This window comes from Miniopterus schreibersii (genome assembly GCF_964146895.1).
Source record: "Miniopterus schreibersii genome assembly, chromosome: 5".
In the NCBI taxonomy this organism is placed as follows: Eukaryota; Metazoa; Chordata; class Mammalia; order Chiroptera; family Miniopteridae; genus Miniopterus; species Miniopterus schreibersii.
The window spans coordinates 6116649-6244013 of record NC_138106.1 but is presented as its reverse complement, the minus strand read 5'-3'; the positions used below and the strand labels follow the sequence as shown (position 1 = coordinate 6244013).

General features: G+C 46.3%; 4 protein-coding genes and 1 pseudogene across 11 annotated transcripts; 2 read left to right on the top strand and 3 right to left on the bottom strand.

The window, feature by feature from the left end:
* Positions 1–14483: 14483 nt before the first annotated feature.
* HMGN1 (high mobility group nucleosome binding domain 1) lies at positions 14484–21534 on the bottom strand. The gene is made up of 6 exons (XM_081138290.1): positions 21304–21534; positions 20930–20962; positions 20814–20843; positions 20680–20730; positions 17446–17574; positions 14484–15330 (listed from the first exon to the last, which is right to left on the bottom strand). The coding sequence occupies exons 1-6, from the start codon at positions 21316–21318 to the stop codon at positions 15283–15285; spliced, it is 306 nt and encodes a 101-aa protein (XP_080994416.1). The 5' UTR covers positions 21319–21534; the 3' UTR covers positions 14484–15282.
* A 5879-nt stretch (positions 21535–27413) lies between these two features.
* On the top strand, positions 27414–39489 carry GET1 (guided entry of tail-anchored proteins factor 1). Its single transcript, XM_081138075.1, has 5 exons — positions 27414–27608; positions 32207–32372; positions 33340–33407; positions 35532–35646; positions 37311–39489. Exons 1-5 carry the CDS (start codon positions 27507–27509, stop codon positions 37382–37384), a joined length of 525 nt encoding a protein of 174 aa, XP_080994201.1. The 5' UTR covers positions 27414–27506; the 3' UTR covers positions 37385–39489.
* A 437-nt stretch (positions 39490–39926) lies between these two features.
* On the bottom strand, positions 39927–68255 carry LCA5L (lebercilin LCA5 like). Of its 5 annotated transcripts, none has more exons than XM_081138069.1 (11): positions 68189–68255; positions 67413–67547; positions 59916–60171; positions 55342–55685; positions 48898–49412; positions 45572–45709; positions 44331–44415; positions 42520–42626; positions 42239–42356; positions 41638–41731; positions 39927–40658 (listed from the first exon to the last, which is right to left on the bottom strand). In XM_081138069.1, exons 4-11 carry the CDS (start codon positions 55676–55678, stop codon positions 40508–40510), a joined length of 1545 nt encoding a protein of 514 aa, XP_080994195.1. In that variant the 5' UTR covers positions 55679–55685; positions 59916–60171; positions 67413–67547; positions 68189–68255; the 3' UTR covers positions 39927–40507. The 5 variants fall into 5 exon arrangements, with proteins under 5 accessions (XP_080994195.1, XP_080994193.1, XP_080994196.1 ...); XM_081138067.1 differs by lacking the exon at positions 41638–41731 and adding an exon at positions 54332–54478 and having other exon boundaries at positions 60035–60171; positions 68189–68214; XM_081138070.1 differs by lacking the exon at positions 45572–45709 and having other exon boundaries at positions 60035–60171; positions 68189–68242.
* A 4906-nt stretch (positions 68256–73161) lies between these two features.
* Positions 73162–98290, top strand: SH3BGR (SH3 domain binding glutamate rich protein). Of its 3 annotated transcripts, XM_081138072.1 has the most exons (8): positions 73162–73353; positions 80195–80380; positions 81857–81937; positions 87170–87244; positions 88447–88536; positions 92587–92616; positions 93707–93871; positions 96690–98290. In XM_081138072.1, the coding sequence occupies exons 1-7, from the start codon at positions 73309–73311 to the stop codon at positions 93851–93853; spliced, it is 654 nt and encodes a 217-aa protein (XP_080994198.1). In that variant the 5' UTR covers positions 73162–73308; the 3' UTR covers positions 93854–93871; positions 96690–98290. The 3 variants fall into 3 exon arrangements, with proteins under 3 accessions (XP_080994198.1, XP_080994199.1, XP_080994200.1); XM_081138073.1 differs by lacking the exon at positions 81857–81937 and having other exon boundaries at positions 73177–73353; XM_081138074.1 differs by lacking the exon at positions 93707–93871 and having other exon boundaries at positions 73215–73353; positions 96690–97417.
* A 22961-nt stretch (positions 98291–121251) lies between these two features.
* Positions 121252–124578, bottom strand: LOC308557930 (tropomodulin-2 pseudogene; annotated as a pseudogene). Its single transcript has 3 exons — positions 124523–124578; positions 122351–122403; positions 121252–122285 (listed from the first exon to the last, which is right to left on the bottom strand). The product of its transcript is annotated as a tropomodulin-2 pseudogene (transcript).
* Between the last annotated feature and the right edge of the window lie 2787 nt (positions 124579–127365).

The window sequence follows — 127365 nt, the reverse complement described above, 5'->3', positions numbered from 1 at the left end:
AGCACTACCTTAGAGTAAACACTGCAAAATTCCCTCTCCCCTCACCACCTCTCACTAGGGAGGAAGGAAATCGGGGCCTGATTCTGGTTCAGTCTTTGTTTTTGGCTTTTATCGATAATCATTAAAATGGGGATAACAACTAATATTTTGCCTCTATATCCCAGACACTGTGCTAAACCATTCACATGTATTCCACAAGCTCACACAGCTAGTACCTGAGAGAGCTGAAATCTGAAAATTCATGTCATAATTACATGCATGTTCTCATCACAGGCAACTCAAGTTAGGTTCTGTTATTCTCATTTTAAAGATGGGGAAACTGAGGCTCAGGAAGTTTAAGACGCTGCCTAAGGATGAAAAATCTTAATTAAAAAGTAAAAAAGTAGAATTCACTGGACTGTTCCAAGTCAGCACTTAGAAGGCATAAATGCATTAAGTGTGAAAAGCACATCTTGAAAATAGCAAACAAGTCTGTTTCCAACAATTCACAGAGAAGAGTGGTCAAAAGTGAGGACTAAAGAGTGGATTAGGGTTGATTTTGAAAGTTTTAAAAATAAATATGGGCAGTGGAGAGCATGCAAAGAAAGTGATAAACATAATTCAAATTCTAACATCAGTATGTTTATGCAAATGTACATGAAATGAGTTAGGTTCATGCAGCAGGTGTCCTTCCGTGCACAGTGTCAGCCTAGTGCAGAAGAACATAAAAAATGTAGATGATGCTAGAACTAAAGAGTGATGCCACCAGCCAGGCCGGGCGTGGCTCAGCGGTTGAGCATCCACCTAGGATCCAGGAGATCGTGAGATCGCAGCTCAATTCCCGATCAGGGCACATGTCCAGGTTGGGGGCTCAATCCCCAGTAGGGGGTGTGCAGGAGGCAACCAATCAGTGACTCTCTCATCATGGATGTTTCTATCTCGCTCTCTGAAATCAATAAATATATATATATTTTAAAGTGATACCATCAAACTGAATCAATATATATGGAGCTGAAATCAAGGGCACACTGAACCTGTCTCATTTCATTCATTCAACAAAAATTGTATTGAAAGCAGCCTCTGAGGCAGGCACTATGGTGCAAACACTGACTTCCGTCAGATAAATCCCCTAGGAAAAGAAGCAACATCTTGATAGCTTTCCAGAGCACTTTGAAAAAAAGAAAAAAGAATCTGATTTTTTAAGCCCTCGGTGGCTTGTAGAAGACCTTGCATCTAGTTCCCGAGGCCCCCTCCTCCACCTCCTGGCAATGTCGTCTTTCCTCGGGACCTTTTCTTCCCTTTAGCCCAACCAGCTGTCCCCTTAATGCTACTTGTCCCTGCCTCCCTCAGCAAATTGTTTCCACATTTATCTCTTCCTCTGGAGCTTTGGCCTCTCCCTCGTCACTGTCTTCTGTCCCCATGTGCTCCCACATTGCAGGCGCTGGCCCGTGTCTGTCTCCAGGTCTCACCAGTTGTTCCTTTGCAATGTTTCTCGAGACACTGGAGAAAACTGTGCTGGGAGAGGCCTTGGGCTCACGGGAGCTGGGATCAGACCGTGTCTGCATTTGAACACCACTTACTAGTTGGGTGACCTCTCTGTGGCTCAGTGTTCTTTGTTTTTTATGGATAATTGGCTTTTTATGGATAAAATGGGGATAACGACTAATGCAGTGAGTGTTTCTATACCCTGGACACTGTGCTACACCACATGCATTATTTCACCCTCATGAGAGCTAGAATACGCGGGTGTTTGTGAGCATTTCCGGGGGAGCAATTCCTGGCTCTCAACACAATGCTGTTACATAAAAAGGATTCTTTTTCTCTCAGTTCCCGCAATCACCAAAGAGCCTCCTCAAAGGCCTCTCAGACTCCCTACCCTTTTAATCCTGTGACTATCACTTTTAAATGTCCTTAAGTACTGCTTAACATATTCTTTATTCAATCCTCTCTCTCTCTTTTTCTGTCACCTAATCCCAAACTCCTGGCTCTGTTTTTAAATTTGTGCCTCCCCGCTGCGTCCGGGTCCCAGGCCTCAGGCCTCAGGCACTAGGCTCTGGGCTCTGGGCCCTCCCGCTCCATCCAGTAGGGGGTCCCTGCAGGAGATGAATGGGCGAGAGGGCAGCGAGGGTGGGTTTCTATTTTCCCAGCTCCTTTGCTGCCAAGCCGCTGGTTGGTGGTGCTGCGCTTTCTCCACCGAAGGCCACAGCTCTTGAGGGACAGCCCTCTCTATACAGACCCTCTCTAGGTTTTCATACCCCTTCCCCCCTTGCCCTTCAGGACTTGGGCTTCTCTTCTGAGTCAGATGGCAGCCATCCCTTGCTGATTTAACTCTGCCCACACCCTTGTACATACTAGCATCATGAACTCTCCTCAGTTATCCCAGTGGGTTGTGCCTTCTGCTTTCTTCCAGAACTCTAAGAGGTACTAAAGCTCTCCATGAGGACCTACACTCGAACTCCGTCCTCTGTGGCTGTCCAGATCTCCCCCTCTCAAGTTCTCTCTCCCTCTGCTCTCATATCTCTTCCCTGTCTCTACACCTTGTCCTCTAGCTTGAAAGGACCCACCTAGATCCCTAAACGACTTCCTTCACAAAATCTTCCCTAAGTCATTTTGGCCCTTGTTGGTCTATTTTCAAAAATCTTAGCATCGCCTCCCTTTCAATCACACGTGCAATCCATCAGGAAGCCCCGATGAGCCCACCTTCAAAATATAGGGCGTCCCAAAACATGTATACACACGCTTCGAATCATTATAAAGGCAGTTTATTAAAATACATTTCATTTTCAAAATTGAGCTATCAGCTGTTAAAGTGTGTATACATTTTGGGGACACCCTGTATCTCTAGAATCTGAACACTTCTCGCCTGGACGAGCACCCAGCCGCCTAAGTGTCTTCCTGCTCTGCCTTCATCCTGCTACCACCTGAAATCACAGGGCAGCTGAAGGGGGCCTGTTAAAACCAAGTCAGACCTGTCCTCTCTCAGAACCCTCCCATGACTCCCATCTGATCCAGAGGAGAAGCCCAAGTCCTCCAAGCCCCCATGAACTGCCTTCTTCAGTACTTCTCTGCCCTCTGTCCCACTATTCTCCCCTCCTCTCATTTTGCTCCCGCCACACTGGCGCCTTCCTGGTCCCCAGACAAGCCAGGAGTGCCACTGCCTCAGGGCCTTTGTACTTGCTGTTCCTCTGCCAGGAACGCTCTTGCCCTAGAACACTGTACAGCTCAGTCCCTCACCTCCTTCAACTGCTGACTCAAATGTTCCATTGTAATTGAGACCCTCCTTGACTACCCAAAATACCCCAAGTAACGGTAAAGCTTACCGGCGCCCCCACTTCCCCTTCCCCTCCCTGCTTCCTTTTTCTCCATAGCGCATTTGACCTTCTAACCTGCTTTAAATGTGCCTGTCGTTTGGCTTCTTGCCTGGCTCCTCCCACTCTGAAGGCAGGCAGAGATTTCTATCTGTTTTGCTCTCTGACACGTCTCTAGCCTAGAGCTACAAGGAAGCCTGGCATGGTAGGTGCACAATAAATATTTGTCGATGTTTAATGAAAAGTTCCTCAACAAGACAGGCCCTCCAATATGAGATAGTTATTTGGTTGGTGTGGTGGTTTAATGTTCCCCAGTCTTTTGGTTGGTGTGGTGGTTTAATCCGAGGACAGCCCACAAAAACCTGATGGCCCCTAACAAACCTGGAGACCGGCCCCACGCGGATTCCAGGGCTGCCATGCAGACAAGGCCAGCAGGGACAGATCTTGCGCCAGAAATGCCTGTCCCTCCACAACTTTGCCCACGGTGGCCCCATGAAGAAGGGCCTCCTAGTTCCTAAAAGGAGGGAGGAAAGTAGAGTCTCGAGAGAGGTAGAGAGGAAAGTGTGTGTTCAGGAGCAGGACTGGAGGCTGCTTTGGGAGAGAACATCTGTCTTGCCTTTCCCACGTGGCCTCTACCCTCTCCCTGGCCACACAGCGCCCATGACCTCCAGCCAGCCTCCTTCCTGGCTCCCCCAGCCTCTCCCTCGAGTGGGCACAGCCTTCTGTGGTTTCCTCGGGGCCTCACTGATGGCAAAGATGAGACAAAGAACACCGGCCTCACCTCCTAAAATGAGACTTTGGGGCTTCTGGGAGGGTTGGGGAAAACCCTGCAGGCCCAAGAGGAAAGGGCTAAGGATGGAGAGAAATTCTAGGCGGGGGGCTGGGGAAGAAGTAACTGCTCTAAGGTCACTGGGTCACCTTGCTGGGGAACATTCCCTGTGTGACTGATGCAATGGCTGTGTAAACTAGGTGCCTAAAGCAAGGCCTTCCCCGTGCTCTGTTAAGACATCTTGACACCTTGTTTGCAACCTGGAGAAAGCTTCCTGGTCCCTCTTCTTTACTTATGGACAAGTCTGGGCTAGACCCACAGTCGAACAAAATGTAATCTTAATTTTAAAATAGTAGAGCCTCAGCCCTGGCCAGTGTGGCTCAGTTGGTTGAGTGTTGGTCCATGCACTGAGAGGTTGCTGATTTGATTCCCGGTCAGGATACATGCTCGGGTTGCAGGTTCGATTCCCAGTAGGGAGCCTGCAGGAGGCAGCTGATCAATGACTCATCATTGATGTTTCTCTCTGTCTCCCTCTCCCTTCCTCTCTCTGAAATCAACTAAAACATATTAAAAAATAATCTCATTTTTAGTACATAAAGCTGATGAATATTATATTGATCTGCCCCTAAGACCTCCCCTAAACGCCCAGACTTTAAAACCCCTGAAAATGAACATCCCAATGCCCTCTCCCTCCTGGGAGCACACCCATGCCATTCCCTTCACCTCTCCTTCCCCCACAGGCACGTATCCCCTAACCTCTAAGGGACCCCATGAGACTTGCAACCAGGGGAGCAGTGGGCAGCTCATCCCGGGCTGACCCCGCAAACCTGTCTCCACGGCCCCCTTTTCTCTGACTTCCCAGCGAGCCAGAGCAGCCCAGCCCAGGCTCTCCTGCTGCTTCTTCCATGCCCTTCCTTGTGTCACTGTCCTAAGTATATTTTGGCTGTGGCCGATAAATTCTTGCTTGCTTTGAAGCACTTTGTCTCTTGATTGGAATCTTTCCCTCAAGAAGACACGAGCCGAGGTCTCCTCCTCATCTCACCAGTAACAATGCGCCTGGTGTGCTTGTTTTTTTAATCTTCCTGATCCTCTCTCCCACCTGACACTTTTAGAGGCTTTATTGTCCTGCCACCAAGTACAAAACACCGCAGTATTTTTCTGAATGCATCCTGTACATTTCAGCACATCATTTTGACACACTCTTTAACACACTGTTTTGATGCAAGGGACCTATGTCATAGCCTAAAACAAAATAGGCCATTACAATTGGATTATTTAAAAAATCAACCAAGTCATCTGACCCCTCAGTCTCATTCCAATACTGGACTTTTCTCTATCCCCCAATCCTGGGGCATGGTTGGGGGTACCATCTCCGGTCAGGGCACGCATGTTTCTCTCTCTCTCTTTTTCCCTTCCTCTCTCTAAAAATTAATGATAATAATAATAATAAAAAAATACCCTCAGGTGAGGATTAAAAAAGAAAAGAGACAAAAGGAAAAATTCCACGGTGCCTGTGGTAGTCAGAATAATGGCTCCCCCAAAATGTCCACATCCTAATCCCCAGAATTTGTAAATATATTCTGTTATATGGCAAAAAGGACTTTGTATGTAATTTAGTTAAGGATCTCAAGATGGGGAGATTGTCCTGGGTTATCCAGGTGGGCCCAATGTCATCACAAGGGGCCTTATAGGAAGAAAGCAAGAGTCAGAATCCAAGAGCAGATAGGGGGAGGGAAGCAGAAGTTAGGGCTGCATTTCTAAGTTGGAGGAAGGAGCCTCCAGCCAGGGAAAGTGGGCAGCCTCCAGAACCTGGAAAGAGCGAAGTAAACAGATCCTCCCCTAGAGCCTCCAGGAGGCACCAGCCCTGCCAACACCTTGATTATGATCCATTGAAACCCATTTTTGACTTATGACCTCCACAACTGTAAAACAAATTTATGTTAAGCCACTAAATTTGTGGTAATTTGTTACAGCAGCAAGAGCTACCAGAAGCAACTTCCTTCTTTTCCTTCTTAGCTTAATTACATAATTCTCAAAAGTAAGTTCAGGTGTGACTCCTAGCTATTTAAACATGAATGATCAAAGTTATTTCCATCTGGCCACCTAATTTTTTTTTTTTAAGTTCTGGCCTCTATCAATAATTGGGGTTCAACCACAGAAAGCAGATCACGGGGTCTATGACAAGGATTTAACCTCCATTTGTGGAAGCTGGTTAAACAGTCTCTGGCCCGGCCAGCATGGCTCAGTGGTTGAGTGTCAACCTATGAACCAGGAGGTCATGGTTCGATTCCCAGTCAGGGTTTCGGCATGACACCCAGCAGGGGGCGTGCAGGAGGCAGCTGACCAATGACTCTCATCATTGATGTTTCTCTCTCTTTCCCTCTCCCTTCCTCTCTCTGAAACATAAAATATGTGTACATATTTTTAAAAAGTCTCTGTAAGGCTGTCGTCTTCCTTTCCGACACTGGAGCCTGAAGTCCACAGGGCAGGCAGGCAGGAAGAGAAGGGGAGGAGTTGGAGGACAGGCTGGAATCCACAACGGCAGATGGGAGCCCGTGCGAGTGTCTCCCTGCCAGCCTCCACCTTTGAGGATGTGGGTGTCCAGCGAGAGAAGGTGACACCCTTTGTCAAAGAGCTGAGTCACACCCGGAGGATCCCAGGGGGAAGGGGGAAGAGTTGTTCAGGAGAGGCTGGGTGGGCAGGTAAACCACATCCATGCATGTGAACACCAGCAGCTCCTGGATGCCCTGCTGAGAGCGACAGTCCACGTGGCTCTGGCTCCACTCCTGCCTCCCAATCAGCTGCTACGTGGCTTTCGTAACCCACGCCGGGAGAATGCTCCCATACAGGGAGCAGAATGCTGGGACATGCAGCTCAGCTTGCTCATCAAGTTGGGCCATTTCACAGCTGTATCCTGATTAGCTGGCATCCCTGGGGGCAAATCCCTTCACTTACCTGAAAAATGTAAACAGTAACAATTATGCATGGATTTTCATAAGAATTAAATGAAATAACGTGTTCTAGGCAACATGCTACACTAGAAAGACACATTTTTGCTGAATTAGTTCATTGATCGATTACTAACTTAAATGCTCAAAGAATGTGCTTTTGGTTTAAATGCATCACTCATAAAGATAATTAGCTCTTTGAAATGGTAAAATATATTACATGCAAATATATAAAGTATTTCATGCCAAAGGGCTCTGTGGTCAGAGGACATGGATTTAACTCCAGGCTCCACCTCGTACTAGCTGCGTGGGCAAGTTGGATGAATATGGTGACTGTGTTGTTAGTAAAAGAAGGATGATAGCTCTTACCTCACAGAGTCGCCTTATTAATGTAGAAAATGTGGGTACCTGCTTAAAATAGCACCTGGCACATAGCCAGGGCACAATAAACAGTTGCTTGTCATTGTTATTAATGTGCACAGACCTAAATGCTAACCTCTGTGGTGAGGGGTCTGTGGTTTTTGTTTTCTTCTTTGTGCTTTTCTGTGTCTTTAATATCATCTGCAATAACTTACACGTTATTTTTAAACACCCCCCACCCTTTGTCTTTATTCACAAATTATTTCTTTTTAATATGTTTTTAAATTGATTTTTAGAGAGAAAGGGAGAGGGAGAGAGATAGAAACATTAATGATGAGAGTGTCATTGATCGGCTGCCTCCTGTACGTCCCCTCCTGGGGATCGAGGCTGCAACCGGCACGTGCCCTGACCCAGAATGGAACCGAATTGACTGAGCCACACCAGCTGGGCCACAAGTCCTTCTGACTCCATTCACAGGGTCCCCATTCTACCTTCTGTTCCTCCAAATATAAGTAACTGCTTAGGATCGGATCCTTTCTGTGTTCCCAAGGCCAAGCATGCATCTCACCCTTTCTATATAGTTTTTTTTCTTTTTTTTTTTTAATATATTTTTGTTGATTTCAGAGGGAGGCGCAGAAACCTCAGTGATGAGGATCGTTAGCCAGCTGCCTCCTGCACGCCCCTTGCTGGCGGGGGGTGGAGCCTGCAACCCGGGCTTGTGCCGGGCCGCCTGGTTCACAGGTGGTGAGCCCGCCGCGCTGTATAGTTTTCTATCTCTGTCCTGTATTTTCCGCCCCTCTTGCTCCTCCATTCCAGAAGGGTGACAGCTTCTGTCCTAGCTGCTGTTAGGTAAACAGTAAGTGCATCGTCTGAATAGCTGCACTGTAAAATTCAAATATGATCAGCAGAGGGAGCGCGTTTCCTTGGAGCAGTAGGTGAGGTGAACCCTGCCAAAGTCAACTCTACCTTCTCCACCTCGGATTCAAGGAGCCAGTCTTTCTCCGTGGCTGCCCTATAATCTAAATTTAAATGCCTCAGCAAAGTACCCACATTTTTAAAACATTTATTTCAAGATTCCAGATAAACACAATGCCACATTTTTAAAACATTTATTTCAAGATACCAAATAAACGCAAGGCCAAGTTTAGCAATGTCTAAGCACAAACCTAATAGTGTTTTTTTTTGTGTTTTGTTAATCCTTACCGGAGGATATGTTTTCCATTGCTTTTCAGAGCGGGTGGGAGGAAGAGAAAGAAACATCAATGTGAGAGACACACATTGACTGGTTGCCTCCAGCACGGTGGGGATGGACCCTGTAACCGAGGTACTTGCCCTTGGCTGGAATCGAACCCAGGACCCATCAGTCCTCAGGCTGAAGCTCTAACCACGGAGCCAAACTGGCTAGGGCTATGCTATTTTTGTTATAGGAGCCCAAATGGACTAAGACAACTACCCTCCCAACCTGGCCCAATTTTTTCTTAATCAAAATCCCAGTGGGAGAACGGGAGAAAATATTTGAAAATCACATATCTAATAAGGAATTAATATGTAGTATAGAGAACTTTTAAAGCTCAACAATAAAAAACAAACAACCCAATTTTTAAAAAATGGCAAAAGACTTCAATAGACATTTCCCAAAGAAGACACAAAGTGCCAATAAGCACATGAAAAGGTGCTCAACATCGCTGATCATAGGGAAATGCAAATTAAAACCACAATCAGATATCATCTCATATCCTTCATGATGGCTACTATCAAATATCAGAAAATACCAAGTGTCAGTGAGGATGTGGGTAAATTGGAGCCTTTGTGCATTGTTGGTGGGAATGTAAATTGGTGCAGCCTCTACGGAAAACAGTATGGGTGCTCCTCAAAAAATTAAACATAGAACTAACATATGACTCAGCATTCCTACTTATGGGTATATTCCCCAGACAACTGAAAGCAGGGACATGAAAAAAGACATTTGTATACCTGTGTTCATAGCAACATTCTTCAAAATAGTCAAAAAATGACAGCAACCTACATGTGCATGAACAGATGAATGAAAAAACAAAATGTGGGACATATATGCAATGGAATATTACTCAGCCTTGAAAGGAAGGACATTCTGACATATGCGTCAACAGGGATGAACCTTGAGGGCACTGTGCTAAGTGAAATAAGCCAGTCATAAAAGGACAGGTTGTATGATTCCACTTAGATGAGGCACTGAGAGTGGTCAAAATCAAAGAGGAAGAAAGAATGAGTTCTTGGGAGTAGGGGGGATGGGGAGCTACTGTTTAATGGTTACAGAGTTTGTTTTCCAAGATGAAAAGAGTCATGGCAATGGATTGTGATGGTGGTTGCACCGCATTAAGAATGTATTTAAGACCACATTGCCCGGCTGGCATGGCTCAGTGGTTGAGCATGAACCAGGAGGTCGCGGTTCGATTCCCATTCAAGGCACATGGCTGGGTTGCGGGCTTGATCCCAACTGCGTGCAGGAGGCAGCCGATCAATGACTCTCTCATCATTAATGTTTCTCTTTCTCTCCATTCCTCTCTCTGAAATCAATGAAGATATGTTTTTTTAAAAAATTAAAAATAAATAAAAGACCACTGAACTGGGCACTTGACACTGACCAAGACACACTTTGAGCCCTGGAAGTTCAGGAGAGCAGTGAGCTCCCTTGCCAAGCACTCAGGATTTGTTTCCCCTGATATCTGAGACTACCTCACTCAGAGGAGCTCAGTTAAATTTGGTGAATATTTAGTTCACTTTGGCTTCAAAATAAATGGAATAAGAAGTGAAGCAAAAGTGAGAAATTCTGCTAGAGCAGTTAAGACTGCCTTGAAATATATTTCTTGTGAAAACTCAGATCAGCACTGGTAAAAATGATAATCTTGTGCACTGTAACATGCAACCACATTCTGATATAGACACATCCAAGCATGAAAGACTGGCAACTTTTCCTCTCTATGAATCATGCAGAACAGATGAGGGTATTTAAAATTTTTCATACATAACTTGAATTTATCATTAGCTTTCATAGGCTTTTCAACTAGTTTTCTGTGGGTAACATAAAGTGCTTTCAGAGATAAATTTAATGTTAACATTATTTACAGTTAGGACTCAAACCTAAAACTCAACAGTAATCTTTCCAGTTAAGGATGTAAGGAAACACTATACTTGACAAATGTCATGTTCTAGTAGGATACCACAGCCAGATCTTCTCAATTATAATTCTCACTTAAGTGAAATCAAATGTATTTTCTAAAGCTTTACTCAATAACATGTATGTGTTGTTGCACGGAGGGGAAAATCCACCAGGAACCCAGTTGTTGGAGGCTCTGAAAATCACTGGGGAGTTGCATCAGGCATTTATTGGGCAGTGTGTGCCAGGCACCGCATTAGCTTCTCAGGCCCTCTGAGAGAAGAAATGTCATTTCAGTGAAGCCCATTACCCATCTTTTGCCCCTTCCATTGCCGGGTCACATTTGTCTACAACCAAGGTCTGCTGTACCTGCCCCTAACTGGGTCTGCACTGGCACCACCCTGAGAGTACCTCTTGCATCTCTGAGCTGTGGCTTCCCTTCTCCCGATGCCTTTCTGTCATTTAATCACATCACTTTACATTTCCATGCCCTCAGAAAATTTCAAAACACCTGCTTACTTGGTTTTAATGAATGTCGAATCAGCATCTAAGAAAGTTGTATGTTGATTCTAAAGATGAAACTAGCCATACTGGATTTAAAATTAGCAGCTTCTTGTTAAATTGAATCTGCAACCAATCCTGACAAAATGTGTACAACTTCAAAGATAAAGAGTTTTTACTACTAATATAAATATTTGCTTTATGTGCATTTTGTTCACTTTTAACTTCATATATATGTATATATATAAAATTTAAAATATCCACCTTTATTTGCTTCAAAATAACACAGGCAATGGTTTGATGGCTGGTGGGAGTGGTTGGTACATGGGGGTCAGTATACTGTACTGCCTGACTCTGGGTAAAATTATTCCTAATTCCAAAAACAAATTCCTAACTGTAATAACCAAATTATGGCATAGTCACATGATTAACTATTAAGCAAGTATTAACACCTTTTACAAATAAAAACCCAAATATATATGAAGGAAATTCAACATGTTTAATTACTTTTAGCTTCTGGGGTTAAATGATTCTACCTTATTTTTCAGGCCTTGCTTTTTAAATGAAATCTTACATATTACTGCTATAATGTGAACCAACTTGTTACTGAGCTGCTTCCCATCGTCTAAGACTCTTCCTCATCTACTCAAAGCTTAGGCTTTGAAACTTTCAGCTGTCTTGCAATCAAGTGTATTTACTACAGACTCATGGAACAACTGTGGACTGTGATAGGCAGATATATCTTTAGAATCTATCTGCAAAGATTAATAGAAATTATCCGTATTTTCATTTCACCATGCTTGTTTTAATGGAGATGTCTAAATCTGACAAATTATGTTCTCAAAATACTATGTAGCATTTACAAAGACTAAAGAATATTCATTAACATAGAAGTATGAGAAAGATTACAAAATACAATGTATAACACCAAATTTGTAAATTCACCTAAGCATAGAAAAAGACCTGAGAAAAATGTTTTAGTTGTCCAGCAAGTGAATAAAGGGTGTTCTTGTCTGCATTACCTGATTCTTCCCAGGGAGTTGCTTCTGTACTTAAATTACGCTCACACACATCTCTCCTCCCTGCACCTGCCAACCCCCTAACCCCTGTCCCCACCTCCACAAACACTTTTACACACTTCTGAGCACTGACCGCTACAACTGAACCTTTTCCCTTGGGCCTCCACGAGGCCCAGGAATCTGTCCTGGGCACCAGGTCCCCTGCCTAAGACCTCTGATCAACCCTCAAGGAAAAGGACAAATTCAACTTCTAACAAGCGAAGAGAAGGCAGGGTGCTTGGTAACTGGTTTTTCTAGTTAACAAATTACAGACTGACTTCTTTGCATCGTTTTAAAAAGCTATCTTCTTTGTCCTTTAGGATACCTGAAATGATGTGAAGTCAACAACTGATGTCAGCCGACCTTTCTTATCACTCAGTGCTTTGTTCAGAACCAGTTGCTGAGCCCTGGCCAGGCAGCTCAGTTGGTTAGAGCGGCATCGCGATACACCAAGGCTGCAGGTTGCAGGTTTGATACCTGGTCAGGGCACATACGATCATCAATCAATCAATGCATAACCAAGTGGAAGAAGTCCACGTCTCTCTCAAAACCACCACACACACACACACACAGAAAAAAACAAAACTGGCCCAGCTGGCGTGGCTCAGTGGTTGAGCATCGACCTAGGATCCAGGAGATCGCGGTTCGATTCCTGGTCAGGGCACATGCCCGGGTTGTGGGCTCGATCCCCAGCAGGGGGTGCACAGAAGGCAGCCGATCAATGACCCCCTCATCATTGATTTTTTCTCTCTCTCCCTCCCTCTCTGAAATCAATAGATATATTTAAAAAAACAAAACTGAAAGGGCAAGAGATTTTTAAGTACTGAGATCAGACCTCAAAATGGATCATTAAAAAAAAAACAACCTGCCCAACTGGCATGGGCCAGCGGTTGAGCATCGACCTAGGATCCAGATCGAGGTTCGATTCCCGGTCAGGGCACATGCCCGGGTTGCGGGCTCGATCCCCGGTGTGGGGCGTGCAGGAGGCAGCCGATCAATGATTCATCGTTGATGTTTCTCTCTCTCCTCCTTTCCTCTCTGAAATAAAAACAAAACAAAACACACAAAACTCTTTTTCCTTTGACAGCCGAGAACATCCAGTTGAGGGTGCATTTTCTTACAATAGAAGAATGCTCAGGGCAAGAAGGATCTGGAATTACTTTCTTCCAAGTTTCTACAGAGAAGACAATTTCTTTTGGTATCAATCTATATGAAATGTAAAAACCCTATTATACTTTTAAGGAAAAAATATATTAGCAATGAGTTCCAAACAACTGAGAAAATTTTCCTGATGGTACAATTTATCATCGTTCCTAGGGGTGAGGAAGGTTGGGTGGTACAAATGAACACTGCTGGATGGGTTAAAATTAGTTCGTTTTTAGGTGTCCTTTTAACTGGTACAAATAGGAGCTAGAGAAATTCTGGTACCAAAAAAATTGCGTCAAGTGTGGGAGAAAATGTTTCAGTTTATTTAATTTACATATTGAGGAGCCTGGTCGAGTCCTCTCCCGTTCCCCAGGGGTTGCCAAAACCCTTCTTTGGGTGTTAGTTCTTCCTGTCAGTGTCCTTTTTGCATTTTTCTTCTGTGGTCTCACACTTTTTAAGATGCCACACCTCACCACTCCCCATGGGCTTCTCAAAATGGTCATTTGGGCATATAGTCCTTGCAGAGCTGACCACCCAGGAACCCCATTTTTGAGGCACGCTTGCCTCCTTCTCATCAGTCCACAGGCAGAGTAACATGTCAAGTGTACAGAACCTCTAAACTTTGTTCCAAGGTCTCCTTTAGTGGTAACCATGGCAAGGTGCTTTCCCTGGCCCAGCTGTTTTCGTATTTGCCAAATAGGTGCAGGTGTCCAACACCAACCACCTCTAAAGACTGTTTCCATGGCAGAACACCAAGTCCAATACACAAGAAAGCAAATCTCAAAAATATGCAAATACAAACCACACTAGGTCTAGTTCTGGCTTAGTCAGTACTTACAAGCTTACTTCCTGCGGAGTGACAACTTATTTTGCTTCAAAGGACACTGGACTATTTCTCCATTATTAAACCAATTTAGTCACACAAACATCTTCAAAGTAAAATGTAGATGTGTTCAAGTAATTTACAGAAAAATTAAATATTTCACACTTTAAATTTTAAGAAAACTTTTTTAAAAAAATATATCTTTACTGATTTCAGAGAGAGGAAGGGAGAGGGAGAGATAGAAACATCAATGATGAGAGAGTCATTGATCGGCTGCAGCCCGCAACCCGGGCATGTGCCCTGACCGGGAACCGAACCCCGATCTCCTGGATCCTAGGTCGACGCTCAACCGCTAAGCCATGCCCGGCCGGGCTAAATTTTAAGAAAACTTTGGAAGTGTATGTAAATTGTTAAATAAAATTTAAGCCAGAACTTCATTTGTGTGCTTCAAAGAATTCTTTCATAATTGAGATTTTATTGTTTGTTTTGAGAATAAGTACACAGACATTTCAATTTGTACACAATTCTTAACATAACGTACCAAAAATGCAAAGTCATGTAGTTGTAAGTCTTTTCTAAAGTTATTCCAGTGACTTTCCAGCTTAAAACTTGGAGGCTAATTTCCCTTAATAGAGTATCAAGTACCAGTATCTTCAAATGTTGATACGCTGTTACATCAAAGTCCCACTAATTCACAATTTAATATATATATACTACATAATCAAATTTTCAATCTTTCACAGCACATTAACAAAGTTACTAGGAAAACTGGACTACCACATCAAAGATGTTACAGAGTGCACGAAATTCTGACAGGGAGAGCCAAGACCAAGGAGTGGTTTTCTTTAGGAAACACTTCTACCAAAAACATGGGAATAGAAGTAATTTAAAATGTTCAAGACATATTAAATGCACGACTGACTCCAAGTTGTCATTTAGTATTTGTATTATAGGATATAAAAACGGCCCCCATCTATGGAATGTTAAGCTGACACCCAGGACAATCATAGCCTCCTGTATCAATATCCCACGATTTTTCTGGTTGTACCAAAAAATAAACAACCAGCAAATGATTTCACCTCTTAAAAAAAAGCATTTACACTTAAAAAAATGGGATGAGGTGGAATTCCCTCCTTCTTAAAAATGTTTCTAGAGCTACTAAAAAACTTGCATTTACAAAATAGTTGATAAAAATATTCCTCTGGATTGTACAAGAAGGGAGACAGGGACACTCATCAGACAGGGTATGTGGTATCAGTCAGACTTGGCTTCCTTCTCTCCCGCTTCATCCGAGGCTGGGCTCTGCAGATCAAAGGAAAAGTTACGATGAGACATTTGGTTTCTGTGTCATTGCTGAGCTTTGAGAGCTTTAGCATTTAACACAATATAAGTTTTACTTATATACATAGAACTAGTAGGTCTCAGAAACAGTCGGCCCTAGTCCTGGCCAGTGTCAGTTGGAGTCCTGACCTGTGCACCAAAGGCACTGGGTGGGATCCTTGGCCGGGGAGCATACAGGAGGAAACCAAATGATGTTTCTCTCCCCCCGCCCCCTCTAGAATCAATGAAAAACCTATCCTCAGCTGAGGATTAAGAAAAACACAGTCAATCCGCATCAGTAATTCACCCACTCACTAAAATTTATTTGTAATCCTAAAACCAATACTCATGGTGATTCCACAGTTGCGTGCAGACAAATAACACCAAATACCTGAGTCGTTCAACACACACACTCCCAGCTGAGGTGGTGCTGCCTTTTTGTCTCCTCTCTAATACTGTTAACAAGCATCTTTTTAATGCTCTAGTTAGTGCCAAATGTTGTTTTCTAGTATTGCCAAGTGCAAGGATGTTGTGATGTGTCCTCTGGAGAAAACACACACGTGGAGGATAGCTTCATTTAGGCATGAGTTACGTTTCTATTGGCCCCGAGTTCAATGCTAACATACTGACAACACATATTACACAGAAACACACATAAAATAAGGTTTGCACTGATCAGTTAATGGAAGTGTGATCAGTATCGCAATCTAACCCTGTATTTCCCCTATTTACAACTTTTCAGTATTCACAGCAACCTTATAAAAACATAACCACCATGACTAACAATCAATTATGCTTTGCTAACATATAGTAGGTCAAATTCTTCTCTCATAACTAGATTAGTAATGTCTTCTTATATTACATAATATTTCACATATGGTTAGAACTAAGAACTGAAAGTAAACTGTGATTACCTATTTTACAATTTAGAAATAAGCAGATTACATTAAAATTTGATCTATAAATAGAAAAGTTTGAAAGTAAATAACTAAATTATCTTTTCTAGTTTAGCCAATATAACATAAAAAAAGACGCTTGTGGTTGGCTTAAGAAGTTATTTATCAAAACCTTGCAGCCCACTTATTTTTTTAGAAACCTTCTCTTCATGCCCTGGCAGGGTGCCTCACTGACTGGAGCCCTGTCCTGTACACCAAGCAGGCTGTGGGTTCAATTTCTGGTCAGTGCACATACCTAGGTTATGGGCGTGATCCCTGGTTGGGGTGCCTAAGGGCAGCCACTAGCCAATGTTTCTCTGTCACATTATCGTTTCATCCCTTCTCTCCCCCACCCCTTCATCTCTTCTGAAATCAATAAAAACATATCCTTGGGTGAGGATTAAAAAAAAGGCCTCTTTTCCTCAGAGCTTAAAAGAATAAAGATTAAGGACATCGACTTAACATCACATACACTGTGCATTTGTTTATCTTAGTTACTTTTTATTTGCTTGATTAAGTTGTTACTCAGTCCTAGTCAGACAAATTTAAGAAAAATAAACAACCTTCATTAGAAATAAGTGGTAAAAATATGCCAAATGAAGGGAATGGATTAAAAAATTTATTTTTAATGTATCTTTATTGATTTCAGAGAGAGGAAGGGGGGGGGGAGAGAAAGAGAAACATCAATGATGAGGGAGTCGTCATTGATCGGCTGCCTCCTGCATGGATCCTAGATGGATGCTCAACTGCTGAGCCACGCCCGCCCAGGCAAAAAGAAAATTATAGACAGCAATTTGAAAAGGGATTATTTATTTAAATAAATTCCTGAGGTCATGTAAAAGAAAGAAAAATGAGTGCCATACCAGTTAGTAAATTAAATCTTTTTTATATTAACGAACCCCATATACAACATAGACAGTGCACATTACTGGTGAAATTCTGAGTGTATTAAAATTTCTCGTTTACTTTCTTGAAAAGAAACCATTTACATATATATTTACAAGTATGATCTAATTCATAAAAATAATCTGTCCATTCACATGGGGTTACCATACAAAACTTTCAATATTATAAAAAACAGACTGTCTTATGGGCTACATAAAAGTATACAATTTATTATCTACCGTCAGTGTCAAAACCCAACACACACGCACACTCCCACCTCTTCATTTTTAGTTTCCCCATTTTCCGCAGGTAGGTCTTCTTTGGGCTCCTGGTCAGCCACTTCAGCCTGCTTCCCCTTTGCTCCCCTTTTCCCTTTCGTCTGCACTTTTTTGTCTGCAGATTTATCCTATGATAGAAACAGTAGCCACAATAGTTGAAATGTTAATGCTTTGTCACACGTCAGCCTGAGTTACATGACATACTTTTTTTTAAATTTATTTTTTATTTTTATTTATTTTTATTTTTCCATGACACACTTTCTATACAAGCCACCTTAGGGTCCACCCCCAGTCATCAGGACAACCAAATCTGCTAAGGAGAACTGTTCAGGACTTGCCCAGCAAGCCTCTTGTGTTGATTAAACCTAAAGCCTGAACTACACAACTTTCTCCAGTGCCTTCTCCGTCACCCAGTGTTCTCTAAATTTCCACATGACAGAATAAATGAGGCGAAGAACAGTTGGAGGAACCTCTACCCTGGTAACTGTCAAACTTCTGGGAAACATGAACAATAGTCAAACAGTCACAAGTCCACTGTCCTGACAGACACTTACCCTCACAGTAAGCCCATTCACCTGAAAAAAGCACCATGCTGTATGGTCAGGTTGACTATCATATAATGAGTAGCTAAAAGGATCAATTTTGAGTTTATCGTTATCATTTAGGTGTTTGAAGAATCTGAAAGCACACATATTAATTAGTATGACGATAAAATAGGTTCAAAATTTAAGCCACCTTTAAAGCAATATAGAACAATATTTTTGGATACCATCCATCAATGGGGAAGAGTAACAAATACCTTAACATTTCCTGTAAATAAAGAATGTAGCAACATGGAAATTAAATTAAGCCAGGTCACCAGTAAGTTGTATAAAGACCCCTATCAATACTGACCAATACTTGAGTTAAATGGCAACAAAGACAGGCAGGTGGATCTCACAAACGTCAATGCTAAGAGGAGGAAAAAAATCAGTGCCATGTATCCTGTACCAGTTGTGGCATTCCATAAAGACAGCACGACAAGCGCTAATAATTTCGTACCTTACGGATAAATAATAAATTATGTAAACAAACATATTTGGGATAACACTGCTATATATGTTGTTACCATGAAAGGTCACAATCACTCCTGTACTTAAAAACTATTCATTTGCGCACAGCTGGTGTGGCTCAGTGGTTGAGCATTGGATGTGTGATCCAGGAGATTTCGGTTCAATTCCTGATCAGGGCATGTGCCCGGATTGAGGATTCAATCCCCAGTGGGGGGCATGCAGAAGGAGGCCAACTGATGACTCTCTCTCATCATTGATGTTGCTATATCTCCCTCTCTCTGATATCAATAAAGACATTTAAAAAATAATAATAAAACAAAACAACTATTCGTTTGCAATCTGATTTCTTTAGCTTTCCCATTCATTTCACAACCACTACAATAACATAAAAATGTAAAACCTTAAAAGTGAAAATACAATATGCAGTAATAGCCTGGATTGAATTAATACCACTTTTAACTATTAATAGCTAGAAAGCTAGAGGAAACAAAATCAATCAACATGCTTTTTAAATGTACACTTCCACTTTCAAAATGCTTCTAAAGAAATTCTCCGAGTCAGGAGCACACATTGGGATGCACATGCTTTGAAAACAGCATGTCTAACCGGCAGTATGGTGATCAACACATCAAAAGCTTTACAGGAAAAAAAGCCACTGCCCCCTTTCCTTTGGGCAAATTGAACTGACAGGTTTACTCCTTAAGGAACACTGACATGAAGACTTACCTGTTGACCTCTGAGAGGAAGAAAAATGTTTATTACATTTGATGTCCCAAACTGGAATTAAAATTTGAACTGTTTTCATTAAAATAACTTTAAGGCAGATAAAAATAGAGACAGAGGTAAATAAGGAAAGGAAGAATAACTTAAGAGGGAAATAGGCATAGTACTTCAGCCTATTAGTTTATTAGAAAAGCAAAGAATAAAAGATGGGTAATAACAGTATACTGTTCCTACTAACATTTTGGAGCAAAATCTGCTCCCCCATCCCCCCATCCTTCAAGAAAACTTCCTGGGGTACTCTAACTTTGTATACAGAGAATTTCTGCATTATCTTCTGGTGTGAGAAATTCTAAACTAACGTACTATGTTTATACCTCCCTTGAACCCCTTTTTAAAAACATCAATCATCATCAAACAGAACTTCCTACTGAAGAAAAGTTAAGATTTTTACACTCAACTCTGTACAATGTTTAAATATAGAAACGGGGTGGGGGGAGAGAATCTTTGTGCAGTGCTAAGATTCCACCTAAGATTTTAGGACAGGATTTTCTTGGGGGGCAGGGAGAGATTGCAAATACCAAACTCTCACTTAAGTTCTGAGTGAACAGAAATTAATCACACCATAAGTTTCCCTTGAAGAACACAGAGCGCTTAGCAGCAGGCGGTTTCACTGCTATCTACCAAAGCAAAGTTACAAATGATTTGCATATATTCTGCTTTTCCAACTTAAGTTTTCAAATGTACATATCCCCAGGAACTTCACTCCAAAGACCTGCAATGTGAATAATGCAGCCATAAATCTATTCAGAGCAACAAGTGTCACGGAGAACTTGAGCATGTCAGGAAAAAAAGATTTCCTGAACTCCTTTACACATCACTGCAAATAAAACACTTTTAGAATTGTTACGTTCTCAGAGAACACAACTCTCGATGTACCCACACAGGTAAGATATGATCCCCTACCTTGGCCTGTGAGCTTGACATGCAAAAACTTACACATTCCCTTCCTCCTGGCCTCAGTCCCAGCTTGGCTATAATTGTCAAAAGAAACACAAGCATGCAGCCATGGACAAGCACTGACTATACATACACACGTACACAACACAAAGAATGGGTTTCCTTTATAAGCTCAAGTTAATATTTAATACTTTCAGTCATCAAGTTTCCTAAATTCTGCAGCAGCATTAACGAGACACATTACATCCCTGTCAGCCAGGACAATTATGTCCATATTTTACCCAGACCAAAAAAAAAAAAATTTATTAAAATACAAAACTTAAGAAAATGAGATAAAATTTCGACATTTCAGGAGACTGACATCCAACAACTACTCTGCGATATTCACAGTCACGGGGTTGGTCGCCGGCAACAGCGTTTTCTTACGGGACAGTCCCGCGGGCAGTGGCACAGCGGCCCTTCGGAGACACGCGGGTCCACTAGGGCAAGTTTGACGCCTACCTTTCCCGCCGCCTTTTTGGGCTTCGTTTCCACTTTTGCGGGAGCAGGTTTCTGAAAGGCAAAGGTGGCACTGAGTACCTTCGCTGGGCACGATCCCACGAGAAAGAAACGGGTACGGGGCTCGCTGTACTTACGGCTGACAACCGCGCCGACCTCCTCTTGGGCTTCGGGAGAGGAAAGAGACACGAGTGAGGGCTGAAGGGTGCCGCGCGACCCGCCCCCTCCCCCAGGGCGAGGCCAGGGCGCTCACCTCCTCCTTCGCCGCCCCCTCGGCGGAGCTCACCTGGGGAAGGAAGCGCACGGGCGAGTGGGAGCAGCCCGCGCGCAGAAGTGCCCGAGCCCCGCGCGCCCCCGCGCGCCCGCCCGCCCGCCAGAACAATGCCCGGCTGACGTCAGGGGCTTCCCGCCGCCGCGTTCGAATCTCCCACCCGGCTCTCCGGGCCACCGCACGCTCCCGGGCGCCGCTCACGACGCCGCCGCGCGCCCGCCGCCCGCCCGCCGCGGGGCCCGGGGCGCCTCCAGGGGCCCAGCACCGCCGCGGACGCGCCAGGCCTGGGCCGCGCGGGGCGCCGCAGCAGGCCCGGGCGGCGGAGGGGGCGTGTGCGGGCTGCGGTCCCCGCTCACCTTCCTCTTGGGCATCGTGGCGGCGGGGCGGGCGCGAGCTGGGTGCCAGAGGGCCGCGGCGCGCCTCGGGGCTTCGCGAACCTGGGCTGCCTGGCCGCTGCCGCGTCTCCCGCCGCCCAAGCTGCTCGGACCCGCGATGGGGGCAGTGGGAGAACCGGATGAAACCGGATTGGGAGCCCGCCTCCTCCTCCCCCCGCATCCCCCGGCCACTCGCTCCCCCTCCTCGCCCGCCGGGCCGCCCCCCGCCCCTTCCCATTGGCTGCGGGGCCCACCCCCCTGCGGTCCGCGCCCTGAATAGGTGAGGCGGGCCGTCACTCGACCACTGCGCCCCGCCCCCGCTCTGGGCGCCCCCACTCCCGCCTGCCATCTCGCGGGGCCCCAGACCCAGGCGAGCGGGGCGGGGCCTCAGAGGCCGCTCTCGCCTCACGGTAGTTTGAAGCGGAGCCGCAAAGTGCGGTCTGCATGCCGATTGGCGGACGCCCACCACGTGATCGGCGGGTGAGCCCGCCCACTGCTCTCCTGGATACCTGGGCGCGCGCCAGATCTCTGCAGGCCACGAGTGTCCAGGCCCTTCCATCCAGGGGGACTTGCGACGGAAACTTAAAGTTCGTCTCGTAGGCTGGGGAAGGGAGAGACAATGGAGTCGAGTACGAGCCCATTTCTCCCACGTCAGTCGGCAAGGAAGGGTATCTAGGGTCGCAAGCTTCGCAGCCTGCGGGAAGCGGGTTGTAATGCGCAGGCGCTGGAAGGGAGGTCGTGGGAAGGGAAGCGGGAGCTGGCGACTCCGGAGGCGCCGCGGCGCGCAGGCGCGGGTCTTTGCGACCTCCCGGGACTCACCGCGATGTTCCCTTGCGTTGTTTGGAGTCGGCTGTTTCTGGGTAGCGTCCTCTTTTTTTTTTTTTTAAATATATTTTTATTGGTTTCAGAGAGAGGGAGAGGGAAAAACATCAATGATGAGAGTCATTGATCGGCTGCCTCCTGCACGCCCCCTGCTGGTGATGGAGGCAGAAACCAGGGTGTGTGCCCTGCCCGCAGCCGGATGGGAGGCCTGTCGGTACTGGAGGGTGCTCAGCCAGCTGAGCCACACCAGCTCGGGCAGTACTTAAATATTTGCTTAGTCAAGTCTACCGGAGAATAAGGATTGTGGATGTTTTGTTCACCATCGTTTTACACCCTGGAGTTAGTAAAGTGTCTGATACACAGAAGGCTTTAATACCTTAACAATTAAAAAAAATTAAAGTTGTAGTAGAAAACATTGCATAAAACTCGCTTTAAGCGTAAAATTCAGTGATTCCTAGTAAATCTACAGAATTGTGCAATCGTCACAACAATCTATTTACAGAACATATAAAACACCTATCAATCAATTCTGGTCACACCCTCAGGTCTCTAGGAAGTCACTGATATGGATAGGATTTTCAATCAATTCTGGTCACACCCTCAGGTCTCTAGGAAGTCACTGATATGCTTTCTGTCACTATAGTTTAAAATCTTCTTAAAGAACATTTTTTTTTTTTACAAGAATTACCCTCTCCCTTTTAAAAAATATGTCTTTATTGATTTCAGAGAGAGGAAGGGAGAGGGTGAGACAGAGAGAAACATCAATGATGAGTCATTGATGGGCTGCCTCCTGCATGCCCCTAACTGGGGATTGAGCCTGCAACCCAGGCATGTGCCCTGACTGGGAATCGAACTCCATCGTCTGAATCATAGGTTGATGCTCAACTGCTGAGCCATGAAGGCCGGGCTCAAAGAACATTTTTAGGAGAATGAAAAGACAAGCCACAGACTGGGAGCAAATATTTGCAAAGCCTATACAGATAAAGGACTTGTATCGAGAATGAATTCAAAACTATCCAGTTCTAAGAAAATAAACAACTGAGTAAAAAGGGGGCAAGAGGTTTGAACAGATAATTCATCCAGAAAGATATAAGAATGACAAGCACATGAAAACCTGCTCAATATCAGTAGTCATCAGGGAACTACAAATACAGCAAAAGAGTCTAATGAGCTACCGCTACACACCTATTAGAAAGACTAAAATGTAAAAGACTGACATTGGATAGGATGTGGAGGAACTGGATTCAAACCTTGTTGGTCACAATGTAAAATGGTAAACCACTTTGTAAAACAGGTCAGCACTTTCTCAAAAAGTTTTGTTTTTTTTATTGCCCTAGCTGGTTTTCTCAGTGGTTAGAGCGCTGGACTGTGAACTGAAGGGTCCTGGTTCAATTCCCGCCAAGGGCACAAACCTCCGTTGCAGGCTCGATCCCTGGCCCTGGTAGGGGTGTGTGCGGGAGGCTACCAATCGATGCCTCTCTCTCACATCAATGCTTTTCTCTCCTTTCCACTCTCTCTGAAAAGCAATGGAAAAAGTATCCTCGAGTGAGGATTAAAAAAAAAAAAGTTTTTATTTTTTTTTATTAGGGGAACTACATCTTAAAAAATGTCAATGTTATAAAAGACAAAAACTATGGAAATGTTCCAAATTAAAGGAGGCCAAAGAGACATGTCAATTAAATGCAGTACCTGACCCTGGACTGGATCTTGTAGTGGAGGGGAAAATGCTACAAAGGACAAAACTGAAACACAAATGGCAGCTAGATAAAAGCGTGATATCAATGTTAACTATACTGAAGTTAACACAGGTACTGCAATTATATAAGAGAAGGTTCTTAGTGATGTACTGAAAGATAGGGTGAGGAAACATGATAAAGCAAATGGGTAAAATGTTAAAGTAGGTGAATCTAAGGGTATTGGGTTCTTCACATTTTTATTTTTTGCAATTTCTCTGTATGTTTGAAATTATTTTTTTATTTTTTAAAACTAATGAGAGGTTTATTTAGAGATAAATTTCTGGACATAGTACACAGCTTTTGAAAATTTGAGGTTTAAATGAAGTCAACTGTACTCATATCAATAAGATTAATTTTTTAACCTGAATTTTGCATATTCAGAAGGCTTAGCATAACAGACTAAAATAAAAAACATTTTTAAAATCAATCCTCACCTGAGGACATACTTAGAGAAAGGAAGGGAGAGAGAGATCAATTGGTTGCCTTCCATAGGCTCCCCCACTGGGGATCAAATCTGCAACCCAGGTACATGCTCTGACCAGGAATCCAACCTGCAACCAAACTGGCAACCGAACCAGCAACCCTTCGGTGCACTGGAGGACACTCAACCAACTGAGCCACTCCAGCCAGGATAAAATAAAAGTTATTTAGTTCTAGCATTTTTATTTATTTTTAATTGATTTTAGAGAGAGGAAGAATCATTGGTTGATTCTTATATGTGCCCTGACAGGGAATTGAACCTACAACTTTGGCATATGGGGACGATGCTCTAACCAACTGAGCTACACGGCCAGGACTGTTCTAGCAATTTTTAAACGTTGAGGTGAGCCCTAGCCGGTTTGCTCAGTGGTTAGAAAGTCGGCCTCCGAACTGAAGAGTCCTGGGTTCGATTTTGGCCAGTTGCAGGCTCAATCCCTGGCCCCAGTTGGGGCACATTCAGGAGGCAACCAATCGATGGGACTGTCTCATATTGATGTTTCTGTCTCTGTTTCTCCCCCTTCTACTCTCTGAAAAGCAATGGGAAAAATATCCTCAGGTGAGGATTAAAAAAAAAATTGAGGTTAAATTTACGTAAGATGCGATTAACCATTTTAGGGGTACAGTCCTGGGGCATTTAGTATATTCACAATGTTGCTCAACAACTATCTAGCAATATATATATATTTTAAATATATCTTTATTGATTACAGAGAGAGGAAAGGAGAGGGAGAGAGAGAGGTAGAAACATCAATGATGAGAGAGTCACTGATCAAGCCCACAACCCTGGGCATGTGCCCTGACTGGGAATCGAACACCCGATCGCCTGGATCCGAGGTCAACGCTCAACCACTGAGCCACGCCTGGCCGGGCTATCTAGCAATATTAACAGTGCTGTCTTTACGTATACTTAAACATTAGCATTTAAAAATTTTGCATAAATTTAACAACTTAAAAAACACAGCAAAATAGCCCAAATTACAACACTTCATTTTTCTAATTAGCTCCTCACACACACATATACATGTACAATGCACATATTTGTGAGCACACAGGGAACGCTTGAATATTCAGCTATGCTAGAAGGCAATTTTCCAAGAGATCCTCATACTTCATTTATCGTTAGCTATCCTGGATCCTAAAACATGTTGCCAACATATGGGACATGTCCAGGATGCTGACAGCTAATGAGCAATATAATGGTTGTAAAATGTGCATTCAAGATAACTTCCTGAGCTTATTTTGTGCCATCACCGAAATAAACACTGCAGATTTTACTTAATTTATTGTGGAAAGGTGGTCAGTCTGCTCTTTGACTCAACACTATGTCATCATCATCATCATTTTCATTTAGTAAAACCAAGTGGGCAAAGCAAAGAATAGGTATATTCAGTTCCTACTAAATTGTTTCTTCTCTTTGTCCCGTTTTCACTCTTTTGGGAATAGTTGAAGCCATCTTGTTTCTTGTATTTCAGTGCCGCCTCTGGGCTTGGATCTCTCGAGAAGAATCCACTTTGTGTTGGCTGTCCTCAGTAACTGACTCGAGTCACTCAGCTCTGAGCACCTCTCTGGTTACGAGATCCAGACTGACTCCTATTGAGTTGTCTTGGCTTTCATGTTTTCTTTCCACATGTTAGTAGGAAAATTCAGCCTTCCGTTGTGAGTGCTCGTTTTGAGAGCTGTGCAAATGAAGCAATGCGAGAGAGCTGAGTTATTTAAATTGGGTTGCTCCTGAAAGCCAGATCCTCTCCCATCGCTGCTGCAGTCAAGGACATTTCTCTGGAGTTGTTTTTGGTCACATTGTCGCCTTACCAGGAATTGGTGGCCCTCTTCCTGGGGGTATGCACTAGTGGGGTGGGGTGTGTAGGGTGGGGAACAGCTGAAACGCTCATCTTCAGCTTGAAAGGCACAGGCGAAGGAGGGGCTGCCATCACTTTCCAGGGGTGGCTTCTCCCTGTGAATCCTTCTAAATCTCTAGTCTGTAGAGGAGCCAGGAGCCGGCGGCAGCTGGGGCTGGTCCAGCTGGAGGGGACGGCTGCGGAGGAGAGGCAGGCTCCAGGCCTTTTGTTCTTGTCAGCTCCACATCGCTTACCCCCCGAGCTGTGTTTCCAAGGAAAGAATTCACTCTACTGATATTAAGTAGCTTTGCTCCATGTGTTTTCTTGAAACAGAAATTTGTAGGACCACAGCTCTGTGATCCATTTTAATTAGGTTTTAGTTTTCAGACTCCAGCCGTGGCAGAAGAGGCAGCTAGACATCATTTACTGTACATAAAGGTGAACTGGGATTCTTTTGCTGTAATACCCCATTTTCACCTAAACGTAGGTTAACTAGTTTCTTACACGCTGACTGTAAAGTGTATTTTGTTTTGTTTTTTTAAAATCCTCACCCAAGGATACTTTTTCCATTGCATTTCAGGGAGAGTGGAGGGTGTAGAGAGAAACACCATGTGAGAGACGCATCAATTGGCTGCCCCCCCCCCCCCCCACGCCGGGCCAGGCCGGGGATCCACCCGCAGCCCAGGCACAGCCCTCCGACCCTCACGGGGACCTCACCGGGACCCTCACGGGGCCCTCACCGGGACCCCGGTGGGCGGGGCAGCGCCTCAACCCCGGAGCGCCGGCCAGGCCAAACCCTGCTTTCTAACTGGGGGTGCAGTTTGGGAAATCCTGTAGATTTATTACAGTGTTTAGTTTAGACATGTAAAAATACATTTGACATATAACTGCTTACAAACATTTTGTTCTACAGATACCTGCTGCTATAATCACGGCAGTTTTCTGTTTCTGGAAAGGTTTATTCTAAATAGAATAAAATAAAAGTGAGCCAACTTATAGAAAATATTAATTACACGATCACACAAATGGCTCGTAGACACACCTAAACTGGAGACCGTGGTCGCCCAACCACCCGAAGTTGGGAAACCCGTCTCCCGGGAGTCGCGGCGGCGGCGAGGAGGCCGCGGCGGCCCGAAGGCCAGGGGGCGCCGTCCGCCCGGACCCGGCGGAAAACGCGGCCCAGCCTCCCGGCTGCGCGGCGCAGTGCGCAGGCGCGCCGGACCTGGCCGCACTGCGCAGGCGCGGGCGCCGGCGCCGGCGCGGTCCCGGGGCCTCGGCTTTGGCGGCGCGCAAGCTGCTGGGAGCGTCCGGGATGAGCGCGCTGGAGGCCGACCACTGGGCGTGGCTGCTGGTGCTCTGCTTCGTGTTTGGGTGCAATGTCCTCAGGATCCTCCTCCCGTCCTTCTCCTCCTTCGTAAGTGGCGTCCCGGCCTTCCAGGGTGGGTCGCGACCTCCGTCCCCGCCGAGCCTGGCGTAGGCACAGGGGTCTCACGCTGGCCGCCTGAGGGCCGCGCTCGGCCTGCAGAAGCGTCTTGGTTGGGCCCTTCTGCGTTTTAAGAAAGAAATACTCAAATAAATAAATAAAAGAAATACCTGGCAACTTTTGGCCACGCTGTCACGTGGCGGCGAGGTTCAGGCTGGGAATTGTTCGTGCCCGCTGGCATCCGCCCGCCTCTCCGTTGTTTCCTCGAGTCTGGAGGCTGCCGGCAGCCCTGGGCCGAGGGGACAGTGCCTGGCGCGCACGGCGTCCGGGGTTTGCCGGAGGCCTCGGCCTTCCTCGCAGGTAGTGCCAGCTGTGCCAGGTCCCGGAGAGACGGAGCTCAGGGTGCAGGAGCACCCATTCTGGGGGGTGGGGTGGGGTGGTTGACAGCGTCGACTGAGAACCTCAGTACTGTGCGCTGCTTCCTTTGTTGGGGGAGCGCTGGGCGCCGGGAGCGCTGTCCCAGCCGGCGGCTTTGCCCAGGCGTGAGCGCATCAGCTCGCGTCCCGCTGTCAGGACGGCTGGGACAGGACTGTCACCCCACCTTCCTTTACCTCCCAGAGGAGTCTGACCCAGAAAGTCGCCCAGCTAGTGACTCTCGGGTTGGCAGTTTGATCCTTGGTTTGTGATTCTCTGCCTACTGGAGCACGAATGGGGGGTTCCGCCGCGCATTTGGTGGGGCGAAGTGTGGGGGAAACACAGGGAGCTGTTCCCCGGGGAAGGGCGCCCTCTATTTCCACACAACGGGAGTGAGGGGCTGTCTGATCTAGACGGAGACCTCAAAGATCGGATGCTCCGGTTGTGGCATTATTCTGGGACACTCAGCTCTCCCTGCTTTTCTCTCCTCATGTAAATTGCTGCTGGGGGGGGGGGTGGAGGTTAAGACTAGGCAGGATTTCTACTTTAGGTTTTGTTCTGCAAGTATTTATTGAGTGCCTGTTTTGTGTAAAGCACTATTCTAGAGCCTTACTACACCTATTGTTCTCACGCATAGAGACATCTCTCTTAGCCCCTGTCCACCCCCTTGAGAATCTTCCCTGATGCTGTTTAGTCTTTAAGATGATGTCCCAAGTTCTTAGAATTGCATGAAGGACTCTTGTAGAGCTGACCCCTGCCCATCTTTCTTCTTTGTAAAAAAATGTTGTATGATATATATGCATAAAATTTACCATTTTAACCCTTTTTAGGTGTACAGTTCAGTGGCATTAAGTACATTCACATTGTTGTGCAGCTAGCACCACCATCCATCTCCAGAAGTTTTTCATCTTCCTAAACTAAAACTGTACCCATTAAACACTAGCTCCCCATTTGCCCTCTCCCTGGCAGCTACTTTCTGTCTTTATGAATTTGACTACTCTAAGTACCTCATGGCTTATTTCACCTAGCATAATGTGTTTAGGATTCATCCTTGTAGTATGTGTTAGAATTGCATTCCTTTTTAAGGCTGAATATTAGTCCATTGTGTATATACGTACTACGTTTTGTTTATCTGTTCATCTTTTTTCTTTTAAAATATGTCTTTATTGATTTTAGAGAGAGGAAGGGAGAGGGAGAGAGAAAGAAACATCAATTGATCAGCTGCCTTCTGCATGCCCCCTACTGGGAATCGAGCCTGCAACCTGGGCATGTGCCCTGACTGGGGATGGAACTGCAATCCCCTGGATCCTAGGTCAATGCTAAACTGCTGAGCCGTGCAGGCTGGGCTGTTCATCTTTCAATGGACATATGGATTGTTTCCACCTTTTGGCTGTTGTGAGTAATGCTGGTGTTCAAATATCTGTGCAAGTCTCTGTTTTCAGTTATTTTGGGTAAATACCCAGAAGTGGAATTGCTGGATCATATGGTAATTCCACATTTAATTTTTTTGAGAAGCTACCATTCTGTTTTTCACAGCAGCTGCACCATTTACATTCTCATCAGCATTGCACAAGAGATGCAATTTCTCCAGATTCTCCAATGCTTGTCATATTAGGTTGTTGCTTTGATAATAGCCATTCTAATAGGTGCAAGGTGGTACTATCATTATGGTTTTGATTTAAATTTTTCCTAATGATTCGTGGTGTTAAACATCATTTCATGTGCTTATTGGTCATTTGTATCTCATCTTTAGAAAAATGTCTCTTCAGGTCCTTTGGCCATTTTTAAATTGGGCACCAGGAGCTGTCCCCAGGGAAAAGGTACCCTCTGTAGGCCCATAGCAGGAGTGAGGGGCTGTTTTGTTGTTGTTGAGTTAGGAGTACTTTATATATTCTGGATACTAACTCCTTACTCGATATATGGTTTTCAGATGTTGTCTTCCATTTTGTGGGATTCTTGTCTATTTTTCTTGCAGATTCACTTCCATTCTTCCTTTGTACCCCATCCCATTTCACCTCATGTTGGAGCAACATGCAACTAATCTCAGTTGCTCAGAGGCTGTGTTTTATGTTCCTCTATGAATTGTTTGTAATTTCTCCTTAGCTGAGGGGGAAGTTGAAATGTGTCTTTGGGGTATGCCAGCAGCTATAAATAAGACCTGTTATCTCAGGTTCCTTCACCAAGCCTACACCAAACACTGTCACAAGAAGTTATTGCTGCAGTCTAGACATGGGTGAACTTCTGCCCCATAAGGGTGGCTGTTCATTCAGGGGTGGGGAACCTTTTTTTGCCAAGCGCCATTTGGATATTTATAACATAATCTGTGGGCCATACAAAATTATCAACTTAAAAATTAGCCTGCTGTATTTGGTCAAACATTTAATGGGATGGCTGAAACTGCTTCTCTTTGGTGAGGCCTTGGCATGGCCAGACCAAATGATTTCACTGGCCATATGAGTCCTGTGGGCCTGACGTTCCCCGTCCCTGCTTATTGTAGATGAAAGAGGATTGGGTTTGACCTTGGACTTGTGACATATCCTGTGCTGCTGCTTACAGGCTGTATAATCTTTCTAAATGCAAGCCAGTTAGCTTTCTTAAACCTCTTTCCCCTTGGTTGTGGGGATTGTTAGCCAGGTTCAAATTATCTTAGCCGAGCACAGCCCCCGGCTCCGCCTGGTCCCTGGGCTTGTGCTGAAGGTAAGGAAGTGCTGGAAGGAAGTCCTGGTCTGTGTAGGCAAAGTGCTGCTCCACGACCGTTAGAGGCTGTGCCATCGGAAGCCCTGATTTGAGGACCTGAGTGGAAAGACTCCCGAGGAGAAAAGGAGTCTGATTAGGAGTGGGCCGCGCCCCTGTACTTCAGATGATAACCATCTTGCAATGTTTCGGACGTTTCCGTCCAGCCAGAAGCAAGGGAGGGGTACACCATCCCACTAGCTGAGCAGCTGGCTGGTCCCCTGGGCACCTTGGCCTGAGGCCCTTGAGAAACCCTAATGTCTGGAATCCTCTAGCCAGCAAAGCCTTGGAAGGTCCTGGGAGGGGATCTCAGTCTAATACTAGGGTGGGGTGTGTGCTTGGGTAAGGACACCCCAGTCCCTGGTGTTGACTTACAATTTTCCTGAGAGTTCTTGCTTTTTTTCCCTTTAAGCTGGTCACAGGACACATGGAGGAGAGAATCTTGTTCATTTAGCAGACAATCTAGGATTTTCTTTAGCCAAAGGTATCTGAGGAGGGGGGGCGCAAAGGCTCTCCGCCCCAGCACCTGCTCTGCGTGGGATGCAGGAGGCGCACTGCGCAGGCGCCCCAGGACTGGCGCCGCCGAGGGCGCAGCGGGGTCTCCGCGGGCGGTGTGCACTGCGCAGGCGCCCCAGGACTGTCCGGGCGGAGGGCTGGGTGAGCGCCCCAGCGGGCCACGCTCTCTGCGCAGGCGCCTGAGGCCTGCCGCTGCGAAAACGGGCTCCGTTATCCTCAATAGGTTTACTTTATTTGATGAATACTTTGTAACTACTCTCCCACCAGCACCCCCTCTCCAGGGTTGATGCCACGTGGGCGCTGATACCGTGTTTGGCTCTGTACCTTCCTTTTATAACATATGCACCCCCCTCCCTGCTCTGTCTCTGACTCCAAAGGCAGGCTGCCCTTTCTTGGGGACCCCCATATCACTAGGCTTGACTCTGACCCCCGTCCCCCGCCCCTTCCCTCCTTGCCAGGGTGTCCCTTTGCAGGAATGCCCTCCTCGCTGTGCTTGGGCTCGGAGTCCTCTGCGCTGGCACTCTGTCCCCCCATCCTGCTCTGCCTACCCAGTTTAGGACTGAATTCTCCAGGGAGGGAAGAGAACGGGTCCTTGTACCTGAATGACAGCTCTGGGGACAGGAATAGTTTTTATTTTATAATTACAATTTTACAGTTATAGTGCAAGATACATGTGTTTGTATCATAACAATTCATTGGCATGCCTTCAAAAGGAAAAATATAATGTGAATGGCGATTTAAACCGGAGAGAGGTTTTATTTTTGTGGTTGTGGGGAGCAGGACCAGGACAAGGCAGCAGAAGCTGGCTATCTAGGTAAAGGGCAGCCTGCCCAGGCGAGAGAGGCAGCAGGTAGGATGGTGGAGGAGGTGAGGGAGAATTGTACCCCAGGTGGAAAGGCACTGACCCCAACTGTCCACTCTACCAGATGTCCAGGGTGCTGCAGAAGGATGCAGAGCAGGAGTCTCAGATGAGAGCAGAGATCCAGGACATGAAGCAAGAGCTCTCCACTGTCAACATGATGGACGAGTTCGCCAGATACGCCAGGCTGGAAAGAAAGATCAACAAGATGACAGATAAGCTCAAAACTCATGGTGCAGTTTTGTTTTTTTAATTTTTATAAGAGTTTATTTGAGCCAAACTGATGACATTGCTGGGAAGCAAGACCTCATATGCTTCCTTCATGGTACTGTTTTCATTTGTAGCTTGGAAAGCTTCATAAGAGCTGCTCATAGAGAAATCTTTATACAAAGATTATGGAATATATGTACTGATTCTTGGATGTTCTAAATGTTGATATAAACTTAAGTTGTCTAGAAGAAACCCAATAATAATTATTACTTTCTCATTATTTGCTGGTGAACCTTTGCTTTCTAAACACAGAAACATCCAGGCTACTCTTAGAGTTTCTTCAAAGCTAACTTGTTAGTTAGGTTGTCATTTTCAAATTCAACACTTTTCTGAGAGAAAGCCTAGAAAAAAATCTCAAAGTGGATTCTCAGGGGCTTTTTTAATTCCGCTCTTCAGAAAGTGCCCGGCAGTGTCTTTATCCGAGTGCAGACTCAGGCTAGGGCTCAGGTCTTACTCATCTTTGTGTTTGCCACTGTGCTAACAGTGTGCTGTGCAGAAGATGATTTGCACAGGGCAGCCTGTGTGCTGAGAGCGTGCACAGTGAGAGAGCTGTCTCCATGGCTCATGAAACAGGCAGAGGGGCCTGCCTAGGCCAGGCACAGGGTAAACTAGACTTCCTTGTGGATCAGTGCATAGTGTAGACTGAGAAACAGGGAAGAACATTTAGTCCTATTGGTAAGTGTATGGTGAAAAGAATCTCTGATTTTGATGAATAGCTTTAGGGTTTTTCAAAATTAAAGCTTCACATCTCACAATCTGTGTGATCCTATTTGAAATAATAGCACAGTGGGTGACTTAAGACATTCTATTTTATATGTACATGCATCCTTAGAAAATATTTTGTGAGAGGAAATAGCATTTCTGTGTACTTGAATATTTTCTTCCCTTTCTAGGACTGATATAATCATTTCATCCTGGTTTTCCTTTCAGTGAAAGCACGGACGGCTCAGTTGGCCAAGATAAAATGGGTTATAAGTGTTGCTTTCTACATATTGCAAGTAAGTGTCCTATTGTGTCACTGGGGTCATTAAAGTTGGTAAGTGTCTAGAACCGTCTGGCCCCTGGAATCCAGGTGTGGAGATTCAGGTTTTTCCACCTTCAGCTGCTGTGCTGTGTGGTCCTGCCAGCATGTAACTCTGAACACTCTGAATTTATAAGTTAGACTTAAAGAAAGCCTTTCTCTTGATTAGAATTGTTAAATGTTGGGATTTTTAAGCAAATGAACACTGAAACAACTTCTCTGGAGTTCTTTATGTGGCCTTCACTCGAGTGCAGTTTTGGGAGGCGGGGGGAAGAAGTGAGAGCAGCTTACTTACTAGTTGTGTTTTCTGAGATGGTCAGTGATTTTGGCCGTTGCTTCTTACATGGTATGAGGACGTGTGACCATCTGCTCTCCAGGTAGGGAACCTGTTATTCTCATTAAAGTCCAATATCACTGACGCACAGCTTTCTTATGGGGGGATTTTTAACTTGTTTTATTGTGTTTTTTTAATGCTTAAAATGTGTGCATTTTATTGTATTGTTTTACCTGTTTACTGCTGCTTTACCCTGAGGTTGTGGGTCTGCCGTGGCTGCTTTAAGTCATCTCTGAGTTTCAGTGCTATTAGTGATTTTTACTGGGGTAAAGGACTCAAGCGCCCCAAAACCCAGGCAGTTTGAGTATAGTAAGTACATTGATCCTGAGGCACTGTCACTTTGATATGAGATAGGATTTTCCAGGGACTGAAATTAGGCCAGAGACCCTCTTTAAATTTTTTTTAAAAAAATTCATTGATTTTGGAGAGAGAGAGATTTGTTGTTCCACTTATTTATGCTCTCATTGGTAGCTTCTTGTATGTGCCATGACCAGAGATCAAACCCACAACCTTGGCGTATAGGGATGATGCTCTATCCAACAGAGCCCCTGGCCAGGGCCGGAGGCCCTCTTTTAGGTCTCCTTATTTGAGCAGCATATTCAGGGCCACAGAGGGGACAGAAGACAACTTGAGGGAGTGCTATTAAGGAAAGGAGGGAAGAGAAAGCATCATCCCTCTGCCCACCATTTAAACTTACAGTCCAGTGGACATGGCTCATTGGTTGAGCATTGACCTATGAACCAGGAGGTCGTGGTTCAATTCCCGGGTCAGAGCACATGCCCAGGTTGTGGGCTTGATCCCCAGTAGGGGGCGTGCAGGAGGTAGCCAATCAATGATTGTCTCATCATTGGTGTTTATCTCTCTCTCCCTCTCTCTGAAATCCATAAAAATGTATTTAAATAAAATAAAATAAAATAAAATAAAATAAAATAAAATAAAATGTCCGTAGGAGGCTTAAAAAAAAAGTAACCTTACAGAAGTCTCACTTCTGCACATGGCTGCCAGTACTTGAGTGTGGATGGGAGAATTAACTAGTTTTTTAAGGATCTTAGAGATGTATGATCGCTTCTGTCCCTAATAAGGTGTATTTAGTAGCATAGTCTGGCTGCTTATAGGAGATATTCAATGAGAAAAGAACACTTGTGTTACAGGAGATCTTGGTTAATTTATCAGCTAATTTAATAGTTTTATACAGTTGACTCTTGAACAACATGGGTTCGAATTGTGCAGGCCCACATATATGTGGATTTTTTTCAATAAATATGTTGGAAAATGTTTTGGAGATTTGTGACAATTTGACAAAACTCGAAGATGAACCATGTAGCCTAGAAATATCAAAAATATTAAGAAAAAGGTATGTCATGAATGCATAAAATATATGTATTTTCTCTTATGATTTTCTTAACATTTTTTTCTCTAGCTTCCTTTATTTAAGAATACAGTATATGATACATATAACATAAAATATGTGTTAATTGACTGTTGATGTTAGCTATAAGGCTTCCAGTCATTAGTAGTTATGTTTTGGGGGAGTCAAAAGCTACACTGGGATTTTTGACTGTGTATGGGGTTGGTGCCCCTAACCTGTGTTGTTCAAGGGTCAACTTTATATCTTATCAGTGGCTGTCAGCTGCAGGGACTGGATTGATAGGGCTTAAGGTCACCGATGTGGAGTGTTCTTAGTCTGTTTTCAGATTTCCCCCTGTTCCTGTGGTGATTGGCTGCATGACTGGTGGGTTGGGGCACTCACCAGCGGTGTCTCTGCAGGCTGCCCTGATGGTCTCCCTCATTTGGAAGTACTATTCTGTTCCTGTGGCTGTGGTGCCGAGTAAATGGATAACCCCGCTAGACCGCCTGGTAGCATTTCCCACTAGAGTGGCAGGTAGGAGTTTCTGGGAAACAGTGGGAGAAAATGACGACACTTAGGAGGAGGTGTGCGGTAGAAGGTTAAGTCAGCCTGACATCGTCTGCCTCGTCCATTTCACCGGGGAGCCAGGCTTTGTGTCTCAGCCTCGCGAGGCTGACAGTGAGGAGCCGGAGACCCAGGGAAGTTAGTTAACTTGTCTGCTGTCACCAAAATACTATGTAGCAGAGCTGGACTTCAACCAAGTCTGCTTCTGGACTCTAGGCCCGATACCTGCAGTCCGATAGCCTGCTTGTTCAAACACCACTTCTAGTTCCCCCAAACTCTGCGACCTCTGTTCAGTTCTATGCATAGCGAGAGCATTTATGGCTCTCTGCCATTCTTTTATTTTTGAAACATAATTTATTTTGGATGTTAAAAGTAGTACATCATTGTAGAACGACTACAAAAATAAGAACAAAAAAAAACCTCATTAGCTGCGGATAATCCCTCTTAAATTGTGGCATGTTTTTCCCAGTCATTTTTTTCTATTTCTTTTTATACAGGGGTGGGCAAAAGTAGGTTTACAGTTGTGAGCATGCAAAACACAGAGTTTATTCTTGTATTACATATTTTTCCATACAAACAACTGTAGATCTATTTTGCCCACCTTTGTATAGTTAAGGTTGCCCAATTTTTGTTCCTTTTTACTTTATATTGTAAGCCTTCTCCCATACCAATAAACTTTTTTTTAAAAAAATGTCTTTATTGACTTCAGAGAGAGTAAGGAAGAGGGAGAGAGAGAGATAGAAACATCAGTGATGGAGAGAGAGTCATTGATTGTCTGCCTCCTACATGTCCCCCACCGAGGGTTGAGCCCCAAACCCGGGCATGTGCCCTGACCGGGAATTGAACCACATTCTCCTGGATCATAGGTCGATGCTCAACTGCTGAGCCATGCTGGCCGGGCTAAACTTTTCTTTATTAAGGAATTTTGAATAGCTGTTCTTCATTTGGCTGTGTCATAATTTACTAATTTTTCTGTTAAAAGATATTTATTTAGGTCCAAATATTTTCCTCTCAAGAATAACGTTATAACACATGTCCTTGTCAGTCAGTCTTCGGTTGTGATTTGTAATAATGCTAGAGGTGAATTACTAAATTAAAAGTAATGACTGTTTCAACTTAGCCGTGCCCCCTCCCCTTCCCCCACCCTCTATGGGGGACTCAGCCATGAGGGCAGTGCTGGTGCAAGAGGCCATCCTCCTAGGCAGCCAGCAGGCCACTGGTCACTCTTGCTGCCTGTCTTCCTATTTCTCATTTACCAGTGGACAAGAAAGGTGTGGGTAAACATTCCTTCACTTACAAAGCTTTGTTGAGAAGGGAAAACCAAATAGTTTCACAGAATGGTCTTACAGTCTGTTAGGATCATAAATAATACAGCCTGTTTCTCTGGCAGGGAAGAGGGATTCAAACCAGAGCTCCCTGCCCTGTGTAATTCCTGCTTAGTAAAGAAGGCAGCCCTGCGAATGACTAGAAAGCCTGATGAATTCCAACCTAGGAAATGCAAACCTTATCTTAGCCCAGCGCTGCTCAGAAAGAGTGGAACTACTCTTGTTTCCTCTAGGATAAAGGTAGTGGAGGCAGGGAATGTGGGCAGGACTCTTGGCGTGCTCCCTGATGTTGAGTCTCTTTATTTTTAGGTGGCGTTGGAGTCACCTGTTGGATTTTAGTCTGTAACAAAGTTGTGGCCATTGTGCTTCACCCTTTCAGCTGAAGAAGATGAACACATCGCTGATATTTTTCAACATGAATTTTCACTCAGGTTCACAGTCTGACTTACACTGTTTTATTGTTTTTTGTTTGTTTGTTTGTTTGTTTGTTTGTTTTAAGAAACAAAAGAGCACAGGTTAGTTCTTTTGTTGAACCTGCTTGTTCTTGGACTTTATGTGAGATTCTTATAAGAATTACGATTTGTACACTTGTCATTGAGCCAGAGAGGCCTGTGCCTGTGTACTGGGCAGCATAGTAGCAGGTTTGTGGTGATAAATATGTGACATTATGGCATCTTCATGTTGTTACTCATGATTTGCACTCGGCATATTTTAAAGGTCATGTTGCCAATTGGAAAGTGAAAATTTTTTCAAATAACTTAAGTACTTAAAGACTTCATACTATTTTTAACCCAGATTAGAAAGCAGTTTAATATCACTACTAGAATTTGAACACTTGTTTTTAATCTCATGCAGTACTTGCTGAAAGAACAACACTAACTGACATTGCTTGTATTTTCTTCTGTTTAAAGTGTCACTTGTTGAGCAGGTCTTTGTGGAGTATTATCTACTTATTTGAAGCTGTTAATTTTTAATTTCCAGGTTTTGTAAATGTATTCATGATACCATAATGCATTGTTTTGTGCTTGAATTGTGTTTTGTACTTTAAGCATTTAAAATGAAGTGTATTTTATAAGGATTTAATATTTATGCTCCATAGAATGGAACACAGTTAAAAAACAAAGTAGGAAGCCTGATTAAATTAATTTAAATGGATACATGTTTGGCCCATAAAGTATAATTTTCCTAAATATTTTTTAAAACATCTTTTTCCTAATTAGAATCTTTGCAAGTGCCTGTATGACTTCCTTCATTATAGCCACTTATTTGCTATGACCAACCTGTAACTGACAAGTGGCAGAGGGCTGTAGTCATTAGCTAAGTGGGCCACAGCACCGTAGAGCTAGATTCCACCACTAGTTTTGAAAAGACCTTGTGTTCCTTAATGATCCAGTAAGGAGCTCATTATGATTTCTGCTAATTGTACCATGAAAGGGCGAAGTGCTGTGTTACTTTAGTTTATCGTGACCAGAGTGGGTTTCAGGTTCCCCTGATCGTTCACTTACCCAGCATCAAGTTGATGTGGCCTTAAGAAAGGACACAGAACAAGGAACACAGCTGTATTTCTAGCAGACAGCACCGTGAGGACTCCGACACCAGCTTCCACTGTGTCAGTCACCACACAGGGTACGTTCTGGCCACCAGGATGAGAAGCCAGCCTGAGGGGGAGATGGTAGCAGCACAGGAAGCTGCAGGGGCTAGGGTCCCTTAAGAGGCCCCAGCCTGATGGCCATTTGTAGGGAGCTGCAAGCGTCAAGGACAGTTTACACAGTCAGCAGCGAGGCGGCCAGGCGCACATGCCCAGGGCCGTCCTTGGAACACTAATCCGTATATAGTCCCCCTGACAGTATTTCAAATGAAATATTTATCTCCTAAGGATATATTCTTTCAGTTAATACTGCAATTTTGACAAATCTCACTGAGGCTAGAGGAAAAGATTTACAGTTCACAGCTGTTAATGCTTTCCACATAATAGTTAATGAAGATTAAATAGGGGAAATTTAAATGTTTGTCATTTCACATCATTGTGGTTTTTCAAAAACTATTTGTTTTTAAATAGATAAATATGGTACTGCCCTGGCTGGTGTTGCTCAGTGGTTAGAGCGTCGGCCCGTGGACCTAAGGTCATGGGTTCACTTCCCTTCCACTCTCTCTAATAATCAATGGAAAAATATCCTCGGGTGAGGGTTAACGATAAACAAATGTGGTACTGAATTTAAAAGACACAGAAACAGATACATTGAGAAGTGTATCGTGGGGACGGGAGGTGGAAGGGGTCAATGGGGAAAAGGGGACATTTGTAATACTTTCAACAATAAATAAAAAAACATATACAAAAAATAACCCTTTTTTTCACCTAATTGCGTCACCTAATTTTCTGGTTTTCCACTATTACCAGTTTCTTATGATTCTTCCAATGATTCCATACATTTATGAATATTGATGTGTGCTTTTAAAATAAAATTTTAAAATTATTAAAGTAGTACCTAAAAAAGAACTGTTCGCTGCTTTTAAAAAAAATCCCACTTGGAAAGTACAGAAAAGGAGAGAGGAAACAAAATCTCCTGATTCCACAGAACGGGTATTACTGGCATTAACATTTGTGTATTTATGGATAGCTATAGGTTTGTGTTTCTATTAAAAAATGCTGGGTATTGTTTCTAGCTTTAGATGAAAAGACACACCTGTTTGATTTAAAATATCTAAAGCTCTCTTCATGCCAATTGTATTTGCTGTATACTTACGGTAAATCAAGCAGGGAAATCTTTCTATATACAAACCCACAATCATTTTCGTTTGGAGTTAATATAACACTTCAGTTGCCGGCATAAGTGGGTGAAATGCTAGTCAAACTAGTGTTCTCTCCCTGACCTGACCAGGCTCCTGGCGTCTCATGATTTTTCTTACCAGAACATCAGACCGGAATGTATTAGAATATCGATTTTATTTAAATAATTATGTTTGGTTTTTCTTCTGTAGGTGAAGGTGACTGAACAGAATTCACCACAGTTGCTTTAGAATCTCCAAAAGCATTGCTGGCGGAGGCCTGGCCAGGGGGTGGCTGATGCATCTTACTTTTCCAAGTCTCCTCAGACCCTTCAGTAGCAGTACTTGCTTGGTCATTTTTAAAGACACAGCCCGATCCAAAGAGTTCCTCCATCAGACTGCTTTTCTTATCTCTGAAAGTTGCATCTTTTGCTCTCGTTTTGGAAGACTTACCAAAAGAGGGCTCATAGCCGCCCACAGGGTGCCGGGGCTTCAGGTCCGGCCGTTTGCCTGTGCTGTGGTTGCATCTCCAGGGCCCGGGGTTGGCTGGCCCGCCCGAAGCGGGAAGCCCATTATGCAGATTTTTAGTCGCTTCTGTGAACGAGTAATGCTTTCTTTGTCTGAGGGGTGTTTTGGTATTTGGAGCAGCAGTTTTATTCAGGACCTCGTTCGTGTCATTTATTTGTACACTTTTTTTAAGCTTTTCTTTTGCTGCGCCATCTTCCCGCTGACCTTCCTGTTCAGGGTGAGTGACTTGAATTCTTTTTGGCGGCAGTTCCTGCTCTTTTTCTACAGTGGGTTTCTTCTCTTGATCTGCCTTTTTGTCTCTCTGTCGTCCAGTGTTCTCCAGAGTTGCTCGTACTTTCAAATGTTCCTCTTCCTTTGATAAATCTGTATCAGAAAAAGAGTCAATTTGGCAACCTTCAAAATGAATGGTCTTTTATTTCAAGAAGGCATGCATGTTTGCCACACTTGCACCTCCTGACAAGCACATTAAAGAACTAAAAGCTGCCAATAAGTTACTACTAGTTCAAACACCAATAGCTGGAGGTGGTGCCAGTTAAAACAAGGATATTTTTACCCACCCAACTGGGAAGTAATTTCCAGACCCAGAGAGAATATGGGGAAATGGGAACTTTTGTTCCCAGTTGGGGTGTGTAAATTGGTATAGCTTTATTTGGGTAGAATTGACCAGTATCGATCCACAATTTTAAGTGAACATATTAGCCTCGACAACTTTACTTCTAGGACCAAACCCTACAAAAATACACAACGATACGTCATATAAGGATGTCACTGAGCATGGGTAAGTAACAGCGAAACGTCCTAAATGCCTGTTGAGGTCATGGTTAAATAAACAGTGGCACGTGCAGCCTGCGGAGCTCGGGCATTTGTGATGAGGTGGATGAACGTGCCCTGACGGAAGCTCTCTCAGCATGGCGTCAGTGCCACAGCCAGGCGAAGAGGGGCTGTCCATTCCTTGCCCTCGCCCAGGCAGCCAGAAGCCCTGAGCTCAGCCCTCCCCTCTTCAGAGGAAAGGCCTGTTGCAGGCATAGTCATGCAGGATCCCGCAGCAACGGCCGACGTACTGATCAGACGAGGTCATCGTTTAAAAGTCAGAATAGCCCGTCATTGTTGAGGGGGAGAGGGGACAGTGCTGGACATGAAAGAGCTGGAAAATTTTCTCACATATTTCACACCTTCTGAAATAAAATCATTTATACTCCAAAATAATAAGAGAGGAATTCTAGTAAGAGAAGAAATATGTTTTAAGAGTTAGTGGTGAGTCCTAGCCGGTTTGGCTCAGTGGTTAGAGCGTCGGCCCCAGGACTGAAGGGTCCCAGGTCCGATTCTGGCCAAGGGCACATACCTCGGTTGCAAGCTCCCTGGTAGGGGCGCTAGCTGGAGGTAGCCAATCGATGTGTCTCTCTCACATCGATGTTTCTCTCTTTCTCCCACTCTCTCTGAAAAGCAATAGAAAAAATATCCTTGGATGACGATTTAAAAAAAAGAATTAGTGGTGATCAAAGAAGCCAGCAAGATGTATAGTTAATTCTAAATAATATTACACCCAAGAATACTTAATGCAAATATTAAAATTTGTTAATAGGTGAAATTGCTTATTTCCCACCTCCACTCCCCCCAACCCCAGTCTGAGCCACCTTTGTCTCTTGCCTGGGGCATGGCACTGGGCTCCCGCCTGGCCTGCTTGCCCCTGCCCTTCCTGCACAGCAGTCAGTAGAGGCATTGATCGGCTGCCTCCTGCATGCCCCGCACTGGGGATCGAGCCCGAGACCCCCGGCACGTGCCCTGACCCGGAGTTGAACTGCCATCTCTTGGATCATAGGTCAATGCTCAACTGCTAAGCCATGCTGGCCAGGCATATATGTCTTTTATACACAGACATACAGTAATTCACAACTTAAAAAAATTAAATAAAAGTTGAAAAAGCTTAAAAGTTGTTAAATTACCTTCATATTTTCTCTTGGAATCCTCTTGGCTTGGGAGTTTACTGACATAGTGGGGAGTTACAGGGACTACTTTAGGTGATTTTTCTTTATGACCAGTGTTTCCTGTTGTGTTTTTATCCTATAATTCAGAAAAGCAGCAAAAACTTATCTTTTGGGTACAGATAATTTTAAATTGTATTTAATTCAATGAAAACAATACTTTTTGGATCAATCAAGTGACTATAGCCTATTTTTGTAAAGGTATGTTAATTAGATGTTGCAAGATTTCAAATTTGCTGTACCTTAGTCGTCAAAGATGGAATGTCTTCCGGTTTTTGTGTTCCCTGGTGTCTGATGCTTGTTAATGAAACACTTTTCCTGTCTGTTTGTACTGCTTTTGTTGAAGAAACTACAGAACAAGTACATTATATATAAGAAACGTATCTCACATTTGGAAGCAATATTGATTTTAAGTATAAAAATGACATTTTGCAACTTAAGTACACTAGATATTTTCTAAAACTTTTCAATATGTATATAACATATTCCGCTATCACCTTTCCCCTGCCATTTCACTTGTTTAGTATTATTTTGGGCCACGAAGGTTCTGGGTGTCCCAGTGGTCGAGTCCAAAGCCAGCGGGCATTCGCGTGGGTCTGCGCTGCTGTTGGGGGACACGGCTGTCCCTGCTTGCAGACGAGCCTCAGAACTTAGACATGCAGCTGTGAGCGCGAGCCCTGCCACCCCGTGGCGGGCCCTGCTGACCGGCGGTTAGAAGGCCCAGGCTAGGGGGCGAACCACGAAACCTAGACGCCCTTTCCCTGGAGAGGCATCCGTTTCAGTGACGCCACGGCTGATTTCGTCATTACTCTGCTGCCTGTTGCCCTGGATTATAATCCAGGGGCAGCCCAAGGAAGGCGAGGACATTTGCGGTGGTTGCCTTTAAAAGTAAACACACCGTTACTGCCACTAAACAGGCGAGCGTTCCTGTTGTGCCTCTTCTGAGCAGAGTGCCACGCCGGGGGCTCTTGGGGGGCGGGAAGCGAGTACATCTTGCCCTGGAGGAGGAAACAGGTCAGGAGCGGGAAGCACAGACTAACGAACGCGGCAGCGTGGTGGCCCGCAAAACCATGCTGGGCGAAAGCACGGGCACCAGGCGCAGCCACTCAGGATCCACCTGCGTGAGCTCCTAGGACACGCAAACGACGCTGCTCTGACAGGGACGGGGGACTGCTGGGCGCCCAGTGGGCACGGGCTTCCCCGGGAGAGGGCAGGCTCCACGTCCTGACCCGGCGGTGGCTACATGTGAATAGATATGCATTTGTCAAAACCCGCTGCGCTGCGCTGCGCTCTTAGGACGGATGCACTTTAGTGAGGTAAACTGTACCTAAATAAAGTTGATTTTTACTTATTTATTTAATTTTATGTATTTATTTAAACAATTTCTTATTGATTTTTAGAGAGAAAGGAAGGGAGAGAGAGAGAAACATCGATGTGTCAGCGGAACGTGGATTGGCTGCCTCCTGCACACCTCCTACCAGGAATGGAGCCCACCACCAGGGCACGTGTCCTGATCGGGAGTGAAGCCAGCACCCTTTGGGGGCCTGGGAAGATGCCCAACCAACAGAGCCACACCAGCCAGGGTTAAAGTTGATTTAAAAAAAAAAAAATTTTTTTAATGAGAGAGAGAGAGAAACATGGATTTGTTGTTCCACTTATCTATGCATCATTGGTTGATTCTTGTATGTGCCCTGACCAGGGATCGAACCCATAACCTTGGCATATTCGGAAGATGCTCTGATCAACTGAGCTGCCTGGTCAGGGCTACAGTTGATTTTTAAATCCACACTAGATATTCTTAGAAAGTTTAGCATTTGGCGGCCGCTTTGCCTCGAGCTGAGAAGTCCCCCTTTCCTTCGACCCAAAGCAACGCGCAGGACTGAGTGACGTGGGAAGACGGGAACATGTTTCTACTCGTTTCTAGCATTTCAGCCATAGTGAGGTCCGTTATTCTTCCAGAGTCACAAGTGTGTTTCATTTGGTGACGTAAGTTAGGAAAACCTCACTAGATACTTAAGAACAGATTTTGAGAAAAAAAATAGTTAAAACGTACCTTGTGGATCCTCTTCTTTGTCATGTAGAGTTTTTAGTAGCCGGTTACTATAGATGTTTTTAATGTCGAGCTCCCGGTCCTTCTCCTAGAGAGAGCCAAAAACCAGCTTTTCTGTAAGTATTTGCTGTTAGCAACCTCGATTTCTTCTAAAAAACAAATTGAGTTCAATATTCTTTGGGTTTTTTTGTTTTGTTTTTTTAGGGCAGTGTCTCTCTTTTATTTTTAATTTTTAAATTTTTATTGATTTTAGAGAGGGAGAAAAGGGGAGAGAAACATTGATGTGAGACAGATACATCAATTGGCTGCCTCTGTGTGCGCCCTGACCAGGGATCGAACCCGCAACCTAGATATGTGCCCTGACCAGGAACTGAACCGGCGACTTTTAGGTGCACTAGACAATGCTCCAACCAACCGAGCCACACCTGTGAGGGCAAGTTCAGTATTCTTTGAATAAAATCTGTAATTCTAGCAGAAATAGAAATAGGCCATATCATTAATACCATTCCTGACATAAAAAAGTATTTTTAACAGAGTGACAAACTATTGTAATGGGGACAATGTTTTTGAAAACTTCCAGGCCAGCTTCTTTCCCTTTTTCCTGTCCCCTGACATTTCTTATTCTTTTGCATAGTACAATATAGCGGCCACTAAAATTACTCTAAATATTTTAATGTTATAAGTTTTAAATTTAAAAACTTGCCCAGCCAGGCGTGGCTCAGCGGTTGAGCATCGACCTAGGATCCAGGAGATCGAGGTTCAATTCCCGGTCAGGGCACATGCCCAGGTTGTGGGCTTGATCCCCAGTCGGGGGCGTGCAGGAGGCAGCCGATCAATGACGACTCTCTCATCACTGATGTTTCTATCTCTCTCTCTCCCTTCCTCTCTCTGAAATCAATAAAGATATATATAAAAAAAAATTTAAAAACTTACTTTGGGTTCCATTAAAATGTTAACAGAATACAATAATACTATCTTATGTGATGAAATAAAAATAGTAAGAAGTCCTACCAATGAACAGAATAGAGTTTTACTTTTTCTAATTAAGTACACATTCACCAGGCTGCTAACACATCGTAATTTCAGGTCCTCCATCTGTTCATATGGTTGCAGGGGAAAAAGTTAATTTGAGAAACCTATTCCTGAAGTTAAATAATTTAAAGATATAATAGGCATAAATAGCTCAGACAATTTGGGAAGCAGAATTTCACACATTTTGTTACATTCTGCTTTAAAAGAAGTACCTTAAGTTTTTGTTGAAGGTGTCTGACTTCTGTTTGCAGAGTCTTCCTAGCTGTTTGGGCAGCTAAAGTCTTCTGGTTCTCGACGGCCAACTGCCGGTTGAAGGCTTTATTGTTCAACCTGAGTTGCTTCTCCAGGTTCTAAAAACAGTATATGTTCCAACTATTCTGTAACCAGTGTAGTTTTATTAAAACTTCTACTTTAACGGAACTAATTACATTTATGAGAAGTGCAAATTTAAAAAATATTTTTTATTTTTAAAAATTATTTTTAAAATTGACTTTTTAGAGAGAGAAGAAGGGAGAGGGAGAAGGAAAGAGAGAAACATCAATGTGTGTGAAGATCAATCGGCTGCCTCTTGCATGCCTCCTACCAGGGATTGAGCCCAAAACCTCAGCATGTGCCCTGCCCAGGAACTGAACCAGCAACCCTTCAACCTGTTGGTGCATGGGACAATGCCCAGCCAAATGAGCTACACCAGTGAGGGCAAGAGGTGCAAATTTTATTTTTTTTAATCCTTACCCGAGGATATTTTTTCCCATTGCTTTTCAGAGAGAGTGGAAGGGAGAGAGAGAGATACATCGATGTGAAAGAGACACATCGGTTGGTCGCCTCCTGCACACGTGCCCTGACTGAGGCCAGGGATCGAGCCTGCAACCGAGGTATGTGCTCTTGGCCCGAATTGGACCCAGGACCCTTCATTCTACAGGCCAATGCTCTAGCCACTGAGCCAAACTGGCCAGGGCAAGAAGTACCATTTTTTTTTAAATATATCTTTATTGATTTTAGGGAGAGAGAGAGAGACATGAATGATGAGAGAGTCATTGATCGGCTGCCCCCTGCCCACCCCCTATGGGGGATGGAGCCTGCAACCTGGGCATGTGCCCTGACTGGGAATTGAACCCATCTCCTGGTTCATAGGTCGATGCTCAACCACTGAACCATGCCAGCTGGGAAGAAGTATACATTTTTAATATAATTTTAGTGATGGCTTTTATAGGGGACATACAGTAGAATTAAAATAAGACCACAAATATCAAAATCCCAGGTCACGACTCTAGAGAATAAATATCATGTTTTGAACCTAATGTTTTTTATATTCTAGAATTTGATAAAAAATTTTTTTGAACAGGTCCTGAAAATCAATAATTGTAATGACTGTCACACTTTAAACCTAAGCAGTTCTGCTGATCCGAAGTATTCTTCTAACTTGGCATCGTGTACAGTAAGTGCTCACCTACCGGGTCAATAAGTTCTTGGAAACTGACTTTCAGTGAACAATGTAGAACAAAACCAATGGATATAAGTTAGAGTTAAGGTCCTATGGCCTATTTCTGTCATAAAAACCTCACCAAACCTCTAAACAAAGACCTAAAACATTCTAATATTAAACACTGAAATAAAGGTGACTCTACAGACATTTAAGAAAGGTGACTAAAAACAAGCTAATTCTTTTCCAGCTGCTGATTCCAGTTCAGGGTCATGGGTGGTGGAGCCTCTCCCGGCAGCTCGGGGTGCCAGGCAGGACCCACACTGGACAGGCCACCCCTTCCGCACAGGGCACACTCCCACTCCCACTCCCACTGATTCCCCTCGTGTGCACATCTTTGGGATGCGGGATGAAACCAGAGTCCCCAGAGAAAACCCACGCAGCCATGGGGAGAAAATGACCTCCTCAGAGAGTGGCCCCGGCCAGGAATCGGTGTTTTCTTCCTAATGTTATAATGAAACGACACTGAACGAAATAACGTTATTGGAGGACTTGCTGTATTCCTTAAAAATCTTCCCAGCCTCTTTCTAAAGGGTTGTCCAGCATCAGTGCAGACCATCGTGGACTGTGGTCCTGGTAACGGGGACTCAGGGCCCCTCGCACACACTGGTCAGCACAATCGCCATCTACACGCAGGGCTCGCTGCGGCACGGTCGCCTTCTCTCTGGAATGAACTGTTTCACTGGAGGACTGTTTGGTCTGGACTTTGACGGAGGCTTTCTTCCGCCCCCCCTGTAAAGTATGGTTTCTCCCATTAAAATATTAATACCTTCTCATTAAAGGAAAGTGGGAAATACGGTAAGTTATAAGGATGAAACAATCACTAAAACCCCACTCCCTAAAATAGTAACATTAAAAAATACATACATGTTTTGGCCCACAAACATTTTCCCCCAACAAAATGCCCTACAACTAGATGGAATTTCCCTCATAACCAGTGCTTCTGATGAGAAAATACTCAATTCTTGAATTCTTGTTTTGTTCATCGATATAAAAATATGTATATGTAAAGATATGTAGATGAGATAGAGATACATTTACTTTTGCATGACAGACACATGCTAAGATGGGCCCAGTGCTACCTAAAAGGCCACATCAGAGAACTCTGGTGTCCTGCTTGCAGGAGTGGAGCCAGGGTGCCCATTATTTTCTGGAGCTCACATATCCATTTTTGGTGAGAAAATTCTCTTTGAAAATAGTGGAGGATTTTACCAAAGAAGAAATATCTGAGATTTAAAAAGTGGGTTGAAATGAATTGATATTTTCTAATTATTTCAAGATCATAGGAGATAATTGTCTCTCACCCACACACATTAAGGAATTAAACAGTAAATTAATTCCAATTATACGTTTATGTCTAAAGAGACCAAAAACTATCTGACATAAAATAGAATTCTCAATATAATCAAGGTGTTCTCCCAAATCATCCCTTAACTGGACTCCCCAGGCCTTGGACAACCATGCATCGTTAAGGAAAAGCAATCCATTCATTGCTTCAAGTAGTTTCACTCCTTTTCCCTCTCTGTTCCCAGGAGTACTATCTGGGAAATTTTTCTATTTCTAAAATACCAAAAATGTATGTTGCAGTGACTGGGCAAACTGATGAGGGAGAGTGCAGGGCAAGGGACCGAAGAGACACGCTGTGAGGTTTTTAGGGAAGTAGCCTTTTAATAAAGGGTTTGAAGCAGAGGGTTGGTTTCTAAGACAGGTTGCACACAACACAGCACAGCACAGCACAGCACAGCACAACCCAACCCAACCCAACCCAACCCAACCCAACCCAACCTTTTCAGCACGTAAAAAATCCCCCCTAACAAGGGAATGGCCATTTTCATATAAAGAGCCTAGTGCTCACTCACTGTAACAGAAGGGACATTTCAGTCTTTCCTTCGAGCCTCCCCTCCCCTCCCCTGCCCTGCCCCCTGCCCAGCAGTGTGCCGCCCGCTCCGCCCGCAGAGCCAGGCACTTGGCTGTGCTTCCTCACGCAGGGGCAGAGGCGCCTGTGTGCCCTCGTATTAACCTGGAACCTTAACTCTTCTAGGCCTCTGACATACAGACCTGTATTTGTTTGTCATTTGCCTCCATTTTTGTCGTCAGAGTAGCCAGTTTCTGGGTAAGTTCCTCCCTCTCTGCGAGACTTCTGTCTTCAGAAAGTGTCTGCAGAGCCTGCAAGGCATCTTTGGTCTTCAGCAATTCACTGTCGGTTTCTCTAAGTTTCCTAGATACAGTTCTTTCCTTTTCTTTGGATTTCCTAAGCAGCTGCCTTAAATTTTTAACTTCATTCTGATGCTTAGCCACAATCTGAGGAACATTATTTTGAGAAATCTCATATCTTCCTATAGCTTTCAAGTGCCTAATCTGAAGTTGTTTCAAAAACTGGTTTTCCATGACCGTGGCCTCCAATTTACGATGTATATCAGTTAGCTCATTTTTTAGTTCTTTAATCTTATGAAACCTTGCTGAGAGTACGCGCTGAGTCAGGGCATCTCTCCTCTGGGTAATCATATTGATTTTAGGATTTAAAAATGATGTGTTCCACTTGTGCTTTTTTTCAGCTGAGATTTCCTTCTGGCCTGTTAAGCAGATAATCCAATTTGTTACTAGTTATATATAGCTATAGATATGCAGATACACAGATATGAATGCATGTAGTATCCCCCCTCTCCTGCACAGATGTACATACTCGTGAAAGCTGGAAGTGGAAAGAACCAACACTGAATGAATAGCCATGCTTGGCCAGGCACTTCATACAGAGATCTCTCATTTAATTCAATTCTTTAGGGTCAGTAGTAGTCTGTTTTATAGCTAGATGTTTTAAGTCATTTCTCCAAGGTTACATAACCATGAAGTGACATAGTGGCTTGAAAGCCAGGTTTTCTTTGACTCTGAAACCTGTACTTATTTCTTTTATAAAGCGAAACTAAAATTCATGATACAGGGTAACATTTATTAAGTGCATATCATATGTTAGATATTGAACTGAATGCTTTATATAGATGATCTAAGGCAGACCTTCTAATAATATATTATGAGGTAATTAGAGTGTAACATTAGAGCCCAATGTTAAATATGAAGATCTCATATATTCAAAAAGATCCTTTAAAAACCATTTTACTGCTTAGAGTATATGTAGAGATATACCATTTCTCAATAAATCCAACAAAGAGCATTTTCCCTCCATTTCTTTGGCTGGGCATTAAATGAGGTAGTTAAGGGCTTGTGTTCATTCAGGGGTTTGTTTTAAACAAAGTGTTTCTAATATTGTTATCCCATTTTAAAGATGAGCAGACGGGTGCTTAGCAGCGTCAGTTACCAGTGAGCACACAGCTAGTAAATGGGGAGACGGAGCCCAGGTCTGTGTGCCTGCACCACTGTCCCCATCCGTATATATGCCTTTGTATGATACATATGTGTGCATCTGTGTGCACCTCTGTATGTAAATGTGTGTGCGTGAGTACATATCAGTGCATCTATATTCAGACAGAGAGATTGAACCTGGACCCTAGAACCTACAATCTCCGGTTCTCATCCTTGAGAGAGAAGGGAACGCCACGGCCCAGGTCACTGGAGTTGTGCCCTTAGGCTCCTGACCAAGTGTGGACACATCCTCCGAGATGTGGCTTAGTATGCTTGGCATGGGAAAGGCGATTCTGCCTGGGACGGAAACAATGAGCCAAAAGAAACAGAGGGCGATGCTTTCTGGGGCTGCAGCATTTGAGCCTTGGCTGGGAAAGACCACGTGGATGTGACCACCATCACAGTATCTGTAGCACATCAATAATTGATGAACTGTCTTTACAACTGTGCCTCCCATGGGGTTTATTTTCCTGCTGGTAGCAACTGAGTAGAGGCTATGGTTGAGTATTGAGTGTTTTGGAATCAGCTTTGGAGTACATTGGAAATTGGGGAGCAGAGCAGGCCAGACTCTGTGACACCTATGAGGCCAGTGAATAGGTGCCTGCGGTTGTGTCGAGGCCACTTGAACAGCCTGGGAACTGGCTAGGGGAGCCCTAGACCCAGGTTGCGTGGATCAGGCTGGGTTAAAACATGGGTAGGCAGCAGCTGTCACATTCTACGCCATGCCCAGCATGACTGAACTTGACCTCCAACTTGTAATGTCTTCCAGCTCTTGGGTGACATTACCCTGGACAAGACAGGGAGTTCCCTGAGACTAGAAGAGTGAAGGGCGGTGGGTCGTGTAGGCAGTGAGGCTTGTGTCCCTGTCTGAAGTGACTGGAGCGTGGGCTGTCAGAATGAGTGGGTGCCTGGAGACTAACCCCACAGCCCTGGGAGCACTGGCCAGGCCGCAGGTGGGATGCGCTCAGATGGCACGGGTGCTTTGCAAAGAGGAGGTGTCAGCCTTTTAAAGATCACATGGGCTTGGACAAGGAACACATAAGTGATGAAAATGAAGGAGCAGAGGCCCTTCCCCAAGTGTTCTTGTCTGTGTAAGGTCCTCCATTTGCCCTCCATTCCCCAAACACACCTGAGATTAAATTTCTAGTTTACCCTACTGGGTGGGTCCAAGAAGACAAGCCAGTTTGCTTCAGAAAGGTAAATGTACCACCTGGCATTTGAGTGGTCGGGAACAAACTCATATTACATACATCAGGCACACTTATGTAACTATAAGGCTTACAGAAAATTAAAGTGGGTTTAGTCCTTAATGGTTTTATGTCTCATTACCCTAACCTACACACAATAAGGGCAAAACTTACCATTTCTATCCCATTTCTACACAATTAAGACAGATTTAGCTCAATGATTAAACTACTCTTATGATACTTAATTTTAAACCACTGAGCTAAAAACACTCAAATTAAGTTCACTCACCAAAAACACGTTCCGTTAAATTCACAGTTAACCGAAAGGCACTCCTCACGTAAGGCAGCGTGCTCTCCGGAGCAGCTCCAAGGATGTGCACCGCGCTCACACTTGGCCGCACCAGCCTCCTCCTTCCCAGGGTCACCCTCGCCCCCAGCCCCCCGTTTACAGAGCTGTTGTCCCCCTAGCCATGCTGTTTCCTTCCGCTGTCCTCCTGGCCTCACCTAGTCCCCTCTCCTGGTCTTTTCCTCTGGGGCTTCAGAGTCTTCTCAAGGCCTCCCGCGCCCTCGGCCTGGTTCTGCTGCTTATCCAGAGCCAACGCCCACTCCTGCGGGCCGGCCCTGCAGCAGGCTCGCTCCCTCTTCCAGGCGACACTGGTTTCACCTCCACAGGCATGCCCTCTCCCGTCAAGGACCAGGGTAGGAAGAGGGTCCGGGGGCGGGCCTTTCCCTTTCTGTTCTCCACAGTTCCTGGTGTCCGTCTGTCGGAGAGGGGTCTTCAGCGTGACCCTAGGTCTTCCATCTACACCCGACTACAGACAACGCCCGACTGCAGACACCAGGGCAAAGGCGTCCCGGCGATGGGATGCAGTAAAATAACTTCCTTTTCGGTACACCAACTTTTTGAATGACTATCACACATTTTGGCGTTGTATTAATGAAACACATCGAAGAAGGGTATACAGGGTGGGCAAAAGTGGCTACATTTGTGAATGTGTGAAACAGTTTATTCCTGTATTATTATTTATTAATTACTGTGTTATTTTCCATATGAACAACCTAAACCTACTTTTGCCCCGCCCTGTATAATTGAAAGAGCACTGAAAGTATTTTCTACAAAAGGAGATATAACCATAAATTAATTTGTAGAGAGGTATTGCTTGCTATTATTTACACTGACTTAGGTAAATCTCCCAAACTTGACCGAAGCAAGCATCCTGTCAGACTGGAGTCCTCCTTTCATCCACATGATCTTTCTCTGTGAAGGATTTTCCTGCCGTAGCATTTGCTTTTCTAAGCTGGGACCTGAACATGATCTCAGCTGTCGCTGCGCTTTAGAGAATTCCAGGTCCCCTCTGGCAGTCCCTAACCCAGGGTCCCGGCCCCCGGGTCAGTCAGCTACCGCCAGCATGGGGGCAGTGAGCGGGCACTGACTCCCCCTGGGAAGGGGCCGCGCCGGCTTTGGATTCAAATTATATTCATTACTCGCTGCTTAAACTTCTTTGGCAAACTCTCGCAAAACATGAGCTGGAGGGAACAAGAGACTAAGAGGAGAAACTGAGGAACCCCGTCCACACTCCGTGACGAGGCCCGCTGCTCCGGCTCGGGTTCAAGCTCGCGGTGCAGCGTGCAAGGTCCGTGGGGCGGGTAACTTGTTCCAGATGCGGCGACGTTCAACTCATTCCGGAGCGTTCGCAGGGCCATAGCGCCCGCAGAGCTCGGGGGCAGTCGGGTGACCGCGCGGACTTGGCTTGCTCTCAATTTATGAACAGGTGTCTTGCATAAGACACACAATAAACATCTGTGGAACAAATAAATGAGGGTTCAGTTTTAAAAAGTTAATTTACAATATGGTGCTCAGGCCTCAAAATGCAGCTTGTCTCTTGCAGAAAGTTCTACAAGTGCCGCAGCCTCCTCACGGTCCCACGAGAGCACGGGCTCCGTGTAAAACGCAGCGATCCCTTGTCATAAGGCCTTAGGGCCACGCCGTTTCTGAATTTGGGGGTTTTAGTTTTTACGGTGCATGTGTGATATTTTCCACGGTGCTTCCATCCCAGTAGGGTTGGGGACAGCACAGTTTAATCAAAAAATATTCTTATAGTGAAATAGATATGATTATTCACACTAAGTGAAATAAAGATGAGTTCAAATCAGGTTTTTGTTGCCAAGTCAGTTTTGGTGCCAAAGGTATGAAAAATGTTTGGTGTTCGGAGCTTCGCAGGTTTGATGCAGCCGAGGGGGTGGGTAACTGTAGAAGCCAAGCGCGATGCATGTTCTGCTGTGACAACCTTGTCCCAATGCCAGAGCCCCACTGTGAGAGAGGGCGCCGGGCTTTTGTCTTCTGCCCTGGGCCTTGCCAGGGGTGTGGGACTCCCACCTTCTAGAAAAGGGGCTTCGAACCTTCTGAGGATCTGCAGAAAGCTATGGTCCCTTTTCGCTAGAAGAGCTCACAAACACAAACAGAAACAATGCATAGAGTTTCATGGGGTTCACAGCATGGGTGTCAGATTAAGAATCCCTGCTGTCTAGCCAGGAAGAGGGGAACCGAAGAGTCTGGGTGACCCAGAAGTGGCACAGAGGGTCCTATTCAGGCTGGGGGTGACTGACACTGGGTAGATGAGACAGTTAGATGTGCCCCACACATACAGGCTGTTACTTTCTAGCTGTTGACTGATGGCAGTTCTCACAGTCACAGTAGAAAAGACTCCTGGCTATTTCTCACACAAGGAATATTTACAAGCCCAGAACTGCCTAAAGTGGGAGGACCCAATCACAGTCTGGGCAGGGAGGCAGGGAATGGGGAGACCAAGATTATCGCAGGGCCAACTCCAGTCTGGGCAGTGAGGAGGTGAAGGTGTTGGTACTTCCAAAATCCACAAGGAAATGACATTATCAATGACCTTTCACCATCTCTGTTTCAAAAGATTATCTTTGCCAACATGCCTCACCGGACTTGGAGACCATCTTCTTGGGCTGTTGAGACAGGAATTTATATGTCATTGGTGATTCAAACCATAGTTCTTCAGCTGAGATGTAAGGCAAGAAGCCACTGAAATCCAGGTACTGTGGTGCTCTGTAACAAGGCCACCTGTTAACTAGAAACGGAACCAGCCTCACCAGGGGGCTCACAGGGCAAGCTGTGCAAGAGGGCTGGGTGTTGCATGTTACACCTAACTTTCATTTTTAGCAAGCACCTTTTCCTGAATACAAAAGTAAATTTAAATTAAGTCATCGGGCCCTAGGCGGTTTTGCTCACTGATTAGAGCATCAGTCTGGGGACTGAAAGGTCCCGGGTTCGATTCTGACCAAGGGCATGTACCTCGGTTGCAGGCTTGGCCCAGGTTGGGGCGCATACAGGAGGCAACCAATCGGTTTGTCTCTCTCACATCGATGTCTCTCTCTCTCTCTCCCTTCCACTCTCTCTGAAAAGCAATGGAAAAATATCCTCGGGTGGAGAGTAAGAAAAATACTAATAAAAATAAGTCATCAGTGAAAGCAGACTAAATTCCAGGTCTTCAAGCTCTGCCCACAGCACAGCCCTGGGCTGCTGTACAAAGTCCATCCTGCTCCAGAGAATGGTAACCAGGTGCAGCCCTTCGCATTTATTCTTTTTTCCATAGCTTTTCAGAGAGTGTGGAAGGGGGAGAGAGAGAGAGAGAAACATTGATGTCAGAGAAACACATCGATTGGTTGCCTCCCGGATCGAGCCCTGGCCGGGATTGAACCCGGGACCCTTCAGTCCACTGGCCAATGCTCTAACCACTGAGTAAACCGGCCAGGGCTGCATTTATTCTTAATTTCTCTACTTCCTAACTCCTTCCATAAAACTTCACTTATAACACGTTTACAGCATGGAAAAGTGATAAAACTGAGAGTGGGCCACTTCCAGGTGGGTGCATTAGTTAGTGGCGTTGCTGTGACCGGCGCGTGGTCTTGGCTGGGACAGTCTGCTCCTTACCTTTGGGCTGGGAGCGCTTAGAAGCGTAGTTCCTCTTCTCCTTCCTGTCCTTCACCACAGGCTTCTCCAAACCATTTCCCTCGCGGGCTGCTGCTGAACACTCAGAGAGAAAGCCTTCCGAGTAATCGTAGTAAGAAATCAAGCTCGTGCAGGAGCACTGGGACCTGCAGTAGGCGACGCTCCCCGCGGAGGGGCTGCTCCTGCGGAGCTGGGCCACGTCGGGGCCCGGGCCTGGGCCCCCGCAGCTCCCGGGCTCTGCCGACGGCCCGCTGCTTCCCAAGGCCGCGCTGGGGAAACGCTCATCGCCACGGCCTCCTGCGGTACCGGCCAGAGACATGGCGCACCTGCCCCAAGGAAGGGGTTTTAGATGACAGCGACTGACATTAAAATGGACCTGCGCTTTATAGCACTGAACTATAATGGGTAACTGAGAATTCTGAAGTGTCTTCTGGACACATTTCAGTTCGATTTTTATATTTTTCTACATAAACTATAAGACCCCTGAGAGCAGACTTTGGTGAAATTATGTTCACAGGTAATATAAGATAAAGTTCGTATCAGATAAAAGCAATGGCAAGAGCTGATGAATGAGGGAGTTATACCTCCCTCTCAGCCTGGCTGTCCAGTGGGATTTTTTTTGGCCTTGATAAGAACTGAAGAGAGTGACAGGACTTGCTCAGTCTGGGTGGCTGACGTGAAATACAGATACAGCGCCTGCAAAACCCAGATCTGCTTGTCCAGATGTCACACTTTTCTTTACTAATGACGAATCACATACTTTTGATATTAAAAATATAGATTAGAATGAATCTACTTGACCTGTGATTATGAGGTTTTTTATATTTTAGTTCAGGAGATTTGCCTTTCTTTTCATGTTTTACTTAGACTATCATGACATGAATATAATTTCCCTGATTATATTCTACATGGTGACAGAAGCAGCGATTCAGAGAAACATGCTGATTTACGTAAGAAAATCATCCAGGGTTCAGGGACCCTTTGGAAGAAAATATACCAAGTGGAAAATTTACATTTGTTTAGCAAATAACTAACCATATTTTCAGCTATACAAACCCCAAACTTTTATAAATAATGGATCTGGAAAAAAATTTAAGTTTGTCTAGTTATTATATATTTAACTCTTGAATTTGAAAATAAAAATCTTACTTGGAAACTAAATGATAGTACAGTAGACTTCAAAGAAATATACTTAAAAGATAAAAACAAAAATGAAATTTGATGGTGTGATCCTAATATCTAATCAGGGGCATATGGTGCCACACGGTCAAAAGTCTTGGTAACCTAAGGTCATGACTGAGAAACTAATTTAAAACCTACAAAGAGCCACACTTCTTTTATGTAGGGCGGATTCGATTCATATTAAGTACACTTTAAAGGAACTTAAACACAATAGTTCTCCATTTACAGACCAGGAATGCTTTAGAGAGAACAGAAATCAGACACAAGAAGGGCCCAAAGGCATGCTCTGAACAGAGCTAACCGCTTGGAAGCCCGGGGCCCCGCGTCTCTCCATAAGGCGGCTGCATTAAGGCACAATACCCACAGCCAGGGTCGCTTTTACATCTGCCTACGGACAGCACTCTGAAATAAAGGAATCCACCTCATGGAGCCTCTAAAAGGAATATTTTTTTCATTTAATACTCTCAATTCTCCTGTTTTATTAAGAAAGCAAGAGAGAAGTTAGCTACCATCAGGTCCTTCCCGACAGGAATCTAACCGCCACTCTCTCTACTCAGGTTTTTTTGCCTCTAAATCTGTTTCTCTCTGCATCTGCCTGACTCTCCAGCTGTGCCCTCTTCTGATGAAATCCATCAGGCAGTTCGTAATCTCCCCACTACAGGAATCGTAGCCCAAGTCATTGTCTCAGTGATATTAGCATTATACTTAATATTTAGCTAGAGCTTTTACTTCCTACAGACCGCGTTCACATCACGTAATCCCAGCCACATGAAGGGAACAGGCTCAGGCAGGTTATGATGGTCCATAAACATGACTCTCCATGTTTTTCCAGCCTCAAGGTCAGGTCTTTTTTCATTACGTATCATAATGATAAACTACACACTGGTGGCGACATTACACAATCCTAAATAAAGAACTAATCTTTCCAGAGACTGCTGCCATGTGACCGTGGCAGAAGCACAGGCAAAGCCCCAGATGCTTTATAAGAGGCCCTGACGGCCGCAATGTTCTGCAGCAGCCCTCGGAGCCTCGACTGTCCATGTCCCTGGGCGGCACCGCCCCACCTCCTCTGGCCCATGACCTTAGCCTCCAATTTCCTCCCCACGCATCTTGACAAATCCTGATTGCCTGAACAATGGTTGCTAACCCACAAGAATAATTTGTTTTCGACCAGTTGTTCCTGCCACAAGCTAAACTTTGGCTGACCTCTCCTCCTCCCCCGTCTGAACGCTCCTTGCAGAAATCGCCTCTTATGGCATTGTGTGATAAAGCCCTCACTCAAGAGTGATTTTCATATTGCAGTCACAAACTGTCCCACTGCCACAATACCGGGAGACTCACAGAGTAGGTGACAGACAACTTGAAGGCTGACCACTTAGGTTTGAATGTGGGTCAGTCACTTAGTTAAGTGGTCTTGGCCATTTGTAAATGTGAATGAGAACAGCGATTTCAGAGGGTTATTACAGGGGGAAATGAGACTGTAAAACACCTAGCCCAGTACTTGTCACACAGTAAGCAATCAACACACAGTAGTCCCCCTTCTTGGAAGAGGAATTCTGGGATAACACCAGGACTGTCAAGGACGCCGCTGGTGTCTGCCTGTGAGGGATGCCACCAAGAGTCAGTCAGTTTCCCCATCAGCTATTTTACCTGGAACAGCTCCCTGAGTAATCTCATTAGACTGAAGCTCCCTGCAAATAGAGACTGTCTTGTTCCAGTTGTAGCTTCAGGCCTAGCGTGGTGCTGCCACCTAACCACTACTTATAAATGCTTGAATGATGACCACACCACCACCATCTGCTGTGTGCCAAGCACAGAGGTAGGAGCTGACATATATTAGCTTGCTTAATCACTATGACAGTGCCGAGAAATAGGCATCATTAAGCCTATTTTACAGATGGGCAAACTAAGGCTCAGAACAGTAAGTTACTTATCCAAAGTCACAGGGCTGGTGAGTGGGAACACTGAGTTTTGAATCCAGGTCTGTCTGCCTTTCAAGTTCTTTTCACTGTACCATATGCTTGACCCAAAATGGACATAATTTGACCCAACTCATTTATTACTGCAACCTTACAATGTCAAACTCTGTGAAAACCTGCAATAAGCCTATGGGAACTACATGCCATTCAGCTTTCATTCTTTTACATCTATTCTAGAGTTCAAAAGCTTAGACTATATGGAACATAACCTCTTATCCCTTGATCTTTTAGATTAATCAGTATAACTCACTCTGAATTTGATGAGATAGGAACAGTGAGACTATCAACATCAGCAGGTTAGGGTGGAGTGGTGGTCTCTCCATTCCTAAATCAGAATACTGAAGTTCCAGGATGTGCCTAAATACACCTCCTTTTTTTTTTTTTTTTTAAAGATTCCCTCTGAATCACAGGCCTACAAAGGGCTAAGATGAGCTTTGAGTGCCCTATACGTGATACAGTACAGAATGGCATCCTGGTCTCTCAGTTTAATAAACACTGATATAACATGGGGAAAAAGCAGCTCTCCGGAATACAATGCCTGTTAAATACCAGTTTTCTCACTGATCTGATAAAAACTGATTGATGAGTAGTACTAGACCTACAACTACACTTTTAAGTTGATTCCATTGTTTTAGATGGTCTTTATATTAATATAAACAGACTATACCTCACCATTGTTATCAGTAAAAACATATACGAATTTCTGATTATGTGGTGAGTTACTGAAAAATCCAGGTTTTAGGCCAACTACCTTATTTTCTTCTTGATTAGCTGACTAATTAATTAAAAGTTCAGTCAAAGAACATTTATTTAGTGCTTGCTGGGCACAAACTTCTGCCTTCAAGGATTTGAAAATAAGCGAAGTTAGTAACCATGTAATTAACGCTTACTATAGTTAGCACACTCTTTTTGATATATGAAATTTAGGGTAGGATATAGTTCAGGTTTTGACAGCATTTATATTTTGAACCATCAGTGTTTATAGTATAACACTGTTTAACTGCCCTTGAAGCATAATTTCACCATGTCTCTATCATTATAGGGTTTATAGCAGTTTCTTCACCTCGGAAATACAACCCAAAGGGAAAAGGGGTCCAAATACGTGGTGACGGAAGACGATTTGACTGAGGGTGGTGGGCACGCAATGCAATATACAGATCGTGTGTCACAGAAATGTACGCTTGAAACCTATATAATCTTATTAACCAATGTCACCCCAATAAATTTAATAAAACCCCACAACAAAAATACTGTTCTAAAAAACAAGCGGCCCAGTTGATCATGCTTTTCTGGAACACACCAAGGAATAACTACCTGCGACAATAATAAATTTGTACAGCCTGTTCACTTAACTACAGAATTGGAAATGAGAATGTTCACGGTTGAGAAACACACCTGGGTCAATCTGAATACTACATTCAGTTGTCTTCAGTTCCGCTTTTGCAACAAGGCAGACGAAAACTGCACACATGCTAAGAGTCTGCAGTGAAGGGCGGCATCCCCGCGCTCCTTACCCGCCTCGCCCGTGGCGTGGGCTCCGGCTGTGTGTCCGAGCCGAGGTCTTCACACTGCTGTGATTATGACGTTCCCAAGGTAGTATTTTTGGACATGTTTTGCCTTCTTTTTAAGCAAAGAACATATTTCAGAAAACCTAGAATGACATTACAGAAAGCAAATGTTAAGACCTCACCAGTAAATCTGGAAACCTGGTGTAAGACAGAGGGGGAGAAAGCGGGCGTTTAGTAAGCGACGGGGAGCCGCGGGCCAGGCGTCTGCCTGGGACGCGGAACAAACATGAATCCTTGTTTCATTCCTCACAGTAAAATAAATAGAAGGGAATTAAAAAGGTAAATGTTAAAAACAAGTCTTAAAAGAAGACATGGAGTGTAGTAAGAAATAAAGCCCAGAAACCACAAAGGAAACAATTAGTAAAAATGGCTGCATAAAAATGCAAAATTTCTGTATGACAAAAAGAAATCAAGTAAAAAGACACATCAGAAATGGGTAAACTATTTTCAATACATATGAAAAGAGCTTATTTCCTTGGTTTACAAAGGACTCTTATAATAACCCAATAGCACAGCGGCACAGGATATGAACACATTACCGAACATGCACGTCACAGAAACAGACAACCAAGGCACATGTAAGATGTTCAGACTTGCTCTACGTCAGTTAAATGCAAATTGAGACAATTAGATTCCAGTTTCATCTATCAGAATGGAAAAGTTAAGGAGCTGGGTGAAACCCTGTCGCTGCGACGGACGCACAGTGGCGCTGCTGCTGCAGCTGTTAAGAATCAGTGAGGTGCGACTCCAGGCGCGGCCGCGAGAGGGCTCCCAGGCGCTCGCCTTCCAATCAGCGTCTGCACGCAGCTCATTGTTCGCCCTAATAAAAGGACTTAAAATCCCATTTTTAAGACTTGAGACTTGCTTGGCCCTAAGAAAGAATGAAGTTTTACCATTTGTGACAGCATGGATGGACATGCTGAGTGAAATAAGTCATACAGAGAAAGACAAATGCCGTATGATTTCACTTATATGTGGAACCTAAAGAACAAAGTAAACAAACAAAACCGAAGCAGACTGACAGAGACAGGGAGCAGACTGCTGGCTGCCAGAGGGCAGGGGGACTGCGATGGGGAAGGGAGTGCGAGCACAGGTTGGCAGTTACAGAACAGTCATGGGATGCACAGTACAGTGCGGGGAACAGTCAGCAATACTGTAATAACTGTGTACGGTGCCAGGTGGGTGCTGCAAATATTGGGGAGACACTTTGTAAAGTATGTGATTGTCTAACCAGTATGCCCTACACCTGAAACTAATACAAAATAGTATTAAATGTAAACTGTAATTGAAACATAAAATTTAAGGCCCATCTGGCGTGGCTCAGAGGCTGAGTGTTGACCTAGGATCCAGGAGATCGCGGTTCGACTCCTGGTCAGGGCACATGCCCGGGCTGCGGGCTCCATCCCCAGTAGGGGGCATGCAGGAGGCAGCCGATCAATGACTCTCTCTCATCATTGATGTTTCTATCTCTCTCTCTCCCCCTCTCTCTTCCTCTCTCTGAAATCAATAAAGATATATTTGAAAAAAAAAGAAACATAAAGTTAAAAAAAAGAAAAAAAAGATTTAGGACTTGCATTTGGTAGTGTAATAGGCTGATTAATTACTACCCTACAGGATGTAACAACTTAATTTCCAGAATCTGTGAATCCCCAGACCCTGGGAACAGAACCTGTCACTTTATGTAGCAAAAGGGTCTTCGCAGAATGACTGATGGATGGATCGCAAGGTGAGATTATCCTGGATTATCCACCTGGCCCTGATGTAATCACAAACACCTTTATAAGGGGGACACAGGAGGAGTCAGAAGATGGCACTGTGATTAGGGACCCAGGTCAGAACAAGACGCTTCCCTGCTGGCTGTGCAGATGGAGGAAGGGGTCACAGGCCAGGTGCAGGCTTTTCTGTAAATTAGAGAAGGCACGGAAATGTGTTTTCCCCTGGGGCTTTCAGAAGGAACCAGACCTGCTGATATCTTAATCTTAAACTCCCAGACACTCATTCAGATGTCTGACCTCCAGAACAGTAAGAGAATACATTTGGGCTGTTTTAAGACAGAGTTTGTGGTAATTTTTTTATAGCAGCAATAGGAGACTAATGCAGGTTACCTCGAAAAACATCAAGAATCAAAATGAGACCAAAAGCAGGCTATTAAAATGTAAATGAAATGCACTATTATAAAGAGTCAAAGAAGAGGGCGAGTCCAAAGGCTTTGGGGAAGTAACTTCAAGCTTCTAGAAACTGTCACCCGGACCACATCCAGGAAGAAGACCATCAACCCCGGGAGCTGCTGGGATGTCTGGCTCAGGGAAAAATTAGCAGGACCAAAGAGCAGACTCTCCGGATGGCATCCTGGATGGAGACTTAGAACAAAGCAAGAAGGCCGGCCCCTGTGCAGAGGCGTGGTGGCGGCAACGCCAGGAAGTGGAGGAAGCAGGGTAAGGAGGGGCAGGCTTGGGGAGGGCAAGGGGGTGACAAAAGGTGACAGGGAGCTGACAAGGTCAGGATATTAATTACACAGAGCAAGTAAGTTAATTAAGGAGATAATATACTTAGACTCATGGAGGCCAAGCTTCTTGGTGCCTGAAAGAGTTTTATTTACATAGAAACAGGGGAGGGTAGAAAGAGCCCTGAGGTGTCGGAGTGGAACAGGAAATATTGGGTTGGTATAGATATCTATATATCTATATAGGTATATAGATACAGAAGTCATTCTAGATTTATGTGTGTGTGCATGTATATGGAGGTATCTCTGTGTGTGTTTTTCCTGCTTCTGCTCTCTGAGAAGGCCTAGAAGAAATGACACCCCAGCAACAATGAGCACACTGAGCACCACTCCCCGCTAAAAGGAACCAGGGTTCCTCGCAGAAATGGATGATTCAGGCCTGGGGCAGGTGGAGTACAAGGTAAGGCTGGTGTGTGTGAAAGGACACAGATGCCAACTTGAAGAAGTTTGCACTGGTCCAATCTAGGACATTTGACAGAATAAATAAGGGGGCTGTGAGAGGACTACCTCTTAAATCAAATAGGAATTCAGGAGTCCATGCTGCTACGAATGAGTGACAAAGCAAGAGGAAGCTGGTCCTTACAGAAGAGTAACAACTAATAAATGTACAAGGAACAGTAGAAATAGACACTGGCTACTCGGCAACTATCAGGAGGTAGCTGAAACAGGCAGTTGTCGTCAATGGGTGCTGAAGACCAGTGAACATAAGTTGGATAAGGGACAGGATTTGGCACAATACTAACCAAATACAAAGAGGAAGAAGGTGACCTTGTGGAGAAACCTGGCAGACACCACCACCTCAACCAGGTCATCAAGGCTCATCACCAGTGATGGGACCGGTGGACCTCATGTGCCTCTCTGTGATCAAGAAGGGCCCAGGGTCACTTCTGCGGCTTTCCTGACAGGAGCTCAGTGGAGTTGGGTCAGGAAACGGCAGCCGGACCCAGGTTGAGGGTCTTCCCACAGAAAGAAAGGCCTCAACTCAAAGTTGAGCAGGATGGTAAACAGATAGAAAAGCCCTTCCCTCAGCTTATAAAAATAGTATTACACAGGTAAGATGATCACAGGTCTTAGGGCGTTCAGGAGCCCCATTTCAGTCATGCATCCGCTTTTGAGATTATATGTCCCAATTTTTTGCTTCATAAACTTGGTCACTCTAATATTGAAGTTTAAGAATTAATACTGATGGAGAAGAGAGGAAGTATGGTATACAAGGAAAAATGCTGGTGAGGCAAGACATCTGAGTTCTGCACAGTTCCAGCTCTGCCAGGACAGCTAGCTGTTTGTCCTTAGCTGTTTAATGCATGATATTAGCTGAACGGACTTCTAAAGTCCCATCCAGCATGAAAATCCATAAATTAAACATACCTATATCTATCAGAAATCTCAAACTTTATCTGATAACATGGAAATGTGCTATATTCAGTTTGGATGATTACAGACAACTTATGTAGGTTTTAGTTATTTAACAATTTTATGTATTTTATTTATTTTTGACAAAAAGCTGGACTTTGTTACTAGAGTGAGTGAGCATCCCAAACAAGCACCCTCAGGATTAGAAACTGTTCCTCTACTGCCACCAAGTGGTGGCAAATGCAACAGACTGTGGGCACTGAAGGAAAATGAAATGCGTTACATTTATACACGTGCACAATTTAGCTCCTACTCCCGGCCACCGCCACATTTCTTGTTCATTTTCAGTATTGGCCTAATTATTTTTACTAGAATTTCCATCCTATTTTAATAAAACTCTGCTAAAGCATTGCACATTTTATACAGGCTACACATTAGATATTCATTTCATTCACTTTCAACACATCTTTGGGTGCTTACCACGTGCCAGGATCTGTGTGAGGTGTGGGGGTGTAACGCGCACAGATAGAAATGTTTTAGTTTTTGTGGCATTCATATGTTGGTGATACAGCAGTGACTGTTCTAAGTGTTTTCAAGGAAAGAGATACAACTCTGTGAGGACATATGACAGACATCTGACCTAGACAGTGACTTGGGAAGTCCTCTGACAGAAGCTTATCTGAGCTGAGATGTAAGGGTCTGTGGGAACTGAGCGAGCAGAGAAACGGAGGGGAGGGGGAAGAGCCCTGCAGACACGGAGAGAAGACAGGGCCAAGGCCTGCTGGGTGGAGGAGGCCCGCGTGGCTGGGCCCAGTGAGCAGGGCCAGCGGCTCCAGGTGGGTGTCCGGAGGTAGGTGGGGTGAGCAACTGCAGCATCCAGGAGGGCACGTTTATGATTCAAATCATTAACCCAAGAGCAATGGGAAGCTGCAGTGAGCGAAAGAGGGAGGCAGGGATAGGGATGAGGGAATCAGCGCTGCGCGTAGAGAGCAGCCTGGAGAAAAGCCAGCGTAGGGGACCGCAGGAGGCTGGGTGAAGGGAGGCGGCAGCTCAGACTAAAGAGCCGGTGACGATGCACAGATATGGAAGATGAACGGGAGGCGACACCACCAGGGCTGGGTGACACACTGGATGCTGGGGTGACGGGAAGGTCAAGGAGGAATCCCAGTTACCCATGGTAGAGGTCCCAGTGGGTGGGCTGGTGGGAGATTGTTCCGACTTGGATTGTTCTGGTGCTGGGTTGGAGGTGCCTGAGAGGCCTTAAGAGGCAATGCCATTCAGCCAGCTGGACGCGGGGGCCAGCTCAGGGAGGAAGGCCAAGCTGGAAGGACAACGTTGGGGGTTGGGAGCATATAGATGGTGGGCATGGGTTTGTGCCCACCATCAGAATGTAGGGGACATGGGGGAAACACAGGAAGAGACACTGAGCTTTGAGGAACTGCACTGTTAATGACCCCAGGAGAGGGGAGGGAGCCGGGGTGGTGGCAGGAGGAGCAGGAGGGTCAGAGAGGGCCAAGGGAAGACAGTTTCAAATCTCAAGGCTGCTGACAATGAGCAAGATGAGGCCTGGGAGTGTCTGATGAATGGCTTTTGTTTTAGTATAGAGACAAGGGCGGAAGGCGAGAGGCAGGAACGGATGCCCTGAACAGGGCAAGTCTTTTTTTTTTTTTTTTAATCCTCACATGAGGATATTTTTTCCATTGCTTTTCAGAGAGAGTGGAAGGGAGGGGGAGAGAGCAACATCGATGTGAGAGAGACACATCATTTGGTTGCCTCTCAGATCAAGCCTGCAACTGAGGTATGTGCCCTTGGCTGGAATCGAACCCAGGACCCTTCCGTCCGGGGGCCGGTGCTCTAACCACTGAGCAAACTGCTAGGGCTGCACAGGGCAATTCTTTAAGAAAGTTTGCCTTTCAAAGGGCATGAGAGATTAGGTAACAACTGGAATGTGAAGGGGAATGTGGGGTTGGGGAGATTTCTTCCCCCCTTTGTGATGGGAACCTTGAGCACGTTTAAAAGCCACAGGAAAGAGCCAGCTGAGATGAACAGGTGATTGAAAAGCTGACAGTGACAGGATAGGCTTTTTGACAAGTGGGAGGAGATGACAGCTGAATTGCAGGGAGGGGTGCTTAGGACAGGAAGAAGGAAGGTGGGTACAAGCTGGTAAGGCTTGCAGACCTGGTGGCTGGAGCGCAAGGAGATTCCTGCCAGGGCTCCTCTGTGAAGTGGCAGCCTGAGGGCAGGTGGGAGATCCAGTTGGAGTGAAGTAGAGGTTGACAACCTGCTACATCCCTTAGGCCCTCTGCAAGTTGCAGCAAACTACTATGTTACATTGGTCCTTTGGGGTTACACTCGATGGAAAAAGAGAAAGAATGGGGGTTTGATATTGGCAAGGGTACAGGTGTGGGGGGGTCATTAGCTCCGTAAGGCAGGGACCTGTCATATCCATCACCGCATCGCTCTGTGCCTGACAGACCAGAGTACGAGCGCCCGGGTACTTACTCTCAAAATGATCAGCACAGGGATGAACATTTGTCTCCATTTCAACTTGCCTCTTTTGGTACTTCTCTAAAAAACCCCCAAAAACCTAAAAAGAAAGAGTAGCGAACAAACAGCCTAATTTCCTACGTGACTTCTTTTTCTCACTGGGAAGTCCATGGGTTATCTTATCCTTCCGTACAGCCAATTTTAAAGCCCTTGCCATAGTTCTATATCCAGGGACACTGTCATATACCTAAGAAAGCTAAGGGACATCTTTCAATTTTTAGCTTGTTAATAGTCAGGTGCTCATGTAGCTTTGTCCACCTGGCTTAAAAGTTGGAATTCTCAAAATATGTACTAAAAAATTGTATTTTTTAACTATAAAATTCATATCCATTTTTTCCTAAACTGACTTACTTGAAGTAACAAAGGGGAAATAGCGTAAGACTGTTAATACTTGAGTTGGGGGTGGGGCACAAGCAAGGAGACCAATTAGAAAGCTGCTGAGATAATCAGGCACCGATGGTGGTGGCCTGGACCAGGGTGGTGATAGTGGGGGTTGGTGGAAATGGTAGGATTGTGCATCTGTTCTGGTACATTCTGAAGGATGTGTTGACAGACTGGATGTGGGGAGGAAGAAAAACAGTAGTCATGGGGGACCAAGGCCGGGACAGCTGGGAGGATGGTTTCCAGGATCTGGGGTGGGTGGAGCTGTGGCAGGAGCAGGCTTGGGGGAATGTCAGGAGCTGCTCTGGGCGGCTGTGTTGGAGATGCCTTGGGTGTCTAAGTAGAAGTGTGGGCAGACATCTAAGCAAAGGGTCTGAAGTTCAGGGAAGGGTCAGGGCTGGAGATATACTCTTGGGGCTCCCTGGCATTTAGATGGGGTTTGGGCCTGTGAGACTGGATGAATTCACCTAGTGAGTGGAGACAGAAAAAAATGTTCAAGGCCACGGTCAGCAGTAAAAAAACTGGTCTGAAACAAGTTACCTGTTGGCACGAGTGTGGCAACGAAGCGTTAAAGCACCTAAGGGGACACTGTGGACACAGCGCTCCGGGCGGACACAGAGCAGGCACTTCAGAGGCTCCAGAGTCCCCCGGGCTGGGGTCAGGGAGATGCCAGCGCTAAGGTCAGAAGGAAACAAAACCCAAAAAGTACAACCAAGTAGGCAGGTGCAAAATGGGAGATAGGAGAATATACGCGAGACTCGGCGAGTCGGGGGCAGGGCAGGGGTGGCGGTGGTGAGGTCGCCCCCGTGTGACCCAGGTGACCCGAGGCGGCCCGAGGGCCTGGCCCCTCCCCAGGCCGCACCTGGGCCCGCTCCGGGCAGCCCGTCTGCAGCCCCGGCGGCCGGTCCGCGTGCAGCGCGGTCCCGAGTGGGTGCGTGGGGGCGGGCCTCCGTGGGCGGGGCGGGGCGCGGTGAGGGCGGGGCAGGGCACGGTGAGGGCGCGGCGGGGGCACGGTGAGGGCAGGGCAAGGTGAGGGCGCGGTGAGGGAGGGGCGAGGCGCGGTGAGGGTGCCCTCCACCGGCCGAGCCTGGCAGGACCACCTGGCTACGCTACCAACTCAGCGCCGAGGCCGGAGCCGGGCAGGGGCGGGGGCAGGGCAGGGGCAGGAGCAGGGGCGGGGCAGGGGCAGGGCCGAGTGGCCGGGCGACCCCCGAAGGCCCGGAGACTTTGGCGGGAGTTACGCTTGGGCAGGGTCGGCGCCTGGGGCCTGGGGCTTCAGGTGGCGGCGGCGGCGGCGGCGACAGCGCGGCCGTTACCTGCTCCGCGTGACTCCGGCGGCCTCGGGGCGCAGACTCGTCGCCCTGGAAACCAGCCCGCGGGGCCTTCTGGGAAGGGAGGGCGCGGAAGAGCCGGGGGCGGGGCCGCGGGGCGTCTGCGCGGCCGGCGCGGGGGGTCCTGGGCCGCGTCGAAGTCAGGCCGGTGCTCGGCGCGCAGGTGTGGGCGCCGGTGCCCCTGGGAAGGGGGGCCCGCGGGCGGGTGTGGGCGCCGGTGCCCCTGGAAAGGGGGCCCGCGGGCGGTTGTGGGCGCCGGTGCCCCTGGGAAGGGGGGCCCGCGGGCGGGTGTGGGCGCCGGTGCCCCTGGAAAGGGGGCCCGCGGGCGGTTGTGGGCGCCGGTGCCCCTGGGAAGGGGGGCCCGCGGGCGGGTGTGGGCGCCGGTGTCCCTGGAAAGGGGGGCCCGCGGGCGGTTGTGGGCGCCGGTGCCCCTGGAAAGGGGGGCCCGCGGGCGGTTGTGGGCGCCGGTGCCCCTGGGAAGGGGGGCCCGCGGGCGGGTGTGGGCGCCGGTGCCCCTGGAAAGGGGGGCCCGCGGGCGGGTGTGGGCGCCGGTGCCCCTGGGAAGGGGGGCCCGCGGGCGGGTGTGGGCGCCGGTGCCCCTGGAAAGGGGGCCCGCGGGCGGGTGTGGGCGCCCCTCTGCCTGTTAACCGCGCTTTCTCAAGTTGGATTTCTGATGACAAAGTAATTCATGTCTGGTGTAGAGAACTTACAGTGAACAGGAAAGTGCCAGGAAAAGGTAAAAATCACCTGCACGGTGGAATGCGTAATTAACAAGCATTTATATTATTATTTCCTTCTTTCCTACCCCCCCCCCCCTCACTGTATCACTGCCTTGTATCTTTGTGGGTCTCCCGTTTCCTTAGGATCAATTGCTCCCCGAGAAGTGGAAGGATCCAAGGATGCGCCCACTTGGAGGTTTTCTGAAGGTAGATGCAAGTTTGCCTTCCAGGCAAATGTCTCCAGGCCTTAAACCACCTTGGGGATAATCGTACTTCTTTTTAAAATGCCCGTTTTATTGTTGAAAATGGGCATCTTTGGTTTTATTCACTTCTCTGATCACCGGAAGGGTGGGCGTTTTTCCCATATTGCTAGTGACCATTTGGACTTACTTTGCGATTTGCCTTTTCTGGCCTTTTGCCCATTTTTTCACTTGGTGTTTGTTCATCTTTGTAAAAAATGGTGTCTTAGAATTTTCGATGTTTTCCATGAAACTCGGGTCTGTGATATATGCTGCAAATATTTCCTCCAGCCAATTACCTTTTAATTTTGTTTACAATGTATTCTGATATTTGTGTAGAGTCAAATTTATCAGATTTTCCCTTTATGGTTTTTGCATTGGCTTTTCTGTAATAGGGACAGTGCGTGTTTCCAAGCAGACGGTTTAGTTCCTGCGTTGTAGGGGTGGGTGGGGCAAGGCTGTCCCTTCAGGTCACCACCCCTTCCTCCACATGCCCTTAGAGTGCCCACCAGAGTTTCGTGGGGGCCGTGGTCCTACCACCTTAGTTATGAGTTACCCTTATCGGATGGCAGGTGGTACATATTTGTTGTTGGGAGCGTCTCCAGGCAGACATACAGTAGACAGGTGTCACCCTAGACTTGACATTTATGGAAAGACGGCTGGTTCATGGCTAATAGTCTGCCCAGGAAGTAACAAAATCAGCAGTTTATTGTGAAGGGATCATCCCCACACTGGTTCTCAGGACTGGAGGAACCTGAGAGATGGCGGTTTCTCCTTTCCCATCGGAATGGTTTCTCCCTCTCTTTTTTACTAGCTTTTCCCAGTCGATAGCCTTTGGTTCTGCCTTTGAAAGGGGCGCTTTCTTCTTATTTGGAAGGGAGAGAGGCCTGTGAGGTACAAAGTTGAAGAACTGCCTTTTAGTTATGGTACATACCAAACGTATGCACCTATTTCTCTGTATTAGTTTCCTAAGGTGGTTGTAACAAATTGCCACAGATCTGGGTGGCTTAAAACAACAGAAATTTATTCTCCAACAGTCCTGGAGGCTAGAATTCTGAAATCAAGGGCCATGCTCCCTTGGGGAGAATCCTTCCTGCCTGGTCCAGCTTCTGTTGGCTCCTGGGGTTCCTTGGCTGTGGCAGTGTCACTCCAGTCTCTGTCTCTGTGTTCACATGGCGTTTTTCTCTGTGTCTTCTCTTCATACAAGGACGTTAGTTCCTGGATTTAGGGCTTAACCTGAAATCCAGGATGATTTCACCTCAAGATCCTCAACTAGTTTCATCTGCAAAGACCCTGTTTACAAATAAGGCCACATTCTGAGGTTTGGGTAAACATGAGTTCTGGGGGGACACTGTTCAACTCACTGCAGTTACTGTGGTGGCCACCACTGTTATTCTACATAATAAAAATATACCTTTATTTCTTGTTTTATGTTATTTTTAAATATGTTTTTATTGACTTTTAGAGAGGGAGGGGGAGGGAGAGAGAGATGGAAAGAAATATCGATGAGAGAGAAACATCAATCAGCTGCCTCCTGCACAGTCCCTACTGGCGATCGAGCCCACAACCTAGACATGTGCCCTGACCAGGAATCAAACCTGCAACCTCTTGGTGCATGGCTAGATGCTCAACCACTGAGACACACTGGCCAGGCTATTTCTCATTTCATATTTTCTCAAAACATAGCATCTGGTTTCGTTGTTCATGAGATCATCTGAGGATCTCTGTGAACCTTGGAGCCAATACCGCATACTTTTATTGTTCAAATGAGGTCAAGTCCTCTTTTCACAGCGTATACCTGTATCAGATCCTCCTGGTGTGCACTTTAAATATCTTAGAGTTTTGTCAGTTATACCTCAATAAAGCTGGAAAAAGAAAATTCTGTCAAAAAATTGGGTCAAATCTGAAAGGATTCTTTGACTTGATATGATTAGCCTCCTGCATCCCCACTGGATTAGGCTGTTTATTTCTGAAGTGCATTTTCTATGTCAGAGAATCATTGAGCTTTATTTTAGGACTTATTTAGAATGTTTGGCATTCCTATTAATTATCTTGAAGCTCACTCGTGTCCCTAGAATACATTAAAAGATCTTTGAGCTAGAGTTTTCAGATTTCTAATTTGTACACTTTCATGGCATTATTAAAAGGATAAACTTCTGAAAGAAATTCATAGTGCAAAAAGGGAGCCCTAGGAATCCGAGGTTAGCACGTCAGGAATTTTTTAGGTGTGGCGTAGAGATAAATGGGTTTAGCTCAGGTCTTGGACGCACCGCTCACTTCCCATCATCTCCAGTTCTAAGACCTCACCTGGAGTAGGGATAATCGCAGAGCCCAGTTTTAAGGCGTTTGTAAAGAAGAAGGGAGTGGTTTATGCAAAGCACTTAGAGAAAGTCTGGCTCCGGGCAAACACCTACAAATTGTTAGCTAGTGTTTCAAATAGGAAATTTATTTCTCTCCAGGGCGTGAAGACGGAAGGGGTGTCATTTAAAAAAAAAATTGTGGTGAAGATTTTAAAAATTTATCTTTATTGTTGAAAGTATTACAGATGTCCCCCTTTTTCCCCCGGGGTGTCATTATGAAGGCAGTTTTGTCTTATATGATCAGGGGATGTATACTCCCTAGGGCACCTGTGAATCCAGCTATAGTTCATGTTACTAACTTACAAAGTCAAGAATGAACAGCTTATTACTTCCTTAAGTAATATCTGGAGAAAATAACATGCTCACCTGACATTTTAAGACCGAGGTGTTAAAATATATATATATTTTTTATATGACAAAAATCATATATACTCAGTGCAGAAGTTTTGAAAATACAGAAAAGAAGAAAAGCAACAATGACCTATGATCTATGTTGGGCTTTAAAATAAAAATTACAATGCTAGTGGCTTAAACTTCGGGCACCATTAATCGTCTTTGCCAAGGGCCTACCATTAGGAGCGGTTAAGCTGGCCTGTTGAGGCTCCAGGTTACATTGTGGTGGAGTCATCTCAAGCACTTGGCCTGATGTAAGTGGATTTGAGCTGCATTCCAGGGACCAGTGATCCTTTCTCATCAAAGGCACCGGCCTGGGCGGGCAGGGCGCAGGCCTCCAGGCCTCCAGACTTTGGTGAAGGGGGCTCGCATAAGCCTAACACCCGTCCCTGTTCCAGGACGCCAGTGCCACCTCCTCCACAAGGAGCAGGGGACTTCAAAAATAAGAGACTCAGCTATCTAAGCAGACTGGATATCCCCCAGGGGCCTTTGCCTCTAATGCCCTTGATCTTGATGTTTAAACCCATCAGGAGAGTTGGCGGCCAGCATTTGGGTTTTACTAGATTTTGAACTCCTCCAACTTTGAACATAATTCAAGTTCTCTCTGTGAATAAGACAGAGCCCGTTACAAACAGATCATTTAGCCCCTCGCCCCCCTCCCCCTTCGCCCCAGCATAGCGAGGACAATTTGCTTGTCCAGTTCTTGGACAGCTGTCTCCCAGCCTTGTTGGGGACTTCCGTGAAACCTTACCCGTCCAGACCTGTCATCCTGTTCTTTAAGAGGAACAGGTGGTAAGGGGAGAAAGTGGGAACAGGCCGCTCCTAAGGTATCTGCTGTAGGCCAGTTCGCCGATTTTCCTTTTAACCTGCCAGAAACCTTTAAAGGAAGGCAGCCCTTCGCTCTTTACTCAAAGGCCTTAGCGGCTATTCTGAGGCTTCCCGCTTGTTGGCCAGAAGGCCTGTAAACGGGGCCCCTTCGGAGCCCAGAGCTGCAGTGTCTGGGCCTTTCCAGCCCCCGAGAGCGCGCCTCCCCCTGTCCCTGTCCCCGCGGCCCGCGCGCCACCCGCCTCCATCCCCGGCAGCTGTGCGCAGGGCTCTGATTGGTGCGCAGCGCAGCCTCGCCTTTTAGGGACTGTTGTCGGGCGTTCAAAGTGATGAGGGAAAGGGTCCAGGGACTGCTTTTATCAACCAATCAAACATTCTCCTGACAGGTCCCCAAATATTCCCGGGCCAATGGAAGGGACGGCCCGGGATGCCTGCGCGCTCCCGGGAGAGCGGGAGCTTAAGGGGCCGCAGGCGGGGCGGGAGCGCAGAGGAGCGCAGGGCCCCGCCCGCCGCGCGCCGTGTCCCGTCACAGGGGTGTGTTGGGGGGAGTCCTCTTTCCGACTGTCAAAATGGTTATCAAAGTGTTTGTTGCCACATCTTCTGGGTCCATAGCGGTAGGTGTCCGATGGAACTCGCGGGCTTCCCTCCTGTCCGCGCTCCGAGCAGCGCAGGCTTGGGGAGGAGGGGGTGGCCCAGGCCGCCTCCCCGCGCCGGCCTGAGGATGTGTAAGTGAACCGAGGCTCTGCGGGGCGCCCCTGCCCCGGCCGCCTCCTGCGTTGGTTTTCACCAGTGTTGAAGACGCGTGTAAGTGTGTCAAGCTGGGCGTGAAGGGCCTGAGGAAGGGGGCGTGTTGGATTCTAGAATTTTTAACAAGCGATTTGCGCCCTGTCGTGTCGCATATAGTGTTACAATCAAAGGCTTTTGCTCTGTGTGTGTGTGTGTGTGGGGGGGAGTGTTTTTTTTGCCATTCATTCTGCAAAGATTTCGATCAAAGTTGCAAATAGACGACAGGTTGTGTAACAGGATTTGGAGCTGGAAGGACCAGATTACTAAGTGACTCCTGGGTGTAATCACTTGTGTGCGCAGTGGAGCCAAACTGAAAGTGTGCAGTTAGCAATGTGTAACACTATTATTTGAGGAACATGATGTCACAGTGACAAGAACAAACACCGCCAAGGCCACAGTTTTAAATGCTCTAGAAATCCAAACAGAACAAAAATAGGTACCAAAAGCTCACCCCATAACGTTGCTTTGTCTGATTTCCTTCGGACCAGGCCTGGAATCGCCCACCTGCCTGTCCAACTCCAGCCTTCATGCTGGGCAGGAGAGACCTGCCTCCAGACACGGGGGCCGTGGAGGGGCGATTCAGGCTTTGACACTGGCATTTCCGCCAGCATTTTAGCAGAAGTCTTGAGAGGCTGTGGAGAGAAAACCATTGTATTAATCCTGAGAGTTGGAGACCAGCGACGGGGGTGTTTCCTTTTATATCCATGACCTGGACTGTCTTTGATGGCAGCTAGGATTTCAGCGGTCACTCAACCAGGGATGATACGCTAGGTGAGCCGCTGGCGGGGAACAGTCCAGCAGCAGCTGTTGACTGCCACCACTCCTAGACCATACTTTCCAGAGGGGGCGAGTGGAAAGCAAGAGAAAGGAGCCTGGGCATCCACTCTGAGCCCCACTGATCAGCGAGTGTCCAGTGATTTCTAGAACGTCTTTCAACAGAAAAAGATGAGGGAAAATTCCAAATGTAAAAAGTGCAAAATCTTTCATGGCTATTGATGACCTCAGAAACTCTTAGTTGACCTGCAATGAGCACACGTTTTTGGGTTATTTAGATAAAAATAATTTTTGAGGAAAAAGGTTTTAGTGGGCTTTGTTTTTTTAAATTTATTTTTATTTTTAAAAAATATGTCTTTATTGATTTCAGAGAGAGGAAGGGAGAGGGAGAGAGAGAGAAATAGAAACATCAATGATGAGAGAGTCATTGATCGGCTGCCTCCTGCACGCCCCCGATTGGGGATCGAGCCCACAACCCGGGCATATGCCCCGACCGGGAATTGAACCGTGATCTCCTGGATCCTAGGCTGATGCTCAACCGCTGAGCCACACTGGCCGGGCTAGTGGCCTTTAAATATGCCATTGATGCTCATTGCTGGAAACTTGACCACTGACCTGCTGATTTTCTGCTTGTTCTGTAGACCAGCTCAGCATGGCCCATGCATCCTTCTGGAGACTATGAATACATCTATGGATTTTTTAGGGTTACTTGATGTTCTGCATTCCTGAAGCGTGGGCTTGATTTGGTTAGCCTCAGAGAGTCTGGAGGGGTACCGTTCATTCCAGGATCTTGGAAGAGCCAAGTTAATTCTTGTTCCCTGAGCAAATGTTTTAGTGCTGCTTGGAACTGTGTCACCTTGGGAATGTTATTTCACCTTGCTAAGCCTCAGTGTCCTCATCTGTAAAATGAGAACATGAATAGTGCTCATCTGATAGGTTGTCAGGAGGACTTAGGAGATAACATGCCTGGGGGTCTGGCATGGTGTCAGGTACTAATCAGTGCTTAATAAATGTTATAGTTGTTAGTTAATGTCATAATTAGCTCTGGTTAGTTAATACTATAACTGTTATAACTTTTAGCTATTAAAATTGTTAGTTAATATCAATCAATATTATTGTTATAATTATTAGTTAATATTAGTAGATCTGAGTCTATGATGATTATTTTTCAGAAGAATTGTCACAAGCCACATAAATGGAAGAATTTCTGTCTTATCCTAAGGAATGAGAACTGATCATTTCCGTGGTCTCAGTGCTAATGGTTTTGCCTGGTTTCACTCGAGGTGTCTTTGTAGCAGAACCTCAGGGCAGGTGCCAGGACTTAGGCTGTGTGTGGCGTTGGTCTGTAAAACCTTTGCTCCTTACTGCTTTAGTCTGTACACTTCGAATAGGAATTCCTGCCTGTGACCTCGGCAACAAGGGCAGCAAGGCTTCTGATGGGTGACTGAAATAAATGAAAAAAGAAAAAACCAAACCGTCATCTCCTTGTGAGGGTCACACATGTACTCTGGGCATTACAGCTCTGTTTTAACAGTTGATGTTAAAGTGAAGTTACAGGTTTTTATGGTGGGGTTTGGGGGAAGAGACCCTGGGAGCAGGAGAAGCCCTGTGCCTCTCGTGTGACCCTCCTCTCTCCCTGAAGGCCACTGCCACCGCGGGCGGGGGGACAAAGGGAGAGAGGGTAGTCCTCACCGTTTCAATATGCACAGCCCTGGAACCACAATCTTTGGGACAGATCCTCATGGTGGCTCCTGGGTCCTCAGTCCTCCCTCCAGCCTCGAGGAGTGTAAAAACAGTGGGAAACATGGCTCTCGAATTAGATGGATCTGGGTGTAGGCCTTGGGCACTTCTTTAACTCACTGGCACCTCCGCTTTGTCATTTTAAAATGGTGATGGGAGTACTTACCTGGCACACTGATCAAGGCAGGTAAACTGGGAAAGTGTGCTGCCGGGTGTTTGCAGAGCAGGCTCTCGGCTTGTGCACAGATGCTTTCCCACGCATCTTCCTGGGTTCTCACCAGAACCGCGGGAGGCCGCGCGCATCCAGTTTGCGAGCGAGCTGGTTGACCAGCAGAGTCCCCTCAGCACCCTTCAGGGCCAGGACGGCAGCTCAGGTCACGCTCACTCAAGGGCAGCGTGCTTTTTACTGCAGTAGACTGACCTTGGTTGGAAAGGCTCCTAACTATACCAGATAATAAATAGGCGAGTGACCCCAAGATTACTCCGACCCATTAGTGTGACCGACAGGGACTTCGTAGCTTCAGGACAGAGAGCAACACTTTTGCCTGAGTAAATGTAACAGGCTAGGAGAACAGAGCTCTCTGGGCCAACGCTGAGGTCCCAAAGGCTCCAAATGACACGGGCTCCAAGGACCCCCAGATCCCCTAGAGGGTCTGCACCTTTATGGGCCCACCATTGGCCATGGCACCCTGGAGAGGAAAAGGGCACGAAAGGTGGAAGGGGAGTGTGTCTGGTGAGAACTTCTGGGTGCTGTGCATGCCCCTCCCCCTGAAGCCGTGAAGGGAAGGTGTTTTCTGGGACTGATGCTTTGTCCCTGGAGATCAGCTCAGGAGGACACAAGGAGAAGAGCTTCACTTTCACCAAGGGCCCAGGGAATGGAGACCCATCAAGGGGGAGGGCCTCAGGATGGGCATCAGGGTGTGGGCAAAGGCAACCATGCCAGCCAGGTGAGCTCACATGCTCCCTACTCCCCTCTCCCCTCCTTTGGCCTATTTCTAAAACCCTTCTCCAGCCCTGGCAGCACTCAAGGTCAAGGGCTCTGATGGTCAGATGCTATGCCTTTGGCCCAGTTTAAGTTACTGGTGTTTGGGAAATACACAGGGGCACCTTTAATTTCTCTTCTCTTTCTTTGGTGGGGGCTGGGGAGTGGCTGAGAAATAGCATTTATTTATTTATTTAAATCCTCACCTGAGGATATTTTTTTCCATTGCTTTTCAGAGAGAGTGGAAGGGAGAGAGAAAGAGAGAAAGATCTATGTGAGAGAGACAAAGATTGGTTGCCTTCCTCACGCACCCTGACTGGGGCCAGGCATGGAACTTGCAACCGAGGTACTTGTCCTTGGCTGGAATTGAACCCAGGACCCTTCAGTCCATGGGACAATGCTCTAACCACTGAGAAAAACCAGCTAGGGTGAGAACTAGCATTTAACACAGTGTCAGGCACCCAACAATCAGTTAACTTCCTGAAGATGCAATTGCTTGTCTTTCGAGAAATGACAGCAAACAGGTCTTCCCATCCATTTCCTCCACCTCTCTGACTTTCTCGCAGAAGAAACATGTCAGGGTGTTGGGAAATGTCTCTCATCTGTTCGAAATCATGGAATAAAGTGAGATCCCTTTTCATCCCACTTCAGTCGTGAGGGATGATTTAGTAGAGATGCCAATAATGTTGGAGAGGTGGCCATGGACCTCGGCCGGGCTGATTCCACTCCCAGCGGGTATTTGAGAAGGAAGGAAGATGGGTTTGGACAGAATAACGGATGCCGTCTTCTGAATATTTAGTGAAAGGTAAACCTTCCTAAAATGAAGACACCTCTACTCTTCAAAACCTCAGAGTCATCTCTGAAAATATCTAAAGGAATAAGTAATTTATAAAGTGGCACAAATAATTATGGACAGGCTGGAAGTTTGTAGAGAAAACACGATTAATTAAGGGAATAATTTAGTCCAACAAGCTGTCATCAGGTCTGATGGGACTTTGTAGTATTCACTGCCTCAGGCATGCAGCTGTGGGATATGGAGTTTCCTGGAGCAGGAGCAGCATAGCCAGGGGAGGGCACATGGTGGAGAAAACACAGGTCCTCTGGTTCTGACAGGGGTGACACTCAGGAACGTGCCAGAGTGCTTACTCCAGAAACTCAAGGAAAAGTCCATCACTCCACACCTTTCTGTATGACTTTTATTTTTATCTTTCGTCCACAATTGCCCCAAACTGAAATAGATATCTGGGCACAAATCTTATTAAGTGTTGTATTTTGGCTAACAGCCACCTTTAATTTATTGATCGAGTGCTTTTATTAGCAATGTCTTTGTTATATTGATGGTACAAATGTTGATTAAAAAGTAAATGTGTGATTACCATTTACATATATGTGTATATGTAATCTATATATAATTCACTTTATGTTAAAAATTAAAAAATTATTGCCTTGGCTGGGTGGCTCAGTTGGTTGGAGCATTGTCCTGTGCACCAAAAGGTTGCAGGTTTGATCCCTAGTAAGGGAGGCGACCATTGATGTTTCTCCCCCTCTCTCTCCCCTCCTTCCTTTCTCTCAGATCAATAAAAAACATATCCTCCGGCAAGGATTTAAAAAATTAAAAAATTATTTAATATTAATGTATCTTATGTTTATAATTAATATAACATATACAATCAAGTCACCACCCAAACCAAATTATACAGAATTTGTTCTTGGTGGCGATTTGATTCCAGGCTTAAGCATCCATACGCGCCTTACTTTCCTTTAATTAAGAAACACTCTACTCAAGTCTTTGATAGAATCATTCACTTTGGCAAAAACGAATAAAATAATTTTTTGGCGTACTCATCTTTGTGAAAGCAGTTGGGCTTGGCCAAACGAGGGTTTGAATCTAGACTCGCGGTTTGGGAGGACATGTCCCTTTCGCAGCACTTCCTTGGAATCCTCAAAGCCTAGTCCCTCTGCTGATAAACAAGTTGCGTGAAACAGCGAGGCCTCTCGTGCCCCATAGACCGCTCTTCACGACTTGATTTCGTCATTAGGCAGTATTCAGAGGACTGAAAAAATTAAGATATTGGGTATTTTCAGGTCAAAATTACTTATTTAAAATTTTAATCTTAGTTTTAAAAAATGACCAGATTTTGCCCCTTTATTATCTTTAGCTTGTTCTATATCTAGTTTGTGCACATGGGGTCTTTCCCTTTTTCTCACCCAAATAAACAGCTTGTGAATCTGTTCAGATGAAGAGCTTGGCACAGTCTTGTGCAGAGCGGAGAGTCAGTAAGTGAGTGTTGACCAGTCCTCCAGCTGATCACTCTGGAGGTTTCCCCCAGAGCTTGTTAGAGTCCAGAGTCTGCTGTGACTTGTTTCCCAGTGTTTCTGCAAGAGGTGTCGGGCATTTCTGGGAGTGAGCCTTCAGCCGAGGAGCGACAGTTGCTGTAGTTGCTTCTGGAAGGGAGCTCTGGGCTCTGAAGGTGGCCGGTGGCGCTGGAGTTGGCTCCCTCAGGTGCGGCTCCAGAGCTGGGTGGGGCAGGAAGGGACAGTCCTGGGGCAGCGGGTCCTGTCACTTTGTCACCTGGAGTACGTGCCGGGAGAAACGTCCACCAGCTTCTCCCCTGTCCTTCCCCACCCAACGATCTCCACGCGGGCTCTTTGGTTTCCTGTATGAGTAAAGCTACTTTTGTTCAGTGTGACTCATGTTCTTATTTCCATAACCGTGACCAAGTGCATTTATTTCAGTGGGTATGCTTGGTATTTGAGTTTCATAGTAAATTGACTTTTTCCTTCTTTCTCTTACCCCAATCATCATTTTTCTTCATAACCAATTCTGATTTACTTTTTGGCATGAAAGCTTAGCAAAGGAAAGAACTTTGAAGATCTCACACAGAAGCTGTGATGAGAACATGCCTCTCCTTATTGGGTTGGTCACACCATGGTTTAAACATTGAGATTAACGTTTCAGACTTTACGTGATCACTCTGTTCATCCTTTATAATGAAGACGTGTGATTTTATCGTTTTCTTTGTTTAAATACTTTGCGAAATTATTTGTGTTGTATAGTATAGTTGCAGAAAGGATTTAATTTATGCAAATATTAGCAAAATATTTTATTATTATTTTTAGCAAAACATTTTAAAAAGAGAGCCTAATGGTTATCTTTCTCTCCTTTTGACCAGATTAGGAAAAAACAGCAAGAAGTAGTGGGCTTTTTGGAAGCTAATAAAATCGACTTTAAGGAATTGGACATAGCTGGAGATGAAGACAACAGGAAATGGATGAGAGACAATGTTCCCGGAGAGAAAAAACCTCAAAATGGGATTCCTTTGCCTCCCCAGATCTTCAACGAAGAGCAGTACTGTGGAGTGAGTTTTTGTTTCTTGGAAAATTCTTCTGCGTGTGTGTTTCTCAGAAATTATTTAAAGCAGATTAATTTCGAGGCAGCATTTGAGGTTGCTCACAGTTTTCAGGTCATGACCTATTTCTACCATCCAATATCTGGATGGTAGGCCCATTGTGAACTAGCAGCATTTAAGATTTACAAAGTGATGGAAACAATAAAACGATGATTCAGAAGTTCTTGGGATTAGGTTCTGTATTTTATTTTGAAGTAATGAGGTCAGTTGTTCAAACAAAGTATGCCTTTAGTTGGAAAGGAATTCTGATCCACCCTGCAGTGGGCACAGAGGCGCACCCACAAAGACAGGGTAAGTTCCCACTTTCATAAACGGTGATTTGCCGAAGTCAGGTCTTATGAAGGGTGCAAGATACGTTTGTGTAAATGTTATCTAAGTAGTTTAAAAACATTCTGGACATTCTGATTACAACAGCAGATTTATTTTATACATTTCATGGTTCGTTTTGCCATAAAAATCACTTTTTCTTCAGAGTTTACAGATTCTATTTAGTAAATCAAATTGTTGAAAAGAAACATTTAAAAACTCAAAGGACTTCAGAACCTGAGAATTGGAAGTTATCTTAGAGGTCGCCTGAGCCTTCTAGGTCACTTTTCTTTTTCTTTTTAAATTTTTTAAATTTTAATTTTTAATTTATCTTTATTATTGAAGGTATTACAGATGTCCCCCTTTCCCCCCCCATTAACCCCCTCCACCCCAAACCCGCCCCCCCCCTTGTATTTTTAATCCTAACCCCAGGACATGCTTTATTGATTTGAGAGAGAGAGAAACATCAATCAGTGTATGGTCCCCAGTCAAACCCGCAACCTAGGCATGTGCCCTGATTGGGAATCAACCTTTCGGTGTCTGGGAAGATGCTCCAACCAGCTGAGCCACTCCCGCCAGGGCCTTCCAGGGCCCGTTTCAGATGCGGCGATTGGGGCTCTGGAAATGAGAGGAGCTGATCAAGGCCAGAACCGGATATAGGCATCTTAGGCCACCCTTTCTCTTCTTCCTACACAAAACTGCTGGTGGCAGCAGGCAGAGGAAGCCCCGGTGAAGAAGTTACCCTGCGGGCAGGGCAGCAGCTGTCAGCTAGAGCGAGGACACACGTGCTGGGGAGGCGGGCGCGGAGGAGGCCAGAGGGAGTAGAGGCAGGGCTGTCGCGGCCCAGCTGGAGCCTGGGCATCTGAGCCCAGGTCAGAGCCGAGGTGCCTGTCTGGGCCTGAGCACCACCGAAGGGTCCCTGGACCATTCAGCAGAGAGGCAGGTATGCGCAGGTTCCTCACCTTTGGGGATTAGCCGTCTTTGGCAGAGCAAACTGGCGTAACCTTTTGTGTTAGCTCCTAAATTAATGACAAATTAAAAGAAAAAGAGATCAGCTGCAGTAAGCGTCCTGGCTCACAGTGTGCGGTGGGTTTAAACATTCTTTTTCTTTGCTTCAAGGACTTTGATTCTTTCTTTTCTGCAAAAGAAGAGAATATTATTTATTCATTCCTTGGTTTGGCTCCCCCTCCGGGCTCCAAGGTAAGCTTGAACACCCCATGGGGGCCCAATACAAGTCATAGTAAGTGAAGCTAGAAGTCAGCATCCAAGACTGTTTAATAAATGAGAGTATTTAAATTAACACGATGTCAGTACACCCCTTATTCTGGTGAAATCTTATGCATAGAGACAATGCAAGGTTTTACTAACACATGTTCCAAAGCTATGCTTTTCATATTTTGTTTCATTATACTTTGTTATATAAGAAAAAGAAATAATAAAATAAAATAAAGTTTTATAATACTTTAAAAAAATATCATTGCATTCAATAGTCTTAACTGTGCTAAATTAAATATGTAAAAATATGAATTCTCAAGTTGTGTTCATAAAATTTTGTTATGAAATGACTTCTCATAGCTTATATTAGTTAATTTTATTATACATCCCCTATTTTAATTCTTTCTATTTAAAATAAATTAAACTCTGCTTTTTAAGTCTGACAAAGAGGGAAAGAGTAAGATCTAGATTCAAGAGCAAGATAAATTTCATTAGTTTTCCCCCCTCTGCTGCTGTTTCATCTTTGATTATGTATAATTATGTCTATTAAATAAAGAATTATGCTACGATCTCACTTATATGTGGAATCTACATAACTTAATAAACTGATGAACAGAATAGATTCAGTGACATGGAAGCATGGATCAGACTGACGAATCTCAGAGGGAAGGAGGGGGTGGTGGAGTGGAGGGGGAGAGATTAACCAAAGAATTTATATGTTTATATGCACAACTCAAGGACACAGACAATGGTGTGGCGAGGGGCTGGGGAGGAGGGTGGGGTGGGGTGGAAGGGGTCAATGGGGAGAGAAAGGGACATCTGTAATATTTTGAACAATAAAAAAAAGAATTATGCTACTAAAGCTAATATCATGAATTCCTCTAATGACATCACCTGGCTTCACTATATGCAATGGCCACTGCATTCCTTACCTCTTCCAAGAATCTCATACAGGACTCTATAGATACAAGACATTTATTTCTTAATTCATTTATTTGTTTGTACCCAGCTTCATTTCTAAAGATATTTGTGATGACTGAGCACAAATTAATTCTCACTATAGGAGAAACCACTCAAAATTCTACCTTGTAGACATGGGCTTGCCTCAGAGGCATGTGCCTTTCATATGTCACCAGTTTTCAGGTAGTGACATTGAGGTGACTTTTTGTCAAGAGTCCTGGACTGTGGGATTTTTCTGTTGGTTTAGGTGAGCTTCTCCAGAGAGGAATCCTCCGCCTCTAGGGTGGTGGTGGTGATGGCGGTGGTGGTGGTGAAGGTAGTGATGTGGTGGTGGCGAAGATAGTGGTGATGGCGGCGGTGATGGTGGTGGTGGTGAAGGTATTGATGGTGGTGGTATTGAAGATGGTGGTGATGGTGATGGTGATGATGGCGATGGCGGTGGTGGTGGTGATGGTGATGGTGATGGTTATAAGGGTGGTGGTAAATGGAGAGTAAATCTGGCTGCCAGTGTTCTGGAGCAGGTGGGGAAGGGGAAAGGAGAGTCTTTCCTTCTAACATGTGAACTTCTCATATATTCCCCTTGTCCTGGGTATGTTCCCCCACTTCAGCTGCCTCATGACCGGGAAGTCAGATCCCCTCTGGTTTAATTTCTGTAGAGAATAAACCCACTGATTTAGGAGGGGCGGTCATTACAGAGAAACTATAAGGTCACATTTTTCTCTCCCCAACCCTGTTTCCCTCCCTCTTTGGGAGCCACCAACATCATGGATTAAAAAAACCCAACTATTTATAAAACTATATAATTTTCTCCACCAGCACTACATATGTTGTTTGTATTTTTGATGCCAAATTGGTATCATACTTTTTGGAATGTTCTATAACTTGCTTTTTAAAAAAACAACATTGTTTTGAGATGTATCCATACTAATATATGTAAATCTATTTCAGCTTCTGCTGTTTCATCTTTTCCCATTTAAAAATATTGAACCTCAGGTTTTAGATCCCGCCCTGACTTGTAACTAGGTGCTGTCATCTTGCACGAAGTTCTCCTTAACTCAGGGGGAGAAAGGGATGGCCATGGAAGGATAGGTAAACCCGGCCTCCGGAGACCCAGGAGGCCGCCCAGTCCCGGCTCTTCTCTTCCCAGAGGAGGGGCTGGAAGCCCGAGGAGCTGAGCTGGTTTGCACAAAGTTACTCCGACAATTAGCAGCACAGTCTGTGCTAGAGCCTTTGGTGTTTGTTGTCAGTGTTGTTTGGGTTTATAGGTGTTTATGTGAGCACATGGGAAAGTCCTTCAAGTTTCCTTTGGGAAGACAGACACGATGATTTATGGAGATGATAAAGTATCATCTCCATAAATCATCAATCGTCATGGTGTCTTTTTGTAGTAAACAACATTGTGGAGAAGTCAGCAAGGAAATCAATCTTGTGCTAAGGCTAAAAATAGACACTCCCGACAATTATATAGAAATGCATGCTTATACAAGGATAGTAAGCTCCATAAGCAGCGTTCTTGCTTTTAGGAAGCTTCTCTTGTCTTGGGCAGGCTGTGACAGAACAAGTGCCAGGCCAGTTTCCCCAGGAGGGCTTCGTAAGTGCGCTTTGTCTCCGTGAAGCCCGCCTTCGTTCTTTACAAGAATCTGGTCACATCTCATTACCTGAGCATCGTTCTTAATCCTACGCTCCAGCCAAAGCCGTGGTTGCGTAACCAGTTTCCAATTATGCCCTGGTAATAAGGAACACGGATTCTCACTGAGTCAGGCAAATAACCATACTTCCATAAAAAGTAAAAGGATTGAGTAAGAATTTTTAAATTCTGGAGGGGTCAGGCAGAGGGAATATTATTTACAAACATTTCATTTCAACTCACAAAAGCAGAATCTACTACATTGTTATGGTTTATTAAGAAGATATTTGATACGATTCATCAGATATTCCTAGTTAAAATAAAATAGGTTAAAATATAAATAGAAGGAAACAGATTACATTTTATAAACCAATTATCAAAAGAAGCGTCATAATGAACCATGAAATATTGACGCATTTCTATTAAAATTAGAAGCAAGATAGGTATGTCTGTTATTGTCACAATATTAAACATTGTTTTAGAAGCTGTAGTTATTGCAATAATGTAAGAAAATAAATATGATATTTTCAACAATAAAGATAAATTTAAAAAATAAAAATAAAATAAATATGTTTCATGTATATATAATATATATAAAATTTTAAAATTATCTTTATTTGTATATGATGTAATTGTATGCATAGAAATCTCAAGAAACTCCAATAAAATCTGTTAGAATTAATAAGATAGCTTATTAAGTTTCTGGATAAAAGAAAAATATACAAAAATTATTAGCTTTTATTTATATCATCAACAACAAGTAGGAAGTTCAAATGTAAAAACAAACATCTCATTTACAATAGTGATAAAAGTCTCTAAAATGTTTAGGAATAAATTTTTCAAGAAGCATATAAGGCCTGTATGATGCATATAATTTAACTTTATTCTAAAGGACACCAGCAAATATTAAAGCAACAGAGAAACCTATGATTTTCCTAGGTAGGATGACAACACTAAGAAATGAAAATTTCTAAACTAATATACTTAGTGCTGTTTCAATCAAAAGTCTATTTAAAACATTTTCACACTAGAAAAAAATGATCTTAACATTTATTGGAATAATAAATGTCTGAGAAGAGCCAAGAAAATGTTGAAAAAGACTTGTAGCAAATTGCCTTTCTGAGTAATAAAATTCATGTTAAAAGCTACAGTGGTAAAAGTAGTATATTGGCATAGGAACTAATAAATATGCCCATTTTTATATATAGAATAGCATATTAAGAGAAAAAAATGATGGCTTATAAATAGTTCAGGCATAATTTGCCACCTATCTGGAAGAAAACATTACAATATATGCTAAATTAAATTCCAGATGGATTAAAGCTATAGATGTTAATAACTAATATAAAATAATAGAACTACATTTTAGAGAAAGAAAGTTAGATAAATTTGTGTATGTAAAATGCTAAAAACTTAAAAAATATATATGCAACAGCATTTGTAAAAAATTGTAGACTGGAAAAAAATTCATAACCTTACAAAGGGCTAGAGCTTCTATTATATAAAGAACCTCTAAAACTGATTATAAAAGACAACTCAGTAAAAATGGGCAAAGCATATGAAGGCAGTTATCTGAACAGGAAATATAAGTGGCTTAACTTCATGAAGAATACGCCCTTTCTTTCCAGTAATTAGGAAAATAGAAATGAAAATGAAATGGAAATGCCACCTTCTCCCGAGTGGGTTGGCAGAGATGAAGGAGAACAGTTCTCTTTTCTGGTCTGAGGAGGAAGGGAAAGGACACACACAGGTTACTGTGGGGATATGAATGCCGGTGATTTCCTTTTTTGGAAAGAAATCTAATTAAAAACGCCTCCATTTTATTCAGTTTAGTATAGTTTTGTTTATAGAGACACAAACATGTAAACTTTCTGAAAACCAGCAATTGGGAAACATTTGAATAAATTATTATATATTTAGTATTAAGCAGGCTATAAAAAGAATGTATTAGAACCACATTAATTCATCTGAACAAATGCCCATGATAGAGTAAGTAAAAATAAATAAATCAAGTTATGCATAATATGTTCCCATTTCTGCTTTAAAAAGCACAAACATAAAACAAAAATAACTGACAAAAAAATTAGCTCTATGTATGTATTAGGATTGAGTTAGGTACATGTCAAATTTTCAATATTGATTATCACAGGAGGGTGAGGCTGGAGGGTGTGTATATGGCTGAGCTTGAAGTGCCTTTATAATAAAAATAACCTAATATTTGTTCCGATTTTACTGAGATCTGATCGACATGTAACACTGGATTAGTCTAAAGTGTGCAACGTGATGATTTAATGTGTGTGTGTGTTGTGAACTGAGTGCCACAGCAAGTTCACCTCATGTAGTTACATATAACGTCGTATTTTAGACTGGGAGCTGCTGGTTAGTCAAAAGAGCGCCCAGTGGGAGGCACAGGCCTGGCCTTGCCGCTCACTTGCAGTGTGATACCTTCTACCTTATTGTCTTGTCCCTAAGGCGTCAGTGGTGTGACTGCCCTGCCTACTGAGGCCACGGTGCTGTCGTGAAGACAGGATGGGGAACGAAGACAAAATGGCTTCAGTAGCTACATGGTGGTGCAATGCAAATGGTTGTCCTCAAAAAGATTCTCTAACATTTCCATTTATACGATGCAGGTGACAAAGTCGCCCGAAGAAGAACCTTCCCTTCCCAATGGCGAGGCTGTGGGAGAGGCGCCGAGCACCTCAGAGGTGAGAGTTGGTATCTCGAACCACCTTTCCACAGACCGGTTTCCTCAGCGTGTCACTTGACACTATCATCTGTCATTCTGTCCTTCCTTCCTTCCTTCCTTCCTTCCTTCCTTCCTTCCTTCCTTCCTTCCTTCCTTCCTTCCTTCCTTCCTTCCTTCCATCCATTCTATCTATCTATCTATCTATCTATCTATCTATCTATCTATCTATCATCTATCTAATCATCTATCTATCTAATCTATCATCTATCTATCTAATCATCTATCTATCATCTATCTATCATCATCTATCTAATCTATCATCTATCTAATCTATCACTTATCATCTATCTATCTGTCATCTATCTATCTATCTATCTATCTATCTATCTATCTAATCATCTATCTATCTATCATCTATCTATCTATCTATCTATCTATCTATCTATCTATCATTTATCTAATCTATCATCTAACTAATCTATCTATCACCTATCATCTATCTACCTGTCATCGTCTATCTATCATCTATCTATCTATCTATCTATCTATCTATCTATCTATCTATCTATCATCTATCTATCTATCTATCTATCTATCTATCTATCTATCTATCATCTATCATCTATCATCTATCATCTATCATCTTCTAATCTTTTTAAATCTCTAAAATTATAAAGCCTCCCTTCCACACGAACAACAGAAAACAAACCCCGCCTAAATATTGGCTGCTTTGTCGCTCTCCTCATAAGCCTTAAACGGGTGCATCAAAACCCTCGTTTGGGGGTGTTGCTCTCCCAGGCCGCTGAAGCAGATCTGTTGAATTTCACCAAGAGCTCCAGTGAGCAGTTTCGGCGGGTGGCGACCTGTGCTCTGCTCCAGCGATGTCCAACCATGTGCTGCAAGAGTTTTAAAACCTGCCATGCCTGACTGTTTAGGCCGGGGCACTGACCCCTTTTCCCTTAGATTGTCAAATAAGAAAATGACAACAGCTGTCTGTCATGAATGAATCAAAATTATTCCTATTTTTTATCAGATCGGCAAAAAAATACAACCTATTTTTGGGGTGCTGCAGAAGTGTAGTACTTAGCTTGTGTGCCGTGAGATGAGAAAGGCTGCACGTCGCTGCGCTAGGAGCTAAGTGGCCTAACAAGCAGGAGGCCTGCGGCCTGGTGTTTCCTCGGAAGCTTCCCTCAGGCTAGTGGTGCGTTTCTTTATGACCAGGGAACAGAGAAGGCTGAAGACAGTGGGGAAAATGAGGCCCAGAGAGAGGACGCGGGCGATGCGGGCAGCCTCGCCGAGTCCCAGGAGAAGGTGAGTGTCTGTTTGCTTCCCCCCGGAGATTCATTGGACTCCGTTCTGCTCCCCAGACACCTCCGGAGCTCCTACCAGGTGCTGGGGACCTTCCTGGGCACCAGAGTGAGGGTGACCGTGGGGGGGGGCAGCCAGGCGGGTAGCAGGCTGTTTGCAGCTAACGTGTTGACTGCTGTGGTTGAGGAGGGTACAGGGCCAAGAGGGATCAGAGGCAGGACCTGAACCCAGGTCTGCGGGCAGTCCAGACAGGGCGTGAATAATCTGTAGCCTTGCTGTTAGGATTAGGTTGGGTTCTTGTTCTTTCTAAAACAAGGGACCTTATTCCTTGGTCATGGTGCCGAGCTGTGTGCCAGCTGCTTGCTGACAGCCTGGGGCAGTGTCTGGCAGGCGGCCGGGGGCGCTGAGGGACTGCGGGGAGAGGGGGCTTGTGAATGGCGCCCGAGGAGTGAAGGAGGACAGCGGAGGCCCCAGCTTCTGGGCGCTCCCGCAGGAAGGAGCTGCAGACAGGGCATCCCGGGAACTTCGCGAGACCCTGGGAGCGCTGAGCCTGGTCCATGTTCGTGTCTGGTTCTCGTCGAGGTAACAGGATTTTAAGTGTGCTCTCTGCCGAATCAAGTCCTCTCCAGACTCTCTTAGCCTTTGGCCTGATTATGGTCTGTAAATCACGCCACTTGGCTTCCCCCAAAACCAGTCAGGAGGAAAGGTGCCTCAGGAGGCAGGCATGGTCCAGGCCCGGGAGGAGCCCTGCGCCTGGGTCCCTGCGGTGCCTGAGGACCCAGGGAACACAGGTCTGCCCTGCTCCCAGCCGCTGCGAGGCCAGCTGCCCTCCTCAGGTCACTCCTGGCAGCCCTCGGCTTCCCTCCACACCAGCCACCTGTCCTAACTGGGCCAGCCTGACACCACAGCTGACACCTGTCCTCACTCCTGGCCACGTGCCACCTCAGCAGCCTGCCTCCCTGGCCATGTTCCCGCCACAGATACACTTCCCACTCCTGAGGCTCCCCCGACGAGCTTGCTTAGAACAACACGGTGAAGTGATGGAAAGTTGTAGCACCGCCAAGGGAATGGTTTTTACCCCGCCTAAGATTTTGCAAGAGCTTGACCATGTGATTATAATTATCTTTAAAAACCCTTTTTGTCAATATAATGATCTGCCAACCATAAAAGTCAACTCAAACATTGAATGTAGGTAAGGATCTGCCCAATTCTGATATTTTACAATGCCGTGAGCTAAGGATGGACATTTACCTTTTTATTTAGTCGATATATCCCACCTCCTCCCAAGAGGGATGTGAGACAAGAGAGGCTACATAAATGCATTCATTCAACATTGTATGGACAGGTTGAGAGTTGGCACATCTGGGCAGAATTCCAGCGACTGGAGACGGAGCATGAAAATGACACCGTCCCTGCTCCCACAGAGCCCGTGTCTGATGGAGCTGGTGATGGTCATAGCTAAGGTTCTTCAAGGTGTACTTGACCTTTGAGCCTAGGTATTTTTATAAATTCTCTGAGCAATTACTTTCTCTGTTTAATGTCTCATTCAAGAAATTAAGGTCAATTCAGGCATCGACGAAGACTGCCAGTCCCGTGGTGATAGCTGCTAGCTAGGCTGTAAGAGTTGAGACTAACACTTATTCCTCCAAGGCCCCTGCTGCCCTCCAGGCTCGCTCTAAGGAGAACCCATTTTTAATAGCGTGTCTCTTCTTAATTCATTTGTTCCAGCTGAGTACAGTTAACACAAATAATTGGACTTAGAAAAATATAAAACTCACGTAGTTGGTAATTCTTTGTTGTACATTGTGAATTTTCATTTGCTCTTATGTGGATAAAAAGAAAATCATGTTCTTTGAGATTCAAAGTGTTAATGGCCGACTTTCTATGTTTATTTACCCAGTCACCCAACACATTTATTGAGCTTATACCTTGGTTCCAGACAGGGGCTGGGTCCTGGCGATCCAAAGATGAGCGAGACACAAGTCACGGCCCAAGGAGTGCTCAGACTAGTCAGGGAGGCAGATAAGTCAATGTTGATTATGGGAGCAGATACGGGGGGTCCCCTAATCAGCCTTCTGGGTCAGGAAAGTGTCCCTTGAAAATGTCATTTTAAGCAATGTCCTGAAAGCTATGGCTGACGTGATAAAATTGCATGTGGACCGTAGGGCTGAGAAAAAGAGGTGGAAGGCCCAGCTGGTGTGGCTCAGCGGTTGAGCGTCAACCCATGAACCAGGAGATCATAGTTCGATTCCCGGTCAGGGCACATGCCCGGGTTGTGGGCTCGATCCCCAGTGGGGGGCGGCAGGAGGCAGCTGATCAGTGACTCTTTCTCATCATTGACGTTTCTCTCTTTCTCCCGCTCTCTGAAATCAATAAAAACATATAAAAATGCCTTTCTCTATTAATAAAGAGGAATAGAAGGTGGAATTTAAGAAAAAAAAAATAGGGGTGAGGGCCAAGGCTAGAGGGGCGAGTGGGGCGGGGGGAGTGAGTACGGGGCTGATGGTGGTAGCCTTCCAGCCATTCTGAGGATGACGGGTTTATCCTGAGAAGACAGAAGTGTTGTTGTCCTTTGTTGTCAGGGTGAGGTTTGTTGTCTCGGAGAACAGGTTGGAGATGAGGAGGACTGGAGACAGCATAACCCCAGGGGGAGAAGAGGGGGTCGCGGCAGGGGAGGGATGGGCCTGGGCAGAATTAGATGATCTTAAGGAGCTTTAGTCAGCACATCGCTGAGAAACCAATATCTGAATTTCACAAGTGCAGGAGTCTCTTTTCCTGGATGTCATTTTAGCAGTAAAATGTGGTACGTCATCATGGTGGTTGACGTAAGGCCATTCCCAGTGCTGGGAAAGCCTCTTGGGCTGCCTGGGCCTTGGCCAGCTGGGCCAGGCTTTCCTGGTCTGCATTTTCCATGCCAGTCTCGGACATTGGAGAGCGTTGTCCGGGAACTGGCCAGGAACATAGGCTGGGGTGGGGAGCGCGACAGTGAGGCCGGTCCTCTGTGACTTGCCTTTTCCCGTCTGATCTCCAGAGGCAGCGTTGTGGAGTAGGAAGGGCTCCGAATTAGCAGCCAGGAACCTGAAAGTGAGTCCTGATTGTGTTGCTTACTGGCTCTGTGACCTTTGGCAGATTATCAAAATCTATGGCCTCGTGTCCCTATCTGTCCAAAGAAGGAAGGGGTGAGAGGATACATGTGACTGCAAGATTGCTTTCCCTTCCTAGTCCAAGATTCCGTGAGCCGTGCCCCAGCTGCAAGGCGCTGGCGATCTTTAGCGACCGCTCTTTGGAACCACACCCGCTCACTTACTGAAAGTGACTGTACTGCTCTGGCCCCAGAGAGGGCTGTCAGAGGGCGTTGTGGGAAGGGACCAGAAGGTTCTTATTTCCTTGCATTTTTAGCAGATATATCTTGGTTCTATTACTTTGAGCTGAGAAAAAAATAGAAATTGCAGTGGGTTGGCAGAGTGGAGCCCTGTTTGAGCTGTGATGGCCTCGCCCTCTCTTACCTTGCAGGTTTCTCTCCTTAACAGGAAGTCAGTGTTTGAACATTGCATGGCTCAGAAATGTTATTGTGCCGTTGTGTTCTGATGGAGGAACAGTTTTTACTTTTATTAATTGGTTCAAAGCTGCAGTGAAGTCATACTTATAAGGACATAAGTGCAGAAAAGACATAGACTTGTTCAAATTTTCTAACTGCTTACATATATGGTCTGAGTTTTACTAGATAGCTCTATAGATCTGCAGTATGTGCTGGACGTACAGATAGAATTAAACATATAATTAAGCAGTATTACTAATTATATTTTTTGAGGCATATGAATGACAGAAGAATGTCTTAATCTCATAATATTTCAAGGGCTTGAAATATAATGCATGAAATAAGTAGGTATCGCTCAGTTATCATATCTTTGCTATTTATATAGTTTATCAATAAATGAATGCCTTGTATTTTGATGAACATGTATTTTATTACAGTTTGCCTAATTTTTAGATTTAATTTCAAGCTTATGCTAATTTATATTTTTTCTTTTAATTTCTGTTTATGGACCTAAGGAGGAAGAGGGAGAGACAGCAGCGGAAGAGGTACAGCAGCATATTTAATAATTGTGCCTATGAAAGGCACTGGCTCTCACAGTGAAAGCATTGTAGTTTGACCATGTTCTCTTTTATAAGTCTTCACCCGAGGACATGCTTAGAGAGAGGAAGGGAGAGAGAGAAACATCAATGTGAGAGAAGCATCCCTCGGTTGCCTTCCATATGTGTCCCGACCGGGGACTGAACCTGCAGCCCAGGTATGTGCCCTGACCGGGAGTCGCACCTGCCACCTTGTTGTGTCCGGGACGATGCTCCGACCAGGAGCCCCCCAGCCAGGGCCCACCGAGCTTCCAGTGCCCTGATGTGCTGCCAGGTGGAGGTCAATTCCAAGAACTCCTGCTGTTTCCATGCTCCCAGTAAAAAGCCCGTCTCATTTAGAAGACAGTAACATTTATTTTGTATTAAAAACTAGCCTTGGTAACTCCCCCCTTCCTGTTTTTGGTGATGGCCGTGAGTGATGGGTGATGGGAAGCGCTGTCCTTTCAGGTCCCCATGGAAGCGCTGTCCTTTCAGGCCCCCTCCTCCATTCTTTCCCCCACGGGGTGCTGGGTGCTTAAGAGAGGTCAGGAAACTAATGAGAATCCACGCGCGCCCGCGCCACTCCCAGCGGGGGGTCTGCCTCTAGAAAGGCGGCGTTCGTGCGCTTTTTGTATGTGTGTGTGGCGTGTCTGTTGCATGTATTGTATGTGTTCTATGTTTGTGCTGTGCGTGTCATGAGTATTGCATATGTGTGAATCCTGTGTTGTGTGCTGCATAAGTGTGTGTGGTGTGTGTTTATGTGTGTGCTGTGTACTGTGTGTTGTGTGTATTGTGTGTTGTGTGTGTGTGGTGTGGTGGGTCTGTGTGTATGTGTGGTGTGTGGTGTGTATGTGCATGTGCAGTGTGCGTGTGGTGCGTGGCGTGTGTAGCGTGTGTTGTGTGCGTGTGGTGCGTGTGGTGCGTGGCGTGTGCGGTGTGTGCGGTGTATTGCATGGCATGTGCATGTGGTGCATGGCATGTGCAGTGTGTGCGGGGGGTGGGCCCCGCTCCGTCCTGCGCGCTCACCGGGGCTCCCAGTTTCACTGCGGTTTCCCCGCAGGCGGCCGAAGTAAGCCCGGCGGAGGCGGAGGCGGAGGCGGAGGCGGAGGCGGAGGCGGAGGCGGAGGCGGAGGCGGAGGCGGAGGCGGAGGCGGAGGCGGAGGCGGAGGCGGAGGCGGAGGCGGAGGCGGAGGCTGCAGACGCCTAGGCCCGCCGGCTGTCCCAGGTAGCAGCTGGTGGGGCTGGGAACTGGTGCCTCGCGTGGCTCCTGCCCTGCACCGGGACAGGGCGCGGGCCCTGGTCCCGACCGTCCCGCACTCGGCGGGGGGGGGGGGCCCTTCTGGCCCGGGGCGCAGGCCCGCGGGAGGGCGCTCGGAGGGAAGCGCGCTTTGGAGGGGCAGCTGTGCCGCACTTACTGTCCCCTCCTGACCTTGGTGCACGTGGAGGTACCGGGGTGCCGGGCGCCCGCCTCCATGACTCAGGCCCCGCTGCCCCGCACTCGTGGGTGGGGAGCGAGAGGCCGCGCCCATAGCGATGGCCGTGCGCTGATCGGGACCGCGGAGCCCGTGCTGCGGGGGAGCCCGTGCTGCGGGGGAGCCCGCCCTGCGGGGGAGCCCGCCCTGCGCGGAAGGCGCCGGAGCCGCGGTGGCGGAGCTGGGTCGGGGCCGCTAGTTAAATAGTAACCGGGCGCTCTCGTTAGGGACGCGGGAGGCGGCGCCCCCGGGACCCTGGGCACCGCGCCGGCTGCCTGCGGGTTTCAAACTCCCGCTGTCCGCGGGCGGCTCAGCGCTGAGCCGGGACCCGGGACCCGGGCGCTCGGGGTTCGAGTCCCGGTCGGGGCGCAGGCCCGGTCCGGGCTCCATCCCCAGCAGGGGGCGCGCAGGAGGCGGCGGACCAGTGACTGTCACCGTTGATGTTTCTCTCCCTCTCCCTCCCTCTCTCTGGAATCAATGAAGACATATTAAAAAACCCACAAAACTTCTACTGACCATAAAAAAGAATTACATAACCCTTAGCAGTGTGGTAAGGGCCACATAAATATATTAATGGGATTATGACAGTACCTGATGGTAGTGCTGTAGGAACACGGGGGAAATGGTCCAATATCATGGGCCACCCAGGTGAGAGAACAGAATATTTGCAAATACCTAAGGATCATTAGTGCTATAAAAATACCAGGTTTTGCAAGTCATATCTATGTAAATGTATTATTATTATTATTTCACCCAGAATATTTGCAAATACCTAAGGATCATTAGTACTATAAAAATACCAGGTTTTGCAAGTCATATCTATGTAAATGTATTATTATTATTATTTCAAATTTGAGGCAGGAGTTTGCTCTGGTGCTATAAGGGTTCTTTTTAAAAGTTACATTAAAATTAAGAATTTTTAAAGGTCTCCTTACTGTCCGTATTATGCCTCCACTGACAGACGTAAGACATTTTTGGGCTGTTGGAGTCGGGGCACCGGGGAAGAGAGAGTGAGGGAGCCAGGCCCCAACCACACGGCAGGTCCCCTAAGGCTGGGATCAGGCTCAGAGCCTGCCTGGTGAGGGTGGATGGAGGGTCCAGTGGCAGGAGGGAAGAACACTCGTGCTTTGTAAATGTCCACTGACAACACCGCTCTGGGCACCAGAGGCCAATTTGAAGAGCACAGACCTCCCCTCACACCATACTTACGCTTAGACGTGGAAAGCTAGTGTAAAACCTGGGAGCTTCATACGTTTCGAGGAAAGATCTCTAAGATCAGGGCTGGTGAGAGCAGCCATCACACTACTGGACCATGAGTGTTTCATCACTCGTTTATATAAATTGCGCAGCAAATCTAGCCCATCATTGGATGTTTCCCCAGGTGGTTTCTTTCATCTTCTGGGTGCATAGATTTCTACTTTAAGGCCTAATGTTACCATTTTGGGCATGAGCCCTTTTATTTCGTTTGTTTATTTTTCCATCTGTTGTTACTATTGAAAAGTCATATTGTCGGTCTTCTTAGTGTCCCTAATCCCATTTCTAAGGAATGGGCTGGGACCCATTTTTGTTAAAAAGAACATCAGCAAGGTTATTCTTCAGAAGTTCATCTGAAGACTGTTTGGAAAGGAAAATATGCTGATATTTGTCCTTATACCAAAAAACCCAGAAAAACACAACCACCAAAAAATAACAAAAAACACAGCCCCCAGTGAAAGACTCATCTGTGCTGTTTAAATCCATTTCTATTCGCTCTGATTGTAAAGTTCTTTAGGAATCATGCAATTTTAATGTGGTAATTATGAAAGAAATATTGAATGTGAAATGGCACAGCTGAGAGAGAATCCTTCATGGAACCAGATGGCTTTATAGGCTGATTTAAAAAAAAGGCAACTGCAGCTGTGGCCAGCACATTTTGCCAGTTTCTCTGATGGCTTCTAGTCTGGAAACCAGTCCACAATAGTTTGTTGTGAGGTCAGAATGCCTGACAGTGAAGGAGAGAATCAGACAGCTCCCTAGCTCCCACCCCTAACCCCTGGAGGGATTCAATATCCTTCTTTAAAATGCAACCTGGCAACCCAGTCAGCTTCCAAAGACGAGCCCATGTCATAGCTCATGGATATTTCAGGCATTTTATTTGAAAAGGCAGTTTTTAGGGAGAACATGGCAGTGCGTGGAACTATGAACGAAGTCTCATTTCCTGTGTTTGAAACAGATGCTCATTTGATGCCCCAGGAGAAATGACATGTAGCATGAGACTGAATTGTCCCTCCCGAAAGGCTGCTACCTGCTACTGGCTCCAGCCTCTCCAGGACGAGGCTGTCAACTGAGCCTTCCATGCATCAGCCATGAGAATGCGGTGGGGGCTTCTCATGGAGAATGATATAAGCCTGGCCTGGCTTCCCATGAGAAACATTTAATTTCCTTTCTTGCCCTGGGAACAAAGGATGATTAGCGGTTTATGGAGTAAGAGGCAGTACTTCCCTTCCTTGCATGATAATTAATGAAAATTGTGCCAAACATTTTCTGTCTCCCTTTAACAGCCGTCTCCCTAATATTTTCCCTTTCTTTTAGAAAACCCAAGTCATGAAGCAACATTTCAATGGTCTCCCCAACGCTTTGGCCTGAAGCTGGCCCACCTCTCAGCACGTCGGGGCCTCTCGGAGGAATTGTTCTCTCTGACGCCGTTAGGTGTCCGTGGAACTCTCTCCTTGTCACATCAACACGGAATTCAGTGTCAGGACAACACATGTGTACCTTCACCGGCCTGACATTTTTGGCCTTTGCTTAATTTTCTCTGTTCTTTGTGCTCTGCGTGAATAGACCTTTTTACTAATGCCTTAAAAAAAACGATTTCAAAAGATAGAATTTCTCTTTGTGCTATGACAAAAGTAATTCTTTGTAAGTGCCTTATGCTACTTGTCTCAGAATTAGCTTTCGAAATAAAGAGCTTTCCAGAGAGCAAGCATCGAATAAAGATTCATAGCAAAGACCTTGTCTGAAGAAGCATCAGATTTTTCAGCTTTGGTCTCTGCTCGTATGTGCCTGCCCTCATTTACCTCCTGCCGCATCCGAATCCTCAGCGGGACTTTGCTGTCTGCACTGGGTGTTTTTTCTTTCACTGATTATTTGGTCAGTGTTTTCAAATGACGCTGATGGTCTAGTTTCATCGTGTTTTGTTACCCCCCCCCCCCCCCGTGTGCATCATCTTTGAAACCACATCCAAATGTAACGCTGTCACACACGCGTGGGGATAACAGCAAGGACAAATAAATGTGCACCCCAGTGCCCTTTCTACGCCGAAGGGTGTGCCTGCTGCTTTTGCTCCTGCCTGTGATTGATTTGCAGCCACAGCTGCTGTGCGCCGAGCGCGGTCCTGTCATTTTGCTTCCTGATGCCAGAGTGTCTGCTCCCCGAGAGCTGGGCCAGCCCCGACGACTTGTCCACCAGGTAGGACTGACGGTGTTTCTCTGCGCACCTGCCCCACCTCAGTTCATCTCAGATATTTTTCTTTCCTGGAAGATTTTATTGCCATCCCTCCCCTCTTGGCGAATGTGCTAGTCCTTGTATTTTTCTTGCCTCAAACATTACGTCTGTGTTGTTGCAATAGCTTGTCTCCTCGATTTAAGGACAATTTAAGAACATTTATGGCAATTCTGCCTTGAGTCGCCGTAAACGCCTCCTCCTCCTGAGTCTGGGGATCGATTTTGCAGCTGAGCTTGTCTGTTCGTTTGGGAATGTTTTCTATGGTGGCAGAGCCGTGTGGAGCCCAGGAACTCTGGGAAACAGCTCTTTTCTGGTTGCCTTAGTAACAGAAAGAGGCATTTCTAAGTGAATTAAGGTTATTTTGTTCCAAATACTTGATGTAGGCGACTTTAAAAACATTTCTCCCTTTGCTAAATAATAAGGTGAGAGACTACAGTGAAATGGAAATTCATATAATTAAAAATTAATATCTATTTGTACTTGACTGCACTAAATTATGTGCCACTAAAGCATGTGTAATTTTATAACAACTGCACTCACAAATAGCCTTACACTCCTGCTGTCTTTAGGCTGACTTTCCATCCTTTGTGGTAGGGTGGGATGAAGATAGATTTATTTACCTACGTGCCAATTTTCCCCCTATTTCTCACATTTGTAAGTGAAAATAAATATTTGTGCTAATAACAAGCAAAGATTAAACCAGACCACTTATTTAAATCGGGTTATTTTTTTTCTTATATTGTCTTTCTGTTGTCGTAAAAGGAACATTCTAGGAGAGTATTTTTATTTATTCACATTTCATTTTCTTTAAAGGGTTATTGAAATGCAGACTCCACTTAGCTAACAATACCCTATACATAGAATAAGTTCTCTTGCAGATTTGGTTTAACCTTCAACAGCTTAGTGGACCCAGTGGCCCAGTGAGGAAAGTCCCCAAATATGGACTGGGCGGAATTGAAATATAATTTAAAAAATCCACATGCTTTATCAATATAGGATGCTTCTGGAAACTGAACAGCGTTATGAATATGTAAAAAAGAACAAAAAAGACAATATAAGAAAAAATAAAGGGACCCAAGTGAAGCCAAATCATTCTGCAAAAAAGAGACAAGGCCAGAAAGTGGAATAATTATATGATTTACATGTAATTATGTGACGACCTGAAGCTAACAGAAGTTCAGAGTTTAGTTTATTAGCCCTACACATTCAAAGTAACTGTTTCTTTTGTATTTTTCAATTAGAAAAGGAAGTAGACAAAAATTTGAAGGCTTTGTTTTCTAACCACTGAACAATAAGTGCTCCCTTCTCCACTCTGCCTTTTCTCCCTCGTTTCCTTGCATTTCTTTGGGTTGAAATCATTTGGTACAAAGACCCAGGACACGCCACGGGGATGCTCTGTGGTTGACCTTGGGTTCCTGGTTTTCCGGATTAAATGCGAGGGGTATAGAGAGAATGCACTATGTGCCTGCGAAGGTCCCTGAGGACTACAGGGGTCCCTCGGGTTTTGAATGTGACCCATGCCAGAGTCCGTTCCAGCTCTGAAACGTTCGCAAACCGAGGGATCCACAGCCCACAGCCGGGCCTCGGGATCTGGCCCCCGAAGCCCGCGGCCTGTTCGCCCTCCGAGGCGTGTTCGGAAACCGAAGCGTTGACTCCCGGGTTTGCGGCGTTCGGAGCCTGAATGTTCGTCAGTGGAGATTGTGGAAAACCCCGGCGGCGCCGCTGTATTTAAAACAGTTTTCCTTCCAAAGCAGCCTAACCGTTAGCACCTGTGAGAGCAGGTCACCGGCGACCGAGTGAATTGTAATGATAGGGACCGACCATCAGGTGGAGGCAAAACACAAGCTTCTTGACAGTGTCCCTGCCCCTGGCCTGGGCCCAGTACAGTTAGTGAACTGCTGAAACCAGAGGCAGGCTTAAGGTCCTGGTCACCCGGACAGAGGGGAACCTAGCACCCAAAAACCTCCACGCCAGCCGGTCAGTTAACGCGTCTATTGTTTATAAGGCTTTTAGCCAACATAATTTATTTTGCGCAGAATGTTATGTCTTCAAAGCCATTAAAACCAGTGCTTGGTTGTTTGAATCTCTCAGCTTTGCGTTACACACAGGAGTGTAAATGCAGCGGGCAACTGGCCACCTCCTGGCAGTGTAGATAGCGGTGCAGGGTCTTCCTTTGGCCTATAGGTGGGTCTGTGGCTCCTCCGAGAAGTATAAACAGAGCCCTGGTTAGCCAAGCGGCTGATTGTCCTTCTGTTTCAAGCCTTTTAGTCCTAATAGAACATATTTCCAAGTATTTGGAAATAGACTTGTGATCCTCATAAAAGCACTAATTTTATGGTTATCTAAGATACTCAGCTTTACTATTATTATTACTGCTAGTCCTTTGGGAAGGACTTTCTTGTAAGTGGAAAAATGAGTGGCGCGATCTTGAAAACATCTTAGTCAGTCTGGCCGTTTTCCAGAACTAGAAATCCGGAGCATGTTCAGGGACGTAGCGATGCTCCTGGAGCGTGTTCAGGGACGTAGCGATGCTCCCGGAGTGTGTTCAGGAACGTAGCGATGCTCCCGGGTGGGAGGTTCAGATTGTAAAGGGCCCCGTCAGGCGGCGCGAGTGGCGTGGAGGGGCTGTGGGCGTCGGGATAACTTCCCAGGAGCCCACTCAAGTCTGGCAGATGGCCCCTGTGAGCGCAGGAGTGTGACGCCTTTTCTCACTAGCTCCTGTGAATCAAACTCAGTTTAGACTGCCGGTTATTGTGTTTCGCAGTATTTTTTAAAAAATTTATCTTTATTGTTGAAAATATTACAGGTTTCCCCCCTTTTCCCCTCTCCACCCTGGACCTGCCCCCACCCCCAGGCCCACTGCACTGTTACCTGTGTCATGGGTCATGCATATTTGCATATATGTTCTTTGGTTAGTCCCCCCCCCCCACACACTTTCCTCTGAGTTTCATCAGTCTGTTCCATGCTTCCATGGTATTTCACCGTATTTTTATTTGCTAACATTGATCAGGAACCTGCAGTGCGTCAGGCTCCATATTGAGGGCTTCACAAAATCCTTATGGTAACCCGAAGAGGTGGACACTACCCTCATTTATAGATAGGGAAACTGAGGCAGGGGTGTGTTCAGTACGCATGTAAGGTCACAGCCTGGAAATGGCCAAGCCCGGACTCAGATCTACCTGTGTTCCATTCTGAAGCCTTGACCCGCCTTCCCATACAAACCTTTCCTCCCTGTACTGATCATGGCCTTGCCCCTGGACAGTGCTCACTTGGGCAGTGGGCAGTGTGCACCCTACCCTCAGAATGCCTCCTTCTCGGGCCTCCTCTGGTCCACCTATTCTGTCTTTGGCCTGATGCAAATGTCAAGACAGTCAGGCCCTGGAGTAAGGTGACTTGTGCTTATTGGCTGGGCTGGTTTCTTAGTTGCACAGCAGGAGGCAGTCCTGTTTCCTTCTTTCTCAAGTTCTCGGGCATTTCCTGAGACCACCACCAGTTATAGAGGGAATTGACTAACAATTCTACTGACAATTCACTAAAATGACTCACAGGACTCAGGGATGCATAATACTTAGGATTCTAATCTATTTTGTAAGATAGGAGTGAACAGCTAGATGGAACAGGTACTTAGAGCAAGGCCCAGAAGGGTCCTGAGTGCGGGGGCCTTTGTCCCTGTGGAGTTGGGGTGTACCACCCTCACAGAGCATTGCGTGTTCAGCAACCAGAAAACTCCCCCAAACTCATCTTCCTGGGGTTTTCGTCAAGGTTCCAAGATGCAGGCAGGATTGATTAAATCGTTGGCCATTGGTGCTTGAGCTCAATCTCCAGGTCCTCCGCCTTCCCAGGAGGTGGGGGCTGGATGAGTCTGGAAGTTCTAACCTAATCACGTGCTTGGCTTTTCTGGCAACCAGCTCCCATCTGGAGCTATCTAGATCCCCCCACTCCTCACCAGTCATCTCATGATCCAAAGGGGCTGTTGTAAATAACAAAAAATGGCTCCATCACTCCGGACGTTCCCAGGTCTTTAAGAGCTTTGTGCGGGAACTGGAGACCAAGACCAGATATGTTTCTTACTATATCATGGCACCCATTTCAAGGGTACAGTTTAATGAGTTCTGGCAAGTGTGTACATCCATGTGAACAACACCCCACAAGCCAGAACATTCTGTCACCCCCAAAGTTCCCTCGTGCACCTCTGCCGCTAATCTCTCCCCTCTCCCCACCCCCAGGCAACCTCTACTCGGCTTTCTGACACTGTAGAGTTCCCTTTCTAGAACTCCTATTCAGTCCTTCCTATCTGACTTCTCTCCCTTCTCAAAATGTTCCAAAGGTTCCTCCACGCTGGTACCAGCGGTTTGCCCCTTTCCATTGCTGAGTAGGGGATGGTCAGATGTTCATTCATTCATCTGTTGATGGACATTGGAGTCTTTCCCAGTTTGGTGCTATTTGGAATAAAGGTCATGAACACTTGTGGACAAATCTTTTTGTAGACAAATGTGTTTATTTCTGTTGAGTAAACACCAAGCAGCAGAATTTAGAGTGTAGGTTTTGAGGACAGAGTGCGCGTGTCATTCAGCTTTGTGACCCAGAGCACAGCGCCTTGAGCCCAAGTGTTAAATGAATTTCTTGGTCAGAAAAGGGAACTAAACTTACTGTTTACTATGTGCCAGATACTGTGTAAAAGACTTTTCATTTATTGCCTTACTTCATCCTTCCAACGACCGTGAGACCTTAGTGTTATTTTTACAGAATTGTATTTCTAGCTGGGGAAACAGAGGCTGAGGGAACTTAGGGAGCCTGCCTAGGAGCACGGGGCTGGTGAGTTGTGGGTCGAAGATGCAAACCCTGCGTTTGGCCCCAGAGGCCGGGTTTATTTGTTACTGCTGTTTTTGGCTCTCGCCCCAAACAGCTAAGGCAATTTCATTTGCGGGAGTGTCCTCAAATTCTCCAGAGCCTCTGCGGGGCCGGAGGAGCCTTTCTGCCACAGGACTAGGTCACGTCCTGCTCCAGTGACGTCTGAGTCAGCCCAGAATACCGGGGCTCTGACCATTGTGTGACATCATTTAATGTTAAAAATAAGAGACTCGCCTTGGCCCATGTGGCTCAGTTAGTTGGGTGTTGTCCCATGGGCCAAAAGGTCATCTGTTCAATTCCCGGTCAGGGCACATGCCCGGGTTGCGGGTTCGGTCTCAGTAGGGGGCATGCAGGAGGCAGCCGATCAATGACTCTGTCTGGCACGGGATGTTTCCCTCTCTCTAAAATCAATAAAGACATATTTTAAAAAAATAATAAGAGACTCATTAGCTGGACTTTAAAAATTTACCTGCATTTTCCATGTTACCTACTTTTTGCTATGAGGCTAATTACTAATTGTGGCCTTGTGGGAATTTAGACGAATTATCTGGCCTTGTGCTGATGCTCAGTAAACCACACTTCCACAGGGTAGGGAGGCTGTTTTGAGCCCTTTTGTTGAGCCACAGGAAGCTTCTGGAGAAAAAGAGAACTTTGTGGGGAGTCAGTGTTCTTTTAAGTTCTATGTCCATTCATCTGCTCCAAGCGGGTGTGAAAAGCAGGGAGCACTTGCTCCCACAGTTCAGTGTGGCCCACACACCGCAGTGAGGCCAGAGCTGGCTGGACTAGGCGGCCTGTGCTGGGAGCATGGGCTCGGCCATGAGGATCTACAAAGCGTTGCGATAATACTCCTGTGGCACTAGGCAAAGGGCCGGCTGCCCTGGCTGCTCTCGGGCCACTCTCCTCTCCACTGCTCCTCAATCCAGCCTCTAAAGGGTTAGCCCCCATCTCTACATGGGGCTGCCGGAGCCCTGTTCCAATGCCTTGCCCACGTCTATTCCCACTGATGGTACCCACGACACAAAATTGTTAAATCTTTTGAATGTAACTCCCGGCAAAAATTATTTTCAAAGAAGAATTTGCAGGTATGAGGTCAATCATATTCTTACTCCACTTTTCCGTGTTAAAATCCCAGCAAACCATTGCTTTCTCCCTTTGCAATTCATACACGTACTTTAAGTACAACAATCCAGTTAAAGTTTGTTTCTGCCTTACGCTGGCTGTGCCCAAGCAGAGGCAGACATCGTAGTCCAACGGTTGTGGGAAGGAAGTTTGGGGTCAGACAGCTTCACTTTTAATTTGAGTTCTGCTACTTCCTGGCACTGGTGATCCTTGGTGAATTCTGGCAAGCCACACAACTTCTCTAGGCCTCAGTTTTCTCATCTGTGAAATGGGTAAGGCAACGTCCACTTCACAGCGTTGCTGGGAATGGATGAGTGAATGGGTGCAGAGGCTCGCCCCCGGCTCCCGGCCTGCCGGCCAGTGTTTCCATCAGGCTCCTGGGGGCCCTTCGGCGCTGATGCTGCGCTGAGACTCCTCAGGCTGCGGCTGTTCATTCCAAACCGGCTGCTTCTGTTGCTCCCGACTGACTTTGTAGACGTGGATTTCAGCTCCAAGCCTCTCTGTTTCCATTTTTCAGCCAGATTCTTTCCCTACGGTTATTTGATTCTAAAGAGTAGGAAGTAAAGGAAAAACCGAGGTTTAAAAATGAAAAACGAACAGGGCTAGGGTTTTGCATTGATGGTCTTTCCTCCTTTTGCCTGTACGGCTGGAGCAGAGTTGACCACCCTGTGTGCCCTGCAGGTGAAGTCAGCTGGATGCAGGGACCGATGGTTTTTCTGCACATTTCTTGGGGTTCGAATCTCTGGTTTAAATCATTAATGACAAATGAAGAGATTCCTGTTCGCCCAGCCGTTCTTTTTCTTGATAACATAGAATCTTTGAATCAAAATAACACACACAGCTTAAGGCAAAAGCAATAGCAGCCTTTATTCTAAAAATGCCAGGAAGTGAAGATGGAAAGATGTGTGTGTGTGTGTGTGTGTGTGTGTGTGAAGAAAATAATACCAGAGAGGTGGAAACACTGAGCAGGAAACGGGGAGCAGGGAGCTTCGGGCTCAGGTGCCAGTCCTCGCGATGGCAGTGCCTGAGCTACCTGGTCTCCTGTCAGTCAGTCACTCAGAGACCAGGGCAGGTGGTTGGAGATGGTGGCTGTGGTTCCAAATGATCATGGTCATTTCCATGTAGGAGTGCCTCCTCTGTGGACATCTATTCTTGTTTTAAAGGTCATTTGACTTATCTTGGGGAAATCAAAGGAAAAAAATTATACCTAAGAAGTAGAAATATATATATATTTGTAAGCGATGATGATGGAAGATTTTATTCAAAGATGCAATTGCAAATACACTTTTATTTTTTTATGAAAAATAATAAAGTAATAGAGATCTTGGAGCCCCCTTTCCTTTTACCAATATAATCTCAATGTCAGCTGAGCTTAGCTGCCCTTTAAGATTTATTTAAATTTGGCTCAAACGGCTATTTCATTCATAACAGGAAACCTGTTCCCCACTGGAAATTTTCCAAGGGAAAAATATTATCCTGGTGAAATGTCTCAGCAAAAGATAAAATCAGGGCAGCATTGTTTCCTAAGCCTGATTCTTATTTTTATAAGAATTTTTATTCTGCGCCTCTCAGGTCCAGTTCTGAAGCCAACACACATTGCCAAAGGCAGCAGATGACTTCATAAGTTTCTTGAGCCTTGAAGTCCAGCCAATATCCACTTTTACTGGCCCTCATTGCTTGGTGGCACTTGGAGGAGCCAGCTTTATGGGGACGGTGGTTAAGCGGTCCCAGGAGGCTCGGAGGCCTCCTTGTTGGCCACACTCCAGAGAGGAGATTGGAACAGAACAACTGTTCTGCGGAGACAAGAGGAGAAAGTAGGCAGGGCCCCTGAGCTCCCAAAGCCACCTCAGGAGGAGCCTCGCTTTGTCTCCTACCTAGCGTTCCTGTTTAAGTGGATGGTGGTTCGGGTGGGCTCTTTCCTTCAGTCGAACTACAAGCAAAATGTGACCCTAACAGGCATGAGGTCATGTCTCATTATGGCTTTAATCGGCATCTCTCTGAAGATTAGTGATGTCGAGCATCTTTTCACATGTCTATTGGCCATCTGGAAGTTCTCTTTGGAGAAGTGTCTTTTCAGGCTCTCTGCCCAGTTTTTAATTGGGTCGTTTGTTTTTTTGGTGTTGAATTGTCTGAGTTCTTTATAAATTTTGGCAACCCGTAATAAAAAACTAAAATAAAAAAAGTGGCTAAATATAATATAAATTCTATAATCGGTATAAGCATCTTAAAGAAAAAATGAACCTATGCGGTTGGAAGCGAAGGCCAAATGGTAGATTCTGGAGCTACTAGAGCTCCTTCAGGGGCCATGAACATGTACACGCCGGGGTCAGGATCTGAACCCAGCTCGCTGCATATCTGGGGCCACGACTCACCTTCTCTATCCCTGTTTGCAGGGACGTGACCTTGTAACTATCGCAAACACTCCCCCTCCCCCTCCCTTCTGCCCCTTCCCCCCTTCTGTATCCCCTCCCCTCGTCTCCCCCCTCCCTCCCCTTCCTCCTGTCATCCTTCCTTTCCTTTCTTCACTTCCCCCCTGCTCCACCTTCGTTCTTCTGGTTGTTAAACACTTGCCACTTATGGGTGTTTCCTGTGCCCAGCTGGCGTGTCGAGCACTGAGCCTGCAGCATCCCATGGAGTCACACCACTGGGACTAGCCTCCCCACTTTGCCACGAGGAGGTGGACACCCGGAAACCTCCTGAGGCTCCCCAAGTTCTCACGACAGCAAGGGGCTGGGATCGGCCCCAGATCTGCCTGGCTTTGGACCTGGTGCTCTTCACGGCTGCGGGCGTGGGTCCTCGGTACCACTCTGTGTCTCAGTCTTAATCAGGCAGAAAACAGCACGCCCTTGTCCTTCCTGGCACGGATCAGTTGTCCTCATGGTCGGTGCCCCGGGCTGGCCTTGTGGACTGTCTCTGAGAGAGCCTCCTGGAGCTACTTCAGGGCTCATGACCCCCCACCCAAGACCTGTGCTCTTCTCTAGGACCCAAGATACATCTGTGCCTCACCCTGAGTAGCTCTGATTCCTCGAAAAGAATCTGTGCCTACAAACAATAAACTATGGTTTTAGCTGGTCACAGCGGTTTTTACTTTAGCGTATCAGTAACGCACGTTTGAAAAGGAGAGGTTTCGATGCTGACTGAGGTAACCGGTCATGGGATTCCCTGCGGGGAAGCCCACCCAGGCCTGACAAGGCCCAACGTAAAGACGTGTGCGCGGCGTAGATTCCGTTTGCCAGGCCCTGCGCTCCACGGGGCGCAGCGACAGCCCACTCCCAGCGCTCTCGAGCACCAGAGCTGAGGGGGTGGTTGCCCGCGTCAGAGGGTCACGGTAGTTTTTAATCCGAGGACAAAACCAATGGAAACTGCGTGAATAAAACCCAAGAAACCAGTCTGTTCTCCAGCACTCTCTGCAACCTGGGAGCATCCTGAGAGGGCCTGGTAACCACGGCAGCAGTGCAGCAGGCGCTGGCTCCTGCCCGAGGCCAATCCTCCACAAAGCGCCTCTGTGCCGGGTGGCCCGGGAAGCCACCCGCCTGGACAGCGGCCGCGAACCCTCGGCCCCAGCCCGAGAGGGACGCATGTGTCTTAATCTTCCCTCCATGGGTTATTCGTGAGAAGACGAATAAAAAATGCTGGCAGACCTGGTGGATGCCCCCACGTGAAGCGGGCGCCTCTCCTAAACGGTGTCTGCTTCATTCCACATTCCCACAGACGCGCACTAGGTGCCCATCGTCCTCATAGTCGGGACGTGTTCTTTAAATAGGTCTCATGTCATGTGCAAAGTGCACAGTCACCAGTGTCTAAGAGGGATGGTGCCAGCCATCGTCTCTAAGAGCTGGCTTTAACGGAAGCCCCCCGCGGCTCGCGTATTCCCTGCGCTGCCACCCGCGGCCGCCTTAGCTGGCCTTGCCGCCAGCTCCCTCCTCGGAAATGAAGTGGGACTAAAAGTAGCAGCATTTTCGATATTGAAGGCAGATGATACGTATCTTAGTTTCTTTTCATCTGTGAATTTATTTTTCTTCCTGCGATTTGTTGGTCTAAGGAGAAGGCAGATTCATCTTGCAGAGCTTCCCACTGTCTGGCGGCTCCTGTCCTCCTGCATTGGCCTTAGATCTGGACCAGGTGCTAGAAAAGTTTAATTACATTTCTTTTACACTTACTCAGTTTTGTGAATCCTGAATAGTAAATTTTGGATTTTAAGTTTTTGTTTCAGTCAATATTGCCCTTTGTAATCAGAGATATATGTATCTCTCAATGAGATGTCAATGAGTCATATATATAAGACTTCATCTCAATATGCACGAATTGTACAATTAGGGTTCATGTACTTTGCTGTTTGTATGTTATACCTCAATAAATGACAATAAAAAAATGATTGCCACCCATAAAGCCTCTCGAAACTGCCCATATAAAATACAGTTTTCTAACCAATGAAAAGAAAAAGAAAGTATCCCCTTTTCAAGGTTGTCCACTTTAGTTACAAGATTTAGGGAGTTTATTGTCTATGAAGATCATCCGTGTGTTATAAATTGAAGAGAAAGCAGATCCTAAGTTAATAAAATGTTTGGGATGGAAAGTACCGAGCCTGAGCAGAGTTGTAATTTTGCACTTGAAGGAAAAAAAAGTGCTCAGTTTGGCAATTTTGGTGACAATAAATGCATCTGAATTGCAGTTCACTTTGATGTAGGACAATGGCCATGTTGGGTAAAATCCTAGGCTTTGTGGCTGGATCTTGGTTTTCTTATTTCCCAGGTGTGAGATTTTGGGTGAATTGTTTAACCTCTTTTTGGGCGATTCTTGAGTTCTAGAGTTCTAAATGGGAATCAAAACAACCCCTACCCTCTGCAAGCTGTGAGCATTGGCTGAGATAATCCACGTGCCGTGCTTTGTCCTGTGACAGTGGGGTTTCACGCTATTCACGACACGGGTGCATGCTTAATGCCTCATTTACAGCCAAGGTCGTCAGATCATGTGTGCATGTTTTTGGAAGCTGTTACTGTTTAAGGGTTTAGCCTATAACAATAAAAGTATAGAATGTGGGGACAGAAGGGAGCAGTTAAAGTTAGCCTAGTTCTTGACTTGTGTTTGAACTTATTCAAGATGTTGGCTTCAACTTTTGGACATCACAGATCACCGTTGCATCAACTATGGGATGGGGAAACCCATGTGTTCCAAACACAGCACCCTGCCTTGGTGATGGGAAGGACACTTTCCAACAGAAGAGAGTTAGAAATGCAAGTCTCATGAATGGTGCTCCTCGGGCAATGCCAGCCTGGGGTCTAGACCTGGGAAAGGGGACACTAAGGGAATGCCAAGGAGAGGGACTTGCAGACCAGGGTCTAAGCCCATCTCCTCCTCTGGAGCCTTGACCTGCAGCTATGAAAATCTGACAGCAGAGTATCCTACGTACCTTAAGGTCAGGGATAAAAGGAATTGAAGGTCTGACTGTGTCTTCCAGTGGGTGACTTGGGTTTAGGTTCCTGAAGTCACAAGGGTGGGATCTGCCAGAGGCTGTGGGTGAGGTCATGAGTCTGGTCCAAGTGGTCCCTTCATTGTCTGTAGTGGACTGATCACACCTAGAGTTTTGTAGCCATTTGTATGTGTGACATATTTTCAGAAGGAATGTCCAGATTGGACCAGAAATGGGCAATTGGAAGCCATCGTTCTACGGAACTGGTTAAGAGAATGAGGAACATTTAACTGAGGAGCAATTAACTGAGGGGAAGAGGAATTCGGAGGTGAGCTCGTTGCCGGGAGAGCATACCGGATTAGTGCTGGTCCACGACCAAGCATGCAAATCCGCTGAGTGCATTCGAAAAACTGGGGACTCCCAGGACCCAACCCGAGATCCCGTCCTGCTCTATGGGTCTGTTACAAGAAAGGGAGAGGGGTTTTTACAGGTCACCATGCAGGACCAGGCACAATCCTCAGGGCATTACTGCAGAAGAACCCAGTGGGGCCCAGGTGGAACAGGCGAAGGAAGCACAGTGACTCAGATGGAAAACCCAACCAAACGGACAACCGGGACCAGTGGTGACAGGAGCGAAGCGTGGAGTGGACCTTCCGCATGCCGTGGACAGCCTCTGCCCTGGAGGTGCTGAGGCGGAGTGTGGATTCCTGAGATGCAATGAAAACAATTCCAGATTAGGGAGGGCCGTTCACTTGGAAAAGGTCGAAGCTTCTTTCATTCATTCCACAAATATTTGAAGAGCACATACTACAAGGCTAAGGACAGAGGGCTGAATATGGACAGGTCGTGCTCTCTCGGAGCTCTCATTCTATGATCTAGTGATTTCAGCAAAGTCAGGACTTGAAGAATGTCAAGGTCTGATGGCAATTACATGGAGAAAAGTTAGACATGAATGCATTCCCGTTTTCCCAGCAAAGAGTTAAGTTAAAAGAAACAAGGAAAATTGTATTTGAGTGTTAATTTAGGCCAAAAATGTTGGCAAGTCTATTAATGTTGGTGCACATTTAATGAAATAAAATCATGATGCTTAATTAGCTCACAGATGGCAGATGGGCAGGCTGGTGGTCCTAGAAGTTGAAAATTCGAGTTTAACTTTTGATGTCCCCCAAGCTTAACTACTAATAATCTACCTACTGTTGACCAGAAGCCTTACTGATAGCATAAACAGTCAACACATATTAGTATGTTACATATATTACATACTGTATTCTTGCAATAAAGTAAGCTAAAGAGAAGAAAGTGTTATTAAGAAAGCCATAAGGAAGAGAAACTACATTTGTTGTATTTATTGAAAATAAAATCCATCTATAAGCGGACCCATGGAATTTAAACCAATGTTGTTCAAGGGTCAAATGTATAGAGAAAAAGGGAAACAGAGAACACTCAATTTGTCTTGATATAAAATATTCAGTCATATCGATCCTTTTGTCTTGGGTTTTTGTTATTGGATATGGGACTTAAATGGGACTCCAAGATTGGCAGGATGGACACTAACTAATCTACATTGAGTTCCTACTGTGTGCTGGGTGTCTTGCTTACGTTGTCTGAGTTGATCTTCACAGTAAACCTCTAAAGGAATAAGTATTGCCCCCAATACTTATAGACACAGAAGCCAAGGCTCAGAAAGTTTATGTAATCGGCTCACCGTCACACAGCTCTTACAAGGCAGGATTTGACTTCAAACATGACATCGACTTAGAGGCCAGGGTATTTCCACTTCCCTGGGGTTTCCACACTCCCAAGGAATGGAGAGCTCCGTGAGGGACTGTCAAACCCGTGCGCGCCCCCCGCGCCCTGCATATCCCGGATAAAGAGTCTTGTTCCATGCGTCCGCTGTTGTTCAAATGTGCGGAGAGGCAAAGTCATTTAAAACAAAGTCATTTAAAATTTGGGAGGCTTTTTATCATTGTTTATCTTCTCAAGCAACAGATGTCATCATGTGGGGGAGAATCCAGATGATTATTTTTTAGAAAAACCCTCACCCAAGGATATGCTTATTTATTTGAGAGAGAGAGAGAGAGAGGTAAGAGAGAAACATTGGCTCTGGATGGTGTTGTTCAGTGGTTAGAGCACCAGCTTGTGCACCAAAGGGTCACAGGTTGGATTCCCGGTTAAGGGCATGTACCTGGGTTGCAGATTCAATCCTCGGTCCTGGTCGGGGCTCCGGAGGCAACCAATTGGTGTGTCTCTCTCAGATCAATGTTTCTCTCTTTCCCTCTCTCTTTCTCTCTCTCTGTCCTCTCTTTCCTCCACTCTCTCTAAAAATCAATGGGAAAAATACCCTCGAACAAACAAACAAAAGAGAGAAACATCGATTGGGTGCATCCTATTTGTACCCCAACCGGGGATTGAACCTGCAAACTTTTGGTAGATGGGGTGACGCTCCATCCAGCCAGGACACATCTTTTTTATACACACACACACAAAAAAGAAGCAAGCAAGGGAATTGCCTGCTGCTCTGGATCTCAGCCCATCCCTGGCTCGCTCGCTCGGTCACCGGGCACTCCCGCAGGGCCGCCGTGTGCCCGCCGTCCCGCTGAACCTGCCGCAGCCCTGAGCTCCGAGGGTGCCGAGCGGCCTGCCCGAGGTGATGAGCTTGTGCACTGAAGGCCTTGGCTTTAGGTTCATTTTATATGGCGCCCCCATTCTGTTGGCCCACATTCCTATTCAATCTCCTTCCTCTACGTGGCAAATCTTGACCTAAATCGATGCCTGATCAGTCCTTGTGGCACTTCCCGAAGGAGGGGTGCGACTGGGCCTCGGCATTTCCTCTGGGCCTGGAGGCAACTCCCTCCCCGCTTCCCACCGCGGTTCTGGCCCTGCCTGCTGTGGGGCAAGTCAGCCCAGGGACACGCAGGGCGGCCCCAGGCCACGTCGGGGAAGGAGCTCTCAGCCTGGGCCCAGCCCAGCGCTCGTGCCCCAGCCTCTGTCACCTGCAGAGGGGAAAGGCCAGGGGCCTTCAAATGCCGAGGAGGAGTCCGTGTGGTTATAATTAAGCGCTGGAAGCCAACAGGATGGGATGAGCTGCTAAGTGTACCCAGTTGGTCCCTGGTTAGGAAACAACAGTGGGTTTTGATAGTTTCCAGAGAAGTGATGCCGTGAGTGGGGATTCCTGCCTTGCAGCCCCTCCTCCTGGTCCCCCTGCCTCCTGAGCGGCAAGACGACCACACAGAGGAAAGGGGTCGTCACCTGCAAGGTCTGCGCTACTTGGCTTCAGCTTGTCAGAGAATTAGGATGGTCGGGAAAGTCAGAAATGGAGGTTTCAGGACTAAAGAAGGGTGGGCAAATTAAATGTAAATTTTGTGTATTTGCATTTATTCTAGTATTGATAATATCAGAACGAAAGAAAATATTCTTCTTACAGGCATAATATATATAAATTTATAAGGATATCATCAAGAATTGCTTTAAAGTAGGAACATATTATAGACAGATCTCCAGCGCTTCAACCTTTTTTTTAAAAAAAAAACAACAATAGCTTATTGATTTTTAGAGAGAGAGGAAAGGAGAGGGAGAGAGAGAAACTTCGATCGGCTGCCTCCTGCATGCCCCCCACCGGGGATCGAGCCCACAACCTGGGCATGTGCCATGACCTGACATCAAACCAGTAACCTTTCGGTGCACAGGGCGACACCCAACCAATTGAGCCACACTGGCCAGGGCTCCAGCACTTCATCTTAAAACGTAAAATGTATTATGATTATCCTCAATTGAGAAGGGTACTTAAATGTAGAAACAAAATCTTTCTTCAAACAAATCAACCGGTAGATAGTTAACGTATCAGTTTCTGTATGTGAACATGAGACTCATTCGTCTCAACCTGAACAGTAAGTAATCATTAACACATAGCTACTTCAACAACAAGTTACTTCCATAAAATTAATCTAGGAAGACTAAATTCCTCTTTTAATTTGTTATATTTTTCTTATATTCTGGGTTTGATAAACAAAAGAGCTTTTGTGATAGTTTTGACTTAATTAAAATCTGGAGAGCGCCAAACAAACTCAATTATTTTTGTTCTGTCTCCTTTCAGAAAGCGAAGGAGCCAGCATTTGTGTTTACCTAGCAGCTGCCCAGGAAATCCGAACGATATTTTAGGTGCCAAAGATGTCTTAACAGCTTCATGATTCTAAATTTGGGGCCTGAATTTGGGAAAACAATATTAAAATAACTTCTCAGAAAAGACTCGACACAAAACAAAACAAAAAAGTTGTTGACATCCTCATGGGTAAGAGTGAAAATACAGCATTTAAAATGACCTAAGACGCCCACTTCTGGAGCTGGTCAGCCTGGAGTCAGCGTTTCTCTCCCACAGGTTGTAGCTAAAAATTCTGGACGAAGCACAACCAGCAATTACCTGATGCCTCTGGAAAGCAAAGCAGCGGGCAGGTTCAGGGAGGGGTCAAAGCCTAAGGCAGCGGCCCATTCGGGGCGAGTTTGCTGTTTTTTCTTTCATCCTTTTACGCTTCAGCTTTGACCTGTGGGCTGTCCTAGTTGTGAAACGACGCAGCGAGCGTGGGCAGCAAGAATCCGAAGAGGAGCCGAGTTTTTCTCAGTGTCTAGCGCGGGGAACCCGAGACTCCCTGTGGATCGGCGCCGAGTGAGGGAACCGAGAAGGGAGCACAGTTTGCTGCAACCACCTTCGGGTTCACGATTTTTATTTAAAAGGCACCATCGGTTTAGGGGAACGGCTGGCCGAGATGGCAAAGCCAGGAGGCATTTGGGGTTGGGATCGTAACACTCAGTTTGGGTTCCACGGGGGCAGGTAACCTGGGGTGGCAGCTGAGGGTGGCCGCGGAGGATGCCCAGTAAAGGAAAGTAAATGAAAGGCCCGGTAAACGGTGTTGCCAGGAGCTCTCGGGCTGGTCGGGTGCGAGGCTGTGGGAAACGGGGTCCTGTCCTTGCTTGTTCTGTAGAAACCTACCAGGAAATCACTGAACAGGAACATTTCTTTTGCCGATGGGGAGCTTTTACCAACTTCAGAACAGCTATCGTGTTCACTAAAAATACAGAAGTCAACCCGCCTGGTGCTCAGCTGGTTGGAGCAGCGTCCCACGCACCGAAGGGTTTCGGGCCCAACCCCGGGCGGGGCATGTACGGGAGGCAACTGATTGATGTTTCTCTCCCTCCCTCTCCCAAATCAATAAAAACATATCCTCGGGGGAAGAGTAAAAGAAAAAATAATACAGAAGTGAAACTCACAGTACTTCCTTTAGAAACTAGGCATTAAGCACAAGCCACTTTCTTATGCTGGAAAATAAGATTAATAATGTGTCTTTTTATGATCCCCTTTCTAAGATTAAAGCCTCTGATGTGGAAAATACCTGTTAAGGCCCCTATTTTGAGACCTGGGTGAATTCTGTGACCTTTCTGCCACAGGCGGAAGCCTGAGCCACCGCAAAGTTCTACCCTCCCTTTAGTTAAATAAATAAAACTACTCATTCAGTCTCTCCAGTGTCCTAAATTTATTACCGCCAGTGGTTCAATTCATTCCAGAATTATTTCACCAACGGCACAACACTGCCCTTCCTTACATGGGGGTGTCCTTTTGTGGGTGACAGTGATTCTATCCAGAGGAGCACATGAGAATGTCCTGCTTGTTCCGTGGGTGGAGTTGGTATGTGGCTCCCAACAGATGCGAAGCTGAAATGTTGATCGTACGGCGTTCCTGCTCTTCAGCAGACGCTAACTCCTGGTTCATCTGCTCAAATGATTTCCAAAAGTCCTTTCCTTGTGCCTAGGGCTTGAGGTAGGCGGCAGAATGAACAAAAGCGCTGTCCCCCAAATATGAAGAGAGACAGAAGTGTTGCTGTCCCTCCAAGGCCCGTCACTTGCACCCTCTCCCCTCCCCATGTTCCCAGCCCTGTGGCCGAGGCTGTCCTTGGGAAGGCTGCTGTCCTCGGCAGAGCTGGCACAACCTGGGCCACCGCCTCCCACTGAACTGCACCTGTCTCATGTCCCAGCCCGCAGCCCGGGTGCCACCCCTTTTGCAAGTAACACTCTAGTGTCAACAAAGCTCTTCCACGTTTTAGTCTGAATGACTGACAACTGGCTGAACCCAGCGACAGGGGCGAGAAACCAACAACTGAAAGAGCTGTCACCTCTTCCTCCTTAGTCTACAGGATGCAGAGAGTGGGGTTCTGGGGTCAGCAAGGCAAGCAGGGCTTTCCTCAGCGTCCCCTATTTCACACTTGCATGCTAGCACTATGTGAGATTTGGTGGCATAAAAACAAATGACATGAAGTCTCTGTCTCCAATGGAAGTGACAGAAACATGAGCCAATAGGTGGCAGCCCCAGTGGTGCAGTGTGGCGAGGGCTGCGGGAGGTGAAGCCACTAACTGAGTAGGGGAGAGAAGAGGGCATTTGATGTTTGTTTTGATCCATGAATAGGAGTTTTCTAGGGACCTAGGGAAGGTAAAAATAGACAGGAGAGGAATAAATAATGGTAGAGTGGTGTGTCACAAGTGGCAGGCTGGTTGGTGAGGGAGCTTGAGCACGGCCTGGCCAGCATTGAGGCCGGTTGAGCAGCTGGGACCAGTTTATGGGTGGTCCTTCAGTGTGTCCATGCATCTGGCCAGGAGCGACCATGGCTTTCAGCAAGGGTCCAATTTAATTAGGTCAGGTTTCTCCAGCAATGGAGCTGAGGAGGGGCCGATCCTGGGGTGCTTGCAAAGTGGCAGCCGGAGACGGCGAGGCCTGGGCTGGGTTGGAGGAGCGGGACTTGAGAGACGGGCTCAGGGAGAATTTATCAGACTCTGTGACAGAGACAGAGGAGGGACCTCGGGCTTCTGTCCTGGGTGTCAGGCTGGACGGTGACACTGCAGATCCTGAAGGGTGATTGGAAGGGGTCTGGCCGGTTGGTGGGGAAGCCTGAGAGTCGGTGATGACGACCACTCTGCTCGGGCCCCCTTCTCAGACAGAAGGGGTCTGTCTGCGGCCTCTGCACATCGCCTCCGGCCCGCGCACCCGACAGGCTTGCGAGCCATGGCGACTGTTAGAGAACAGACAGGCGGTGGAACTTTACAGGGGGCAGAGCCGCGGTCCCAGCCGCCCCTGTCCCCACCGGGTTTGGGCTCTAGGGGATGCAGCCTGGAGGAGGGATGTGGCTGGTGGAAGGCCTGCCCACACGTTTCTGTCCATGGCTGGAATTTGGGGTGCTGGAATTTGGGGTGCTGTTGCCGTGTCCGTGCCTGGGCCTCTGTAGCGAGAGTCAGCCCACTGACCAGGGCCTGGGTCTCATCCAGAGGAGGGGGTTTGGAGCTTCCTGCTCTTCCACGCCCTGCTCCTTGACAAGGCACACGGGGACTCTGGCCCTCCCTGGCTGCGGGGGGGAAGGGGGCCCGCCCCCTCCTCCGGGCTGCATCTCCCAGAGCCCAGACCTGTGGGGCACGGACGGCTGGGACCGTGGCATGTTCTCCTGGTTCTGGGGAGAGAGTGGCTCTACTTGAAAAACATTCCATAAACACTTGGCTTTTCTTAAAACATTCAAATTTGTTTCCAAGCATAGCAGTTATTTTGTGCCCTGTGGACTTGGGGGACAGTGTGGTCTGGCTCCCCAAATATCAAAAATTCAAGTTCACTTCTCAAAGTGCCTCAGCAAGCTTCCTTTCATCAGTGTTCACGAACTTAGATGTCATGTTACCAAATGGGTATCAGATAATAGCTGAAGTGATAGATGTATCACACCATTATTTATTTCCCTTTCATCTTTTTTGCTTTAGTGGGGATCTTGGGACATTAGTCCCACAACACACACTTTGAAAAATGGGTTGCATTATTAGATGCGCTTAGAAAAGCCTGCATTCCGTATGCCCCTCTTGAACCTTCTCAATTCATAGCAAAGGCTCTGAGAAGTCCTGCACTAAAAAACTGTATAGTAATGTACAATGTGATGACTGTTCTGCATATTTGAAAGTTGCTAAGAGAATAGATCTTAAAAGTTCTCATCCCAAGGAAAAATTGTCACTATGTGAGGTGATGGATATTAACTAAACCAGTAAGCATTTCACAATATATACACATATCACATCAGTACGTTGTACCCTTTAAACTTATACAATGTTATATGACAATTATAGCTCAGGGAAGCTGGAAGAAACTGTACAGATAGGATCTCCCAAGGTTGTTTGTATATCAGATCCTGGACTCTGCTTTTTGTTTTTTAAATACCTGTTTAACATCCAGGGGACAGACTTTTGCAAATGCCACCCTAGCACACACAAGCCATGAGAACCTTTAAAAGGCATGTTCTTGAGTCCACAGAAGAGGCAGGAAAGCTGAGAACCACGGGGCAGGGTGGGGGTGACTGCAGGGCAGTTCCTGGAGAGCATCTTACCCTTTTTGCATTGATCTTTCTTCTCCCGTGTTTCTAATTAATTTTTCTTACTGCTCTCCACCCTATTCCTGGATGTTTTGCCTCAGCTAAAAGTAGGGTAATTGGCTCTGTATCTCCTTTTTAAAGAAATCTCATTCAGCTTCCAGCCTAGGGGCTAATTATGACTTTATGGGTTTCCACCTTTGAAACAAATCTCGGCTCACTTCTGCCAGCTCCCGATTTGCTTCAGGCTAAAGTGAGAGGCACTGTACCCTTAATTCTTTCCCCCCCATTTTAGATTTTAGATTCATAACATTTATGATAAAAAGCAAGGGGAGGAATTAGGTGGGCTAACAAAGTAATGCACATTATTACAACATTAGGTTATTTCTAGTTGGCAAGAAATTGCTTTGCGTGGACCAATTACTTGACCTCTCTGTGGCTCAGTGTTGTCACCTGTAAAATGGGCACAGAACAGTACCCACCTCGAAGAACTGTAGTGAGAAAGAAATGAGTTAATGCTCATGGAAACATTTAGAATAGTGATTGTCACAGAGCCTTAATAACAACAATAATTTTACTTCTAAGAAAGATACTGCCATGAGTTTTCCTAAAGTGATTATGATCAGGTGTTTTCCTCAATAGGTTTTATTCAATGCAACCCATCGTGAAAATAGAGCCTTCACAACACTGTGTTACTTATTTATTCACCAAGCATTGCTCGCCCTTTTTACTTTATTTTGGACATCAGAGCGCTTCTGTGGGCCCTCGAACAACCACACAGGGACCATGGAATAGTGGAGCTTGGGAAGGCTCCACGGGAGGCACCAGAGCCTGGGTCCTGGTCCTCGGCCCCCCACTTCCTAGCGACGTGCTCCTGGGTCACTTCCTGAACCATCGGAGCTGGCATGTACCCAGGGCTCTCTCTGTGCCAGGCCCAGTTCTCAGCATCTCTCTAGTTCTAATTCTCCCATCCTCGGTCTAGAGAAGTCGAGCAGCGCTGGGCATAGTCCTAGGGGTACAAGATGGTATCTCCGGGGGGATGGAAGGAAGAGGGTGTTGAGTGGGTTGGAGGCTCCTTCCCACGCCCACAGCTCCTTGTGTGGGAAGGTGTGGTCCCATCTACTCAGAGGGCTGGGGCCAGCCTCGCTTGCCCCACCCTGTAGGGCATGACTGGCCACAGACTTGCCTTGGCATAACCCCAAGGGCCACCCTGGCTCTGGCCAACAGCTCCTCGGCCCCTCGAGGCGTGGGTGCAATTCTGTTCGGCAGCCCCACCCAGTTGGGGAAAAGCGGTCCTTTTCGAGGGGGGTGTTGTCAGCCAGGCAGGGCAGGCTTTTCTGGGCCCTGTGGGCAGGGTGTCCCCCGATGCGCCTCGCTGGGGCCCCAGGACGCTTGGCCACGCAGCCTGGCCTGCGAGCCCGCCAGGCTCTGCGCAGCAGCCTCCTCTGAGCTCAGCTGTGGCTCCCGCAGCCCTCACCTTGCTCCACGCCAGCTTTGTTTAACGTTTTGAAAGCTGCTGTGGGCCTGAAAAGCTTCCCGGCACACTCATTCTAATTAGGGCAGCTCTTCCCAGGGACCTTTCAGGCCTCAGAGAACCTCTGATCAGCTCTCTAAATTTGCACAGGGGTCCCTGGGACTGTCTCAGCCACAGAGGCGAGGTCTACCCAGGTTCTTCTATCAGAAGGCGGGTGACCAGCCTGGGTGCGGGGGTGTGTGTGTCTTTCTCTGCCTCCCGCAGCTCCCCTGAGACCCCCCCACAAGCACAGAAGAGCCACCTGCCTTCTCCGTTCCCTCCGGCCACTGTGCACGTCCTCGCCGCTTGCTCGTTCATTCCCTCACTTATTCATTCAGAAAACATTGCAGAGCGAAACTCTGCCTGGCCGAGCCCTCTGCAGGGGACGCGGTGGTGGGTGGTGGGTGAGTCCTGAGGTCCTGCCCTGTGAGGGGCCACGGGACGCACAGTGGAGCAAAGGGATGTCAAGGCAGCAAAGCAGGACCCAGGCAGGTAAGGGGATGGGGCGCGGTGAGGGTGAGAGGCTGTGCGCCTCAGACCGTGTGCAGCGAAGGCCTGAGCGGGGAGCCGGGTGCAGCCAGGGAGAGTCCTGTGAATACCTGGGATGGAACATTCCAGAAGAGGAAAGAGGAGGTGCACAGGCCCTGCGATGGGCTACTCTTGCAACTTTGGACCCCTGTGTCCCTAGGTCCTGAGACCCCTGTGTCCCTAGGTCCTGAGTCTCTCTGGGTCAGAGCTGCAGACAGGGCTCTGGTCCAGGAAATGGGCTTTCATTTACGTGACAGGTGGGTCCAAGGCTATGCGACTGGTGCACATGCCCTACCTGGTCTGCTCTGTTCTACGAGCCCATTTTCCACATGCTAACACTGAGCCCTAGGCAGGCAAATTCCTGTCTCAGGGTCTCCCCTCTGCCTGGAAGGCTCTGGCCTCAACTTCTTGAGGCTTTTCCATCATTCGGTCTCAGCTGGACCAGCTCTATGCAGACGCCCTGCTGGGACACGGTCCCCCACTTCTCAGTTCTGTTTTTCCCAGGCACCTTTCTCTGGGTCCTGCACCTTCCTTGCTCCCTTCACCTTGATTTAAAAACACTGCCCTGTGTCCCAGTCCCTCAGGATGCCCAGAGCTAGTCCAGTGAGCCATCTGAGCTAAGGTGTTATGGCTGACAGGGGTGTGACACATGGAGACAAGAGGGTAGGCAGGTGGGGAGGGAGAGGGCACAGGCGTGGAGGGAGGGCAGGCTTTACCCAATCATTCTCTGGGCTGGCGCCAGCTCCCTCCGATGGCTGGGAGGCTGCATCCTGCCTGGACGTGCTGGCTAACAGTGCTCAGCCCCGAGCGCCAGGCCATTTGGTTACCCCAGGGGTCCTGCCGCATGTGAGCCAGTGCAGAGCGCTGGGGAGTCATAACCATGTGGGCGGCTGATGGCACTACCCTGCTACTCTGTTGTCGCTCATCAGCCTCTTCCCTGGAGCCCTCCCTCGGACCCACAGCTTCTCCTGCCAGTTCTGAGGACTCTTCCTTACTCTGGAACTGTCAACCGATTCAGCATCTCTCTTTGTGTGTGTGTGTGTGTGCGCGTGTGTGTGGTTAAATCGTTTTCGATTGTTCTCACCCACTAAGGTCTGCATATGTCCACTGGTGCAGGTTGTCAGAGACGCCCATGAGCAAATAAAACAATTGTAGATATAAAAAAATCCAAGATAGATATGTAGTGCTTAAAAAAGATTAACAATTAAATTATTAGTTGTGTGGTTAACAGAAATGAACAACCTTTGATAAAACAGTCCCGATGGGGACTCAATAGGGAAGGGCACATAATAGGACTACAGCCACAGTTATTTAATAATTATTCACCTTACTAACTATAGATAAGAGGTTTCTTATAGACCCTAAGAAAATGAAAGAGTCGTAAAGATAAGCAGTCTCAGAGCCCAAATGAGGCCATTACTCAGAAAGAAGATAAATCTTGAGAGATCAAGGACAGGACCTGTGTGAAAGGAGACAGCACTTCCCTCAGGGCTAATCTTTACAGCATCTTGGTGCTAATTTTTATGAGGACAATGATAGAAGGCAGATTCTGGGAACTAGTTGCAACAAGTAGTGTTTAGACTTTTCTTTTTCCCCTCACCCTCTAACCCTATTGAAATTGCTAGCTTGAGAGGAGACGTTAGGGTGGTTTTTTCCAAGGTACTGGGCCTGTCGCCCTCTCTGATCACCGGCCATCAGAATAATAAAACGCGCCGCAAAGATTCAACCTTGTCTCTACTTTTTTGACTCTTGGCAGCGGGCAGCGGACCCCTTGCTCTGGTTTCAGAAGAGGAAGAGCTTTTGTTTGTTTCCAAATGGCCGCCCTGGTGAAACTTGGCCTCGTGTAGAGATTTACCTCCGGTCGCCTTCAACTCGCTTTTTACGAACGAGGTAAATTACATTATTCTTTGTGATGGCAGCTGCCACCTTGCTCGTGGCCCTTGCTTTGTAAACTGATATCCAAATTCGAGGATCCTTGAACTCTCCTGGAGCATCTGGGTGATTTCCATTCCTACGGCTGCTCCCAACTGCTATCTTTGGTTGTCGATCTTGGTTTGGGTCAAGGTGTCATTTTCTCTTAGTGCCTCTACCAGGTCCAGGATCCCAGCTGCAGCTACAGAACTGGATTCTATGTTTAGACTTTTCAGGGTCTTGCTTACTTTCAGCATATGTGCAGAAGCGATTGCCACAGGGTCATCGCTGGGGGTGGCAGCTGGGCTGAACTTCCTTTCACGAGTGTTGGTCTCCAAAGTGTTGGAAATTTCTTCAGGGTTGGGATTGGACTGTTCTTAATATTGTCGACATTGACTTCTTGAGGCTGGGATCTGTGGCTTCTGCGTTCGTGGGGTTGGGTGGTTGCTCAAAGAGAGGCCTGACCTTCTTGCCTTTGACCACACTTCTCACAGGCCCTTAGTGTGGGATGTTCTTCACCGGCTCTGGATTATTTAGAGCAAAATGTGTGCTCCAAGAACAGCTGCGCGGTCACGGAATTCAGCGTTGCTGGCACCGGCCAGGGCTTCTTCCAGCTCGGCCAAGTGTCACTGTTTCTTCTTTATGAGTTTCTGCGGGTTCTTTGGGGATAAAAGCTCTCCCTCTTTTCCACAGTAAAGGGCACAAAGTCTTCCTGCCTTTGTATCCCTAAGTCTCCCTCCAGGTGCAAGACAAAGGAGGTGCTAGCGGTTGAAGGGCAGGTGGCTGCTTTCTGTGTCCGGCCTTTCGGTTGGAACGGTCGGAACCCAGCCACGGGCAGGGCACTCTCAGGATCTAGGTCATTGGGAACACTGTCCAAGGCTTTCAGTTCCTCTTTTAGAGTTTGCCAAGAAGCTCATCTTCAACAATGTTCTTGTATTTCTCCAACTCTTCTTGAAAAGGGAGTGCCGTGGTTTCTTACACGTCTTTCTCATGGGCCATGCACATTTAAATGGTCCAGTTTCCCGAGACTTCAGAGTACCGCTGGTGCGCCCATCCCAGAGCCGGCAGTGGGAGCCGTCAGTCTGTCCGTCCCTAGATAGCAGGGCCAGGAGGCAGCGGGGGCCATGAGCAGGGGCAGTGCCCTGGCAGGGCGACTGCCCAGATTCTGCATCTTTTACGCTTTGGCACTTCACTGCCCTAAATAATCGAGGGGTTTTCTTCACCTCTCCCCCACATTAGCTTCATCTTTGCCCAGGAGGGATCACCAGCTGGCCACAGGAGCTAAGGCTTGGCATTGCTCTGAAGCTATTGGAGATTATAGAGATTAAGGAAAAATCGGATTCATTTGGCCTGGGGTAGGGCCTGAGCACCGAGGATTTTCAAAATTTTCCAGGCAGGGTTGACATCCGCTAAATCAGATGATCAATCATATGTTCCCGACTTAAAAAACACACATGTGTATTTTTGTATATAAGTATACGTATATTTTTCCTGCCAGAGAAAGCTGGGCTCCTGCTGGCACCATCTCATCTATCTCACTACTCATCATGGCTCTTTTTTTTGTTTGTCTATAAGAATTTTTATGACAAAATAATAAGGAAATGCAAGAAAAACAAGTTTCATGCCCATGCTCGATGAAAGTAAACACAGCGCCCTAAGTAAAATATTAACTAAGTGAATATGTCGCTATAGGACTCATGCCTCTAAAATTCTCCGTGCCTCAGTTTCACGTGCGAAACGGGAATTGGAAGACTAGTACCTACTTGGTTCTGCCGTCCTCTGGATGAAACAGCCCCCACGACTAATTCCCTCACCTGACCTGACCCACTGCTCCTAACCAAACCGTTTCCGAAAGGGGGTAGGGCGTCCTCTCTGGAGGCCTCTGGGGTTTGGGGAGCACAGGCCTGTGCTGCCTTCGGATTCCAGAGTTTGAAAGTTAACTCTGCACCCTTCCCCCGGGGGGCCGGAGGTGAGCTCCAAGAATCGGCCTCGGGGCCGTGCGCAAATGCCCCCGCGGAGCCTCGGGTGCCGGGGGAAGATGTTCACCCCTGGAGGCCGCGGAGGCGGCGCATTGCGGGCGGTTCCCGTCGCCCCCGGGGCGCGCAGAGCCCCAGACCTGCGGCTTCTCGGGGCCCCGCGCCCGGGGTGGGAGGGGAGACGGAGCACCCCTCCCGCACTGCGCAGGGCCGGGCGCGTCGCCTCCGCGTCCCCGCCCCCGCGCCGCAGCCTCTGGCCCGTGCGATCCCCTGCGCGCGTCGCTGCGCGCTCCTCCCACCCGAGTGCTGCGCGCGGGTGTAAGCGGCGCCCCACCGACCCAGCTCCGCCCGGGACCGCCCGGCGCTGGGGGTCCCCGGGGGGCTCTGAGCTCAGGGCGGCTGCAGCCCGGCTGGACCGCGGACAGACTGCGGGGCGCACGGTGAGGGCCGGGGATGGGGGCGCGCGGGCGCGGGGCCAAAGGAGGTGCGGGCGCCGGGGGACGCGGGAGGTGGGGGCGAGAAGGGCGCGGGGCCTCGGGGGTCGGGCAGGAGTGGGGGGCGGGGAGCGCCGGGGTCCCGGGGAGGTGCGGGCGCGGGGATTCGGGCGCGGATGGGGGGCCCGCGGTGGCCTGGCCCTGTGCGCTCGACCGCCCAGCGCTTCCGAGGACCCTGCACTGCGGGCTTGTGGCCCGTTTCTCTTTCTTTCTTTCGTTTTAAAAAAAATATGTCTGTATTGATTTCGGAGAGAAGAAAGGAGAGGGAGAGAGAAACATCAAGGATGAGAGAGTCACCGATCCGCTGCGTCCTGCGCGCTCCCCACTGGGGATGAGCCGCCACCGGGCCTGTGCCCTGATCCTGTGCCCCGACCAGGAATCCTCCTGTGACCTCCTGGATCCCAGGTCGGTGCTCACCCGCTGAGCCCCGCCCCGCCGGGCCTTTCATTTTTCTTTTTATATGAAGGAAAATAAGACGGTTGCAGACCAAATTTCATCAAACTTGGTTTACCAGTGTATTAATATTTTTCATTTACTTTTTTATTCCCTGTGTGTTTGAGAACATTCTGGCTGTACTCAGCAAATTTCAGTTAAACACCAAAGTGTTGTCAAGTGTGCACCTGAGGTCCTCAGAACCTCTGGGCATTTTCCCAGCCCCAGCGCTGTCTCCTCCCCCCCCCCCCTTTTCTATGAGTTTGGCCTTTTTTTTTTGGAATCCACGTGTAAGTGATATCATGGTACTTGTCGTTGTATGCATGGCTCATTTCACTTGGCGTGACGCCCTCCTGCTCATCCATGCTGTGGCAATCGTCAAGGTTTCCTTCTTTAAGGCTGCGTAATATTCCATTGTAGATACACACATTTTCTTCATCTGTCTATTCATCCATTCACGGACACTTACGTGGTTTCTATACCTTGGCTGTTGTGAATAATGCTTCAGTGAACATCTCTTAGAGATGTTTTCATTTTCTTTGAATTACATACCCAGAAGTGGGGTTGCCAGATCGTACGGTAGTTCTGTTTTTAATTTTTTGAGGAGTCTCTATACTGTTTTCTGTAATGGCTGCACCAGTTTACATTCCCATCAGCAGCGCACAAGGGCTCCCTTTTCTCCACCTCTTCTCCAGCAGGCTCTCTTGTCTTTTTGATAGTAAACATCCTAGCAGGTGGGCAGCGATATATCCTTGTGGATTTATTTGCATTTCCCTGATGATTAGTGCTATTGAGCGGCTGTTGGCAGTTTGCCTATGTTCTTTGGCAAAATGTCTATTCAAGTCCTCCCATTTTTAATTGGATTATTTATATATCTTTTTCATTGATACCGATGCATTCACTTATGAAGTGTTACCCCATCACACCGCACAGGAGGAAGTTGTGTTGCTCTGTGGGCACAGTGCAAACATGAGATTAGGAAATTAACATCTCCCAGTTAGAATGAATTACCCAACCTGAAAAAAACAACCAGCTCCTCAGCACTCTGCACTGACAGTTCCCTGCGGAGTGTGGGAGTTGTGTGTATGTGGGGGGTGACAGGCAATCTGGTGAAGTGACATCTCTTCACTAATGTGTGGCAGTAAGTAGGGTTTGACTTGGTGGAGAGGACCGGAAGGGAGTCTCTTTGGGTCACTCCTGGATGCAGTGAGGTGCCTTCAGATTTTGTAATCAACATTTTTGGCAACATCTGTACAAATTGCGTGCGTGTGTATTCCCGGTCAATGTTGCATCTAATTTTTTTTTAAAAATCCTGTTTCTGTTTCACTTGTTTTGTTTAGGTGTCTGACCCTTGGGGATAAATACAGCTTCCAGTAACAGAAAACCCTTTTCAAACCTGCGGTAATCAGATGCTGTGAAGTTATTTCTCACTCTTTGTATTGGCATGGCAAACTTAAAAAATTGCCTTTTGTTTACATATGACCGTCACCTCCCATTCTGCATCTCCCTCATCTGCTATTTCTGCCCTTGTTTCATGAGACAGAGGAGAAGTTAATGAAGAGAGATCGGGGAAGGGCCGTGTGCCGGTGCGTGCTGCGGGTGGGGAAGGGCTGCTCGCACAGGGTTTCGCAGGTGGGAAATCCCTACTCGCTTTGGTGGGAAAATGCGTGTTGATTCTGCCCATCCTTACAAGTAATAAAACACTTCAGTTAAGTCATATAATCTTGCATCTGCCCACCTTCCATGGCTTTTCTTCTTAAACAGGTACATGTAATACGCAGATTGTTTCAAAGGGAGAACACTTGATACCTCCCCTTTGGCGAAATAAGTCTGAGAAAGACAAACACTGGATAATCTCCCTTATTTGTGGACTCTTAACGAGACAAAAACAAAACTGAACTCACAGATACAGAGAATAGGTTGGTGGTTGCCAGAGGCAGGGGTTGGGGGGCGGGGTGGGCAACATGGGTGAAGGGGGTCAAAAGATACAAACTTCCAGCTATAAGATAAATTACTCCTGGCATGTAGCACAGTGTGGTGAAAAAATATATCTGTCTTCCTTCTAAGGAATGGCTGCGTATCTGTTAAGGCCTGTTTTCTGTCTCATTTTTTCCTTCTTGTTTTTTCAAAATTAAAAATTTTTTTCAATTACAGTTTACATTCAGTATTTTGCATTGGTTTCAGGTGTACAGTATAGTGGTTAGATAGCCATAAACTTCTGTTTTCAAGGCAGTTTATCTTATATAGGCCCTTTGTTAGGTAAGTTAAAAAATAATTAAGCTCTGATAGTGCAGCAAGGATCTCAATGTGAGGTCCATCGACGTTTTATCTCCTGGAAGTGCAACTCAGAGTGTAAAAGACCTTTGACTGAGCTGCCACCTCAGCAAATTCGCAAGGACAGTGTTTCCTTTGCAAAGGTCTTTCCAGACATGGGGCACCTGTTCTTGTGTAGAGTTTCTAAGTAGGTGCTTTGACTAAACCAGGCCCACCATTCACGTCTGATTTTATGAGATTTGCATCTGGCCCAGCTTCCTTGTACGGGTGACAACCTCCGTCCTTTCATCAGAGGACAGGGGCTCGCAGCCCTCCTTCCTCAGTCAGCCGCTAGATGACTGCAGACTCGGGCCAGCTCGGCCCAATCCTGGGCGGGTTCGAGGCTTCCATACCTCCTTCCTGGGCATGGAGTTGCCCTTGGGCTCCGAGCCAGGCACCCGTGTCCCCGGGGAACCCTTTGCCTCCCCAGGATGCTTGTCCTTTTGACCGGGCTTCTGATCAAATTTCTACTTGGTTTTCTGCCAGGACTGCATCCTGGTTCCAATGGCCTTGAAACCTGCTTGGTCTTTGTCAGCCCCTCTCCCCAGCTGCCTGGGGAGAAATGTGTGTTCAGGTCCTTTGCCCATTTTTAAAAATCAGGTGGTTGGTTTTCTGTCGTTGATGAACCCCTGCTTGCTAACAGATAAGATACTGTCATGAACGTTAGTTCTGGGAAAGATGCTGGCTGGCATGGATTTCTTTTCGGCTTTCTTCTTTCGGTCATAGTACTCCATTAGTCATCACTTATTGACGTCCTGGTTTGTCCTGTTCTCAGGCTTGACCGAACCCTCCATTTCTTCCCACCCCTTCCCACATCCCTTTTTTTATGCAACAAATAT

What these genes read in the sequence shown, in the direction of transcription:
- HMGN1 (XM_081138290.1), bottom strand. An exon ending in CCAAAAAGGCGGCGGGAAAG is followed by an intron (nt 17,575 to 20,679) that starts GTAGGCGTCAAA and finishes TTTCTATCATAG; the next exon opens with GATAAATCTGCAGACAAAAA. An exon ending in GGGAAACTAAAAATGAAGAG is followed by an intron (nt 15,331 to 17,445) that starts GTGGGAGTGTGC and finishes TTTGATCTGCAG; the next exon opens with AGCCCAGCCTCGGATGAAGC.
- GET1 (XM_081138075.1), top strand. Translation starts at nt 27,507, where the DNA reads ATGAGCGCGCTGGAGGCCGACCACTGGGCGTGGCTGCTGGTGCTCTGC. An exon ending in TCCCGTCCTTCTCCTCCTTC is followed by an intron (nt 27,609 to 32,206) that starts GTAAGTGGCGTC and finishes CCACTCTACCAG; the next exon opens with ATGTCCAGGGTGCTGCAGAA. An exon ending in ATTTCCCACTAGAGTGGCAG is followed by an intron (nt 35,647 to 37,310) that starts GTAGGAGTTTCT and finishes CTTTATTTTTAG; the next exon opens with GTGGCGTTGGAGTCACCTGT.
- LCA5L (XM_081138067.1), bottom strand. Translation starts at nt 55,678, where the DNA reads ATGTCTCTGGCCGGTACCGCAGGAGGCCGTGGCGATGAGCGTTTCCCC. An exon ending in TAAGCGCTCCCAGCCCAAAG is followed by an intron (nt 54,479 to 55,341) that starts GTAAGGAGCAGA and finishes TTCCGTTTCTAG; the next exon opens with TTAACAGGTGGCCTTGTTAC. An exon ending in GAAGATGGTCTCCAAGTCCG is followed by an intron (nt 49,413 to 54,331) that starts GTGAGGCATGTT and finishes TCTGCTTAACAG; the next exon opens with GCCAGAAGGAAATCTCAGCT.
- SH3BGR (XM_081138072.1), top strand. Translation starts at nt 73,309, where the DNA reads ATGGTTATCAAAGTGTTTGTTGCCACATCTTCTGGGTCCATAGCG. An exon ending in AGGCGCCGAGCACCTCAGAG is followed by an intron (nt 87,245 to 88,446) that starts GTGAGAGTTGGT and finishes CTTTATGACCAG; the next exon opens with GGAACAGAGAAGGCTGAAGA. An exon ending in GAGAGACAGCAGCGGAAGAG is followed by an intron (nt 92,617 to 93,706) that starts GTACAGCAGCAT and finishes GTTTCCCCGCAG; the next exon opens with GCGGCCGAAGTAAGCCCGGC.